General features: G+C 35.3%; 5 protein-coding genes and 2 non-coding genes across 31 annotated transcripts; 3 read left to right on the top strand and 4 right to left on the bottom strand.

Annotated features, from left to right (window-relative positions):
* Nucleotides 1-345: 345 nt before the first annotated feature.
* LOC18427613 (protein ROS1A) lies at nucleotides 346-13,200 on the bottom strand. Of its 7 annotated transcripts, none has more exons than XM_020663277.2 (19): nucleotides 13,071-13,200; nucleotides 12,195-12,458; nucleotides 8,888-11,212; nucleotides 8,496-8,586; nucleotides 6,715-8,398; nucleotides 5,838-5,917; nucleotides 5,679-5,763; nucleotides 5,514-5,605; nucleotides 5,293-5,361; nucleotides 5,099-5,135; nucleotides 4,893-4,975; nucleotides 3,326-3,763; nucleotides 3,197-3,233; nucleotides 3,046-3,103; nucleotides 2,021-2,157; nucleotides 1,820-1,885; nucleotides 1,368-1,482; nucleotides 1,241-1,279; nucleotides 346-900 (listed from the first exon to the last, which is right to left on the bottom strand). In XM_020663277.2, the coding sequence occupies exons 2-19, from the start codon at nucleotides 12,442-12,444 to the stop codon at nucleotides 656-658; spliced, it is 5,931 nt and encodes a 1,976-aa protein (XP_020518936.1). In that variant the 5' UTR covers nucleotides 12,445-12,458; nucleotides 13,071-13,200; the 3' UTR covers nucleotides 346-655. The 7 variants fall into 7 exon arrangements, 6 of the variants coding, with proteins under 6 accessions (XP_020518936.1, XP_020518938.1, XP_020518937.1 ...); XM_020663279.2 differs by having other exon boundaries at nucleotides 12,195-12,350; nucleotides 13,071-13,190; XM_020663278.2 differs by having other exon boundaries at nucleotides 12,195-12,471; nucleotides 13,071-13,184.
* Nucleotides 13,201-23,744: 10,544 nt separating this feature from the next.
* Nucleotides 23,745-31,616, bottom strand: LOC110006702 (uncharacterized). Its single transcript, XR_016042941.1, has 2 exons — nucleotides 31,166-31,616; nucleotides 23,745-24,505 (listed from the first exon to the last, which is right to left on the bottom strand). It is a non-coding gene; the product is annotated as an uncharacterized LOC110006702 (transcript).
* A 3,122-nt stretch (nucleotides 31,617-34,738) lies between these two features.
* On the top strand, nucleotides 34,739-40,943 carry LOC18427615 (uncharacterized). 15 transcript variants are annotated; one of them, XR_016042930.1, is made up of 6 exons: nucleotides 34,739-35,426; nucleotides 37,299-37,416; nucleotides 38,405-38,724; nucleotides 39,188-39,316; nucleotides 39,432-39,712; nucleotides 40,098-40,943. XR_016042930.1 is itself a non-coding variant. In XM_088849901.1 (6 exons), the coding sequence occupies exons 2-6, from the start codon at nucleotides 37,394-37,396 to the stop codon at nucleotides 40,558-40,560; spliced, it is 1,017 nt and encodes a 338-aa protein (XP_088706027.1). In that variant the 5' UTR covers nucleotides 34,739-35,426; nucleotides 37,299-37,393; the 3' UTR covers nucleotides 40,561-40,943. The 15 variants fall into 15 exon arrangements, 6 of the variants coding, with proteins under 6 accessions (XP_088706027.1, XP_088706026.1, XP_006836727.1 ...); XR_016042931.1 differs by having other exon boundaries at nucleotides 39,188-39,326; nucleotides 39,432-39,530; XR_016042932.1 differs by having other exon boundaries at nucleotides 39,188-39,326.
* Nucleotides 40,944-60,494: 19,551 nt separating this feature from the next.
* LOC105420137 (Putative thiol-disulfide oxidoreductase DCC) lies at nucleotides 60,495-71,041 on the bottom strand. Of its 4 annotated transcripts, none has more exons than XM_088849898.1 (5): nucleotides 70,679-71,041; nucleotides 69,074-69,466; nucleotides 68,626-68,796; nucleotides 64,731-64,910; nucleotides 60,495-60,909 (listed from the first exon to the last, which is right to left on the bottom strand). In XM_088849898.1, exons 4-5 carry the CDS (start codon nucleotides 64,834-64,836, stop codon nucleotides 60,680-60,682), a joined length of 336 nt encoding a protein of 111 aa, XP_088706024.1. In that variant the 5' UTR covers nucleotides 64,837-64,910; nucleotides 68,626-68,796; nucleotides 69,074-69,466; nucleotides 70,679-71,041; the 3' UTR covers nucleotides 60,495-60,679. The 4 variants fall into 3 exon arrangements, 3 of the variants coding, with proteins under 3 accessions (XP_088706024.1, XP_011620912.1, XP_088706025.1); XM_011622610.3 differs by lacking the exon at nucleotides 64,731-64,910; XM_088849899.1 differs by lacking the exon at nucleotides 69,074-69,466 and having other exon boundaries at nucleotides 70,679-71,028.
* Nucleotides 71,042-86,206: 15,165 nt separating this feature from the next.
* Nucleotides 86,207-94,357, top strand: LOC18427619 (RNA-binding (RRM/RBD/RNP motifs) family protein). The gene is made up of 5 exons (XM_006836668.4): nucleotides 86,207-86,394; nucleotides 86,521-86,860; nucleotides 92,168-92,369; nucleotides 93,098-93,565; nucleotides 94,071-94,357. Exons 1-5 carry the CDS (start codon nucleotides 86,278-86,280, stop codon nucleotides 94,159-94,161), a joined length of 1,218 nt encoding a protein of 405 aa, XP_006836731.1. The 5' UTR covers nucleotides 86,207-86,277; the 3' UTR covers nucleotides 94,162-94,357.
* A 12,268-nt stretch (nucleotides 94,358-106,625) lies between these two features.
* LOC148780196 (small nucleolar RNA SNORD36) lies at nucleotides 106,626-106,693 on the bottom strand. Its single transcript, XR_016043475.1, has one exon. It is a non-coding gene; the product is annotated as a small nucleolar RNA SNORD36 (small nucleolar RNA).
* Nucleotides 106,694-115,523: 8,830 nt separating this feature from the next.
* LOC18427620 (disease resistance protein RPM1) lies at nucleotides 115,524-119,652 on the top strand. 2 transcript variants are annotated; one of them, XM_006836669.4, is made up of 2 exons: nucleotides 115,524-115,836; nucleotides 116,650-119,652. In XM_006836669.4, exon 2 carries the CDS (start codon nucleotides 116,667-116,669, stop codon nucleotides 119,370-119,372), a length of 2,706 nt encoding a protein of 901 aa, XP_006836732.1. In that variant the 5' UTR covers nucleotides 115,524-115,836; nucleotides 116,650-116,666; the 3' UTR covers nucleotides 119,373-119,652. The 2 variants fall into 2 exon arrangements, with proteins under 2 accessions (XP_006836732.1, XP_011620913.1); XM_011622611.3 differs by having other exon boundaries at nucleotides 116,460-119,652.
* The last annotated feature ends 2,244 nt before the right edge of the window (nucleotides 119,653-121,896 follow it).

Raw genomic sequence — 121,896 nt, 5'->3', positions numbered from 1 at the left:
ACTAATAAATATGCTTCTTCAATCAATGTGGTAGAAGTGTAGAATTCATCATATACAATCAAATTGATTCAAGGTTTGTTGCCCCCCGTTACATTCGATATGTGAAGTGCAAGAAGAAAAGACGTGTAATATATGGTAGACTACAAATCTAATGTTATTTCCCTTCATTTAATTAGCAGAAGATGTAGTGAGTTTTGATATTTGAAAATCACAAGCTACACCTTCATCATAATTTTTTTATTCCATCTGAAAATAAGTGCACAAATTAAAATAAGTGCACTCGGTCCTACACCCACGTCTTCATCGTCAATCTCGAACCAACAAGGTATTGGAGTTTTGGAACAATGATACGAAACGATGCAACATTGAGCTGTACATGTTTAATCATTCTGAATTACAATAAAGGTCAATTTCTTGTTAGTTTACAAGTGGATCTTTGGCGCTTATTTAGCTTATAGACTTCATATGATCAACCAACAGTAGAAAAAGAGCTCAATTCGAAAATGCATATAAATAATGAGAATTATTTATACACCCATTTACAGATCCAGGTGATCCATTGGTTCCAACAATGTAGCCGCCTTCTAACTTGTGCACACAGGCATCTGCCTGAGCGGACTGCCAATAAAGAGCCTTTTGTTGGTCAATCACTCTTCTACCTTCGAATAGTGGTCATGGCTTCTTTGAATTTGAGCTTGAGTTCATTCATACTAAATCCAGTCTTATTTTTGGCTTGGTGGCTTGGTGGATGGGTCATGACTTCCTTAGATTTGGGCTTGACATCATCCTTTGTGGTCCCATTCTTAATTTTGGTTATATGACTTGGTGGTGCGTGTAATCTATGTTTTAGGGGACGTGGGCACCGGTACTTTCGATCAAATGCACGGACACATACATATCCTGCAAAACACAACCATGCCAGCTTTAATTATTTGTTAATTCAATCATGTCATTTCATCTCAATCATGCATGTGTACATGTATGATTGTAGTACCCTCTTTATGTTATATTTTAAAAAGTACCCTTTGTAATGATCATAATCCTACTAGAAAAAAATTATGTATAATCAAATATTGAGTTATTAGTTTTATGGTAGAAGGTGATAAAATTCATCCCACAGTAAAGGTTATTAAAGCACGTAAGTCTTTGTATGTGTGTGAGAGAAAGAACAGATGGAGATATCATGAAGCTTCATCAGCAACTGAAAGTACAAAAAATTATACGAGGTGGCTTTTCTTACCTTTCCAAAAGCATTGTTGAATTTCCTCAATACTGCGATCTATATCAATGAATCAAAAGCAGATAAAATTATGAGGATTCTGTTGATTCCTTATCTAAAGCGACAATTCAAAATGGAAATGATTTACCTCTAAATATCGTTGGGACAGCACTTCCAAAATAAACAATTCTTCTTGGCAGATTCCATATCCAAGCTCTAGGAACAGCAATTGGGTTCAAGCTGGTTTCATGATCCGCAAACACCTGAATTGCAATTCGATTGGTGATGTTTTTCTTTTAGAATGTGCCAGTATTGCATCAAGGCTATGCTTACCAGAAAATATTAATTTTTACAGTAATCTAAATGGAAAGAAAGAAAGAAAAGATATAACAGTAAACTGAAAGGGAGAGAGAAACATGAACATATAGCATTCATGTATTCTACTATGACCCAATTACTTATTGTAAAGTCTACTGGGACTCATACATTAGTCTACTAATGCAGTTTGATTTGCAATACTGGGATGTTATCGTCATGCTTGAATAAATGACCATGTTCTGGAGTAATTGTAGTTATAAAATCATTAAAATTTGATATTACCTCATTGACTTGGAAGTAAGTACCATTCAGTGGAAAACTCCCTCTCGTTGCAGTTCTGCATGGAATCTGTCAAGGGAAAATATATGTCAAGCAATTCCTTGCTATGCTATTGATCCCTACAGGGAACTACCTATAATATGCCACTTCAGGAAAATGGTAAAAACAACATTCTTAATTTGGAAATACATAATGGTTGCTCACCAGAACTGTTCCTCGTACTATTTGGGAATTAGCTTCACGTATTCCGTTACAAGAGAAGCAAGTCTCTTTGTCACACAAGTTGCCTGATGCTTGATTGCAGCACACTTCTGGTGGTTCAATTGAGTCTGCTGTTTCACCTGGGTGTAGGAACATTATATCAGAATGGAAACAATTAAAACCATGAGCATAAATTTGGGACATTTGTTCTAGTTATGTTTTTCATTGAATATAGGAAAAATTATGTCCATACTGAAGATAATTACAGAAAATACAGTCATAAACTTTTATGGAAAATTATGCGCAAGGATGCCAGTTCGAGATCTACAACATCGGATCGGTGCCTTTTTGAAAAACACCTCATGGCCTTTTTTTTTTTCTCCCAATTTGCCCCAATATTTGAAACTCACAACATCGAACTGGGAAATTGACAATTTATTTTCTTATTTTGTTGGGGGTGTAGGTGGCAGTCCAATATTTCAAACCTCTGCCAGCTCGTCCAATATTTCAAACCTCTGCCAGCTCTTGATATAGGCTGCCTGATATCCCTAAATTTAACATGGAACAAGTTATTCGAGCTTAAAAACATCGGACCAGGAAACAAGTGGCCTGAGGTGTCAAACCTTGGACCGCTTGTTCTCTCTATTGTAGTGCGAGAACAAACGGTCCTAGATTCTAAACCTTGGACCGATACCTTATGCACTTACCACGACATGGTATGGGCAATTGAACCATATTTAGGGCTGTCCGATATTTGGAACATCGGACAATCAATCTTCAGATATGCCTTCCCCATGAACTTGAGAGCCTTACGGTTTGGGAAAGGGACAAAAAAAAAAATATAAACTGCTTCAATGTTGCTAATATTAGGTTGAGGGACAACTTAAAAAAAAAATAAACACCGTCCTTCTGCATAAATTTCACATAAAATTGAATGAAAATGTAGAAAATATAAAATAAAGTGGTTGGGACATACTTTTTCCTTGAATTATAAATTTGTAAGAAACTGCTTGTATGAAAAGACTAACCTGGAGTCCATATGGAAAGTAGATATGGACATGGATCCTTTTGCTCCCTTCTATCCAGCTGCATTTTTATAGCAATATAAGTTAGGAGGAAGCCTTCAATTGGAACTTGCTGATGTAAATGCTCATGAAAAGATTGAATAATTTTACTCACGTCTTTCAGAAGTGGGTGGTCATCTGGAAGTTCATAGCTGCAATTTAAGAAAAACAGAATTACTAAAATAATGACAAAGATACCTTTTCCAGTTGGAGATAACATGAAATAAGAAATGGATTTAGTTACACTTGATGCTCAGTACGCAGTTTGCTAATATTCTTGAGCTTTGGCATTGGAATTGAAGCAGCTTCTTTAGTTATAGCTACCAATGCTTGTGACATATCTGGATTTCCGAGGTCCCAATTGTTTGCTTCCAAGCATTTCTGTATATTTTGTGATAGTTCCTTAAGATTGAGATTGATCGTAGGAATTTCATCTGTATCTTCCCATGGAGTGTCCTCAATGTCAATATCTGAGGTTTCAAAGCGTTTAGGCTCTGGTGATGGTGGCATTTCAATGATTGGTTCACAAATGGGATTGGAATATTCTTGTGGGATAGGCATTGGCTCCAATGGGGGCAATGGTAATGGGTGGATTTCTGAACTGTGCTTGTTCATGTACATGAATGGATTTATAGAATCCACAATGCCTTTCTCTTGTGGACCTGGTAGGGCGAATCTCGCACTGCATTCAAAACAATGGAATATCAATTATAATGCGCAAAACAATTTTAATTGATGTATCTAAGCATATTTTGTTCCTTCTCAGACTATGTGCAACCATGAGCATACCATCTGTGCAAGTGAATGTTTGCATGCAAGAATAGATCAGCATACCAGAATATTAAGACAGTGTGCATTGCTGAAGTTGGTCATGATATTTGGGCAAATGGGGTAACGAAACATAGTCACCTGAATCTGTAACTGGTGATATGCCCTTCCTCATGGAAAGATGAAGTCTACTTATTGCTTGGTTTAACATTTGTTATTGAAATCTTTCACAGCAAAGTTATCTAGGGTTTTGAATCTTTTGAACTGTTAATGATCTAAAAACATTTGCTTGATAACAAAATATGTCACTTTTAGATATGAAAGTGTCTACAAAGAGACCATTTATCTTTTGTACAGGAGGTCACAATCACTCGTCCGTTACATTTCAAAATGGGTGGTTGTAAGAGTGTCATTGAATAAACATAAAGTTCCAAAAAAAAAAAATCTCTAACTTCGTGACTCACCCTAAACCATACAATTTGACATCTAATGAGTGGGAATAGTTGTGACCTTGTACAAGAGATAAATGGTTTCTTTGTAGAGAATTCCTTTAAATATATTGGTGGATTCTACTTTTCCCTGTAATAAACTCAGACTGGATGGTCAACACAGAATAGTATCCTAGAACTATATATTTGATGAATACTTACTATTCGATCCTTTTCATGATTTAATTTGCTAAATCACAGAAGCGAACATTGTGGTGTTGATTCTTGTCTCATGGAAAATGGGTTCATTGGAATGAACTTTGTGGATTATATATGCCCCTAGCATCTTCCATATTCTCTGAATTGCAGTTTCCAAACTTAAAAGCTCTTAAAAAGCTTTACAGTGGAGCAGGATCAGGTGTACAGATGCTGCAAATTGTCCTTGATTTGTATCCATATGTTGGCCCATGGTTATGTATGCATGTCTATCGGTAAGCAGATCATGAGTTCATGCACAAATGTCGGCAAATATAGATGCTCAAATGCATGTGCACAATCAATTGAAGCATGTACATACAAGAGCTAGATAACTTAAGCCAGGAGGTGTGCTATAACCTTGCATATGCACTTGCAAAGTGTCTGCATTCCCCTCTCATTGGACATGCATTGCAATTTGGCTTGCTCTTTGTACAGAAGACCTGCATTCATTCAAAGTAATCAGTTTTATTTTAGTTGCAATGTATAATTCATTCCATATGAGTAACTTCACTTGGACAAAAGATGAATAATTTCAGAGACTTCTGAAATTATCTGAGTCTTACCTTTCCAAATGTAATCATTTGGTAGTGGAGTTCATACCTGCTCAAAAGCAAGAGTTTGGATAAGCATCCCTAAGCTCAAAGTAGCTAGACAAGTGAATAGAAGAGCAAATTCAGAAATGAGTTTTCCCATTTCTTTGGTGACACTTCCATATGACTGGTTCTATCAATGATACAAGAAGGTTCTATAGATTTACAGTGTCTTCTGCTCGAGCTTGCATAGACGAGGCCATAGGTACTTTTGAATAGACTCCAGCACTGGATACCTTCACAAAATCGAACAAATTACAAGACTTAGTTGGGATATTCTGATATTTCTTGTTAAAGAATTGCTTTTTAGCTTATTTAGCTTACCTACCAGTGCCTTCTTTTAATAAATAAAGAAGGCTTTGAAGACGTTGAAGTTAAATAGACTTACATCTCGAGAAGATGCAACTGAAGGGACTCCGGTAGTGGTTGAAGTGGCACCCATCCAAGTCGTACAGCTATACGACCAACATTTGTATCGACCTTATGAAAAAGAAACAAGATATTGACATCTGTATTATGAATTTGAACCAATTAAACAAATATAAATTCTTACCGGGAAAGCTAGATGCTCAAGGGTTAATAGGCGGACACACTCAGTACTCTTGAGTCCCAATCCTCTTATGCTTAAGAGGTAATCCCTGTGATCAGAACATCAGTATTAGGTATTTGAGAAGAACCAAGGATGCAGAAGATGCATTTAAATTTCTCTTACTTGGCTTTGTCAGGAGGAACATCTTTTAACCACTCAAGGTCAATGCTTCCATACTCTTCTACCAGCCGATTGAGAAAATTCTACAAAAAGTATGCATTTGTGAGTGGTCAATTATGACAAGTTTTGTATCATAAGCGATGTTTTCAGTGTACAGCTTACTAATGTTTATCTATATATATATATATATATATATATATATATATATATATATATATATATATATAATGTCCTTATGCATTTCTAGAAGTGCATTTCATATGACTGTTGTACAGTTGAAGGCCTTATGCTGTGCAGACCAAGTGTGTCCACTCCCATTTGTACCTGGCAATTGTTTTTTTTTTGGTGGGATCATCATGCATGGAGGGTCATATATGTATAGTGACACATGACGTGTGGGTTCATGCTCAGACAAGACTAATCCCTCTAGGATATAAACTCGCCTGATTTCATATTCCTTTCCATAAAAGAACAATCACAGGCCTGAGGATATGTGATCCACACTAAATCTCTAAAAGTGCTTGAGGAATGTATGGCTAGTCCTTTTCTATGTCTAACTAAAGAACATATGGTTCCTTTCAGATTTTCATGCATAGATTATCTCGCAATCAGCAGAAAAGGTAGACTAACCAGACATACATGAGTATTTTTCTTTAGGTAGAACTGTACGTTTTCCTGCCATTAACAAGATGACTGACTTACATATTTTCATTCTTCAATTGATCTTTGATATACTAAAAGAATCTATTTCATCCCAGAATGATATATTCTTTGGTGAAGCACTTGAACTTAAGTAACAGAAACATCTAGTGGGAGAAATAAAGTCTAATAATAATACTGATAATATGGTAATTAGAGGATGCAAGAAGTTAAATAACACCTTTATTCTTCCTCCAAGTACATTATTCATCCCTCTCTCCTTGATGGTATAAGCTATATCTTCTACTTTGGCACATCTCACTGCTTCCCAGTCCACAGAGTCTTGCGAGTCGGGATCTCTTGCTCCTGAGCATGGTTGTATGTGCCTTTTGAAGGATTCCCATTCGAAAACCGCTTTCTTGACTACTGTCACCTTTCCCTTCTTCTGTTTTTCTTCAACTCTTTCAGTATTTTCATTTGTGACACTGGAACTTCCATCCCTTATATTTGGGGCATCTGGATTCTTTTCTACGGGTACTTCCCTGTCCTCTATTCTCAAGCATTCAGCAATATCTTGAGGACGATCTAGTATACTTGAACTAAAATGCTCTGCTGTCTCGTCTTTCTGCCCTAAACTCTTGGGAGTTCTTTCAGCCCGGGTTTCATCTGCATTCAAAGAACTTTCAGATGAGAGATTCTGCTTCCCTGACTCTTCTGAGAAATCAATTGCATGATCATGGGATAAACCTGAACTCAGATGGCAAGTGCCATCTAGTTCCTGAGTTGTGTCCTCGTTCTTCTCCTTTTCACAAATGCTGCTTAAGTTGGAATCTCTTCTGAGAGCTCCTGGTTCCAAAGAGGGTGATGACTGCAATTGTTCTCCACAGTTTTGGGTATTGGGGGATAAATTGGTGCCAAAAGTTTCATTTTGCAGAGTAATAGGTTCTGCTAAAGTTTCTTTATTGGAAGCCGGTTGATTTCTTTCACAGTTGATGCAACTCTCAGCATCAGTTTCAATATCAGTTGAGACAACAGGAGATTTTGTTTCTTCAAGTGAAGCTTCAGAGCATTTCTCATGTGTGGAATGTGTAATTGAATCTCTCAACAAAATGTAAGCAGCAGAAAGTTCTTTTTCAATTGTTTCCTTTAACTCAACTTTTCTCTGGAGCATAGGCGTGCTATTATTTGGCAATGAGTTTGACAGCTTTCCATCACCTGACTGATCCAAACTTGGTGTTTCCTTCTCATGCATATGTTCCTCAGATGACATAGTATAGGTCCGATTTAGGTCCAAATCCCATATAATTTTTGTCCTTGTTCTATTCAGAAGCTCTTTGAAGGAAGAGCCATTGGCATTGTCATGATTGCAACTGGTCATCATCTCATCTCTTTCAGGAGTGGATCCTGAACTTGATCCATAGTGCTCCACAGTCTGAATGGTCGAAGTAGAATCTTGGGATGAGGTAAATTGCAGATCAGTGTTTTGCATTGATTCCCCATTCTCTGCTTCTGTCTGACTTGATCTGTTCTTTTCCATAGTTTCATTGTTTGGTTGATGCTCAATCGCTTCCACATATGATGACTGACTCATTTCAGATCTAGGTAAATCCATCCCTTGTAATAAGCATTGTTTGTCATACATGACATCATTTTCACATGACTCGTTATACTGTGCCATGGCCTTTATAAGATCTTCTCTGCATTCATTTTCTTGAGGGGGCACAGAGCTTTCTTGCTGACTTTGTTTGATTGATAAGTTTTGGCAATGGATTGTTTCTTCAGAGTCCATGATGATCACTTCTGGCTCTTGTTGGATGATCTCTTGTGGCTCTTGCAAATGCACCTCCACTGAGGGTGTTTGAGCTGTTGCATTGTTGCTACCTCTCTTGTGAGGAAAGCGCGACGCAAGGGACAAGAATGCAGAGCTGGAAATATGTCAAGACAAAAACTATTACTCTGTCTAACCAAAATGTCAAATACTCATTGTCAGTTCAAGTTTCATTGCAGCAAGCTTGCATGTACCTGGAAAGGTGATCGGAGACATTCTGAGTTAGAAATACTCCAACTACCGAGTCAACGACAGATCCTTTCCACTTCGAGAATCGCCTGTCTCCTGCACAGTTATTTATTTATTTTTGGTATCTAGAGAAGAATAATTCTCAAGGAAATCAAATCCATTGGCATCTATAGGCAAATAATTTAAACAGCCCAATATAATAGCTACCAAAGATAGAGCCTAAGACTAAAGCATTTAGCACCATGCACAGAAGCATGAGAAAATAAATTTACAGCTGAGGCAAGATCTTTGATAAATGGTTACACCTGCACATGTCACACTTGAATTAGAAAAAGATGAACAAAGAAATAATGGAGAAGGGAATCAAAAACTTGCTTCCAGAATGAAGGTGGATTACCTTGCACCAGATGCATGCGTGCAATAAATGAATCCGCAAGTCCTTCGAATCTTTGCCGTTCCCTTTCCCACCATTTCTCCTTCTCCTCGTCGAGTCCATCTAGACCATCAGTCTCATTGCCCATCAAAAGCTTCCAGACCCGAGTTGTTTCCATGTCTAGATCAACTTTGATCCTTGAACGCCTCTTTCGTCTTTCGTATGGCACCATTTTACCATCTCCAATGTAAGGAACCAACTGATTTTCCTTGCTCTCATCGATAATTGCTAGAGCTTTCAATTTTTTGACAAGCACATCAATAGGATCGAACAATGTCTCTGATGCATGAGACCCCCATTGTGCAATGCTGCTACTATGATGATCATGAGTGAAATTCCTTGGAACGATATGCCACCCTCCAGGTTGAGGATGATGGGGAAAAGAAATCTCATTTGAGATGCCATCTTTGTGCATTTGGGGAGAATAAGAATGAGATTTCATAAAGGAAGATTGATTCTCCAAGACCCCTTGAGCATGAAGGCGCATGATTTCTTCAAGATGAGTTTCCTTCTTTGCACGTTTCAATTTCCTATTGACAGGAGTTGGTGCTTGCTTCATCGAACCTGCACTGGGCTCTGTTGTTAATCTCAAATTGTAATTCCCAGCCAATTGCAAAGAGTTCAAGTCCTCAACTTGGTCATGTTTTCTCTTTCTTCTTCTTCTCTTTTCCTTTTCTTCCATACTGGTAGTTGTGGCCACCATATACTTATGGACATGGAGGTCAAAATTGACATGGCTTCCTCCACGAACATTAGTTGACAGTGCTTTCATGGAGAAATTTTCTCTTTTGCGATCATACTCACAAGCACTAGGTCTGGCCGTACCATCTTTCCCAGTGCTTTTAAGTATGAACAACATCTTGTCTGTTAGTTTCTTGTTACGTACTGGTTCCTGCACACAACTCTTTGAGATTTCTCCAGCTATCTGGGTAGAAGGAGAGGAAAGGTCAATGGATGCAGGCTCACAGAGCCTCTTCCCAGCCATATTGTTCACCTGAAAATTTGGGAATTGCAGACTTTTCTTGTGTACACTGTACTCCTGAAGCATCTCTGTATAGGATTGCTTGAGTCTAAGAATAGGGTGAACTGACTCTTTTGTTCGAAATTGTAGTTCATTAGAAGAAAAACCCACTTCTTGGACTTGTCCATGATGTGCCTGGGTAGTTCCCACGTCTCTTCTTCGAGCAAGGGTTTTTACATTCATATTTCGCTTCATTGAAGATGCCAACTCTGGATTCGGAGGTGGATTATGGCAGCTCACCAGAGGTGGATTTTGTGATGGGTTATGGTAGTTTTCCAGAGGTGGATTTGGTGGCATATGGTAACTGTCTGGAATTTGTGGTTGTGACTGGTTCATATCAAATGGATGTTTGTCCTGAACCCGTATAGTTGGTTCAAATCTGATCTCTCTTGGCTGAAGTTTCTCTTGGGGTATTGCAGCTGTTTTCAAGTCTTCCTCTCTATGATGGATTTCATCATCAAAGTTCAAAACCCGCCTGCATGAAGGAGTACTGCTAACTCTGGCAGCTGTAATAAAGTCAACACGAACTTTGGTTGCTGAACTAGAAGCATTACTAGTATTAGGGACCAAATTAGCACCAGCACCAACACTAGCAGCCAAACTAGTAACACCACTAAAATTGGCAGCCTCGCTAGCGGGATTGGTTATGGCTTCTGTAGGGGACGTGTTGGCCTTGTTACGCTTTCCTGGGGACCTCTTCTTCTTTGTTGGCACATTTTCTTTTGAGGCAGCAGCCTTTGGGGTCCTATTGGTTTGGCCTTCTTTGATCACTTTTGGCCTTATCTTTTTCCTCTTTGGTGGTTTTTGAGCTGGTGTTTTGTATAGGTCCATGCCTTGAGCTTCTTTCTTTTCCACGATCTGGCATTCCTTCTCTTGGTTCTCCGGAACAAAGCTGCCTTCTTTACTGAGTGCCGTATGACCAGGCTCATTTTCAGGCAAGATCCTACAGTGTGGATTGTTTTCTGGCAATGTTTCCGACAATTCCATATGCAGTGGAGCATTTTGTGGCAAAGTTTCTGGGGAGACCTGAGGTTGTGGGATATTTTCTGTCAAATATTCGGACAAGATCCTTGGATGCAAATTTCTCTCCAAATAGAAATCAGTGGCCACTGAGGACTGGTGGTTCCTTATCCTCTCTTCCCCAATACTCTTTTCTGGTGTCACAGGTGCTAGAGGTGATTCCTGAGCTTCACTTGAGCTCATGTTAGCTACTGTTTTTGGTACTGAATCAAGCTCGTCCACATGAATAAAAGGAACTGGAAATCCATCTGCATTATTAGGAGTAATTTACATAAAAAATAAAAAATGAGTACTTTACACTAGCAATATTGTATGCACTTTTTTACTTTAAGAAAACTAAAACTCCTCTCTCCTACATTCGCTGGGATAGAGCCTAAATGATGCTCTAATTTGTAGATAAAGAACTGATGAAAAAGTTCCAGGCTAGAATTTCCAAATTTCTAATTAACTGATGACTTGTGGCCCAAACACACAACCAATGTGTCAAGATTGTTAGCTACTGGTGATTGTGCTACATGAACCAGACTTTGACAGATGTTAAGCGCCAACAGTTCACAGAAAACAGACTTTGATAGATGTTAAGATGTTGAGCACCAACAATTCACAGAAAACATAAGTTATTATTTCTTATCTTATTTGTTATATATTTTTGGTTTATTAAACTAAAATCTAAAAAATGAAATTGCATAATCCCAAAATGATAAGAAATAATGTTGTATTTACTTTAGGGGCTAAGATTATATGAATAACATACATGGATTTTTAAATTAAAAACCACTTTTCTAGTTTCAAAGAGAACCAACACAGAATCCAATTGCAGCATCCAACAAAAAAAGAGCTCAAAAACCACATATTCAATGGTTAAATGAATAATATGAATAATAGATTCAAATGAAGAATTATGTGGCAATTTTATTTCACTCTGAAAATAATGCTTTCCCAAGTTATAAGAAATAAAAACAAATCTTTCACAGAAATGGTCATGCAGCTTAAATGGAGAAAGTTTTTCTTTTGAACATTACCCAAAAAAAAAGTTTTCTTTTCGGTATCTGGTGAAAGTAATTTTCTACACTAAAAATGAGACTCTTACAATTTAAATAAAAATATTTCTTAAGTTATTTTACTTGCTTTGAAAAATATCTTTATAACTTATAAAAAAACATATTTTACTTGCTCTGAAAAATATCTTTATAACTTGTAAGAAAAAACAAAAAGCTGAAAGCTGCTTACTTGAAGATCGAAGAGGAGTAGGAGATGGAAAAGGAGGGCGACCAGCAGTACACATATTCCCAATATTCCCAACATTGACTGAGTTCCCCTTCATCATTATTAGCCAATCCATGTAGTTCATACCAGGAAAGGCAAATGTGGTGCAGCCGCAGCTTTCTGGAAAGGGAGGAAACCTCTTAGAATGTTCTGGAACATCCGTGAAAGGAAGAAGACTACAGCCATTGAATTCGACACTAGAACCCGATGCCATGTTCCTATAATCCTCTGCACAAAATTTCTAGATCCGAATATCTTCAAGCTTTCCACTGAACTAATGTTCCCACAAAAGAGTTCATTCATGACACAAAAGAGTTCATTCATGGATTACAGAGTCATAAACTTTTCAATAAAAGAGTTCATTCATGGATTACAGAGTCAGAAACTTAAGATTACAGAGACAAGAGAGAGAGGACTTGGGCATTTTCTAATTAGTGATTACAAGAGGGCTGAGAGCTAAAGAAACCTTGACCAAACTACTGTAAAAAACCTAGTTGCATAATGAAACCGCAAAATATCAGAACTCCCTAAGGGACTCTGCAAAAAATTGTTCGGACACTGCAAAAGTTGTTCATTGTTGACGAGACTTCAGAGCAAACGGAAGCAAATCCATAGAGAAAACTTACTGGAAAATTTAGAAAATTTATTGGAAAAAGCAAGGAAAGAGAAACCGAAGATACGCTGGTTTAGTTTGTAGAGATGAAGCTCAGATCTCCGATAAATCTTGGCCCAAATTCCTCGATTAAAAATCCAGCGATCAAGCGAGAAATGAGGAACAGAAATAATTCTCAATTTTTTTTTTTTTTAATAATTCACAGAAAAGCTAGCAGTCTTACTTACCTCTGCAATGTAGAGGAGAAAACAAAAGGGAGAGCTTGTAAATTCACTGGATTTGCCCTCTTATTGAGTTCAAAGTCCACAAACTGATAATCTTCTTCTTCTCTTTCTGTTTTTAACATAGTTTATTTTTTATCCAATAAATACATTATTATTAATTTTTGGGTAGTTTGTATCATTAATTAAAATCATAAGAATTATTAATTGATTTTTTATACATTTAATTATTAATAACAATGAAAATAATATACTTCAGGAGCAAAATTAAAAAGAAAAAGAAAAAGGAAATATCCAAATTCTGTTTGTTTTTATCTATTATTTATAAGATTGGCTTCCATTAATTTATCGTCTCAAAATTTTCCATTACCATAAATTGAGTTGGGCTTTTGCACGTGATAACCGAATATCGAAGCATCGGCTTCCTCTATGACACGTGGCAGCTGCAGACGGCACCTGGGTAGCGAGATGCAATACTAACTGAACATCTTTCAAACGAACGGCCATGAATGGCGACAACAGTGGGCCCACCTTCCGGAGCCTTACCTAAATTCGATGCACCGTACGTCATCGTCAAATCCCACGTGTCTTTTCGGTTGCGACACGTGTTACTAGGGTTTCCTTTTGATAACTTCGACGTGTTGTTAAGTTAGGGTTAGGGTTGCTGGCCCTCGGTTAAAACCCCTAAAACACGTTAACATGCAATTAATTAGCGGCTTTTATGGTTTAGATGTGGTTAATTTTTTTTTAAGTGTTGAGGGATAGGTATATAGTTAAGAACCGCTGGCGCATGATTCGTTACGGCGTTGGTGGCAATTGCAACACTACATCCCAAGTTTACCGCGGCTCCTCGTATGAGCGATATAGGATAGGTTTGACCTGTTGCTGTCTGGGATAAAGGTTGATTAAAAAAAAATTAATCCGTTTTTTAAAAAAGTACGTTTACGTGGTTGGGGTTAAAATATATTGAGTTTTATAATTAGAGATGAAAATATATTTTATATTAAAAAAATTAATTAAAATTTTAAATATATTTTTAAAAGATTTAATTTTATAATTAAAGATAAAAATAAATTTATCTTTTATTTGATCCATCAAGTAAGAGCCCCAAGCCACGCTTAGGGAAAATGTGTTCGAATAAAATATAGAGAAAATATCTTTGTCGGTTTTAGGTTTTCTTTTTTAAGAACACAAGTATCTATAGCACAAGTATCTATTATATCTTCTAATCTTTTTGACCAATTTTACTCATTTTATCTATATTTTTAGCCCAAGCCAATTGAGAGTAAAAGAAACTATTTTTAGGTTTTATTTCTCTCTTGTATTTCCACTAACCCCTCTCTCCTCGTGTTTTCACTCGCTCTCTCTCTCTCTTGCTCTTTCCCCGTTATCTTCCATCCCTTCTCTTACTCTCCCTCTTTACCTCTCTCCATTAACTTCCATCCCCTCTCAAAACATTCCTTTGCCTTCGGTTAAACGACAATTTAGGTTTTATAGAGAAAGAGAGTTTATTTACCGGTCTTAAGCTCCCATGATTTCACTTGGCTTCCATGGTCAATGAAAAAGAGAGAGAGTTGATTGATCTCGGTCTCCCATGATTTCACTTGGTTTCCATGATCATTGGAACCCGGAAGGTAAGATCATAATTATTATTGATACAGGTCTTTTCCGTATAAAAATAAAACATAAAAATGGAATGTGCTGTTACAATAGAACCATAAGTGATATGGATTATTCAAGAATTTGATTGCTTTATAAAAAAAAGATATCAATGAACTCTTATGAAAAGGGTTCAACACGATTCAGCCAATTGTCTCGATTGTGGGATATCATTGATAAATGCGATTCAACCCATTGTCTCGATCGTGGGATATCATTGAGGAACGCGATTTAGCCAATTGTCTCGATCGTGGAATCTTGTCTCAATCGTGGAATATCATTGAGAAATAGGAATCCGTGTTCTCAAAGGATTTCCCGTGATTGCCAATTGTCTAAATCGTGGGATATCGTTGAGAAATAGGAATAGGAATCCGTGTTCTCAAAAGATTTCCCGTGATTATTCTTAGTATGGAATGAGTCAATCATCCACAAACACATTGGTAGTCTCTCACTCACCAATTACGCTCACCAATTACGACGATGATACGAATAAATTACGACGATGATATAGAGAAATTACGACTACAATGATGATACAGAGAAATTAAATTACGATGATGATAGACAGAGACTGACCAAAACTAAAAGCGTCCCTCCTTTCCTTTTCATCCCTCTAGAACCGCAAAGTCAACGCCCATTAAAAAAAAGGAAAAAAAAGAGACCAAATAACAGAAAAAGAAAGCTCATTTACTCAGCGATTCTCATATTCATAACGGAAAAAGAAGTATAAGGGTCGTTTTTCTTCACATGGGTCGTTTTTCTTCGATATGGTACCCCAGCTTACAACGAGACTTCATTTTCATAGAGGAGAGTGTTGGAAATATGGCCTATCAGATCCTTTTATCCGAGAATTTATTTTTCAATAATGGTACAAAAGCCAATATTGTATAATATATATTAAATCCCATTTGGTTGACATGAGGCAATCCTATATACTAGGATCCATTTTGGAGCTTTTATAGGATGTTGCACTCGAGGGAAAACCAATGTCTCTGTTTGAATTCTTTATAAGAGTTAATTTTTTATTATAGATATACATTATTATTAAATTTTTAAATTTCTTTGATCAAATTGCAAGAATGCTTAGATGACATCTTATTATGTGAGTCATTAATGCCCTAATGACAGATTTAGCTCATTATATAGGATTAACAATTTGATGACAACTTGTTAATTTTAATTGGCTGCAATTAAGAGAATTAAGACATGAGTTATATTTGGATCTCAACTCCTATAGACCATGAATATAAGAGTTACAAAAGATGGTTCTCTATAAAAAGAGGTTAACCTCTCAAGTAATATAAGATAGAGAATGATGGAAAATTGGTGAAGGTGATTCACTAAGAAGACTCTCAAGGTAGCCTGTCACCGGATGCCTTGGTCTATTAGTTTTGGTATGGAACCTTAAGCCCTTCGTGTGATTTAAGGACATATCCGAGTACGTTATTTATCGTTTTTATTTAGTTATTTTCATTATTGGGACTAACAGAGAAAGCGCATTTCTTCTTTCTCTCGTCAATGTTCATTTATTTGTTGCCTATACTCTAAACTACAAAAGGAATTATCACCCCTGCAATAAATAATAACACATCAGCAATCAAAAGCCCTAAAAGTGTTGTTTTTATTTATATAATTATATAAAAATCTAATGAAAATAGGGAAGGAAATGGATTATGCAATGGTATTTTAAGGATATGTATAAAAAAAGCCGAGCGCAATTTGTCATCGGAACGTTGTGAGCTTTACATTTGTCTTTGTGGGTAGAGCATTGATTTATTTAGCAGACCAGAAGAGACGGCTTTCTCCAAGTTCACACAGACAGAGGTGAGAAACACGGGTAGAGAGAGAGAGAAAGGATTGGGTGGGGAAATATGAAGAGAGAAGGGGTTTTGGGAGAGAGAGAAATTACGGAAATATCATGTAAAGAGAGAGTGGATGAGTTTTAGAAATGATTGTCTTTATAGAATTTGTTTGGGTTAAAACAATATGATTAAATTGGGTAAAATTAGCTCACGGGTTAGAAGATATAAAACTTAAAATTTTTATCTTTCAAGTTTTGAAACCTTGGCTCTATGAAGATATGAAACTTAGAAATAGGGCGTACGGAGATATCTTCCCTTTTTTAAAAAGTTTGTTTAGGCTAAAAATGAGGTAAAAATGGATAAAGTTGATCTAGGAGCTTAAAAGATATAATAGAAACTTTACCTATTTTTATCTTTTTTTTTAAAAGTTTGTTTAGGCTAAAAAGATGATGTAAATATGGATAAAGTTGGTCTAAGGGCATAAAAAATACAATAGAAACTTTACCTATTTTTACGCATCTTTTTAGCCTAAACAAATTGACATTATTTTTAAGTTTTATTTCTCTATAGACCAACGTAAACAAATTGACCCTAGGTTTCAACAAACCTATCTAGAAGCCGATTTTATCTATTAGATCAATTAATACCAACTTTTACCTATTTTTACATATCTTTTTAGCACAAACAAATTTTTAAAATAATCCTTTTTAAACCCACTCTAGATCCTTTAAGACCAGCTTTTACCTATGTTTACCCATCTTAAAACCACTCTATCTCTCCGCATGAATCTCCCACACCTTTCTTTTTCTTTATTCCCTCAATTCTCTCACTCCATATCTATCCCAAATTTTTGAGAGAGAGGTGTTTGGGAGTTTCACGTGGAGAGAGAAAGTGTCCCCCAATTCTTTTTCTCTTCCCATATCTATCTAAAATTTGTGGGGAGAGAGAAAGTATCCCCTAATTCTTTTTCTCTTCTCATATCTATCCAAAATTTGTGAGAGAGGTGTTTGGGAGTTTCAGGGGTAGAGGGAAAGAGAAATACATGAATAAAGAGCATTTTTTTTTAAAAAAAAAAAAATTGGTTAGGTTAAAACGATGAGGTAAAAATGGATAAAGTTGGTCTAGGGACTTAAAAGTTATAATACATAGAATGTATCTATGGATAAATGAAACTTAAAAATAGGGTATATAGAGATATTTTCCCAAAACTTAATTAACAATAGTAGATGTAGCATTAAGTTAATGGAATAATCTACTAAACCTTCTTGATATATTTTTAAGTTAATGGAGGAATTTACTAAACCTTATAGGGCATATGGATATATTTTCTCAAAACTTAATTAACAGCAATAGATGTGGCATTAAGTTAATGGAATAATTTACTAAACCTTCTCACTTAGATATATTTTTAAGTTAATGAAAGAATTTACTAAACCTTTATATTTATATTTATTTTATTTATAAATCATATGAATATGAAATTTAATACGTGTCATCATTACAATAGGGTATATACTTAAAAAATATTAAAAACTATTTTTGATAAAAATAAAATGATCTAAATATTTCTAAAACTCTTATTTTGGTTATTTTATTTTATTATGAACTTTTTTGTATAGATATATATATATATATATATATATATATATTATTTTTAATTTTCATTTCTTGATAAACCCAAGGTTTCAAAAAATATCTTCTAACCCCCTGACCACTTTAAACCTATTTTCTAACCTAAACAAATTTGAGAACGACATGATATTTCTAAACCAAATCCTTTCTTTCTCTTCACTTATATACCCAAACTTCTCGCTTTCCCGCTCTTCTTACGTCTCTCTCGCCTCCCATGTTTCTCCAAACACCTCTGTCTCTCCTCCCGGTAACCTCTCACCTCCATGACACCCTTCTCTCTCTCTAAAAGTTTGGGAGGATGGCATTTAGAAAAGACATGTTTTTAAGTTTGTTTGGCCTAAAGACTCAGTTTTAAATTAGCTCAGGGGTTTAGAAAAAATAAAATCAATAATTTTAATAGCTCAAGATATCTTTTAAAACTTTGGGTCTATTGTGAAATAAAACTTAAAAATAAGGGGTATGGAGATATTTTCATATATATATATATGTGTGTGTGTATGTGTGTGTGTGTGTATGTGTGTGCATCGTATGGTCACGATTGTCCAGTAGTGTTTCAATTTTCAATTTTTTTTTCTGTAAATCCAAATTACTTGAAATTTGAAGCATGTGTACATCTTAGTGAGGTGCACCTAATAAAAATATGAAAAAAATATTTTGTAAAATTTAAATTTTACGGGGGTATTTTAATCAATTTATATTTACGAATTTTTTTTTTTTATATTTTTATTAGATTCTCTAATTTTTGATGAACACACGTTCCAAATTTCAGATCATTATGATTTGTAGAAAAAATGAAAATTGAAACGCTACCGGACAACTATGACCGTGCGATGAACTTTAGACAATGATGAGCATAGGCGAATCACTGTTCATTTTCGCCTATAGGCGTTGTGTAGTGTTTTCCATATATGGAAAAGTCTTATATATTTGTAGGTGCAAGTTTAAAAGATAAGTGATGCCCCAATTTTGGTTTGAAGTATGTATAGGTGTGAGATTGGGATTGAGTTAGCTATCTATTTGATGATGGGGAGATAGAGGAGGTAAAAAAAAATAGGGCAATGATTTCATGCACCTCTTGTATAGTAATATGATGCAATAGCCTTAAAAAACCATCTTATGGCCATTTGTTTAATCTAAAATTTGAAAGATATACTCTTTTCATTCTAATGAACAAGCACACAAAAAGGAAAAATTGAAAATGCAACCTAGAAAGTAATTTTTTAGCCCAATTAACATAAGTCGTTCATTTTGGTGAGATGATTAGATCTAGGTTTAAGAAAGATTTTTTCATTTCCAATTTTTTTAGATGGTTTTATTATCATTAGATGAACAATGTTAAAAAAGAAAAAAATGATTTTGAATTTAGAAAGACTAAGATATTGAAATTAACAAAATGAATGGTCTAGATTCGTTTTCGGATGGGACTCATTTTGACCATATCTAGGGTTCAAATTGAACTTTTGTTTTGGAGGGAGCTCATTTTCTGGGGTCGTGGAAGTAGCACCCCGACACCTTAGTCAGCATGTTGAGATTTTCATTCCCACTGACACCACCCCCTTACATCTTTAAAAAATTGACTCCTTAACTATTTGAAAAAATAGATCGGTGCACGTTTTCCCCACTTATATATCTTAAAAAAAAAAAAAAAACACTAGTTCACTAACAAACATACAAGTGAACTTTGGGTTCAGAAAACCATGCTCCAAAACCGGTTTCACACAAAATTATGTCTAAAACGTGAACTTCTCAAAGGCTTTTTTGCCTAATATAAAAACATATTTTGGTTCTAAAATTGAGATTTGAGTTGAGTATAGTTTGGGAAATATAACAAAATACAAAAATAGAGACTTGAATACAAGGGTGTGCTTTTTAAAGACATCAACCTTGAAGAATTAAAGGTCCACCTCCAAACGGGAAGATGCAATTCTAATGTCGGTTATATCTCGAAGTAATGAAATTCATTTATACTGCAAATTATGAAAGCTCAAGCTTAAAAAATAATACAGATCAAGTAGATTCGTAGATACATACAAATTTAAAAAATAGATGGGCCTAGAAGATGTAATTCCAATGTCGGTTATATCGCGAAATAATGAAATTCATTTTTACTACAAATTATGAATGCTAAAAATCAAAAAATGGTGCAGATCAAACAGATTCGTAGATGCATACAAATTTAAAAAATAAATGGGCCTTGATACACTTGAAATCCCTTTTTCTATATCTATATATTTTGGATGAAGATGATCAATTGGAGGGTTTTAGCATCGAAGCAACCTTTTTGGTGATTTTTTAGATACGCCTTTCGAATGTAGTCAATCCATATCAATCTAGGCACCTTCATCTCCTCTCTCTATCTGCTCCCATCACTCCTTTCTCTACAAGCTTTCTTCATCTCTCTCTGCTTGCCTCCATCTCATCTCTCTCACAATCCGATTGCTACCTCTGTTATGGCATCCTCACCTAATTCTTTGTCATCTTCCTTATGGTTGTATGGTAATTTAAGGTTTCTCTATCCATCTACAAGACCTCTTCATGGTGTTTAAACCAGTTTGCCGAGACTCAGGTAACTCGTCCTCGCCTTATGGGCGAGGCAAGTTCCGAGTTACGTGTACAACTCTCCAGGCAAATAAATGCCGAAAGAATACATTAAAATGTAGAAAAAGAAGAAGAGAAAACAATAGTATAATGTTTAGAGATACTTCTTTACAAGATTTTGCTATATTTTAAGATCATTTGGGAACTTTCATACTTTTCCCTTTTTTTAATTTTTTTTGGAATATCCAATTTATAAATCCACTTTTTCAATAATCCATATTGTATATTTTTTTCATCGTATTTAGTCTCCTAATGGTTCTATTAATCTTTTTAACTTTTTTTTTTCATATAAAGATTTTTTAGAGATTTTATACCTTTTTTTAGGTTTTTTCAACTTTTTCAATTTGGCCATGGGACGAGTACCTTGTCCAAGTTGATTTTCTGTACACTGGTTTACATATAGGCAAACCCCCAAGTGAATCTAAGACCAATATTTCTGTCATGGCTTGAGGAGAGGAGATCAGTGAATCTACGACCAGTATTTCTCTCATGGCTCGAGTAGAGGAGATCTTTGTGCTTTCAAATTTGAGATAAAACTTCAAGTGTGAATTGGAGAGAAAAAATTCAAAGGGTATATCTCTGTTAGTAAAATGGATGCATCTCCTATTGAATAGTTAGGATTGGCACTGCAAGTCGGTCGTATTAGCCGGTGTATGCATGCTGAAATCAGCTCATAAACAATCAATCTCGGTTTCCACTTTCAGAATTACTAGAAATTTTCCGAGTTTATCTATTTTTATTTAAAAGGAGTGAAGAAACATGACTATATTGATGTTGCGTGCTTAAACCCTATTTAATAGGGTATGAGGTCTAGTCGATGGGACTGACCCTAGATTTGTTGCCCAACAAAATAGGATTGCAACATGGACATGTCAAAAAAAGTAATGGTGAGGCACTCAATGTGATTCAAATATCATGTGGACCTAAGTTGCTCTCTCAAATGAGAGATGTGGAAACAACAAAGAAATTTCGAATCAGTTGAGCATAGTGCATGAATCGGTAATCCCGGAATTTTGAGATTGAGTTTGATGTTATGAAGATGTTGATTTAAAAATCTAAGCCAACCATGGAGGAAAGTATAAACCTATTGCTCTAAGAAGAAGCATTGTCTAAAAGAAAAAAGTTGGACTAAAAGTTGGACTGTGGACCCATGGAAGTGGATGGCTGCAATAAGGTCTTGTTTACCAATGCTTGCAGAAGATGGTATCATGGCCTGGGAAGGCCCCCAAGTAATGAAGAATCCTGACCACAGACTAGCAAGAATGAGCATATTGACTATTGCTATGAACGAGGAAACCAAGTAATCGAAGTGAAAAGAAGAGAGAGAATTGTAATGAGAAAGTTGAAGAGGGCCTTTGTGTCATGGAGGCCTCTGATAAAAGTAAAGATCTTGATATCCCTTTTCACCTTCCTAGCAATTCGTGGCAAACTAAACTGAATCTCTAACGAAAATATTCTTATGGTGTGAGGTACGGGACAAAGCCGGACAAGGGTTTGTAGGTCAAAGGAGGGTGGCTTCAGGCCTGGGCCTCAATAGGAGCAGAGATATGTACAAGGCATCGTGTATAAAATGGAGCTCGTGACAATGAGCAAATGAATGCTTGAAAAAAGTTGGGTCATTGGTAAATATGGAGCACATGGATCGCGGTTTTTGGTAGAGGCACAAAACAGCGGGAGAAATCTCTCTTGGGCTCGGGGTTGGAAGGGCATTAAAGATTTCTTAGATCACTTCATTGAAAATATCTGGATACAAGTAAATCATGGCAAGAAGGTGTGCTTCTGCCTAGAAAAATGGTTAGGATACCATCCCTTCAGTTACATCTATGCTGAATGTAACAGTTGTTGAATCAATTGTGGGATGGGGCTCGCGGACCACTTGGTCTTCTACCTTGCAATGTTACAGACTTCAGACTTCAAGATATAGTTGCCTATGCCTCTACATTTCTTCCTGATGTCCTATAATGCTTCTACTTTTACCCAATACAATTATGCCATGTTTGGAAGCCAGATAGCCATGGCCTCTTCTTAGCCTGGTCCATGTACAAAATTATCGACACTGATGATATCGACAATATTGTGGTTTCTATTGCTTGCAAGGTTTGGACTATTTCAGGTCCACGCAAGAGGCGAGCTTTTCTGATAGCTAGTAGTGCTTGGAAAAATTATCATAGTGGACTACCTGAAGAGCCATGGCTAACCCATTGGCAACACGTCTCATGTGCACGCAGAGCGAATATGTAAGTCACCTTTTTTTTCATTGTAGAATTGAGCATGAGACATGTGCAACTGACCTGGGTTCTTTTGGTGTAAGCTGGGTCATCCCCACTTCATTAATCCAATTGCTTGTTCACTAGCCCAACCTGCCTCTTAACAAAGAATGGTGTAATCTTATGGTGCCTTTTGTTGCTGGTAACACTGTGATCCATGGTTTATGAAGTCCAAAGTCTTCTGAGAATGTCAACTTTGGTTGACATCTAATGTCGACTCTGGTTCAATTTTAATCTTTTTTATTTTTAATCTTTTATCTCCTTTGGCTCTGACCAAAATGAACTGGACCTTGAGGTCAAGGAATTTTTGAAGGTTCAAGTGTGGTGTTTCTTCAAGGGTCCCAAGTAGATGTCATCCAGGGTCCAGTGACTTCTAGGCCAGATTCTCTACAGATTTGACTGAGAGGAGATTTGCATATACTTGTGAGGTAGGAGGGACATAGGAGTGAGATGCACAAAATGTACAACAAATTTGAAGAGTTTGAGAACTCGGTGCACATAGGAGTGAGATTTTTTTCTTTTTGTGTCCCCGAATGTTCTCATTGGACTATTATGACCCATATTGATGGGTCCTTTAATGGACTATTTGAATTTGTTCAAAATGAAAGAGGAGATTTTAAATAATTCCCTCTAAGGTGTAGTTTGATGAATTTCCCTTTATTTTTTATTTATACATCTTGCTCATCATCAGCCATGAATTTTCCTCACTAAACATCTCGTCAGAAATCGAATCAACATAATTCATTTGCAAAGGGGAATCCACCTTAAAACAAAATAACTCCATCAAAGCAAGACAATTACAACTTAAAGAAGAAAAAGAGTAGATTAAAAATCTAACATTACTAGCTTCACTAGGTTCTTCAGCCCTCGTTTATGAAGAAATCCCATAAACTTTTAGCTGAGAAATCAGTCTACAAGCGCCGCAACAAAGTTCGAATCCAGAAAACCTGCAAGCTAAGATCACGCTTCTGAATTATTTCTCCGAATCCATTTATTTGCCGAAAATTTCAATACAAAACAAGCCTCCCTCAGAATTCATTAGTAAGACATGTTGTTGTAGCAGTCCAGTTTAAAAATTCGGAAGTCACGGATACCCGAAACCAACCAAAGGATCTCAGGGTCCATTTTGAAGCCCTCACCATAGAAGAGAATGAAACTATCGAGCTCCTTACAGGCTTTGAGAAAATGGGCCACATCTTCTTTGTAAATGTACAAGAATTCAAGGACTAAGGCCTTGATCCCTTTCACATGCTTGGCAATGTGAGCTATGTCTATGTCATAGAATGTATATCCCTTCAGTTTTAGCTGGCGCAGGCTCCTGCAACTTCTCTGTAACTCTGGCCATGCATCATTTGGAAGATCATTACTCAAATTCAGTGAGAGAGTTTCTAGCTCTGAACAGCTTTGAAAAGCTCTGAATAGAATGTCACGGCATAATAATTGATCACAATTTGTGAATGTCACTGACTTTAAGCTTGGACACCTACAGCCATGGTTCCAAATAGCACAATCATAAATATGGAAAGTTAATATAAGGTTGCAGTCTTATTTATAAAAGTAAGGTTGTACTAATCTAACGTGCTTCCGTTTTCTTACAACAAGCAACGGCTAGCCTAACATGAAAATGGATGCGCGTTAACGCATATCTATTTTCTTGCTTGCATTCGTTGGTTTGCTTTTTACCATGTAGTTTTTTGACACTTCGTATTGTACACTTCTTCAATTTGGGCTTTGACAAGACTTGGCTACCTTGCGGATCGATTTGATGCAACGAGCAAAGCTTAATAGTGGCTTGCCTATGTGTAGCCTATGCGCAACATCAAATCACTTGCTCCTATGCATAGTAGCGAGTACTTTGATATGTGTAGCCTATGTGGAACATATAATCGCTTGGGGCTTGCTCGTTGCCTCTATTAGCTTTCTTCGCATAGGCTACACGTCAAATTGCTCAAGAAGGCTAAGTCTTGTCAAAGCCCTCAACAGCGAGGTATAGAAGTACGGTTACACTAATCTATACTGTCTATTTTATTTAAAATGATGTAAGTTTGATAATGCCAATGTGCCGCTTTTTGATAATATCCTAAAAATGGACTTAACTCTAAAAATAAACTTACCACGCATACAAAAAAATATATATACAAAGAGATCATTTACTTTTGGTACAAAAATGTCACAAACACTCTGATCCATTAGATATCAAATCCGGTGGTTGTAAAGTATAATTGACTAGACTCAAAGTTCAAAAAGAAATTTCTTGAATTTTGTTGAACACTCCAAGCCATCCAATTTGACATATAATGGCTAGAAGTAATTGTGACATCTTTGTATCAAAGATAAATGATCTCATAGTACACAATCTTTTTTACTTACTACCGATTAACAATTGTCATATATCGTGATGGAAAGGGCCTAGAGGCTATATATATAATATTATTTATTCCTAGAGTACATTTTGTATAGGGATTGTATACCATAAAGCCATTTATCTTTGTTACAAGGATGTCATAATCACTCCTAGCCTTTAGATGTCAAATTGGGTGGGCCTAGTCAATGACACTCTTACCCCCTGATCTGAAATCCAAAGTACCAAAGTGCTTGTGACCCAATATATCTAGTTTCGAATTAGAAAAGAAAAAAAAAAAAAAAAAAGTAGCACCATTCCACATTATATAATTATGTTATTTTATAAAATTAGGGAATTATTATGTCAAATTACTCTAAAAAAAATTAATCAGGTGGTTAAATCAACAGTTCCTAATAAATGGTTAAATCAACAATTCCTAATAAAGTCTTACTTTTATGGGGGTATGGAAGGGGTTCCTCCAAAACAAAGACGTCCTAGAAATTTTTTTAATTAGGTACCTCTTGTGTAGTTTTGTTAAAATATGCTTGGGCTTTTCATAAAAAGCTTAATTTCGTCCACTTAAAGTCACTTTGCCAAATAACTAACAGGGTTATATACAATGAGACTATTTACCTTTGGTACAAGGAGGTCACAAATACTTGCAACCATCCAATGTGAAATTTGATAGCTTAAGTGTGTTACAAAGTTCGAGAAAATTTCTTTTGAAGTTTGAGATTGGTCAATGAAATAAATACAACCATCTAATTTCACATTCAATAGTCAAAATTAATTGTGACCGCCTTGTACCAAAGATAAATGACGTCATCATGTGCTGTTACATAATTTAAATACCCTTTTTGGGCTCCAAATACAGAATAATGTTTTCATTAAAAAAATCTAATTTGACGTTTGGAGCCTTAAATTAAGTTTGATACTAAGGGGACTAGAGAAATTTATTATTGGGAAAATTTTGTACAGAATCCTAATTCCCTATCTTATTTCATAATAGACCCTCATTCCATTTTTCTTTCAAGCGACAAAAAAAACCCCTAAGGATTCCACCTTAGCCCCTCATCTCCTATCTTCCTCATCTGTTCACTTTTGACCATAAAAATTAGCCCCAATGAACTTTTTTATATCATTTCAACCCAATAAGAGAAAGATAGGGAGCCCTAAATGTGGTATTGAGGGGCTGAAAAGGTAAAAAATATAATAAAAAAAAATTTTTGAAATGTTTTTGGGTTAAAAGATATAATGGGGTGGGTTAAAGAAGTTTTTAGGTTGAAAAAGTTTTTGAAATAGAATGTTTTTGGGTTGAAATATAATAAAAAGGTTTGTTGAGGCTAATTTTTATGGTCAAAAGTGAATAATGAGGGAGATAAGAGATAAAAAGATATGGTAAAATCTTTAGGAATTTTTTTATGGAAAAAGTTTATATAAGGTTGCAACCTTATATGTAGAACTACGGATGCACATAAAAAATCCATCGGAAAAGGTAGTTTTAATGTTGAAAAATCCTTTGATTGATCATCTCGACATCGAGATGTATGACCATGAAAAATAAAAAGATTTCTCAGAAATGGTGCATTTTACAACATATTATCTACACCGTCCATTTTCAAGATTTTCATATGTTTATAGATCTACTTGATTTTAACCATTTTTTAAATTTAAAATTTTATAATTAGATATAAAAATAGATTTTGAGATAATCCTAAGAACATTTTACATCAAAATTATATACCATGATAAAATTTGATGGTGCACCTTACCTCTACAGCTACGGATGCATCCATATGCTAACTGCACCCTTTTTTTATACTGCTTGAAAGAAAAATAGAAGGATGGTCTACCATAAAATAAGATGGGGAATTAGAATTCTGTACGAAAATTTCCCATTATTATTTTACATGTTATGTTTGAGACTCTTAGTACCAAACTATTGTTTTTCTCTTGTATTAAGTAGTAAGAGTCATACACTTTTAATTTTTCATCTGTTCAATACTCTTAGGACTGAACTTTATTGAAGGCATACATACATTTGGTACTCTAAGTGCTATATTTTCTACAAAAACCAACTTCTGCACATTACTCTAAGTGCTATAACAATATTTTCTACAAAAACCAACTTCAACACAGTTTATCAAACTAATGGGCATTTTAGAAAAAAGAAGAAAGGAAAAAAGGACATTAACATAACATTTAAAATTTTTAAATATTCCTAAAAAATATTTATGTTAAGTTCTCTATTATTTAAAACATAAATTCTATTTTGTTTTGAGGTTTATTGGGCACGACGCTTCTCCCTTTGAGAAAGCATACCAGAGATGGAGAGAGTAGGGAACATGTTAAATGAGGATAATCAATGGAGAAAGAGAGAATCTAGGCACTGATAGAGAAGAGAGGGAGTAATGGAAATTTTTGAAAGGAAATATGTATAATTTTTTAAAGAAAAGGAAAAACTAAAACTACATATATATATATATATATATATATATATATATATATATATATATATATATATATATATATATATATATATATATATATATATATATATATATATATGTGTGTGTGTGTGTGTGTGTATGTGTGTGCTTTTTAGGTTTTTTCTATATGGAAGCATCTACACAATGCCTATGGGCGAAAGCCTATAGGCCAATAGCCATTCGAAAAAATCAGACGGAGTGTGCTTTTCGACCGCTGTGGTGGTCAAAAAATCATGCAGAACCGCAATGGATGTCGCGCCGTCTATTGCGGGTCCGTTCAATAAACCGCCACAGACATAGTAAGTCCATAACGGTAGCAAAACACTGTAGCATTTCACCTATAGGCGTTTTCTAGGTTTTTCTCATTCATATATATATATATAAGACACTACGCAATACCTATGAGCGAAAATGAACAGCGTTTTTGCCCATAGGCTCATCACTATCCGAAAAAATAGGGCGGTGTACGTTTTTCGACCGCCACAAACCTAGCATGTCTGATAGCATTTGAATTTTAATATTTTTTTTACAAATCATAGTGATTTGAAATTTTGGAAGTGTGTGCGCCTTAGTGAGATGTGCATGACTAATATATATATATATAAATATTGAATGATAAAAATTATGCAAAATACCCTTATAAAGCTTCAGGGGCCATTTTATCATTTTATTTTGTGTTTATTATTTTTTAAATATTTTATTTTGGTGCAACTTGGTCATATGTACACATGCCCCAATTTTTAAATAAATCCAATTAATACAATAATGATAAAAATTCAAATCCTATCAGACAAAACTTTGGATGGTGATGAGGTATAAGTGAAATACAGTCGAACTTCACCTATAAACGTTTTATAGATGCATATATATATATATATATATATATATATATATATATATATATATATATATATATATATATATATATATATATATATATATATATATATATAGGGAAAAACTGGGATTAGCCCACTTGCTCATATGAACATATAAGCCCAATGGCCCAGATTGAATCTGGGCCGATCTGATGATCACGGATGTCCGGTAGTGTTTGAATTTTAATTTTTTTTTCTACAAATCCAAATTATTTGAAATTTTAGGCGTGTTTTTATAACAAATTGGTGAATCTTACAAAAAATATCAAAAAAATATTTTATATGAAACAAATTGACCAAAATACCCCTAAATATGTTTTAGGGGTATTTTAATCATTTTTTTTCCACGAATATTTTGTTTTATATTTTTATTAGATGAAAATTGATGAGAAGAACACACACTTAACATTTCAAGTGATTTGGATTAGTAGAAAAAAAAAATATTCAAGCACTACCGGACATCCGTGATCGTCAGATTGGTCTATATTCAATCTAAACCGTTGGACTCATATGTTCACATGAGCTAGTGGGCTAATTCCACCTTTTTCCATATATATATAAAAAAAACACTACGCAACACCTATAGGCGAAAAATGAACAGTGATTTCACCTATGCTCGTCACCGTCTAAAGTTCACCGCACGATCACAGTTGTTTGGTAGTGTTTTAATTTTCATTTTTTTTTACAAATCAGAATATTTTGAAATTTATAGCGTGTTTTCATAAAAAATAAAAGAATCTAATAAAAATATAAAAAAAATAATTCATAAAATATAAATTAACCAAAATACCCTTAAAAATTTAAAGGGGTATTTTAGTCAATTTATATTTTACGAAATATTTTTTTTCATATTTTTATTAAGTACATCTCACTAAGGTGTACATACCCTTTAAATTTCACATCATTTCGATTTATATAAAAAAAATAAAAATTGAAATACTATCAAATAATCGTGACCGTGTGATGAACTTTAGACGATGTTGAGCATATGCCGTTTATTTTCGCCTATAGGCATTGAGAAGACTTTTCCATAATTTAAACTTCTCAACCGTTCAAATTACAAAGGTTAAAGATAGAGAGAGTTGTGAAGGATGAATTTACTAATTTTGTAGTCTATTTTTTAAAAATAGTTATTTTTTGTAAAAATTGTTATTACTCTTTATCATTAAGTAATGACAATTTTGTAAATATTACTACATGACAATGGGTATTTTGTCATCTCCAAAAATGATAAAGTCGAAATTTTTATTAAAAGACAGTGACACTCTATAAATAAAATTCCAATACACTAACTTCTAAAATGCTATTGTATTTTTGTAAAAATTTCTAATTTTCCCTTACTTAAAGGTTCAATTAAGTATTAAATATTTTTTAAAACAAAAAATAAATGATGTTTTTGATATATATACACCCATCGCAACTCTTTTTAACTTTAACCTTTGTATTTTCAAGGGTTGTTAATTATATATATATATATATATATATATATATATATATATATATATATATATATATATATATATATATATATATATATGGAAAAAGATGGGATTAACCCACTAGCTCATATGAACATATGAGCCCAACGGCCCAGATTCAATCTGGGCTGATTTGACGATCACGGTTGTCCAATAATACTTGAATTTTATTTTTTTTCTACAAATTCAAATCACTTGAAATTTTAAGTATATGTTTTGTCATCAATGCGCACCTAACAAAAATATAAAAAAAATTTATTCGAGAAAACAAAATGATCAAAATACCCCCCAAAACTTTTCGGCAAAACTTTTCGGGGGTATTTTGATCAATTTATTTATTATAAAATATTTTTTTGATATTATTTGAAGATTCACCTATTTTTGATAAACACACGTCTAAAATTTTAAGTGATTTGAATTTGTAGAAAATAAAATAAAATTCAAACACTACCGGATATCTATGATTATAAGATCGACCCATATTCAATTTGAGAAGTTAGAATTATATGAGCTAGTGGGCTAATCCTAACTTTTTCATATATATATATATATATATATATATATATATATATATATATATATATATATATATATATATAGAGAAATATGTTTAGCATATTTTGCATTCTGAACAGGGGGGGCCTAGCCCAGCCTTTCTCAATAAGGCTTGCCAAGTCCCGCCAAAACCACAATGAAAAACAAGGGAAGAAATAAATAGTAGAAATAAAAAGAAAAAAAGAGGTTCGGCTGGGCCGGCCTTGGCCTTATCCAGTATTTGGGCCACAAAAAGCGACGCTTTTTTAGGTCTGGCCCAAGCGGGCTGGGCCTGGGCGCCCCTCCCATTGCCAGCCCTTAGTGAATGGTAAGAGACCATGCACGACACATAGAACGTGGGCAACCGGCAAGAAAAACTGTCAAAAGAGTAGTTTTTAGAGAGAGAGAGAGAGAGATTACTTGACTGTAACATAGCTCACAAGGTTCTCTGTGGTCCACTGATGGGGAAACACAATGGATTGGAGTTGAGCCTGTCTCTTTTCCAATACAAACTGCAAAATATTTAGGAGTTGGGCATATGTCCCACTCTTCTGGCTCCATCTCTGAAGGTCTAAGTGCTTCCAACAAAATGGATCAGTTGAGGCATGATACCAAGACCTACAAACCAAAGGCACTCCACTCAATCGATCATTTTCATCCAACTTTTGGAAGATGGAAACTAGAATATCTCTCTCTAGACTTGCCCAATCCACATCACAAGTTTTGCTTTCTCTATCCATCTTCTTTCTAGAGAGAGAAAGAGAACTAGAGAGAGAAAGGGGACCTTGCTTTTTAGAACCCTTATGGAGACACGAGAGAGAGTGAGAGAAGACTGAGGGGAGAGACACATAGAGATATGAGGCCTTGTTATAGAGAGAAACAAGAGAGAGAAATATTTGTCAAAAATTCAGAGTACTAAAAGTCTCCTTACCTTTTTTGGGCAAGACTTATCCGCTTGGTATATATGTCAATACTACATTAATGAGGAGATATCTCTTAAAATTTAAGAAGAAATATTTGTAAAAAATTCAGAGTACTAAAAGTCTCCTTACCTTTTTTTGGGCAAGACTTATCCGCTTGTTATATATGTCTATGCTACATTAATGAGAAGATATCTCTTAAAATTTAAAAAGATACTATTGAAGAGAGATCTTAAAATTTAGAAAAATATTAGATATGCCATAAGAGAGAGAAAAAAAAGTTCTCTTTTAATTAATTTATTTATAAAAATTGCTTGTGGGTTAAAACATTTTAACGTGTTATTTAAATATTTATAAAAAAATGCCATGATTTTTTTTAGGATATATTTTAACTGAGTTGAGTATTACTACTATACTTACTTAGTGTATTTTTTATTAGTACTTTAAATTAAAATTATCACTTTGCCGATTTTTTTGCCTTATTTTTCCTTCAATATTATTGTATCTAGAAAATGTTATGTTTCTATATTTGATGATCGATGCTTTTTATCCCGTGAAACACACGCTAGTGATAATTTTTTGCAAAATTGAAAAAATTGGGATTAATTACTTGTCATGATAGTGCAAATTTATTAGCATTCACATGCCAGCCAAATTGTCGAAGGAATCTAAACACTTTATTTTTTTTGTCATTTCGTCTTTTAGCCAAAATTTGAAAATTTGGAATTAAATGTTAGGCCAGGGAATTTGTTCATATAAATGGGACACTTTTATTATCTTGTTACCATAGTTGTCGAAAGGTATTATACTCTTGCGGGAGGATATTGTTCGTCTACTCCCTGAGGTAAAAACTTATGTAGGATTAATTTTGGGGAAACAACCTCTTCAACCAATATAAATAACTTCAATAGAAAAAAAATTCCTAACTGTACCTTCCATGTACTTGAAAAAAAATAATATTCACGATTGAATAGAAAGTGTTTAATTTTTAGAAGGTGAGATTTAAGTGTTAGAAAACTTAAAATTCAAAATTGTTTCTGTTCAGAATAATTATCTAGTGATTCTTAAGTAGTTGCCAAAGTAAAAAAATCCTCCCAATTAGGTCTTCCAAGTGAGGGATTAAGTGTACACTATGATCATGCGGTAGCCTCCTACTTGTTGTAGGAGGCTACAACCTTAAATAATTAAAATAAGGTGTACCTTCAAACTATCTACATGCCGTGAACAGTCTGCCAGCTCCACTAAAAAATCGTTTAAATCAAACAAATCTAAAAAGGCTATAAAATATTAAAAATAGACATTGTAGATCTAAAAAAGCATGAAAATCTTGCAAATAGATTGGGCCCTGAACAATCTGCCAACTCCACTCAAACTCGCCCGTGTTACCAAGCTTGGGCTAGAGCCTAGGCCAGGCCCGAACCAAGTTTAAAAACTTGTTTTATTAGTAAAAAAGAAACGAATATTGCTACTGAGAAAAATGGAGAACATTTACAAAAGAAGAGAATAACACAAGTCACTTCAACCTTCTACAGTTGACAAGAAATGGCTGTGATGAATTTTCAGCCATCAAAATGAACATTGGGTGAGGCGAAGAAATGGTTCACATAAATTGTCCATTCTTTACATTAGACCAACGTTTTGAGAATGAAGACAGAGCTGAGTATCTCAACTAGGCAAAATAAAAATAAAAAAAATGAAAACACATATATAAATTTTTAAAAATAAAGAATTTGATTTGTAATGGATGTTTACATAGGGAAAATTGCTTAAAATAAATATTTTAAGAAAAGTTAGACCGGGGTAAAGTGCCTAAAAAGGGATTTTAAGCAAATTTTCCTTTTAAATATTCTTTATATTATAGTAAATATTAAAAATTATTTTGATCATTAATACTCACTTTTATATTTTTCTATTTTTTTTAGAAAATTTTAAAAATAGCCATTGGAAAATATAAAATAGTTTAAAATCTATTATATTCATTAATTTTCAACTTCATTTGAATATGTATTGTTTTAATCATTCTTTATTTGTTTTTCATATTTTAGTAGATTTTTTTTTTGATTTTTTTTTCAACACTTTTTTGACCGCCCGAGACTTGCCTGGTTAGAGGGATTGAATTGGCCGATTTACCGATTAGGCTAGTTAAACCAAATCTAAGCCCATGTCCAGTTAACCGTTTCGATTCGATTTTACGAATTTGCAAACACTGCATCCATATTTAAGATGGATACTTTATACCTCTGGACGCATATGGCAGACATGAAAGAATTATTCTTATATAAGACATGTTAGAAACAATTATCGGCACTAAAATCTAATGACGTTCTTAATATGCACAGTAATCCTTTGACACTCGATTAGACCCATCCCCACTTGGGTCAGGCCTAGGCCACAACGCTAGTTTAGGCTCGAGCCGACCTATATGGGGTAACCCTGACTTGGGCTTGGACCATCATGGCGATCACTAAATTTACCAAGGATTACATAATGAAAAAAGTTTATATAAATCTTATAATGTAGAACTATGGATGCACTTCAAAAATCCATCGGAAAAAGTTGTTTTCATGTTGAAAAACCTTTTGATTGATCATCTCGACATCGAGATGTATCACCATAAAAAATAAAAAGATTTTAAGTCTCAAAAATAGTGTATTTTACAACATATTATTTACACCGTCCATTTTCAAGATTTTCATATGTTTATAGATCTACTTGATTTTAACTATTTTTAAAATTTAATTTTATAATTAGATATAAAAATAGATTTTAAGATAATCCTAATAACATTTTATATAAAAATTATATACCATGATAAAATTTGAAAGTGCACCTTACCTCTACAGCTACGGTTATTGCTATGGATGCATTCGTATGCCAACTGCACCCTTCCATAATTACTCTACAATATGAGAACCGCGTTACCCGTTAATCACACTCCCTAACTACACTCTACAGCATCCAATCCAAGGTAGTCCCGCAGTCCCACGTAACCAAATCTGCGGGACTTTTCATTATCTCCCGCAGGATCTGTAACTTAGGGTTAAGGGGTTTAGAGCTTTGCGAGTATCTCTTTGTAGTGAAGTACCTGTGTTAATTCGGATTTTGGGTTTGGGTCTGATGGTTCACAATTCTACGTGCTTTCATCATGGATTTCTCCAAATCCTTGGTTTCCTTTTCCCTAAAAACCAGTTGTAGAATAAATAATTGTCTCAGAAGCCCTCTGAGACTGAAATCTCTTTGAATTCTCCCGCAAATTAGGGTTTTTAGGGTTTGACTGGTTTTGTATTTTCACTGATAATGAATTTAACCAATTCCATGCTTTTTTCAATCAAGAGTAACCTTAGAAGCGCTAGTTTGAAAGCGCTCTGCAATCTCAGGTACATTTTCTTAAGAAGTTACAGGGATGCTTGTCCTCAGAGAAAGCAGGTAGGATCAAATCTAGGGCTTGTGTTAAATGAAGTTGCAGATATTCAAGCCATAAAGCGATCTGGGCAAGAAGAAGAAGAGGATGAAGATGATTTAGAAGAAGTGAAAGGCCTGATCGGTGATTTTCCATTTGAAGCCAATAGAGTTGCAGAGATTAGTCGTCTATGGCCGGAATGGTTGGAGCTTATGGATCTTCTCTATGAAAAAGGCTATATCATGGGGAATTCTGGTTCTAACAAGAATGAATTTGGCGATTCAAAGAACGTTTTTGGAGACTCAAATAGGGTTCGAACTGCTTGCCTTAATCTTGCAAGGGATCGTTACGATATCATGAGGTAATGGAAATTCTGAAGAATATTTGCACAATTTCTATTCTTAAATATTTAATTGTTCTTGGCATTTTGCCTGCTTCTTTTTCTTTTTCGTTTTCGTTTTTTCTGTGTACTAATTTCTGCCGCTTTAAAAAAATATATATACTAGCAAAACCCCCTCCTTTTTTATATATATAATTTTTACACAGTTATGTAGCTGAAGTCCGCATGCCTTTGTTTTTATAACTTTTTGTATTTCTCGTTTTTATGCTTTGTGTGATTGGCATGGTTTTCTTTATTTTTAGCTGTTTTGGTTTCCTGAAATAGATAATAGTAATTGATTTTGATTTTGTGGTGAATTATTTATTCATCAAATTAATTGCTTGTTTGTGTTTTCTTTATTCTCCTGCATTACTTTTTTAACTGTTTTGTGCGTTCAATGTTTTTATCTGTATGTTTTCTTGAACTTACGTATTGCCGAACTCAGCAACTGCGGAATGACTGAATGCTCACTTTAGGTTTTCTATTTGATTTTGTTTTACTTGATTCATGGGATGCATCATTGGGAACTTTATTTAGGATCATGAGTGTCAGAGCTGTTTCTGTTTATGCAATGAAAGATTGTGGTGTTATATGATGGAGTGGGGGACGAAATGTCAAAAAAACATAGTTAACAAAGTAAATAAGAAATGTGGGGAGGAAACACCAAAACAAAAGAAAGGTAAGAACGGGAAAAAAGAAAAAAGAAAAAACAAAGTAAGAGACTGAAATTTCAAATTTTTGAAGAAAATGGGGCTCTTGTACGTGTCCTAACTCTAAAGATGCTTGAATGTGATCTCTTCAACTTATATCTTTTGTAAAAAAATGAATGGCTGCAATGGAAGTGCATTTGACACCCAAAAATGTCTAATGGTTGTGATGCAATTAAGGGAAATGAATACTCAGTCCCCAATAATCTCAACGGTGTACAAGAAAAAGTCAAAAAGTGAAAGATAAAGGAAAAACGGTTAACTCATAAAGTCAAGATCTCAATGAAAGACATGCATCTCTGACTAATGGCAGTTATAGTTTTTTTCTGGTACAGTAGTTCACTTGATAGATCAATATTGAGTTTGGAAGTATACAAGATTCTATTCAAATACTGTTCTTAGTAATCCAATAACTCTTTTGTTTTTTGTATACCCAAAAAAAAAAACTCTTTTGTTTTGTACTTTTTGAATGATAATCATTGTATTTCATACTTCATGTGACATCTGTCCTGCTGTTCTCATTTTGACTGATACCTGAAGGTAGAGATGCATAACTTTCTAAGTATGTCTTTCGAGCTGTAACCAGGCAAGCCCAAATCAATCATTCTTTGAATTTTATTTGTGCATTGGACCATTTTGCTAGCACCATCAAATTCAGAATGTAATTCCATTGTTTCTTTTTGTTAATTTTTTAATAAGTAACGTCTGTCTTGTTGATCGAATGTAATTTTATTGTTACTTTGAAGAATTATGGTTCTAGAATTTACCCTAGGTGTTAACACGAGAGCATGATCTTACTTATCAGAAAAGGAAAAAAATTGAGGTCATGGTATTTATTGAAAAGAAAATCTGTGGCAATATGAAGTTCTTGAGAATAGTGTACTTGTTATCCTGTTCCACTAATTTGAGATATCATCAATTTACCACCTTTAATTTAATATCTCATCCTCTTTGTGTAAACATCGAGTTGGCCGGATTTTTAATCACAGTAAATTTTTTGATAAATCTGGATTGTAGAACGAATTGTTTTTACAGTTATCAGGAAAAGAACTCAGTTTATAACCGTGTGGCTGATCCTATCTGCTTTGGCCCTCTGCCTATCTTTTGCTGCATTTTAATTATCAGGGCATCTTTGTCTTTCTCTCAGATACTTGTCTCGGAAAGACATTTATGCGATTGCTGCATGTGGATGCCCTAGCTTGGACAGGAAAGTCGTCAACTCAGGAAAGCGCTTGAGGGCATATGTGGGCATTGATGAAGGAGATGTAGGTACAAGAGTTTTAAGAGTCCCACTTTATTTTTTATGGGTTCTTTTCATTTACCAATTGAGCTATGGAAACCCCTAGGTCCCTAGTCCATTTGGGTCATCACCATTCAGTCAAGTTATGGGTGCTGGTGGAGAGAGGGGGGGAACCATTTTCGGTGACAGGAGAGGCAGGGAGATTTTTGCCAAGGGCGCAACGAAACTTCACCCACGATTCATTTTTGATGATCAATCAGGAGGGAGTGGGCGGGCCACATGCCCTATTCTACTTTATGTCAATGATAGCCCATCATTTCACTAAATCATACGTATCAGGATCTCCCAATTAAGGCGGCGATCCCGCTCCAAGATCACGATCTGGCAGTCCTTTGTCAGGATCTCCATGGGATCTCAAGCCCTAGTAATTGGAATCTTCTGCCAAACTTGCTACATCATAATGATTGCATCGAGCCATAAACTACATCACGATGCTATAACTGCATCAATTTGTGCTTTATAATAATATAATTGAATTATAATAAATTAATAATTGCATGTAAACTTTACCTCAAAATAAATAAATTAATAATTGCAGTTTTAAAATTTTAATATTTTTTATTAATATTTTTATTTGTTAATACTAATATTGTAGAATGATTCAATTTTTTTTAAATTTTATTAATATTTCTATTTTTAAAGAAATTTATTTATATGTTAATAAATTGTACATGATGCACTCCCGACCTAGGGAGCTCTACATGTGTCAATCTGTTGCTCCCACCCACACCCCCGCCCCTACTCCAAGCATCTATGCACTGAATGGTGATGAGCGACGAACCCAGTAGACTATTTTTTCTAGTAACCTATAGTTTGCTGGAGTATTGTCTATGTTTCCTTTAGTCTATTGATTAATGCCGATAAGATCTTCTAAATTATATTTATGATCGAAGATTCATTTTCCATCTTTCGAAGAGTTTTGAGAGTGTTAACACATCAAAACATCTGATTAGGCTTGCAGCTCCTGCAGTTTAAGGGGATCGTGTGAGAGAGCATATGTGAAGGCACGTGAAAATGAAGGTGGGCGAACTGTCGATGTCATGCGCATCCTTTTGACATATGGTCTAGAACCCATTACAGGGTCTGTGGAGAACAAGCCATGCCTGAACAACACCGTGAGAGCATCTGTTAGGAGGCTGCTCAAGGAAATGGTAGTTTCAAGTGCCAAGGAACCTGAACCTGATGCTTCAGAGTCCAAGCATTCAGATCATCAAAGAGTTCCTAAAGCCCAAGTCAATGCTCTATTAAAGCAAGGGGACTGGATTTGCCCCAAGTAATCTTCTCAAACAACATCTATTAAGTTTCAATTTCCTTTTCCTTTTGCCTAATTATATTCATGTTCTATCGTGATCATTATGCTTCAAGCTTGCTGATTAAAACCAACCTCAAGGCTTTATTAAAGAGAGGGGACTGGATTCGTCCAAATTGATCTTCTCAAAATTCTATTGTGTTTTTCTCCTTCATCTCTCACGTGCAGTTATATATGAGTTTCTTCATTTTCATTACATTCACGGTTTTATTAATAAAACCCAAATCAATGGTTTATAAAGCAAGGGGACTGGATTTAGCCAATATAGTCCAAAACAAAGTAGTTCGAGATAAAAGATAATCTTAAATAAAGTGTAATTTAGTTTTTTTTTTCTTCCTCTTTTGGGTATATTATATTTGAGTTTCGTTATGATGATTAATTTTTTACTAACACTCTTATGCTACATTTTTTTAACAATTGGTGACAGATGCAACTTTATGAATTTTGCAAAAAATGTCAAGTGCTTGAGATGCGATGTTGTTCCTGAAAGGCATGTGAATCTGAGAGAGGACGGTGAACCTGTTGGGATGAAGAAAGGAGACTGGTTTTGTGCCAAGTAATACTTTGTAATACTTCTCGAGTTCCTCCTTTCTTCTCAATGATACTCTTCTTGTTCTTATTTGATCTTTTGCTGCTTACTTGAAGCCCTTATATATTTAATGACATTTCAGGTGCAATTTCATGAACTTTGCAAGAAACACCAAATGCTTCCAATGTGGTGAGAAACCCCCAAAGAGACAACTTAATCCAGGGGAATGGGAATGTCCATCGTAAGCATCAAGAATTTTCTTGATAACATTATGAGAAGTGGATGCATTACTATATATTACAGAGTTGGGGTACCGCTTGTCCTTGAGACCCATGTGGAGATGAATTGCAGTTCTGCGGGTCCACTCTGAACTACTGTTCATTTTCACTGTCCTTTAGAAGAGATAGTGGATAGCCTGCCTTTGTATGTGTCAGCATACCGATCATGTTCTGTTATACTTCCCATAAGATTCTTATTTTCAGTTCAATGTCTATCCACATGAACTCGTGTGATGCACCCTATAATTTAAAAAGACTAAGTATTTGAGTCGATGACCAGAATAGCATGTAACAGACATTTTTAATCTGGCATATGTCCATTCAGATTTCAAACTCTCTCTCTCTCTCTCTCTCTTAATTTTTGAGTTTCTCTTTTCGCTTCTTCTGTGCAATAGTTATTGTGTAATAACTTCTTGTCAACAACTCATTAAAGATTAGAAGTGCTCAGATTTATTTGGGAGATGAGGTACCCATTAAGTGATCCCTTTTCCCACTATGATTTTTTTCTCATCAATCAGTTGCTTTTGCAGGTGCAACTACATAAATTTTAGGAGGAACATGGTGTGTTTGAAATGTGATTGGAAGCGCCCAAAGACATTGAACTGTGGAGAAAATTCTTTAAGCCCCCAAAACAAGTTTCCAGAATTTCGCCAGGGGTCCAAGAAAACATGGTTTGGCAACAATTGCAAAACAAACAATTATCGCTCTGTTGAGGAAGACAATAATGGTGAAAGCACTGAAGTGAACTTTTGGGATAGTGGGGATGAAGAGAGAGAAATGGCGCACACGAGCAGAAGGGGCAGACTTGAGTTTGAAGATTTTCCAGTCAAAGGGGGCAAGAGTACAATTTCCCAGGAAAGAGAGAGAGATAATAGAGAGAGAGAAAACAGATGGGGCCGTTTGAGCAGTCATGAGAGGTTTGATGTGAGTTACAATGGGTGCAGCAATAGTGATGATGATGATGATGAGATGGCTGGCTGGTTTGGAAAATGACTCTAGTTGATACCATCCTTGTTGTCATTGGACAGAGAGAGCGGGGAGTGACTTCTGTCTCATAAAGAGCAGCTTTGGAATTCCAGTTACATAAAGTGCTGCTCTTGCTGGACGATGGCCAAGGACAATAGAATTTAGTTACATTAAGAACTGACATCGATGAAAGAGTAACCATATGCATCAGAATTTTATTACATGAAAGCTATTGTCAGAATTCTCGATCAGTCACCAAGAGACTTGTCCGGAGGTTTTCGAACCAAATGGGCTTTGTTTGTGTTTATGATTATGTGTTTTTATCGCTGTAAATTATATGAATTTTGTTCGATATAGGTCTGGGAGCCTGACATGGAAAATAGTGATGTTAGTGTAAGTTTGAGCACAAATATTTTCGGGTTTTGCGAGTTTATTGAAGTTGAACTAGGTGGTGGGGATGTTTAACTTCTAACAGGGCTCATGAGATCATGAACATGCATGGATTAATTATATCAAAAGCTTGGAACTATGGTGAGGATGAAAGCTAAATCAATTATATCACATGAAATAGGTAATAATCATTTTTATATCATCCTTTCGACTCTCAATGTTATCATTGTAGATCATTTAACTGCTTTACATTTTTAGCCATGGAATTATGAAATTTGCTCCATTTTATATGAGTGTTTAGCCAGTTTATTGCACAAGCGGTTGTGTTGGTGCATATTTGGACTTGATTTGATCCAATCTCAATTCAACAATTGAAAGTGTATAGGTTTTGGCCATGGTTGATCCTATGTAGGCCGTGAATTTGTTACAAGAATTTGAATTTGAATTTGAATATGGCGGTTGTCCTTTGTTGGCATATTTGCATAACTTACAAAACTTATTACCTTTCGACAGCATATATTGTTCTCTGCGAGAGCATACCGTACATATACTTCCTCAGTCAACAAAATACTTGGCTAGGTTGAATTTTTGTAGTCTAAAACTTTGGGAGCTACATAACAATCGTCAGATGATTATTTTTAAAATAAAAAAAATTTGAGGTTTTGTTAGGCGTATATCTAGCCCTTCAAAAATTGGATGGTTTCAAATTTGGCATTAGATTTATCCATTACACGAGAGTTTAGTTCTAAATCTCTTTTTTTGCTGAGATTATTCTATGGGTTGTAAATATTATATTCTCAAATTTGATATGTAAAAATATTTGTAGCATGTATTTTACCTGACGAAAGAAGTAGATATTAGGGAAATTATCAGAAATATAATTTAATTTTTGTCTAATTAAAAAAACAATCTTTAATTTTTATGAACTTTATTTACACTCTTTTTTTTCAATTTTGATATATTTTTTTTAATCAAAAAAGCCTTCACAATAGTCATATTATTGTAATGACTATTGCATTACAGTACCTTAAGTACCGTAATGACCAGACTAAGCATTACGGTATTTTAAGTACCGTAATGACCATGCTAAGCATTACAGTAACTTAAAGACCGTAATGCTCATTGGGTCTTTTTCTCATTTATTTGTTGTATCGAAGTATTACAGTACTTATCGAAATGTTTAGCTTGGTCATTACGGTACTTAAAGTACTATAATGTTTAGCCTGGTTATTACGGTAGTCATTATGGTAATGCGGCTACCTTAAAGACTATTTTGACCAAAAAAATAACAAAAATTTTTAAAAAAATAAAAAAAAGGTATGAACAAAATTTATGAAAGTTGAAGATTTATTTCAATTATGTCAAAAATTAAGATATATTTCTGATAATTTCCCTAAAATATTATACTCCATAGGGAGGAGGAGATCTTTTAGCTACCTAAAACTTGCTGATCAAATTTTATACTCAATGCGTCCACGCTTTTGCCATGGTTAAGCAATTGAGCATTGGAATAATTGTTCCGAGATATACGTTTCTGCACTAAAAACTGCTATTTTGATCCCCAATGTTTGCATGGAAGAATACCTCTAATTTATATTTCAATAAATGCCTTGGTTCTTGAGAGACCCCTTCTCAAATAATTCTATCTGGAAAACCGTACCAATATATGACACGAGGCCGTACAATGTTGAGTGGCTCCTAATATTCATTATAGGTATTGTTTCCGCAAAGTAACCAATATGAGTAGGATATAGGTATGACAGTGAGAAAATGATGGCTGAATGTGTCCAATGATGCCCACTCCACATCGAGTGAAAGAAAAATATATAATAAAATCATTTATTTTTTATACAAAGAAGTTATAATTATTATTAGATGTGAGGTTAAGTGGTTGAAGGTGTATTATTATTTGGTACAAAGTTAAATACAAATTTTTTAAAAAATTATAATATTATTTTATTAAATTTCACATCCAATAGTAAAAAATGACTGTGATCTTCTCATACAAAAAATAAATAGTCTTTAAAATAAAATCCATTTAACAAAGGGCCATGAGGCAATCATGGGATACAATGCCTTGGATTCCTGATATATAAAACCACCATGAATTCAGCATACGGAACATCACCTTGCATAATTCATGGAATTGGCAAACATAAAAGCCCAACAATATCCTTGGTGTTTGAGCCTCATGCGGGTCTTGATTGGTGCACCCCACATACACAGCATGAACTTCTTTCAAGACTTGAGGGGCCTCTTCATGAGAAAGCAATGTAGCAGGAGACCATCAAAACATCTACAAAATCATTGAGGTACCTTTACCCTCATTTCTTGCCTTCTCAAAGCTTGTCTTTCTTTCTTTATGCTAATATGCCACTACCATGTTGTACAAAATCAACTAACGATTGACGCCTACGATGGACTATTACGTTAACATTCAATAGTGATAGTGATATACTGATATCTGTATCCAAAGGTGAAACAGGGTTTTCAGAATGTTCCCCTACTAAATAATGACAGTAAAATATACCTATCTTGGAGCAGAATTTGAATTGATTAATTTGGTGGGAGAACTATATATGCCTTCAATCTTGCGGATACATCGACTCGTCCATTGAAGGATTGAGGCGCGCGATTGATTGTTACTTTATCAAAAAGTTGTGAAAAAACACTTGCTCTTGCCCCCTGACTTTGGGAAGCTCCATCAAAATGCATGCCTCAAACAGTAATAGGTTTGATCATCAAAACCATTTCATTTATGAGATCCTTATACAGTGGAGATCCATCCAATAAAGGATGTGATGCTACGAAGCCATCCTGCATTTATCCATTGATTGAATTTTGCACGAAATATCTAATATAAAATTTAGATGGTTGCATAACTTGTGAACCACAAATATAAATGGTGAGCACATTTCCTTCATGGGTAAGTAACAGTGCTCTGCTCCCTCCAGCATGGAACTTGTATTTTGCCCCCCCTCATTGCAGTGGGCTAACAATGCTCCCAATGATCAATCAAGAATAAAAATGCTAAAGTTTTTCTTGGTTAGGCTCAGGCCTGCTGGGCTATTACAACTTTACAAGCTAGGCCCGAACCCATCGTAATGCCTCTGTTGAGGCCAGAGCCCAGCCTGGCCTGGCCTTAGCTAATGAACTGTTTACATTTCAATTTGATGATTTTTTATAGGTGTTCTCGGCTATAAAATGTGCCGGAGAAATTAGAGAAGTTTGCAATATATCCTCTCACATTCCATAAACTTAGAGCGGAAGAACCAAGTTCCACCTTCTATGTTTGTTGCGGAACCATGTAAGTCACAAAATGGTAAGAGCAACAATTTACATTTAATGTTGTTTTGGGGTAGGGTCGTCATGGTAGCACCCCACTTCGTGGTTTCTATTCCCACCACTAACACCACCCCGTTAATATGTTAAAAAAGATAACTTCTAATCTACTTGAAAAATCAGATAGGAGCCTATCTTCCTCACTGAATTATCACAAAAAAAAAAAAAAATTGTTATTTTGCCCTTTTTAGGAAGGGACGGTTTCCATGCTATGGTAGCCCCTCTTTCAGGTATCAAACATGCCCTAAAAGTAAAAAAAAATGGTATGCCACTAGTGCCTCAAATCAACGGCAACTCTTATAAGCAATTTAGACCGCTTCAATAGAGGTAGATGGATTAGATTTAGGGATTTTCTGGAGCTCCAAACCAAATTAAACTTAAAACCAACAACTTATGAGAAGACCATTATCATAAAATCAAATAACTCTAAAGGAGTATGCAAATTTTTTTAAGTGTTCCCCACACTTAAAATGTGGTTTGTCAAGTCCTTTTATTTCCCATTTTTTATTTCCCAAAAAAATTTTCAGTCACACATGAGCATACTGTCTTTTTACTCTCCGGTAAAACCCAATCTAGGAGGCAAACTCTTCAACCATAGACTAACTTCAAAAAAAAAAAACAAAAAAATCCCAATAGTACGATCTATGCATTTAAAAAAAAAAGAGAGGGAAAATTGCAAACCCCCCCCCTAAAATGGACTTTCCAAGCAATTTACCCCCCCCCCCCCCCCCCCCCCCTAAAATGGACTTTCCAAACAATTTACCCCCCCCCCCCCCCCCCCCTAAAATGGACTTTCCAAACAATTTACCCCCCCCCCCCCCCCCCCGGTAGCTTTTCCTAGCAATTGCCCCCCAAACATTATGTTTCCTAGCAAACACTCCCAATAAGTTCTTTATTTTTGACGAAAATACCCTTTCCATACATAACAAATCATTTTCGAATCCCAATAAAAGGAAACGCCGGACCGCACTTTTACAATGCCGGACTCCGCATTTCAAGATGTTGGACCACCACTTCAAAATGCAGGACTGCCCCCTCAAAATGTCGGACCACCACTTCGAAATGCCGGACTGCCCTTCAAAATGCCTGACTGCCATTTCACAACCCTGGACTGCCCATTTCTCTAATAGCATAATCTCCGGACCGCCACAATGAAACGTCGAACTGCCCATTCCAGCAAAATAATCGTCGGACCGCCTCTTCCAAACTCTGAACCGCCTCTTCCAAACTCTGAACCGCCTCTTCCAAACGCTGGATCGCCTCTTCCAAACGCCGGACAACCTCTTCCAAATGCTGGACCACCTCTTCCAAACGCTTGACCACCTCTTCCAGCCGGACCGCCCTCTTTAGCAAAAATGATTTTTTATGTAACGAAAGGGTATTTTCGTAAAAAACAAAGAATTTTTTGAATTTGGGGTGTTTGATAGGAAAAATGGTTTGGGGGGGGAGGGAGTTGTTAGGAAAGGTTAGGCGGGGGGATATTACTTGGAAAGACCATTTTGGGTTTTTTTTGTTTTTTTTCAATTTTCCAAAAAAACAAAAAAAAAAATGTTTCAAGATTGAACAGAGACCGTCTAATTTTAGGTGGGTGAGATCGAAGTACTAGGAAACTCGAAATTCGAATTTGTTCTTTTGAAAATAATCATTGAATAACTCCTAGGTGGTTCCCAAATTTCAGATTGAAAAAAATCTTTAGATAGGTCTTTTAACTGAGGTAGTAAATATGCAGTACTGCTCTCGCAGGAGCATGATATGTGGAAATTGCAATAGGGACACAGCACAAAGAGGAAACTGCGGCTAGTTCTTCTACGTCAAAGAGATTGATAAGCCTGATGAACTATTTTTCATTATTTTATATACATCATAACTTAGCATGATAGAGGTTTCACTAAAATAATGGACTACATTTAGGAGGGCTGCACAAAATCGAAGAATTGGGATTCTTCAATCTTTCAAGGGAGCAATGATGTTTCCCAAGGTTTAAAAAATCGGTGATCCAATCCGGAATTGGGCAATCCGGATTGGAAATCACCCAGGACGCTTTGGATTAGGCCCAAAAAGGGGATTCGGGCGGTTCCAAATAGTAGAATCGCCTATTTTTTCGTGGAACCGCCGATTCCAACAATTTTTCACCGAGTATGACCCATTCTTCACCGATTCCAATTGATTCTTCATTGAGTCAAGCGAAAACAAAAAGGGATGAACAAATTTTTTTCTTGAATTATGTTTTAAAAAATTTGAAATAAAAATTTCCAATTCCACCGATTCTTCCGATCCGATCCACCGGTTCCTCCAATCCGACATGGGTATGGGTGTGACAGATTCAAGTTACCGATCAGTACTTTTAAACCTTCTTGTTTCCAAATTGTAGTTGAGTCTTGCAAAATTGTGGGAATAAATGACTTATATTTTGCTTTAATTTATATTTTCATATTCTTCTCACATACTTTATGATTTTCACATTTATTGTTGTACACATAGGTAATCTTTGTTTCAAAGTTTCTTAGTTGATATCAATATCTTTAGGGAAAAGTTTAAATAGAGCACAGGCTCTAAACAATCAAATTAGAGCCTACCTAAAAACTTTTACTAGAAAAGGTTGTTTTGATGCCTAAATATCTTCAAATTGATTATCTTGACACCAATATACATGAACTTGAGAAAAAAAATAGATTTCAAGTTTTAGAAATAGTGCATCTTATGACGCATTTTTGGTCCGTCAATTTTTGAGTCATTAAAGTTTTTATAGATCTACTCGATCTACACTATTTTTGAAGCTTTAAATTTTATAATTAAAGATAAAAATATATTCTAAGGCTAGTCAAATATTTCCAGTATTGAAACCACATTTCTCAACACTATTTGTAGGTGGGCTCTAATTTGATTGTTTAGAGCCTTGGCTCTATACAAACCGCACCCATATATTTAAATTTGGGTATTTCTGCTTTCTTGTATTGTACTTTCATTACTTTAATGAATCTCTCATTTTCTCAAAAAATATCTTTAAACTTGGCTCGGGCTTCGGACTCAGCCCTAGATCGAGCTAAGTCATTTGTAGTGGAGTTGGTTGAGCAGAGTACAAGGCAAAAAAAGGAAAAAAAAAAAAGTCAAAAGATTTATAAAAGACTAATAATAAGGAAAAAAAGTAGAGAAAAATTCTACCAAGGTGGTCACAAGTAATCTTGGATGTGCAATTGGGTGGATGCATTTTGTTCCATTGAACCAGATCAAACTTCACGAGAAATTATCTCGAACTTTGTGATACATCAAAGCTATCCGATTTCACATCAGATGGTTTTAAGTAATTGTTACTTTAATCCAATTTTGATTTATACCTTGAAATATTCAAAAAACTAAAAAAAAAAAAAAAAAGAACGTAGAAAAGTCAATTAAGTTTTTTAACAAAAATAAGGTAGTATTAATCATTTTAAATATGGCCCGAGTTAGCTCTCGGAGTTTGCCTCAGCCATACATAAATCTGACTCGGCCGAGTTCGAATTCCAAGAACATTGGTTGATACAGGAAGAAATTTGTTCTGCCTACTCGCATTATAGTTGGGAATATAGCGATTTTCCATTAAAAAAAAGTTATTTTGTGTGTGACCAAAAGAAAAATGAATTAGAAGGGAAACGAATAACTTCATGTGTTTACACATAAGTGCAGATCTCACAATTCACCAGAAACTAAAAGAAAGAAATACATTAGTCAACTTTTTGAGTTAATAAAATAGATGCGTAGAAGATCTGAAATCTAAATCGTGTTTAGTGGGAAATAAAGAAAAAAACTTGTAATCCACTTTTGAAGTTAAAAAAAAGAAGAAGCATAGAAGATCTCATATCTTCATCATGCGTAGTTTCTTGACTTTAGACTTATCCCTCTGTTGACAATATCTATTGATTTCACATTACTTTAATAGTACTTATTTGATGGGGTATTGGTGAGTCAGCTACTGCATCTTATTAAAAGTGCCGTCTTCTTTGAAAATCCATCTTAGAGATCGGTGGATCTTGGATCTTAGAAATCGATTTTGGATTCAAAATTTGACATATTGGTAATCTTGATCACTGCTATTATGAATCTCGAAAAATAAAATAAATTTTTAAATAATATATTTTTTTGAATTTAATGTACTTTTTTTTTTTTTGAAATTCATTGTTGTGGTGGTCAATTTCATTTAAATGTAAAATTCTTAGAAAAAAAATCAGTGCTGAAATGAATATTTTGGTTGAGCATTAATAGAGGATTCTTTGACCTTTCACTATCAATTTTTCCATTTTGTTGTGTAATAATATCTATTCTTGTACAATCAATTTTTACATCTATTATTTAATGATAAGGATTTTCTACAAATAGACCATTTATTTTTTGTATAAAAGCTCACAACTATTCCTACTCATTAAATGTCAAATTAGATAGCTTGGGGTGAGTCGCAAAATCTGAGAAATGTTTTTTGGAATATTGCATCTAATCAATGACACACTTACACTACTTTAATAGTGTTTATTTCATGGGTTGGCTAACGCATCTAATTGAAGTGCAGTCTTCTTTGAAAATCCATTTTTTGAGATTGATGGAACTTGGATCTTAGAAATTTATATTGGATCCAAAATTTAACTAGTTAACAATCTTGATCGCACCGTCATGAATCTCAAAAACAAAATTAATTTTTTAAGTGTTTATTTCATGGGCTAGCTAATGCATCTAATTAAAGTGCAGTTTTCTTTGAAAATCCATTTTTGAGATAGATGGAACTTGGATCTTAGAAATTGATATTGGATTCAAAATTTAACAAGTTAACAATCTTGATCGCACCGTCATGAATCTCAAAAACAAAATTAATTTTTTAAATTATTTATTCTTAAGATTTAAATTCCACATTTTTTAAGAATCGTGATTGTGGTGGTCAACTTCATCTCCTTGTAAAATTTTAAATGCAAAATCAATTCCAAAATAAAGTATTGATAGAGGATTAATATGGATATGGATGCAGCAAAACTTTTTCCTTCTTTATTTGACCTTGCACCATCGACTTTTACATTCTATTGTTTAATATTATTCATACTAGCACTATCAATTTTTACACTTTATTGTTTAATAATATTCATATCTTATCTTGTTGATTCATGTGACAGCTCAAGATAGCTATGAAAGGCACTGCACTCAATCCCAAAGGATCTTGTGGCCTATAAATAGAGCACAAGGGACACTACACAAGATACACATACACACACATTGTCATCAAATCAGTAGTTGCATTTCACCTACTGAAATATGGCCATGACTGTGACCCCAAATAAGTTCTCTGTCCTCTTCTTGGTCTTGCTTCTCATTTCGGCCTCAGGTAAATAAGCACTACTTTCTCTCTATTTTCCAAATGAATAAGCCTTAGGGCATTAGGCTTTTATACTGAGAGAGATTTTGTGAGTAGATATTGTAAGCATCTATTGAGATCTCCAACCAGTTCTTGAGAGAGAGAGGGAGAGAGGGAGGGAGCATTTAAACCATATAAATAGGGGCCCAAAAAGGTTGGGTATATGCAGAGTCACAAGTTTCTTATTTTTGTGGTAAGAATGTTTTTGTTTGGTGACAATCGTTTCTAGCTATCAAATGTGAAATTAAGTGGTTTGAAACTTGTCAAAAAATTTGAAAAAAATGTGCTTTTCATATTTTGAACACGATCAATTAGCCCTAATTTATAATAATGTTATTTTTAATAACTAAATGTGACTGTGACCTTTTACCAAAGCACATGGTCTTACCTCCCGTGCCCTTGACCACCCGTTTTTGTAGGCCTACATTGCTTGTCAAACGTTTTTCCGGCAAATGAAGTTATATAAGTTTCATGTAACCCAACATGACTACTTGAGTTCTTTTAAGTGCCTCACTAGGTAACTTCTGCCCTGAGAAATTGAACACAAAAAATCAAGAACAAAAACTCTAATGTTTTTTTTTTTTTTTTGAATGTCAACAAAAATTTCATTAGTTCTACACGAAATTGGTGTACAACGAGTACAATATACTAAATTATACATCAAACTATACCCTCGTTGGAATGGACTCAGCATATAGGTGGTTAGGGTGGTAGTTGCCTTGACATGAAATCTTGAGTTCCATTTATACTATGGGTAGTGGACCTTCTCCCTACTTACAATTGGGTAGATGCATTTTGTTCCATTGAACCGGATCAAACTTCACGATAAATTATCTCGAACTTTGTGATACATCAAAGCTATCCGATTTCACATCGAATGGTTTTAAATAAATGTTACTTTAATCCAATTTTGATTTATACCTTGAAATATTTAAAAAACTAAAAAAAAAAGAAAAAAGAACATAGAAAGGTCAATTAAGTTTTTTAACAAAAATAAGGTAGTATTAATCATTTTAAATATGGCCCGAGTTAGCTCTCGGAGTTTGCCTCAGCCATACATAAATCTGACTCGGCCGAGTTCGAATTCCAAGAACATTGGTTGATACAGGAAGAAATTTGTTCTGCCTACTCGCATTATAGTTGGGAATATAGCGATTTTCCATTAAAAAAAAGTTATTTTGTGTGTAACCAAAAGAAAAATGAATTAGAAGGGAAACAAATAACTTCATGTGTTTACACATAAGTGCAGATCTCACAATTCACCAGAAAATAAAAGAAAGAAATACATTAGTCAACTTTTTGAGTTAATAAAATAGATGCGTAGAAGATCTCAAATCTAAATCGTGTTTAGTGGGAAATAAAGAAAAAAACTCCTAGTCCACTTTTGAAGTTAAAAAAAAGAAGAAGCATAGAAGATCTCATATCTTAATCATGCGTAGTTTCTTGACTTTAGACTTATCCCTCTGTGGACAATATCTATTGATTTCACATTACTTTAATAGTACTTATTTGATGGGGTATAGGTGGGCCAGCTATTGCATCTTATTAAAAGTGCCGTCTTCTTTGAAAATCCATCTTAGAGATCGGTGGATCTTGGATCTTAGAAATCGATTTTGGATTCAAAATTTGACATATTGATAATTTGATCACCACTATTATGAATCTCGAAAAATAAAATAAACTTTTAAATAATATATTTTTTTGAATTTAGTGTACTTTTTTTTTTTTTGAAATTCAATGTTGTGGTGGTCAATTTTATTTAAATGTAAAATTCTTAGAAAACAAATCAGTGCTGAAATGAATATTTTGGTTGGGCATTAATAGAGGATTCTTTGACCTTTCACTATTAATTTTTCCATTTTGTTGTGTAATAATATCTGTTTTTGTACAATCAATTTTTACATCTATTATTTAATGATAAGGACTTTCTACAAATAGATCATTTACTTTTTGTATAAAAGCTTACGACTATTCCTATTCATTAAAAGTCAAATTAGATAGCTTGGGGTGAGTCAGCAAAATCTGAGAAATGTTTTTTAAAATATTGTATCTAATCAATGACACTCTTACACTACTTTAATAGTGTTTATTTCATGGGTTGGCTAACGCATCTAATTCTTTGAAAATCCATTTTTTGAGATTGATGGAACTTGGATCGTAGAAATTGATATTGGATTCAAAATTTAACTAGTTAACAATCTTGATCGCACCGTCATGAATCTCAAAAACAAAATTAATTTTTTAAGTGTTTATTTCATGGGTTAGCTAATGCATCTAATTAAAGTGCAGTTTTCTTTGAAAATCCATTTTTGAGATAGATGGAACTTGGATCTTAGAAATTGATATTGGATTCAAAATTTAACAAGTTAACAATCTTGATCGCACCGTCATGAATCTCAAAAACAAAATTAATTTTTTAAATTATTTATTCTTAAGATTTAAATTCCACTTTTTTTAAGAATCATGATTGTGGTGGTCAACTTCATCTCCTTGTAAAATTTTAAATGCAAAATCAATTGCAAAATAAATTATTGATAGAGGATTAATATGGATATGGATGCAGCAACACTTTTTCCTTCTTTATTTGACCTTGCACCATCGACTTTTACATTCTATTGTTTAATATTATTCATACTAGCACTATCAATTTTTACACTTTATTGTTTAATAATATTCATATCTTATCTTCTTGATTCATGTGATAGCTCTAGATAGCTATGAAAGGCACTGCACTCAATCCCAAAGGATCTTGTGGCCTATAAATAGAGCACAAGGGACACTACACAAGATACACATACACACACATTGTCATCAAATCAGTAGTTGCATTTCACCTACTGAAATATGGCCATGACTGTGACCCCAAATAAGTTCTCTGTCCTCTTCTTGGTCTTGCTTCTCATTTTGGCCTCAGGTAAATAAGCACTACTTTCTCTCTAGTTTCCAAATGAATAAGCCTTAGGGCATTAGGCTTTCATACTGAGAGATTTTTGTGAGTAGATATTGTAAGCATCTATTGAGATCTCCAACCAGTTCTTGAGAGAGAGAGGGAGAGAGGGAGGGAGCATTTAAACCATATAAATAGGGGCCCAAAAAGGTTGGGGTACATGCATCGAGTCACAAGTTTCTTATTTTTGTGGTAAGAATGTTTTTGTTTGGTGACAATCTTTTTTAGCTATCAAATGTGAAATTAGGTGGTTTGGAACTTGTCAAAAAATTTGAAAAAAATGTGCTTTTCAGACTTTGAGCACGATCAATTAGCCCTAATTTATAATAATGTTATTTTTAATAACTAAATGTGACTGTGACCTTTACCAAAGCACATGGTCTTACCTCCCGTGCCCTTGACCACCCGTTTTTGTAGGCCTACATTGCTTGTCAAACGTTTTTCGGGCAAATGAAGTTATATAAGTTTCATGTAACCCAACATGACTACTTGAGTTCTTTTAAGTGCCTCACTAGGTAACCTCTGCCCTGAGAAATTGAAAGAACAGAAACTCGAATGTTTTTTTTTTTTTTTCCTTTGAATGTCAACAAAAATTTCATTAGTTCTACCCAAAATTGGTGTACAACGAGTACAATTTACTAAATTATACATCAAACTATACACTCGTTGGAATGGACTCAGCATATAGGTGGTTAGGGTGGTAGTTGCCATGACATGATATCTTGAGTTCCATTTATACTATGGGTAGTGGACCTTCTCCCTACTTACAACAAACTATGCACTTGTTGGAATGGACTCAACATATAGATGGTTAATGTGGTGGGTGCGATATATTGAGTTCCACTTATACTACGGGAAGCAGGCCTTCTCCATATTGAAATGAAAAAAAAAAAAGGAAAAAAAAAGAAAAACCCAAGTAAAAAAGAGCAACCAACCCATTCATAGCCATTTTATTTCCTGCTAAGTTGTATGCCTCTTTTTTCCTCTAAATGAAGATTTCTTCTCTTCTGGGTGCAGAGTTTAGAACAGGTGATGCCAAGGTTTGCCAAAAGAAAAGCCAAACATGGTCAGGAGAGTGCGGGAATACCAACCATTGCAAGACCCAATGCCAAAAATATGAGGACGCCAGGTTCGGAGCATGCCACAGCCAAGGATTTGGACATGCATGCTTTTGCTACTTCACTTGCTAGAAGCCATGGCATATATTATCACTATGACTATAAAAAATTATGACTTGGGAATCCTAGTAATAACTATTGTAGTCCCAAACATAGATTATTAGGGATTTTAAATAAGTGGGATCCCTCCACAAGTGGAGTAGATTTAATTTGAGTCCTAGACCTAGTGTTTACTGCCTTTCCTGTGTTTTTTATTGTTTGTTCTGAGCACAAAATGTTCCACTTGTCATGTATTGTTGGGTCTTGTGTTCCATGAGCATGTAATGTCATGTGCTAAGCTTTGTACTTGCTTGAATTTGTTGTGTGCACTGTCCATACAATCCATATATGCGACCTTACCATTCACTCCCCCCTCTCCCTCTCTCTTTATATATAAGGTTGCGGTTTGTATAGAGCGGAGGCTCTAACAATCAAAGTAAAGCGCACCTTCGAGAAATATGGTTTCAATATTGAAAATCTTTGTGATAGTCTTAAAATATATTTTTATATTTAAATACAAAAATTAAAGCTCCAAAAATAGTGTAGATCAAGCATATCTATGAAAACCTGAAAATTGACGATAAAAAAATGCATTTCAAGATACATTATTTTCAAAACTTGATATCTATTTTTTTCTCATGTCTATGCATCTTACTGTCGGGATATTCAATTTGAAGATATTTGAGCATTAAAACAATTTCTTCTAGTGAAAATTTTGCTGTGGGCCTTAATTTGATTGTTTAGAGCCTCGGTTTTGTATAAAAATTTTCATATATATATAAGGCTTTGTATAAAATTTTTCATATATATATATATATATATATATATATGAAAAATTTTATACAAAGCCGAGGCTCTAAACAATCAAATTAGAGCCTAACTTCAAATCGTGTCGAGAAATGTGGTTTCAATATTGGAAATCTTTATGATAGCCTTAAAATATATTTTTATCTTTATTTATAAAGTTTAATACTTTTAAAATGATGTAGATCGACAGATTTATGAAAACTTGAAAATCTTGAAAATTGATGGTCCAAATATACGTTACAAGATCCACTATTTTCAAAACTTGAAACCTATTTTTTTCTCGTGTTCTTGCATCTTGATGTCGAAATGATCGATTTGAGTATATCTGGGCATCAAAATGACCTCTTCTAATGAACGTTTTGAGGTAGGCTCCAATTTGGTTGTTTAGAGCTTTGCCTTTATATAAATTTTTTCATATATATATATATATATATAAATATATACATATGAAAAATTGTTTCATGTGGGTTGGACCACATTTTTACAGTATCCGGTCCAGAGGTACAAAGCATCCATCTTAATGATGGATGTAACTAGGTGGTCCATCTAAAAACAATTATAACTAACGGTCCAAATGTTTTTTTAATATAATTATTATTTCTAGTTTTGAAAAATTATTTATTTTTTTATATTCATAGTCCCCATGTTAAAGATTATATATTCTCCAAAAATTAGGATCAAATTATATTTAAAAAAGTATATTTATTGCCAAGCTCGCATTTCTACAATTTGTGGGTTGGCCGCATGGAAACCGCATCCTATATATAAGAAAGTGTTGAGGCTAGCCTACTAGCTCATATCTACATATGAACCCAAAAGCCCATATTGAATATGAGTAGATTTTACGGTCACGACTTCATTTTGTATTTATTTTAATTTTTTTTTACAAATCTAAATCACATGAAATTTTAGGCATTCATTCTTCTCATCATATATATATATGGGAAGTCACTACGCAATGCCTATAAACGAAAATGAACAATGTTTTCGTCCATAGGCTCGGCACCATCTGAATTTTTCAGACGATGATTATTTAAGATCGCCACAGACAATGCGCTGTCTGTTGCGGTTCTATTCAATAACCGCCTCAGACATATCACATCGATGACGAGGCGAAACACTTAAGACTTTTCTACACACACACACACACACACACACACACACACATATATATATATATATGGAAAAGTCTTCCCAACGCCTATAGGTGAAAATGAGCAGTGATTTCGTTTACCTTCATTACCGTTCAAAGTTCATCGCATGGTCACGATTGTTTGGTAGTGTTTCATTTTTAATTTTTTTTTCTACAGATCGGAATGATATAAAATTTGGAGCGTGTGACATCTTAGTGAGGCGTACCTAATAAAAATATAAAAACAATAATTTGTAAAAAACTATTTGACCAAAATACCCATGAAACTTTTTGGGGGTATTTTGATCAATTTATTTCATGTAAAGTATGTTTTTGATATTTTTTTGTAAATTCGCCCATTTTTATGAACACATGATTTAAATTTCAAGTCATTTCGATTTGTAGAAAAAAAAATGAAAAATAAACCACTACCGGAAAAATGTGACCATGCGATGAACTTTAAACGGTAATGAGGGTAGGTGAAATCATTGTTCATTTTCGCCTATAGGCGTTTTGTAGCATCTATATATATATATATATATATATATACAAATTTTCTGAATATGAAATTTGGTACGTGCCATCTTCTCATTGGGGCGCACCTATAAAAAATATTAACAATAATTTTTCGATAAAATATAATAACCAAAATACCCCTTGAAACTTTCAGGGGTATTTTGATTATTTTATTTTATTGAAATAAATTTTTTATATTTTTTCGTTAGTGCGAGTTTAATAGAGGAATGGACGTCCAAAATTTGGTGTCCAAATAGCTTATAGAAAAAAAATTTAAAATAAAACATGACATTGTGATTGGAGCAATCTTAGCTTTCCATTAAAAATGGATGGTTGGATAAGGGGGAGGATAAAACTTTTATGTTCCATGAGAAGCAAGGTGGTCTTTACTGCCTTTTACATAGACTAATGATATTTAAAGAATCTCCTTCAATTCAAGCTCTTTGCTAATTTGCAAATAGCAACTTGGGTTGGGTAGCGCTGGTTATGGGCTGGCCGGACACGGTCCGACCTTGAAAAAGTAGGTCATAGGCCACAAAATGTGGCCTGAGGACCAGGCTACCCCAGCCTGAGAGCTGGGCCTGAAATAGGGCTCGACAGGGTTGGCTTGGGGCTGGCCCTCTTTTTCCTTACTTATGCCAACATTCTTAGCATAAAGCTTACCTTTCCCACAATCACAATAGGAACCTTGCTTTGATCTAGTGGCTTTAGGTCGTAGTGGCAGGGAGTCTTGATTATTTTGGGATATTTCAGAACCATGATATCTTCTTCTATAGAAAGATCTCCCACCAGAGTTAGTTAATAAAGCCTCATTACAGCCCTCCTCTTTCTTGGATCCACTTTTTTACTCCAATTTTCCTCTTTAAAGAATTGCTTCTTCATGAATCAATAGTTTATAGCCTCTTCTATATGTGGCTGGCTGTCTTGGTATTTGAGTCAACACCAGTCCGATTTTTCAGGATGAAGGCGACTCGGGTTACCATTCTTATCTTAATGTGAATCACTTCTAATTGATCAAAAAGAACTTTCACCCAGAGGAAACTCAGTTATGGAGCCATTGTGTTGCTTACATGCTTGTAGCTCGACTTCAAAGAATATATTCTCGTGCCGCTCACCTATTCATGCACAATGGTGATCGATCCCAGACTACTTTTGCCCTGGTTGACAGAAGATTTGGATTACGTGTAGAGCCTTTCCTCTCCACTTTTCCATTGGTTACATCGCATAGGCCGAGCCCTAGAAAGTAGATTTAAGCCACGCCTTCCAATTCTCATGGTTCTTCTTCCAATTCTTATAGTTCTTCTCATGAAGAACTTTGGAAGCAATGGCACTCGATATTTATAGGCCAGAGTTTCTTTTGAGTTTGACTACTACAGTGAAAAGCATCTTACAATGAAACTTACTATGCCTTTGGCTTTGAGAGAATGAAGTGTCTGTACAACAGAGTTCAAGCAGTATATTAAACCTCCATCAGAGTTCACTCTCTGAACCTCAGTTTGCTCTAGACATTTGAGGAAATCCTAACCAAGGTGAAAATCACTCAGATGCAAACTTCGCGTGTAAATGCAACAAAGAGAACAGAGGAAACCTGAACCAAGGTGAAAATATCACCTACATTACAACCTCCAAATTCAATGGCCTAGCTTTGGTACCATGTTGTATATAAAAAGGTCATTAGAAGCTGTCAATGGTGATAGGGCAATCTTGATGATGCTCATGGGAAAAAAATTGAGAGAGAGAAGCAAACTCAAACGCATGATCTGTGGACTTCTATCACACTCCACTCTCAATCTGACAGTGTCTTCGAACCAGTTAAATCAATACCTATCCAATATGGGACTTCCAGAAGGAACCAGCATTCCTATTCCTAATGAACTTCTAAGCACTTTATAGTGCTCATGTTCAACATCTCTCTCCTTTCTCCCTTTGTGCAAGATAGAGGTAGCTTGTGCAAGATAGAGGTAGCATAAGATGTAAGCTTTATATTATTTGATGCAGGTGTACAAGCACATTGTTTGTGACATTCCTCAACTGTGACAGATTACTAGCACACTATGTCATCGATAAGGTATTTAGAAATTGGACAGGAGTCCCAGAAATTCACTGCATGAGTGATTTTTATCTTGGACTGCATTGAATAGAATATTTGTCTTCAAAAACCTTCAATCAGCAAAGCTAGAGGGGGTTTATATTGGATAACTCTAGAAAAGATCATCTTGTTTAGGGACTAAGCAAGGACGTCATAGAAAGAGAAGCAGTGGTCACCTCTTAAAGGCTTGGAACAATCTAAAGAATTCGATTGAAGGCAAAGGTTCAGGTCGTAAAATCGTAGAAAGAGAAGCTGTGGTCACCTCTTAAAGGCTTGAAACAATCTAAAGAATTCGATTGAAGCCAAAGGTTCAGGTTGTAAAAGATCGGACAATTGGCCTCTCATATTATGGATTTTCGTGTCGAGAAGTTGGAAGGGTTATGCATTGCCACGTACAAGTTAGATGATGCCAAAATGAGAAAACTGCCTTGGAGGTAAGGATCAAAACCCTGTAACCACATGATGGGGATTGAGGTCCATGGGGTTTCATGTTAGTTGAAATTTTGTTAGGGAACCTTAAGCAGTCACTAATTGAACACAATGGAGGACAATACTCTTTTTGTATGACATTTGAAGTAACCATGTAACAAGGGGATACCATGGGATATTGATAACATCAATTGGGTATAATATAAGAACCTTTATTTTTATACCTAAATATTTTATCCCTAAACTCCTACCCATTGAAGTATTGTCATAAGATTCGATAAAGTTTATTTTGGACTTTTTGACCATTCAAGGACATCTCCAACCATCCCATCCCATTTCAAATCTAATGATCGATGATGATTGTGACTATCTTATACCAAAAAATAAATTAGCTCGTATATATTCCCACATCAATTGGAACATTGGTTATACTCAGCACATTTTGGACCTTTCTTTATGTCTATGCTTTGGGACTACTTTTACTTGATGAAATCTTCTGCACACCTACTCGGTACGCGACCTCCTTGCTCTCCACAGTGCTCAAAATCTAATTCCTGTTTGGTTCCTTTTCACTTCATTATGATAAAGGGAGATACAATAATAAACGAAAAAATTAAAGTTTGAGAAAAAATATCCTGTGAAAGTTTACGAATGAATCCACCCAAAAATATCTTTTCATGAGAACTTTATTCATTTTCTTACAAAGAGGGACCTTTTCCCTTTAAATACAATTGAAATAAATAAATAAAAACACATTTATCTCTCCTTCTAAAACTCCTTTCTTTCCTAAAAAAGATAATCTTTCTAATTATATGTTTATCAAAAGTTTGATTTCTAACTAAAAGATTAACTTTCTAAAGTTTAGAACATATCACCTAAGTTAGTCATTCCTATATCTACCAGATAACTCCTAAAATTCTAAAATAAATATCCTTTTTACCCCTCAAATCTCCACAAAAAAGAACAAAAACAAAAAAACCTAATTTTTATTTACATCACATAAGCTCCTCAGTCAGTTTTTTTGGGTGTTCATTCAAACCATGAGTGACCAAGGCGAATCGGCAGTAGGAACATAGCTGCCTTGTCCTCACTTTGTTTTTTAGCTCCATAAGTATCATTGGCTACCCTTTATCAGTCCATTAAGAATCTAAAGAGTCCTGACGGACATGTGCTAAGTCTCTATGCTTGACACTTCTATACTTCGTTGATTTGGAAGATTAATTTGGACATGTTTAATCTTAATTTTTCATTTAACTGATTCCCTATACTTTGGGAAAAGCATATTGCTGTTACCCTTGAACCTTTGGCCAACCTGTTGAAAATTTTGAGAAGTTAAATGGGAAAAGCATATTGCTGTTACCCTTAAACCTTTGGCCAACCTGTTGAAAATTTTGAGAAGTTAAATGGGAAAAGCATATTGCTGTTACCCGTTGAAAATTTTGAGAGGTTAAATAGACGACAATGATGCCTTCCTGGAGCTTCAACTTTTTGAAAGTTTTCATGATAATTTTTTTTATAGGTATGGAATTCATTATCTTCATTACCCTAAAGGACAAATTAAAAAATTTTACAGATTTATTTTCTAAACTTTGATAGTGAGAAGTGAATCCGAAAAGATGCACTAAAATGGTTTAGAAATGCAAAGATGCTCTAAATTGGATTTTAATTTGTACTATTATCACCAGAATGACACCTGGTTTCAAAAATAAAAAATTTGAAGAACATTAACCCAACGATGAACAGAGAAAATCATTTGGACATTGTACAATTAAGTATCATGGTTTTGTTGGGATTAGCTTTTATTGCTTGATAGTCCTCAACTGCAACTGCTCTCTCTTTCTCTCCCCCCCAAACCAAAGAAAAAAACACCACCACGGTAAACAGCAAACCCTGACTACTGCTTATAACAAAAAAATTTGTTTTGCGCACTTGTGTTGCAATGGGTACACTGCAGAAGTCGAGTGCATTATGCCTCAGACTCACCTTTCTTTAGCCTTTCCACCATCTCATCTCTATCGATAAAGCGATCAAGTACATCTCCATCAGGAACTATGCAATCTTCAGCTCGCCCAAACCATTCATATCGATGCTTCGCGATATAATCATAGATAATGTCCCTTACTGGAGTAGGGACTACCAAAAAGATGCTTAGTGCAGAATAAGGGAGTGGCAAGTAGGACAAAACTTTCAGTGCCGCTGCAACCATTTACAATCAAGTGTTAAGTTGCATTCTGAAACACAACCTTCAATTGTGATACTAGAGTTGGAAGTAAGAAAATAAATGGTAGAGCAGAAATTCTTATGCGTTTATTGTATGACAAACAATTTATGAAATTTGCTTATTTTCATAGTGAAGCTAGGAGACTTAGGTGTTAGTGCTCCTGCTCAAATCCATTGAGATCTCTTCAAGATGAAGTACAACAGATAGAAGGATACAGCCTAATACTCAATGTTGCATGTCATCATGATCTACAATAAGGAACTCCGTCATAATAGAGACAAAAGAAAACACAACCAAAGCAATCAACTCCCTAGACTACCCAGAAAGCAAATTAAATAAACAAATGATTTACCATCTAAATGAGAGCAAATTAAATAAAGAAAGCCTCTGTGTAGTTGTATAGGAGGACCAAGGTTCAAGAGAGCAGATGAATAATTCTCTATTGGAAGAGAAGTCTCACTTAATTATAGAAATCATGCTTATCTAAAAATATGATTATAAACCACAAAAGAGACGCAACGAGAGCAGGAAATTACTGAAAAACGTAATGAAATGAAATGAAATATTTGCCATCTTAAGTATATTTCCAGGAACATTTTCTTTTTTGAATATTTATGCTTGGTAGAGATCTAAGTGGACAAGACTGAAGAAACACAAGAGAGACGCAAGCAAGCAACGACAGTGAGAAATGTGCAGAAAAGATGGAAAGTATGTGAAGACAGTTCAACTGTAATGGTGATATTCTGTAGAAGCCTACACAGAGCCTATGACACATCACATTAACGTCATTGTCGATTAATCCATACATGCATGTCAGAGTATAATACAAAAACATTACGTGGCTTTATCAATCCTCTAGCTACAGATATCTTTGGCTATCAACCCGACCACTACGTGTGTATTAAAATCAACAACCAGTTCTTCAGAAAGAAAGATTCAACTGAATAAATAAAACTAACTCTCCTACTGAAGAGGGCATTGAAATCATATAGGGGGCTTCATGGAAAAGAATATTGCTAGCAACTTCTCAATACATCAAGAGGCATCTCAGCTAGAAAGAAACGATACCGTCACATTACTTGACATATTTTTACATTGTACTCTATATTGCTCTCTCATTTTTTTTCTTCAAGTCAACATGTTTATCTTGGGTAATTCCCACATTTTCCACATTTCTATCATCTTTTTTTCAAATGTGCATGCCCTTTACTTGGGGGCAGTGTTTTAAAAAGCAAACCGCCCAGCACCTGGGCGGTCCAAAAGGCTTGGGTGGAGGCCTAGGTAGCCAAATTAGGCGCATATCCCTAGGCGCCCGGGAACCCGCCTAGGCGGCCGCCCAAGGTCAGCCCCCTGCCCAAGGGCGGAAATGTCCCTCGTTGATGGCATTTTTGGGTCTTTTGTTTTTTAATACTAAAGAGGGAAAATTGTGGGTTTTAAGTTCATTTGAAACCTAAAACCCATTAGAGCCTATTTTGGAGAGAGAAAAACCCCAAAAAACAATTTCTTTCTACTGGGCCGCCTAGGCTTTGGGCGGCCTGGACCTCCAGCCGCCTACCGCTTTTTGAAATACTGCTTGGGGGAAAAACTTTATATAGAGCTGATGCTCTAAACAATCAAATTAGAGCCCACCTCAGAAATTCACTAGAAGAGGTTGTTTTGATGCGCAAATATCCTCAAATTGATCATCTCGACATCAAAATGCATGGACATGAGAAAAAAATGGATTTCACGTTTTGGAAATAGTGCGTCTTGTAACGCATTTTGAACCGTCAATTTTCAAGATTTTCATAAATCTGCTCGATTTACAGTATTTTTTAAACTTCAAATTTTATAATTAAAGATGAAAATATATTTTAAGGCTATCGAAAAGATTTCGAGTATTGAAACCACATTTCTCGACACTATTTGAAGGTGCACTTTACTTTGATTGTTTAGAGCCTCGGCTCTATACAAACCACACTATGTGCCATTGTGCCTTGTATCAAATGTGATGTCAAAGGACTAATTTACAGACCAATACAGAAGAGGGGGGAACATCAAAGTCCCTCCTGGCTATGGTGTACACATCACAAAATTTTGGGCTGACATTTCTTGCAAATGCATCTGCTGCTTCTTTAACCTCCCCCCCACACATGCTTGAAGGGTACTCATTGTGAACTTGTAATCTCAGGAATTTGGTTAAAAATAGGTTCTAATCTCCAGGGAAAAAGGGATGTCCTAGAAGCTCAAGAAATTATATTCTGGGAATTCCCTTCCGGGAGGCAAAAGTGAACCAAGTTGGTGCCAAAAAGTTTCATGCCTTCCAATAAAGCCAATAACTCTGCTAACGTGGGGTTTGCTGTACCGATAGAGCTCGAGAATGAGTGCAAAAGCTGAGACGAGAATAGGCCCCTATACCATTCTAGTCCAGGATTGCTGAGGGAGTGGTCATGAAAATTTAATTTGACGACACCTGTCTACAGGAGGACCCAGATTTTTCATCTTAGAACAGTCATCACAACTTTGAGTTTGGAATGACTTTCCAGTTTCGCATGAAATCCACCGGTGCGAAAACAGAAACTCCATTGTTGACGTGATTCGATCCTTGCACCCTTCGATTTGAGATTCTTGGCTTTCAAATATCCTATTATTGTGCTCCAAACCAATGTCAAATCATTACTAATAAGGGGCATGCCTACGAAGAAGTCCCAAGGAAGGATATGGGGAGGAGAAATGCACCAAAAATAACTGTGGACCGTTTGGGGCATAACCCTCACCCAACCAAAGCACTAGAGAAATGAGGCCCAACATTGAGCCATGTATAAAGAAGTGATCTTTGGTTTCCTCGACCTCTTTACACATAACACAACAATTGGTAAGAGTGACTCTTTCTATAATAGATCACTCATGAGAGCGTTCTTGGACAAAACCACCCATTGAAGGCTTAGATTTTAGGGGGACCAAGAAAAAACTCGGGGTGCAATCGGGCCGATTCAGGTCTGGTTTGGGCCAGTCCTGAAGCCAACCCGACCTGTCCAAGGTCGATTGGACCTAGACCTGACAGGTTGGGTCAAGGTCAAAATATAATAACAAAATAAGAAATACAAAAATATATTACATATATCACTTAATATAAAACATATGTTTATATAGAAACTAACATGCAGGGTCGGGCCCGACCCTACCCGATGATGTCCAGGCTGAATCCGGACCTGACCCCACTCTTGAGTCCCCGTACTTTTGGACCCGGACCCGATCAGTCTAGTCTAAAAGCTGGAACTAAACCATGACTCAAGTCGGTAGGACCCACCAGGCTCACAGGTTGACCTGACCAAATCGACAACTCTAGAGAAAACCAAGCTTTGTATGCTATGACCAGGGTGTAGAGTCTTTGGTCGAGGGCATGGTAGAAGGATGATATTGAGAAAGAGTCGGCGGGGGTAGGAACTCACACCATTCCATCTCTCCCAAATTACGGAATGTGACACCCCCTCAGAAGATATAGCAAAGATGCTGGTTCAATTATTTTCGGATCCACTGGGTTCCTCCTTAACCTAGGGGTCCGAACCAACTGACCTCTCACAACTTTGTAAGATTGGCTGCATTGACTTTTTGGACCACAACAAATAAGTATAAACTTGGTGGAAAGAAGCTAAAGTAGACTCCCCTACCCTAATGTCCTTCCGCTGCCTGATCTTCTACCTAGATTAATAGAAAAATGGATACAAATCACGGATGAGACTAAAGAATCCCTTTTCCATGCTTCAGAGGAATTTGCATTGGTTGAGCCCTTGGATAGCCATCCAAAGTCATTTACCTGTATCTATGGTGGACAACATGCTGCCAAAGGTATCCTTCTGAGTTTGCAAAGTGGCACAACCACTAGCCAAGTAGCACAGTGTTACAATCTTTGAGGTTTCCATTGCTCAGACCCCTGCATCTTTTAGGTCTACAAACAACAAGTCATCCAAGGGGAACTTTTGTGCCACACCCATCCCTGAGCACAAAAAATTTCTCATCAGACTCTCTATGTGATTGACAATGACAATGGGCATCCTAAGTCTTAAAAAAATTAAATTTTAAAATTCTAAAAAATAAAATTTGTCAAAGTCATCAATAAGTAATCCGTCCATGAAAACTTTACTATACTAACATAATTAAGTCAATCAATTTTAGATGTCTCATGACTCTCATCCCAACATCCAAAGTTAAATACAACATAAGGCAAAAACAAAAAATGATTAAGGCATAATATAGTCGCTAGAATAATTCAAAATTAAATATAAGACATGGTAGAGTCATTAGAGTTAATCTAAAAGTAAGGAGTTTGGGAAGGTGCCCCGAGTCAGGTAGCCATGCATCGTCATCATCATCATCTGTGGCGGTGTCCTCATTATCTGTCTCTTTGAAAATCTCATGAAAATGAACCAAGTTGTTCAAGATTAATTCCACTACAATCACGCTTTTCACTTTCATGAGATGCAGTCATCATCTTCGAGTTCACTCATATGTAAACCAAGTCGGTTAATATAGTTAGCATCAATCTATTCTTTTTTTTAGTTAGTATTGCCTCAAAAGCATTCCAATTTCTTTCATATGCTAATGAACAAGAAAGATAAAGACTTTGTTGATAAAGATGTTGTTATATATTCATAAAATTTTGTCCAAAGTTTTTGTACCAATTTAGTGCAAAGAGATGAGTAACGTGGCATTGTGTAACAAACACCAAAATTGATACACGTATTTATCATATTAACAAATGATTGTGCATTGATAACATTAAATGCAATATTATTCATGATGAATGCACATGCAACTTCTTTATCAACAAAGTCTTTATCTTTCTTGTTCAACAATGATGGTAAATAACTTGTTGCAAATCAGAATTGAACTTTGATCAACATTTTGAGTGTACGATGTAATTTTATTCTTCTTCTGTGGAGGCTTAGAAGATACCTATGTGTCACTCATACAACCAAAGCTTGTACAATATCAGGTACTTGAGGGTAGGATTTTATATCATTCCCTTGTTCTCTTGAAAAATGACACTTGAATCTTGTTATCCCCGCAGAAAAGCCTTCACCACAAATTTGCAATACAATATGGGCATTGCAATTTTGCGTAAAATATTTTCAGTATTGTAAGATAGTTGACAACTCTTGGCATATTTTAAGAAGTTTAATTATTACAATTCTTGACATATTCTAAGAAATTTTATTGGAATATCAAATACCAATTCCCTTATATAGAGAATATTGATATACATGTCTTGTGGGTTCCACTAAATATGTATTTCTATCTTTTGCATTTTGATATTTCTAGTATCAAACTTGCTTATCGATATTGTCTTATTTAAAAAATAATAATTTGTATTGCAAATTTTGTGATGAAGGCTTTTCTGTAGGGATTACAAGATTCAAGTATCATTTGTCAAGAGAACAAGGGAATGATATAAGACCGTGCTCTCAAGTTCCTGAAGATGTACAAGCTTTGGCTGTATGTGCGACACATGAGGTATCTTCCAAGCCCCCAAAGAAGAAGAATAAAATCATATCATACACTCAAAATGTTGATCAAAGTTCAATAGGCCTAGGTAATTTTAATGCATCACTTGATGCCTCTACTAGCAATACTCATTTGCAACAAATTTTTTTACCAACATTGTTGAACAAGAAAGATAAAGGCTTTGCTAATAAAAAAGTCGTCCGTGAACAGTATTGCAATTAATGTTATCAACACACAATCGTTTGTTAATATGATAAATGCATGCATCAATTTTGGTGATGGTTACACATTACCAAGTTACTCATCTCTTCGCACTAAATTGGTACAAGAACTTAAGATAGAAGTTGATGCATATGTAGCTTCAATAAAGAAGTTGTGAGTTCAATCGGGATGCACTTTGATGTCAAAGTTGTGGTCGGATATGAAAAATCGGCCTTTCCATAATTTCGTTGTTCTTGTCCAAAGGGGTCAATGTTTATAAATGCATTTGAGTAATCTGAGCATAGAAAAACTGCATTATTTCTTCAAAAGGTCCTTCTTAAAGTCACTAAGGAGTGAGGTCCACAAAATATTGTTCAACTTGTGATTAACAATAGATCAAATTATGTAGTTGTTGGAGATATAATAGAATCGAAATTTCTTCATATTCATAAATCACGGTGTGCTGCCCATGGGATAGATTTGCTTCTAGAATATATTGATAAAGAAGTTACTTGGGTAAAAGATGTCATAAAGGGTGCTATGTTTGATAGTGGATTTTTTGTGTCGGAATTCTATTATTTTAGATTTAATAAGAAAGCACACAAATTGAAGGGAACTGAAAAGGTATGGTAAAACTAGATTTGCTGCTAACGTTTTGATGGTTCAGTCCATATTGCAAATAAAATAGGGTTTGAGATTGATGGTTGCATCTTCTAAATGGAGCACTTTAAGTTATAGCAAGAGTTAAAATGGGAAAAAATTCATAGAAATAATTCAAAGCTCAAAATTTTGGAATGATGCGATAGATATAATCACCACATCAGAGCCTCTTATTAAGGTGTTTTGTTTGGTTGATAGTAACGGGTCAACCATGGAAGGTACAAAGGGCAAAGGAAGTACTAAAGAAGAATTGTAATGGCAATGAATCTAGATATCTTGAATTGCTAAAGAATTTCGGAAAAAGGCGAAAGGAAAATACAATTCATCCCATTCATGATGCTGCTGCATTTCTTAATCCATCTTTAATGTAAAGTGGGTTTGTTAAACTTGAAAATCATGAAGTGAAGGCTAGCATTGCCTTGATTTCAGATACAATGATTTCCAAAGAGACAAAAATGCATTTTTTCAGAGTTGTTTAAGTATCATATTCAGGATTCAAATGTATTTGATGGTGTTGCAATGGGATTATTGTCAACAACTCATCCTCATAAGTATCTTCTTGACACGAGATTATGGACAAACACAAATAGAGACCAACACATTCCAGTGCATTCCAAAGCTTTACAAGCAAAGGGAATACATAACGAAAGTATATTTTTGTCCCATAATGATGTAGGAATAAGTAAATAACTGCTTTTTTGAGCAAAATCCTAAATTCAAAATCTCCAGATAATTAAGCAGTAAAATTCCAGCAACCAGGTGGATTTTGTAGGTCCTTGACAAAAAAAGAAAGGAATCACACATCACATCTGATTGATTCTTCTAAAGCAATGAAAGCCAAGGAAAGCAAGGCATGTAAGCCATTGTGCCAATGAATCGAGGCCATGGCCGCGTAATTGTCCGCGGACTGAAGAGATGTTATGGTCACACAACATTTCTGATGAAATCTAAAAAATCATGGACCTAAGTTCGACAATAAATATCTGTTTATAGATCCTAAAACAAGACAGAATATAACCTCACAATGTAGTTCAGGCTAAGTAGGAAGCACATAAAATTGATACCGAAAGTAAGGACAACCAAATTTCTGGGTACATAGTAGCAGTGTTACATCATTGATGCCCAAGAAATTATTGCCGCCCTCCCAAAACTTCCAGATACACAAACCTTTCTCATTCAAATCATGCATCACAATGTAAAAGAATATAATATAAATTCTATATAAACATTTGAAATAGCTTTTTTCCTTTTTTTTTGGGGGAGGGGGGGGGGAGGAGAGAGAGATTCATTATGCAAAAAATATAAGAATCAATAACGAAAGATAAAATGGGTATTTAAGAATCCACCTGTAGATGCTTGATGGCATGGCAATCCAGGGCCTTCAACAAACAAGAACCTACGAAGAACAGATTGTCGATCAAGGCCACAGAACAACAAATAAGGCTCGGCAGCCCTCGATTGGAGGGCACAGAACTTAATCTTTCGATGCTTGTCGGCTTTGATCACGGCCCGGACCCCTGCATTAAAAGATCTCTCCATTGAGAAAAAAAAAAACTATCCAATAGTTTCGAGAGCCCAAGCCAAAGAATCATGCCTTCTTTATACAATTTTATTCATCAAAATATTAGTTGGCTTTGGAGAATAAAAGCAAAGAATTTCCGATTCGACTGGGTATGGAGAATCAAAGCCAAAGAATATTGGGTTTTTCATTTTTGCTCAAAAACTATTGATTGGGTGTAGAGAACAAAAAAAGAAAAAAAAAGTTGGAATTTTTTATCATTTTTGTTGCGGTACCTCTGTGACAAAGATGACAGACGCCATCATAAATGACCACTCCTGGCTGTAAGAGGCCTGGTAGAGCTGCAACGCTTGGCGAGGAGCCCATGTATTGGTACATTGTCCTCGCCCATGGTCGAACAATCCCTCCACTCATAGATTGATATAAACACAGAGAGAGATTTCAAATAACCACTCGAGAGAGATTTCAAATAACCACTCGAGAGAGAGATTTCAAACAACCACTCGAGAGAGTGACCTGTACATCTGTAGAGAATCGCCAGTTCGACGAAGCGAAAACGATTAAAAGGGTTTCATTTTCACTCCATGGGAGCATCTCCAGTCCTTTACGCCAGTATTCCAAGTGCTTCTGAAAGTGCGTTTATGCTCCCAATAGAGCACTGTGTATATCTGTTCCGTTGGGTGAAAGAGCTATTTCAAAGGGCTATTTTAAGGAGATATAAAGAAGGAAAAAGTTTATGCAAGGATGCCACATCTTAATAATGTAGAACTACGGATGCCCCTTAAAAATCTATCGAAAAAATCGTTTTAATATTATAATAATATAGGACTACGGATGCCTCTCAAAAATCTATCAGAAGGTCGTCGTTTTAATATTGGAAATCCGTTTGATTTATAATCTCGACGTCAAAATTTATGACTATGGAAAATAAAATTTTTTTTAAAAAATATTCATATAAACCTCATTTTCACCTTTTAGTTTTTTTAAATTCAAAATTTCAAAACTATCTTCTAACCTCCGATAACTTTATCTATTATTTTTCCAACTTTTAACTCAAATAAATTAAAAAATACATCTTTTTTCTAACTTTTTCTAGCCATTCTGCTGCCCATTTTCACCATCCTTCACCCCCATTTCCGCCACCTCATTGCTCCCTCTCTCCTCCTCTCTCACTCCCCTTCCCTATTCTCCACCTATCACTTCCCTCTCCCTACTCTCTGCCCCTCAGTCTTCCCCTTCAGTCTTCTCCGCCAACTGTCAAACCCTTCTCACCACCCGAAATCAGGCAGCAACCTCGCAGCCGCGTCCTCCAACCCACCACCAGCTGCCATCGTCGTCACCTCACTGGCTTCCTCTCTGCAACGTCCCACTTTCTCTCTCACCTCACTGGGTTGCTTTCTCTCTAAGGTTGCTTTCTCTAAACTTTTATCTCTCTAAGGTTGCTTTCTCACCTCACTGGGTTCCAAGGTTTGATCAGGTCAGGGTAAGATAAAAGTTTTTTCCATCATGTTTTTGGCCAGAATTAGACCAGAAAGTGGGGCTCTACATGGATTCTTGATGTGGGTTTGGGTGCTTTGTTTAATTAGGCGCTGGTTTGATTCTTGAGTTTTTTTTTTTTTGGTCTATTTATTGTTGTAGCTTCACGGATTTTATAGTGAAATTTGGGGGAGAATGGCTGGATTTTGGCTGGAAAGTGAGCACAATAGGCTGGTTTATAGTGGTGATGGGGAAATTCGCTGGTTTATCAGAGGTTTTCTTTTCTTGGGTTGAGCAGGGCGCCGGAATTTATTATCGGATGATTTGGCCAGAAACTTTCCCCGGAGAATGAGGATTGGTGATTTTCTTGAGGTGGGTTTTAGGGGGTTTGTGATTTTCTTTACCTGGAAAGCCTGAATGGCCGGAATTTTGCTGAGAATTGACGGAGGTTTTTGTTCCTCTATAACCACCAACGCCCCTTTTTCTCTCTCTAAGATCACCACTGCCGCTGTGTTGCTGCCCCTTTTACCTCTCTCTCTGTTGATCGGGCATTTTACTCTCGCCCTCTTGAGCAGTAGCCTCTCTCTCTAGATGGGGGATCCCAACAGCAAACCTGATTCACTACTGTGAATGCACCTTTCAAAGTATATCAAAACGTGTTCTCTTGAAGCGCTCTGTCACCAGTTTCGGTGCCGCAAAATTATGGCCGGAGGTTTGAGAGGTCGATAGGGGGAAAGAGAAAGGAAATCATGACGAGAGAGGGCTTTAAAAAACATTGTTTTTTACAAATTTGTTTGGGCCAAAACATTTAATAAAAAATAAATAAAATATGTTTACGTTAGAAGATATAATAAAGTGAATTTTTACGTAGTAAGATAGGTTTTACAACTTCAGGAGAAAGGAAAAATGAAAGTTGAAAATAAAGTATGTGGTGATATTTTCTCAAGATTTTAAGTCTTATAAATAGTAAATTTTATAACATATTATCTACACCATTCATTTCAAGATTGTGATATGTTTATAGATCAACGTGATTTTAACTATTTTTAAAATTTATAATTAGATATAAAAAATAGATTTTGAGATAATCCTAATAACATTTTACATCAAAATTATATACCATGATAAAATTTGAAGGTGCACATTGCCTCGATACCTATGGATGCCTCCATATGCAAATTGCACCTTATAAAGGATATTTATTTTTAATACAAGGAGGTCATGGATAGAGCAAGATGGTGGACTAAGATTCATGTAGTCGGTCTCAAATGGTTGAAAAAAAAGGTATGATGATGATAATAATAAGAAGTTCATAATCACTTTTATTGTTAGATATTGAATTGAACGACTGTAAACATGTCATTGACTAGACTTAAAATTCAAAAAAAATTTCAAACTTTGTAACATATTTTAGGTCATCTAATTTAACATCCAATATATAAGAATGATTGTGATCTCCTTGTAAGAACGGAAAATATCCTTAGTTACAAAAGGAGAACCGGAAAAAACATTTAGCATATATTGGGAGCATAGTTAACTTGTACTCGGCAAGAAGACCCAGTTTGGAGGATTTTTTTCAATTTGAAATTTTAGGAATCACTTAATAATTATTAGATGAGTATTCCCAAAAAAAATTGAAATTTAACTTTTGAATACTTAGATCTCACAATCTAACAATTGGATTGTCTTTATTAAATTGATTTTTTTTTTCAAGTACGTAGATGGTACAATTAGGATTTTCTATGGGTTGACAAAAATTTGAGGTCCTAAAATTAATTCTAGTTGGGGTTTTACCCGATGGAGTTAGTCTATGCCGTCTCTCTCTCTCTCTCTAAATTTGAGGTACTAAAATTAATTTTAGGTCCTTAAAATATCGAATTAAAGTACACCTCTAAAATTTTTGGGAAAAAGTTGTTTTATTGTTGAATCTAATTGATCATCTCAACATCGAGATGTATAGATATGGAGAAAAAAGAGATTTCACGTCCTAAAAATAATACATCTTCCAACATAATATCTAAACGGTTCATTTTTTAAAATTTCATAGTCTATAGATCGGCTTGATTTGAACCATTTTTGGACCTTCAAAGTCTGAAATTTTCCTATTTTCGGATCGTAATTTGTCTTATTTTTTATTTTTGGATTTTAAAAATATGTAAATTAATCTTTTTTAGATTTTTAAAGTCCAAAAATTAAAAAAATTAGATTTTTTAAATCCAAAAAATTTTAACTTCTAGATTTTTTAAATCCAAAAAATTCAATCATACTTAGTTCATGCAAAAATAAATTTTTGATATTGACAATATGAAAAGGGCAATTTGGTTGTCTTTTAAAAGTATTGACAAAATGTTGTACTTATCATCATCATCATCATTTCAGCTTTTTCCCAATTAATTGGGTTCGGATGCATAAATCTTGGTTCTCTATTATGCTCTATTAAAGGACATATCTTCAGTGAGGGCATATTTTCGAAGTACTGACAAAATGTTGTACTAACGGATATAAAATCTATATATTAATAACGGAAAATTTAGGTAATATTTTGGACTGGGTCCGGTTCCAAGATTGGACTCAAACATTATTAGGGTACGGATCTCAATTTGGAAATCTTTATATATATATATATATATATATATATATATATATATATATATATATATATATATATATATATATATATAAAATGCAACGACACTTTTAGAAAATCAAGTTAGTGGTATTTGTATGACCCCAAATTTTGTACACACACTCTCTTCATCCTAATAATCAATGCCAAAAAAAAAAAAAGTTCAATTTGAACCCTAGATGTGGTCAAAATGAGTCCCCTCAAAAAACGAATTTAGACCATTCATTTTGTAAATTTCAAGATCTTAGCTTTTATAAATTCAAAATCATTTTTTTCTTTTTTAACATTGTTCATCTAATGATAATAAAACCATCCAAAAAAATTGGAAATGAAAAAATCCTTTTAAGGCCTAGATCTAAGCATCTCACCAAAATAAACGGCTGATGTTAATTGAGCTAAAAAAATACTTTCTAGGTTGTGTTTTCAATTTTTTCTTTTTTTGTGATTGTTCATTAGCATGAAAAGAGTGTATATTTCAAAATTTGGATCAAACAAATGGCCATAAGATGGTTTTTTAAAGTTGTTGCATCATATTACTATACAACAGTTGTATGAAATCATTGCCTATATATATATATATATATATATATATATATATATATATATATAGTAGTGATCCTATAGGACGCTCTCCTACTCATGTGTGTAGGGTCCTATAGGATCACTATTATATAGGACCCTCCCCCATGCATGTGTGCAGGACCTCAAAGGATAAATTTGGCACGAATCTTTAGAAAAGTTATTACATGGGTGTGAGACTTAACTTTTCTATAGATCCGTACCAAATTTAATGATGATTCTTTGAGGTCATGCACACATGCGTGGGGGAGGGTCCTATAAGATCATTTCTCATATATATATATATATATATATATATATATATATATATATATATATGGAAAAAGTTCTTGTACGTCCCTGTGTGTATCGCTACAGTTAACGCCCAATGACCCAGATCGAATCTGGGCTGATCTGAAGATCACGGTTGTTCGAGAGTGTTTTAATTTTAATTTTTTTTTACAAATTAGAATGATCTAAAATTTGGAACATGTGTACATCTTAATGAGGCACACTTAATAAAAATATGTAAAAAATAATTTGTGAAAAAACTATTGACCAAAATACCCTGGAACTTTTTAAAGGTATAAAATTGTTTTTTGATATTTTTCATGGATTCACTTATTTTTTTTTATAAATATACGCTCCAAGTTCTAAATTATTTCAATTGGTAGAAAAAAAATGAAAAATGAAACACTATCGGACATCTGTGATCATCAGATTGGCCTAGATTCGATCAGGATCGGCGTTTACTATAGCGGTACATGAATTAGCGTATCGTAACAACTTTATATATATATATATATATATATATATATATATATATATATATATATATATATATATATATATATTTGGGTCCCAATATATGAAATATATTGAAATATAATTAAATATATAAATATTTTAAAAATTTTTGTTGGCTCTGGTAAATTCGGATCGGGTTTGGATCCAACCCATTTCATTGCCACCACTACATAGCATGACATCTTAAATTCCAGTCCTACTATCGGTAGGAAGCCCTTTCCTACTTACCATCTCAAGAACAAAAAATAAATATTCAAACCAACAAAATAAACTAAAAAATATAAAAACCGGAAATGAACCGTTGACATAGTAAATCATTGATTTATTATTAATAACACAAATTATTATTAGTAAATTATTTCCCTCAAGGTGGGTGGTTACTAGGATTATTTTATTAACGATTAATTGATTGAACTCTCTCTCTCTCTCTCCACGTCCTCTCCCTCTCTCTACACGTCCTCTCCCTCTTCATTGCCTTTTTAATGAATTAAAAAGGTCATTGCCAACCCATCCTTGACTACCATTGCCACAAGGCTATCTGGCTATTGCTTCTAAATGACTTACATAGCTCTTTGCGAACCGCTCTTTATCTACTAACTCAAAACTAAACTCCAAGCTCTTAATGGTGTAAAGATTTTCTGTGCCCGCAAAAGCATATTGGGTATTTACTCCCTCAGCTAAAACTCATATAAAGAATATTTTTTGGGGAAAGTATATACTGAGATCATTTACCTTTGATTCAAAGTTATAAGGAATATTTTTTTGGAAAAGTATATAATGTGATCATTTATCTTTGATACAAGGTGGTCACAGTTAATATTGACCATTAGATGTGAAATTGGGTAGCTGCATTTATTTCATTGACCAAGCTAAAAGTTCAAAAGAAATTTTTTTGAATTTTATGACATACCCAAGCTATCCGATTTCACATGGAATGGTGGTACGTAATTGTGACCTTCATGTGCAAAAGGTAAATGGTCTCATTGCATAGAAAGTATTGTCTTGGGGTTTTTGTGTAATTTTCGCTACAAAATATGGTTAATTATAAAGATACTTTCCTAATTGCATTTAAATTCAGGCTATAAACTTGATTTTGGCAATAAAAATTAGGGTTAGTATTAGGATGCATCCTAATTCGGATACTTTTCTAATTACATTTAAATTGGGGTTAGGAAACTAATATGAGATTTATGTTGGTTATAATAATTTATGGAAATATGATAATTGTATTTAAATTTTTTATAGACTTAGTTTTCTTAAAATATTTTTGGATATATATTTAATCCAGCTCTATCTCCTAATTTAAAATGGGGTCCCTTATTTCTAATTTTACAGTGATTTCTGGCTACTTATTCTCTTTCCAAGTTATAGACATATGGTGCCACTGTTCTTGTCCATCTCTTCTCCCTCTCTTTCTACTCTTCAATCTCTCGCTCTATAAAATTCTAACTATAGATAATCTTATGAAAATGGAAAAATTTTTGCCAAATATATATTTGTTATGCAAACAAGATGGAGAATCAGTTGCGTACTTGTTGATGCATTGTCCTTTTACCTCTAGAATCTGGCATTAGTTGTTTAGCATGGTTGGTGTATTTTTGTTGTTGCCTCAGGGTGTGGCTGAGGTTCTCTCTCAATTTACACTTCTTTTTTTGCTTAAGGTGGGTAGTGTGATTTGGAAGATCGCAAAAGGAATGATTTTGTGGGAAGTATGGAAAGAGAGAAATACGAGAACTTTTGAGGGTTTGGCTTTGCCTTTTGAGAAGGTCACTCATTTAATCAAACTGTAGATGTTATGGTCAATTTTTCTAACTTATTTTCTCTTGGGCTGAGGAAATGTCGGCCTAAGGGGTTATGACATGCGCCACCTACGGGTTGTCTGAAGATCAATTTTGATGGGAGCTCTATGGAGAATCCTGGTTAAGCTGACATAGGGGGTGTTATTCGTAACTGTTATGGGAATATTGTCTTGTCACTTATTTAATCAAACTGTAGATGTTATGGTTAATCTTTCTAACTTATTTTCTCTTGGGCTGAGGAAATGTCGGCCTAAGGGGTTATGGTATGCTCCACTTATGAGTTGTCTGAAGATCAATTTTGATGGGAGCTCTATGGAGAATCCTGGTCCAGCTGGCATAGGGGGTGTTATTCGTGACTGTTATGGGAATATTGTCTTGTCCTATGCAGGACCTATTGGTGTGGCAACAACGAATTTCGCGAAAATGAGTGCATTGCTTTGGGGGTTAAAAATTTTCATAGAGCGGAATATAGGTACTACTTGCATGATTGAAGGAGACTTACTGAATGTTATTACTTGGTGTAGAAAGGAGTACCTTGGGAACTTCGTTCTTTATGGTTACAGATTATGGACGTTTATACATCCTTATTTGTTTTTTCTCCCATATCTATTGCGAGGCTAATGGTGTTGCTGATGCATTAGCCAAGGGCGGTGTTTCTCTTGCTTCCTTTTCTATTTTTGATGATGTTAATTTCTTTCTAGTCTTTCAATAAAACGCTTGAACTTTGGTAAAAAAAAAATCTCTCTATAACTGTAGTCTTTTTCTATATTGCATTTCATGTTTTCTTTCATTTATTTATTTTTATTTTTTTGATTTTTTCTTTCATTTACTTCTCCATACTTTTTTTTTTGCAATTTTTGTTATGCTTTTTCTTAAAAAATAAAAACAAAGTACGATTCTTACTTTCTTTTCCTCCTCAATTTTTTTCTATTTTAAATGTTTTTTTTTTTCAAAAAATTAAAATACCACCTGCACATTGCATATAGACATCTTTACATTTAAATTTGCGCAGATTAATTTCCTAAAATCTAGTGGATTATCTTTTTTTAACACCTTTATCTTCTGATTTAAAATGGACAGATTATAATCTGCTTATTATCTAAGTCTACATATCTATATCTATTACAATAGCTTTTCTTGGATTGCCACTGTCTTCTCCGTCTCGTCTCTCTCTCTATCTATTCCACAAACTCTCTCTCTATATATAACTATCTTATGAGTCTTGAGCGTCATTCTCCTGAGTCCTGACCTTTTTTGCTCTCTCTCTAGCGACTATCTTCTCTCTCCTCTTCTTTGTTCCATAAACTCTCCCTTATGACTTGTGCATCTTCTCTTCTTCTCTCCCTCTTTGTGTTCTTCAAATTCTCTCTCTCTCTCTATCTTCATTACGCAATTTCTCCAAAATTTTACAATGGGATCCAACAGCAACATCAGTTACATACTTTCAATAAGGGTGGACAGAGTGCCGAACTCTGCGCATCTCCATCGGAACATGCACTTCAATTTTACTGTTATTGAGTGGATGGATTTGAGGAATATGATGGCGAACGAAGAAATCCCTTTATGAGATTTGATGGATGTCCATGGCTTGGCCACTGCAACCGCCTCCAACCGAGAACTATAAACTGTAGAATTCGTAGTTTGGAAAAAATCTGTTGTGTGTATTTCCATTCAATGGAAGAATTATATATAGTTTACAAAGTAAATCCCTTAAAATCAGGGAAAAAAGTAAAGAGCAGCAATATACAAAAGTCAACCGTGAAACGGCCTGTGTTTATCCCATAATACTCCCCCTCAAGTTGGAGCATGGAGATCCGTAATGCCCAACTTGGATGATAAATGATGGAATTGGTCTCGACCAAGTGGTTTGGTGAAAATATCGGCTATCTGATCATGAGAAGGAATACATGATGTTTCAAAAATGCCTGATTGAATTCGCTTGTGAACAAGATGACGATCGAGTTCAATGTGCTTGGTGCATTCATGGAAGACATGGTTGGCGGCAATGTAGAGTGCACCTTGATTTTCACAGTATAATCGCATTGGTTGTGGATGAGGAATACCCAGGTCTTTCAAGAGCGCTTTGAGCCATATTAACTCACAAGTGGCTGAAGCCATGGAGTGATATTCAGCTTCAGCTGAAGATCAAGAAACGGTAGATTGCTTTTTGGACTTCCATGATAAAGGAGAAGAACCCAACATTGCGAAGTAACGTGTAACAGATCGCCGGGTTAATGGATAAGAGAATCAAAATTCGAGTAGGCAGTAAGGTGAAGGGTGCTTGTATTGGAGAGTAAAAGTCATTTCCCTGGGGATGATTTGAGGTAGTGAAGAACACGGATGGTAGTGTCATGATGTGGTTTTCGCGGGTTTTGCATAAATTGGCTAGAGTGTTGACAGCATAAGACATATCTGGTTTGGAAAATGTCAAATAGAGAAGTCTGCCAACTAACCGCCTGTATGCAGAAGGGGTAAATAACAAGGCCCCATCATCAACATTCAAGCGAAGATTTTGTTCAATTGGAAAGTGAGCAGGTTTAGCAGCAAGATGACCAACCTCACTAAGGACACCAAGAGTGTATTTGCACTATGTAAGAAAAATCCACTGTGGGAGTGAGCCACTTCAATACCAAGAAAATATTTGAGGGACCCAAATCATTAGTGTGAAAGTGTTTGCTAAGAAATTCAGATTCAATATAAGCATCATTATTGCCAGAAATGATTATGTCATCGATATAAACTAAGACAACAACGAAATCCCTTCCATATTGCCATGTAAAAAGGGAATAATCGGCAGCTGTCTGATGATAACCTGTGGCTTTGAGTGTAGATGACAAAGTGTGAAACCAATTCCTAGAAGCTTGTTTTAAGCCATAAAGTGATTTATGGAGGCGACAAGCAAGATTCTCCCCATTACGACCATAACCGGGTGGTAGCTTCATATAAATTTCTTCATGGAGATCACCATGAAGAAATGCATTGTTCACATCAAGTTGATGAAGAGACCAGCCACAAATGGAAGCAACAGCCAAAAGACATATGACAGTGACAAGTTTAGCAACTGGAGCAAAAGTATCGATACAATCCAAGGCCTCTATTTGGGTATAGCCCTTAGCAACAAGGCGAGCTTTATAACACTCAGTGGAACCATTAGCCCGACATTTAATTTATAAACCCATTTACAGCCTATGGGTTGTTTGTCAGCAGGTAGGGGCTGAATGAACCAAGTGTAGTTACGTTCCAATGCATCTATTTCTGCTGCCATAGTGGCCCGCCAATGGGAATGTTTAACTGCCTCAATGTAAGTGGTAGGTTCAACATGAGAAGAGATGGTCGAGAGAAAAGCAAAATGATTAGGAGAGAATTAGTCATAGGAAATAAAATTGGAATTGGATTAGGGTGTACCTGAAGAAGACTGATTGGAGATTGTTGGATGAACTACATTAGAGCTTTGAGCTAGAGTAGAACAGACATAGTCATTGAGATGAGCCGGCCAGGAACGAGGACGATTAGAGCGACGAACATGAGTAGGTGAAGAAGGCAGAGAGGTGGGGGACGTAATGGATGGTGATGGGGTGGGAGAGGATGGTGGTGGCTTGTTGGTTGATAGGGGTGACGTGGTGGATGGTGGTGGGGTCGTGGTGGAGAGTGGTGGTGATGTGATGACAGGTGGTGGTGGCGGGTGATGATGTGGTGGTGGAAGTATCAGGTATAAGGAGAGGAATAACAACATGAGGTTGAGTAGGATGAGTGGTGATAGGGGTAATGAATTGAAATGGAAAAGTGGTTTCATGAAAGGTGACATCACAACTGGTGAATATGGAGTGGGTTTCAAGATCAAACACACGATAACCACGTTGATTATAGGGATACCCAATGAAAATACAGCGGCAAGCCCGATGAACAAATTTGTCTCGATTAGGCTCATGGTTATAGGCAAAACATAAACAACCAAATGTGCGCAGGTGATCATATGGAGGTGTAACATGAAAAAGCATCTCATGGGGAGTTTTGCCATTAAGGACATGCGTGAGAATCCGATTAATCAGATAAGTAGCTATTAGAATGCACTCACCCCAAAATGAAAAGGACAAATGAGATTGAAAACGAAGGGCACGAGCAACCTCAAGGATATGCTGGTGCTTCCGTTCAACAATCCTATTTTGTTGGGGTGTGCCAACATAAGTCCTTTGATGAAAAATTCCATGGTCATGAAAGTATTGTTGCATTTTGTGGGAGAGAAACTCAGATCCATTGTCAGTTCGAACTTGGCGAACTTGACAATTGAACTAGATTTGAATGAGTGCATAAAAAGTAGTTAAAAAATGGTAAGTATTCGATTTATATTTCATGAGAAAAACCCATGTGCAGCGTGTGTGATCATCAACAATGGTGAGAAAGAAAAGAGCTCTAGTGTGAGATGGTGTAGAGTAACCGCCCCAGATGTCAACATGTAAAAGATCAAATACAGTAGAAGCTCCAGTAGTACTTAATTCAAAGGGGGTTCTAATCTGTTTAGCAAGAGGACAAACAGTACAATGAAAATCCTTACATGACAATTGTTTCATAATAACTGGGGAGAACTACAACACATGGCTCAGAGCCATGTTCATAGCTTTATGGGCAAAGAACAAATATGTCTTCGTTGATGGCTCTCTCCCCAAACCAACCTCTCCTGATTCAGATGTCAACGCTTGGCAACGTTACAACTTCATGGTACAGTCTTGGCTTCTCAATGGTATCTCTCAAACATTTTTACCAAACTCAAAATGTTTTGGGACGAAGTCCTCTCTTATTCAAATTTTCCTGAATGCACTTGTGGTTCAGTTTTTGATGGGCTTGAATGATTCTTTGGGCTTGAATGATTCTTTCTTTGGGATTAGGACCCAAATTCTAGCCATGGATCCTTTGCCCAACTTCAACAAAGCCTACAACATGGTTCTTCAAGAAGAACAACAAAAACATTTGCTGCAACAAGACCCAAATGTGGCTGATGTGGCTGCTATGGCAGCCATCAAACCCGCCTCTTTTCGGTTCAAGTTACCTCCACCATGCCCAAACTGGACAGCCGCCCCAAGGTGGCGTCCGTTCTGCGATCACTGCAACATTCATGGCCATTGGAGGTCAACTTGTTGGGAGCTTCAACGTTACCCCCAAAGCCAAGCGTCAATCCAATGATAGGTACGGTTCCAGGGCCTACACTGCCACCAACTCCACTGTTGTTGTTGCCCTCCATGCCAATGTTGTTCCTCCTTCCTATGCACCTGTTGTAAGTGATGTTCCACAAGGTCCGGTTCCTGCCTTGCCTCCTCTCAGCACTGCCCAATATCAATAGTTATTGGGTTTCCTCAATGGTGATGGTAATGGTTCCTTTGCAAATGTAGCAGGTACCATCTCTTCAATGTCATTTCCTCTTTCCCTACTACTTCTTGGATCATTGACAGTGGTGCTTCAGACCACATGACTCATTTCTCTCACATTTTGCCTGACATTATTCATATACCTAATGCTAAACCTGTTAAATTGTCGAATGGTAACACCATGCCAACTTCACAGCATGGCTCTACACATTTGTCATCTGACATCCATCTCAATGACGTTCTCTTTGTCCCATCTTTTTTATTTAATCTCATGTCTGTTAGCAAACTTACTAAACAGTTGAATGGTTATGTCACATTTTCCCTACTTTTTGCATTTTTAAATACCTTCTCACGATGAGGCTGATTGGAATGGGTGAACTACATGATGGGCTTTATCATTTTTCCCTTTCTTCTTCAAATAAACCAGTTGCTTTTCCTGTTGTTCGGGCATCTTGTTTTGAGCTATGGCATAAGCAACTTAGTCATCCTTCTCGCAGTAGTTTATTCGATGAGAGACCAGGGACATACCTGGATTATCTGAGTGATGAAGATAATATGGAGAGGAGTAATCGCCATCAAGATTTGGAGTTTCAACGGTTGGGGTTTCAGTGTGAAGGATGGAGTCCGTTGAATACATGATGAACGAGAAAAAAAAGAAAAGAGAAAGAAAGAAGACGATGTTGCAGGGATGAAGCCGAACTTTATCAACTTTGGTGTAGGACGATTTGTTTATCAACTTTGGTGGAGTAAATAAAGCCCCCAACTTTATCAACTTTAGGGCTTAAGAGCACCTTGGTGCAACAACTTGATAGGAATATGAAGTGCAAAATGACGGAAGGTTTTCAATGACGGAACGTTTTGAATGGAAGCCCCTTGATGGATTTGCTTTGCAAAATATGTAACATGAATATGTCATGCAAAATTGTGACGGGCTTAGAGAATATGCAGCACAAAAAATTGGTACAAGCTCTGCAAAAGCAAACTCGATGGGCTTTTTAGAGCACAAGACGGAAAATTTGCAGAGTAAGAAGATGGAAGCAACTCACCTGGATCGTTGATCGGGAGCAACCCGATAGTAGGGCTCAATAAGTTATTGCTCTGATACCAAGTAAAACTTATTGTTGTGTTTATTTCCATTCAATGGAAGAATAGTATACATTTTACAAAGTAAATCCCTTAAAATTAGGGAAGAGAGTAAAGAGCAACAATATACAAAATAATAGGTCAACTGTGAAACGGTATGTGTTTATCCCATAATACAAACCATGGATAGCACGAATTACTTCGTCTTGGAGAAGTTGCAGGAGGCACAAGCACCATGGCAGATCATTCCAAGCCTCTGTTCGAAAATTGCCCATCGTGTATGTGTCGAGGCTCGCTGCTTCTGTGGCCCTCATGGGCTGGAACTGAATGTGTTTGTGGATTTTAGTAGGGATAATGAAGAGATAGAATCGGTCAAACGTGATTTCCATGAAGCAGAAACTGAGAATGAGGCATTCGAATAGGAGGGAGAATTTATCGGCTAAACTGACGATCCGAAATTTTTTTGAGTGCTTGAGGCCTTCTCACAGGAGGATTGTCCTCCAAGACCAGCAGCTAGGTTGGCAATAGAGTCCTTAGTGACTGCGGTTCTCAAGGTGCGTGAAGAAGTTTTTTGCATTATCTGTATGTTGGAGATCAGTAGTTGCGATAGTGATGCGAGGGTGCTACCCTGCTCTCACATATACCATAAGAGTTGCACATTCAAAGGGTTTGAGCTGAGAAATTCTTGTTTGGTATGCCAACACCAGTTTTCTTGAAAGTGGCCCAGAAAAGACCAAAGAGCGGAGTGTTAAAACAATTTTTTTTCTCTCTTTTCTATTTCACAACATTATGTTATGTTGTAATTATCAATTTTGTTGTGTTTTTTGTGGTGTTTTATATAATATTACACCCCTGTAACTATAATGCTACCTCTGTAACTAGTTTTGTTAATGAAGTTTGAAGCCCGTTAAGCGAAAAAATGGTACCCTTATTAAGATATTTTGCAAAGCAATTTTTTTGCTTTTTATTTTTTATTCTAATATGGAATTTGACTAAGAACAAGATGAATATTGTACGGAAAATTATAAATACCCCCAAATCAACTTTATAAACATCCTAACCCCCAATATGTTTTGTATCATACCCTAAATCCCAATACTATGTTTGAAAAAATTACGAAAAACCCAAGACTACACTTTCTCTATGTAACTTACCCCAATCTAATTTTTTCTCACAATGTTTTCCAAACTTTTTATGCAAATACCCCCCACAAAAAATTAAAATAAAATGCCTAAACTACCATCCCTTACTTTTATCTTACCACGCATGTCTCTCCTCTATCCAACCAAAATAGGGATTCGGCAGTGTATAATTGCCGTCTAGCAGTAATCAGTTTCGGTCGGAAGTTGTCTTAGGGTAGTCCGGCACTTATGTTTGTAGAATAATGGGTCCAAACTAGTAGGTCTGGCACTAGTCTGGCAATAGTTAGTTTCGGTTGGGTAGTTGTCTTAGGATGGTCCGACACTTAAGTTTTTGGAATAATGGGTCCGGCAATGCGATGGTACGCTCTGGTAATGTCAAATCTGGCCAAAATGATTTTGTGTACGGGATAGGCATTTCTGTTTAAAAAAATGATTTTTTCCCCTTGAGGGTATTTGCATAAACGTTGTTTTAGAAAAAAAGTGAGAAAAACTTAGGTTGGTGTAAGTTACATAGAAAGTGTGTTCATGATTTTTGTTTTTGTTGTTTTTTGTTTTTTTAATTTTCCCTACTTTGTATTTAAGGCTTTTAAGCCCCCCAATTAAAAAGTCCATAAAAATGAGACAAAAATACCCTTTTTTTCATCTCTACTTCATGATTTGAAGTCCCATATTTTTTTTTGGGAAAATTACAAAAATCACCCTAAAGTGGACTATCTATGCAACTTACCCCCATCTCAACCCTTTCTCTCACTTTTTTCCTCAAACAACCTTTCCTCGCAAATAACTCCTTAACCCAAAAGTAGCATGAAATAAGACTAAACTTCCTTGTTTGTTTTTACACAGCCTTGTCTTTCATGTTTTCACATGTGCTCTGACAGTACAAACACGCGCTCCAGCATTACGAGAACTAGCACTGGTAGTGCAAAGACGTACTCCAACATTCCGCTCTGGCAATGAAGTCTCTGGAGCCAAAGTGCTCCAGCAATGGATGACCGTGGTCCGACAGTATAAACAAACGCTCTAGCATTCTGAATGTGTACTCTGGCATTATGAGAAAGCGCTCTGGCAATGGAAAGACGTGCTCTGACAATACACTACTTGAGACCCTAGAATTGATTTGGTTTGTATGGGAAGGGCATTTCCATCCAAAAAATAACAACATTTTACCTTTGGGGGTTTTTGCGAGGAAATGTTGTTTTGGGAAAAAAAGTGAGAGAAAAGATTAGGGTGGGGTAAGTTGCATAGACAGTCTATTTTAGGGTGTTTTTTGTAATTTTCCCTCTTTTTTTTTTTTAACACTTTCCCTCTTTCTCTCTCTACCCGCACTCTCTCGTGCTTTCTCTCTACCCGGCCCTCTCTCTCCGGTGCCTCTTTATCTCTCCCTCTACAGGGATAGCGTGCACATGTGGAGGGTTTTTAATGGCCTGCAGATCAGAAATAGGAAATTGGTTTTGAAGAATGTTGTTTATACATGAAGCAAATATGGCAAACTGTGATATGGGAGCTTCTAATCTTCCAATTATTTGATCTCTATGTTTTTTGGATAAGTCATGGAGTCCTTGGATAAGTCATGGATTCCCAAGATTTCACTGTGATCTTCTCAAATAAAAAAAATCGAATGGTACCGACCTTGTAGATGAAAATATTATTCATTTTCGTCTATAAACATTGCGTAGTGGCTTCTATAAAATATATTTACAAAATAGGAAAATCAATTAAGAATGCTCTAAAAATATATCAATGCAAAATAAATAAAAAATTAAAATAAATACTAATAATAATCAATAATAAAGTATTGCAGAGAGACAAGAGGGTGATGAGAAGAGGAAGAGGGAAAGTACGTGAGACGAGGTAGAGGGGAATGTGAGAGGATACATCAAAGGATTTCTCCCTCACACATACTCTCGCATCATGGCATTGAGTCTATCGTGATGCTTTCATGATCATATTACTGTAAATGATTTTTTAATTCAAATAATATAAAAAAATGAAAAAGAAAAAATGATATAGATGAGCATTAGGGGTGTAGTTTGCATACAAATGCATCCGTAGCTATAAAGGTAGGGTGCACTTTCAAATTTTTATATGCTTTTGACGTAAAATGTTCTTAGGATTATCTCAAAATCTATTTTTATAATTAATTATAAAATTTTAAATTTAAAAATAGTTAAAATCAAGTAGATCTATAAATATATGAAAATCTTGAAAATGGACGGTGTAGATAATATGTTGTAAAATGCACTATTTCTGAGATTTAAAATCTTTTTATTTTTCATGGTCATACATCTCAATGTCGAGATGATCAATCAAACGGTTTTTCATCATTTAAACTACATTTTCCGATGGATTTTTGAGGTGCATCCGTAGTTCTACATTATATGAGGTTTTTTAATAAGTAAAAAATAAAATGTTTTTTTATAATTTCTTTTATTTATTTATTTATTTTGTTTAGGTTAGGCCCGGAACGGGCCAGAGGCACTGAAACGGAAAACTGATCTCCGGGAGCTCTTTGCAACGTTTTGTTGGCAATAAGTGAGTGAAAACCAGTATCTTTCCTGAGACTGCGTGGCACATTTGGGTTATGTGAGGAGAGAGAAAGACCTCTCGCACTGTTTGTTCACTGGAGTCATGCGAGCCCTATTCCTGTCCCCATGCTTCTCCTCTCTCCTCTCTCCATGCCGTCCTACTCTCACTCTTAACAAAACCCCAACTTCAAATGCTTCTTCTTCTCATTTACTCTCTCTGGTATTTCTCTACCTCGTAACCTTGAAAACCCATCCATGGATTTCAAAGCCAGATTTTTAAAAAAAAAGAAAAAAAAAAAAACACCATTTGAATTTAGTGTTTGGATGTTCTTTTCCTTTGTTACAGGTAAGAGCTGAAACCTGCCTCTATGGTTCGCCTGTATGCGCTACTGGCCGGAAAGTTGCTTCAATTGAAGAGAAGAGAGAAAAAGAATATGAAGAAGAAGAGGAAGATGAAGAAGAAGAGGGAGAATGGGTGCCTTTTGGAGAGATGAGGAAATGGATGCGTAATAAACCTTCTGGCTTTGGACAAGGTAAGAACTACGATACCAGTCTCGAGGATCGACTGCTTGGAGAGATGGAACAGAGCAGACAGGCACAATTAGCCAATATTGAAAACCTCAAACGCAACCCAATTCCGCCCCCTGGTAAAGAAACTCAACTTCAACACAGTGAGAAGAAACAAGGTATTCCTTTTATCCTCCTTGAACTTCATTATTGTTATAGCAATGGTTGAAGTTGCTGTCCTAGTTTGGTTAATTACAACAAATTTTCATTTCTCCTCCTGGAACTTCAGAATTTTGCACTTAAAAAGGTTTTTTTTGTTTTTTGAGGATATAAAAAGTGATGTTTCTTGGTTGCATTTTGGAAAATCAATGCTATTTTTTTATGTTTTCTTGTGTATAGTCTATGCATTGAATTTTGAATTCCGGGAACCTTAACTGAAAGGTTTAGTGCACTTTATCCTATTGGTTGGATGTATGAGATGAACTGATTTGGATCATGAATTGGACAGCATTCTAAATGCTGATTTAGTCTATTTGAAATAGCTTATTGGTGCACTCCTGATAATTATTTGCCCTTTTTTCGTCATCATGAGAGAATTTCATGATACCCAAAAGGCGCTTGAATTGGTAGTTGTTAAGGGTGGGTAGTTGCTTTAAATTCTGGCTTGGTATTGTGTAACCATATTGGTGCAAAGAGATTGGTTTGTGAAGAGTCAGCTAGATCCTCCATTTGCGGCTATTTTGGTGTCTATACAAGTTTACTAGTTACTTAATAACAGCTTGATAACCTTGACTTCAATCAATTCGAAAATCTTTGAGAGAGGATGATAAGGTGGCTTCATATTCAAACAACAACCTTATTAAGTGTATCTCTTTTAGTAAAATACTTTCCTTACAATATTTATTTAGTGAATATCTTTAATAATATTTCTTTAGTTTGTTGAAATGAAATTAGCAAATCTAACAGGAGCATAAATTGTGAAAAAACAAGAGAAAAGGAGATAACATTAATCTTTTGGCACCCATGAAGTTACCTACCATTTATATCCTTTCAATTGATGCCTTTTTCTTTTCTTTTATTTGATAAACTAGGTTCATTCCTAAAACATCAAAGTGTTAAAAAAAATCACCTTCATCATCATCATAGCCTTTTCCTAATTAATTGGGGTCGGCTACACAAATCTTGGTCTACCATTCTGCTCTTTTAAAGGTCATACCTCAGTGAGGCCATAAGTTCCCATAGCTTTTCAGACTACTTCCAACCATGCTCTTTTGGGCCTGTCCCTTGTCCTTCTCAGTCCTTCCACTTGAACTAACTCACACTTCTTAACAAGTGTTGTACTTGGTCGGCCCCACACATGGCCAACCCACTTAAATCTACTCTCTCATCTTATCGCCTAGTGGTGCCACTCCTAAATTCTCCCGAATGGATTCATTTCGAATTCTATCCTTTCTTGTCTTGCCACTCATCCATCTTAACATCCTTATCTCTGCTACACTCATTCTATATGTATATTATTTTTTATTTGCCTAACATTCCGCCCAATAGAGCAAAGTTGGTCTCACAGTTGTCCTGTAGAACTTGCCCTTCAGCTTAATTGGTATACGGTGATCACATAAAATTCCAATTGCACATCTCCACTTCGCCTACCCAGCTCTAATTCTTTGTGCGACACCTTCCTCAATCTCTTCATTTTTATAGATTATTGGCCCAAAAAATTGAAAGTGCGGTCTTTTTTGTACTTCTTGGCTGTCAATCTTAACTACTTCCTCGTTGCTACTCCTATTAGAACTAAACTTGCATTCCATATACTCTGTCTTAGTGTGGCTAATTTAAAAACCTTTGGATTCTAGAGCATCCCTCAAAAGTTCTAACTTTGTGTTGATGCCGTTTTGGGTCTCATCGATCAAAACTATGCCATCTGTAAACAGCATGCACCACGGTACCTCATCATGTAGGTGCCTAGTTAAGTCGTCCATAACTTAGACAAAGACGTACGGGCTCAATGCTAACCCTTGATGTAGACCTATTGTCACTGAAAACTCACTCATCTCTCTACTAGTTGGGCATACACTAGTTAGCCCTCCATCATACATATTTCTCACCAAGTCGATGTAGTGTCTAGAGACTTCTTTCTTTTCCAACACCTGCCAAATCAAATCTCGAGATACTCTATCATAAGCTTTATTTGGATCAATAAAGACCATATGGAGGCTTTACCATTCGTCCTAAACTTCTCAATTAGTTGCCTAATTAGGAAAATAGCCTCAGTTGTTGACCTTCTTTGCACAAAATCATCTTCCAAGATTTTAATCACTCTCAAAGGCCCATTTTACTTACAAGTCTTATTTATATCTACTCTTCTATGCACAATTCTACAAAACCAAGATGATTATTGCTTGATCACTGCGAGCACCACCTCATGGGTTAAGATCCTTCTCAAAAGTCCTAAAGCAACCTTGCAATTGTATGTCCACCTAATGTTTTCATTGCCATATGTAACCTAACTCTTTATAGTGAACCTCCTGGAGTCCATTTGGAATAGTTATGCGCAAGAAAAGTCAGTAACAGCTTCCACATTGTCTCCATCTATGATTTACTTCCCATTGAGTTTAATCTTCTATTCATTGTTACCATGCCTCTGCGTTTTTGTGTCTTCTTCCACAGGCTTACACCCTTCCAATTGCTGTTCGGTTTGCAAGAACACAACCACTCGTCTTCGCTTCGTTGTAAATGTCAAGGGCTCACATGCTTGTATCGTAACCCCCCTTGAAACAAGCTTCTCTTGAGACCCGTTAAGATTGCTTCAATTAAGCTACTTAATTTTATTTTAAATGCCACGATTTTGTCTTTGCATGAGATTCTAATGGTGTGGCTGATGGCTTGGCTGGGTTCATGTTTATTCCACTTCTATATTTTGGAGTATCATGACCTTGAGCCTCTATTCTTCAAGTTTCTTTGTACTTATTATTTTTATTTCAGTATCAAATCATTGTACTGCAAAAAAAAAATAATTGAATTGGCAATGGTATCCTTTGAGTAAATATATTATGTTTGAATATATGGATATGACCTTTGGGAAACATGAAAGTTTGATACAAACACAATGCCTCCTACATTTTGCATTTTTATTTTAAAGTTATAGTGATCAAATCCACCCTAAGATGCTCACCTAATTGATGAGATCAGCAATTAAAATAAACGCCAAGTTGTGGCTTCTTCCATATGTCATTTTATATGATAACTCAAGAACATTGAAGTTCTATTGTGTCGTTAAAGAAGACTTGTACCTGGTCAAAGTTTCCATCAATGAACTAACATTTTACTCCAAACTATTTTTACTGTGATTGTTACCAGGATGTAGGGAACATTAACTCTATAAATAAAATGGTTAAAAATGTGACTAACTCATGTAGTTGATGGTGTGGGAAGCTTCACTTCACAATTTTCACCAAAACTTCCTATTCTGATTATGAAACTTCTGGTTTGGAACTTATTCTCATCTCAAAGACTCAAACATAGATCTGAAAGGTAGTAAACCGGGAGTCCCTGGGCCTACCTATGTTAAATAAATATGGCCAACTGGATTTCTTATCTTTGTTTGACATTTTTTGAAAAGGTAATCATCTGTCAATACATTGAGATTAGAAACTAGGTATGTCTAATTACTCCCAAAGAGTGCAAACAAAACATAGATTCATGGTGTGGGGAGAAGAGAGAGGTCATTTTTGGGGTAGGCTTGGCCCCACAAAGACCTGATGCCTTCTATTTCCATATTGGCATGCTCCCTCTCCAGTAGTCCATCTGATTACATTTATTCAGTTGCCTTCCACAATGAGCGGTTCATCAACAGCCTGGAGGAAGAGCTTTGATCATGTAAGAAATGCAGACACCTCTGCTTTATTAATATCATGGAAAATGGTTCTAGAAGGGCAAGGCTATTGGTACCAGAGTATAGTTGTTGGGAGCAAGGATGGGAGATTATTGCTTGCCAGAAGTTCCTTAGTTAGGGAGTACTTATACAATAAATATTAAAATGCATAAATATTTCAAAAATAAGATAAACATAGAAAAATAATTGAGTTGATGGTCAAGTTCTTTTTCAAGTTTGATCTAGAATGAAGATCTTCACCTTGTTTAAAACCTAAATGTTGTCTTGTGAGGCATTTTGTATGTCCGACAATGAAGGCCAACAAAGGAGAGAAGGGGTTCTTCCTTGATAGAACTGGTGGAAAAAATACTGAAGAAGACGGGAACTGAGTCCCTAGAAAATGGGAATGTGTTAGCAGTCCCAAACCACGAAACTGTATTCAGGTAGCGGGAGGTTCCAGCTTAGATGGAAGATCTCAGCAATTATGTACTAGAGAGATCCTTGATTAGAATTATAACTCTCCAACAGCTGAATATCTTGGACTTGGAAAGGAGCTATCATTAAAGTTAATTTTCAGTTGTCCTGTAGCAGGCAATTTCCAAGACACATAGATCAAGGCCTCTGTCCAAACTCCAAACTAGAGGCTACAAGTGAATGCCCAGGATGCAACAGAAGAGCTCTTCCCAAGCGAGTGCTCTGGTTGTAATCATATATATGACCCATCCTCCTGCAGTCTTGTTAGTAAATATCTTTTATTGAAAAGTCTTTGTTGTTCGTGAGCAAAATGCCCCAGAAAATGGCCAATCAGTCGTCATACCCTTTTACGATAATGGGTACAAGTTCGTAGAAGCTAACACTTTGGCGGTTGATCGGGACGGATTCCAATTAGCATCAAAAGAATTACGATATTGATTAAAGTCAATCATCAAAATCATTCGATGGAACGTGATTTCATTTATCTATTGTCATGTAAAAATTGAAAGTAGGTTTTCTTTTGAAGGAATATCTGATTATTGTGGTTGATCCAGTGCCATTTTTTTTTTGTGTTTCTTGCTCCGTTCCAGATTTAATTGAAACAATACATTGCAAAGAGATATTGGGGGTTCTTTATCCTTTCCATCTTTCAAATTCAATGACACTTCAAAGTAGGTAATACATCTCACTCATTTTACACTGATGCCTCATGGATGAACATTGTGGTTAAGCCTAAACAGGCTTCTGACAATTTTTCTGATTGAGGGGGGTTTCTAAAGACAATTCATTTTTTTTTATTTTTTTTTATTTTTATTTGTGTGCCGTCATTAACACTTGTAAGTTATATTTCTTAACTCACTCAAGCGCACAATAATTCCTTGAACATTTTCCCTCTGAGACATAATTTGAAGTTGTGATTCTCGATTGCCAAATATGCATTTGGAGAATATTTAGTTTCATATCGTTTTTTAATTTATCTAGTTTACCCAGAATGGTGGTGTTGTATGTATGCCTTACATTTCAATCATGGATGAATGAAAGGATTCCATTCATTATTCTTTCCTTATTGCTTTGGGACATTTTTTATTTTGTTCTTTGAGCCCTGGTACCTAATATTGCATTATTTTGCATGCATTTCTAGAAATAATCCAAGGAAGTGTACAAGTGCGTGTTGGGAACCTTCCAAAAAAGAAGAACATTCATAGAGATCTGCAATCAGCTTTTAAAGGATTTCCAGGGCTCCTTCATATCAGCCCAGCAGTTTCTGGAAATAAAAAGACAAGGGACCCTGTTTGCAAGGGATTTGCCGTTCTTGATCTACAATCAGAGGAGGCAGCGAAGAGGTGAGACTTTATCTTTGATACACCTATGGGTAAACACTCCATAGCTCATGAAATACAAGTGTCACTGTTCTTTGTGTGCAGGAATATGGCATATTTCATTTAGTCTGCACACTTATTAGTTTCCTGAACTTCTTTTTTCCCATATGAGTAGGGAAGGAAGGTTTCAGACGGAAGTCTGAGATAGCTTTTCTCATAGAAGTTCTTATTTCTGATTAGAGTGTTAATGTGTGCGTGTGCATATGAGAGAGAGAGAGAGAGAGAGAGAGAGAGAGAGAGAGAGAGAGAGAGAGATTTGCACATCAAACCTGGAAATGGAAGAGATCACACTCTCTGTAAGTGAAAGTGAATATGCTGTGACGCTCATTTGGGTCCTTATGAAAGAAACAGATGCTGGGTATAGGACAATCCAGGTGAATGGGCAGCGGGCAAGACAGCATAGGGGTATTAATTGATCGATGGGGTAAGGTCCCCTTATCAACCTGGGATGCTGTTCTGATTGTATTGACTACAGTTGTGTGGCTTGTCAAAGTAGGCACAGCATGATGGAGAGGGAAAAAGAAAAAGAAAAAAAGGTTTTTTGTCCTGTATCAATGGTTGGTGTAGAGTTCAGTTTGATTGTTGGCATATGCACGTCATTGATACCTTTCTTTCTTTTTTACATTTTTACATCTTTTCTGTTTGGTGTCAATGTGTATTAAGTAATCAATTGCTCTGCTCTTTCATGGTAGATTTGTGGAGAAACACTCAGGGCAAATCATCAACTTTGGCAAGGTTCAAAAACAAATATCTTGTGATATTACAAATCCAATGCATTATGAAACAGCTGATGGAGACTCAGGGAACTTCAGTCCTTGCCTCCCTGTCTTGCATACAGGAACAAATAATACTGCACAAGATAGTAATAATATCCTTTCTTCCATGGAAGAACAAGAGGGAACCTATGCTGATGAATCTGATGCAATGGAACCAAATGGGAGCACTTCAAATGGCGCAAAGGACCTAGAAGATACAAGCCCAAGTAAAGCCCTACATGTCAAAAACTGTGAGCCGGATGACAAGGGCATCAAACTGCTTTCTAGTTCATTGGCATCAAAGCAAGTTCAGAAAAGACAGGTGCAACAGAAGAAGAAACAGCAGGTGAAAAAGAAGCCAGAAGGGCTTCAGAAACAGAGATTGGTTCTGGGGTCTGCAAACAGGTAGTAGTTTCACAATCAAGAGATTTTATGACATGATGGCTTCTCATGGAGTATTGGCTTTGCTTAACTTTTTAGGAAAGACTGAATGGAGAGGACTATAATACAATTGATAGCATCAAAATATAAAGAGAAAAGGAATTTTATATGTAATCTAAGTTTTTATTTATTTTTTGTTTTTTAATGAGCTCAAACCCTTTTTGTTAAGTTTCTGTAAGTTTTACACATATGGTTTCAAGGTTGTAGCATATCTTATGAACTTATCTTTTTATGCACGCATTAGTTTTCTATAATCCATACGGGAAACAAATTCAGGGGGTAATCTCGCTATGCAAATTATATTAGCTTTTTTATAACCAAAATTTTGTTAAGGACAGCTTGTTATATTTCTATGGTATCTTAAGATAATGAAGATGTCAAATGTTGTGCATTCAGTTCCTTGAGAAGCAAAAACTAATATTCTGGGTTTGGGTTTATCCTCAACATTGCTTTTTGCTTTTTTTTGTAGGCTGAAGATCAAGGAGAGGGTAGTTCTGACAGAGGTTTTCTCGAAGTATGCAGCAAGCATTGTTTCGACTGAGGGGCCACAAGAATCATGATTGGACTTCATTACTCAGGGAAATCTTCAAAGGGCTTTCCCTTTCCAAATAGGGAGTAACCAGCGAATAATTAGAACACTGCTTTATTTTACCAACTGGTATTCTGAGATGGATCAATAGATTATTTGTTGGGATTTCTGTAATGTTTTCTTGAAGAATTAAAGAGTAAATGAAAGTCTATGAAATGTTCAAAATCCTTCATTTGGCTAACAGGAAAGATTGTGCACGATGTCCCTGTTTGGCTGTTTGTAGTCAAATGTTGATTAGCCAGAAAGAGCTCCCAGGAGTCTTAATTAAGTAAAGAAATGTTGCTTGATAATTCTTGCAGTTAACTTGCTAGACATGTTTCACAGATGACTAGATACTGATAACACACCATCAATGTTACAGTAACTTGAGGGGGGAGAAGTGGAGGAGGGAGCCATGCCCTGCCTCTGTCAACTAGTTATCCGTAGCTGAAAGAAATTGAGGGCATTGCGTCAAGGCTTCCAAGGCCTATGCGCCCTTAAAGAATTGTACATTGTGAGTATGGCAGATGACTTTGTTATGCCACTAGAGACTGCAGATGGTGAAGACCGTTCCAAAGTGCAACACATCCCTGAAGTTTGGATCAGTGGGAAACAAATGAACAAATGATTTTTCGCTCTCTAGGAAAGTTCGGACTTAAGAAATAGGCTATGTTTGAGGCCACAATCTCTCTGGTCCATGGCCTAATTCCTGTGTTTTGATATCAGCTCGATGTTTTATTCTAACTAGGATACTTACTTTTTTTCTTTTATTTCTTTTACTTTTGTTGACTTAGTTGGGATTCTGCTAGTTCACCATGCAGTGTAGTCATAAGAGCAACAAATATTTATTGAGGAATTTATTTCTAGATCAGAAAACATTTGTGGTATTACCAGTTCAATTTTTTGCCAAATTTTATGTCATTTTCTCGTGATAAATTTATTTCAGCTTTACCCCTTATCCGATGTTAGCAACATCAAACCATCCATATTTTTTCGTTTATTCAATTTTCATAATCTCTGCTGCAAGTAACTACTAAAATTGAACCACCGCATCTATGGAGCGGTTCTACTAGCAATATCGAACAGCTCAATACTTGTTTTTTTTTACATATGGAGTGTCTCTACATTAGCAATATCAAACTACGCCATTGAATTTTTTTTCTAAATATGGAGCAGTTCTACAATAGCAATATCACATAAATTCATACTTAAAAGAAGTTTCCAAGTATGGAATGGTTGATATGCAATATATACTAGAAACTTTCTAAAGTACAGAGCGGTTAACTGTTTAAAATTGGCCAATATTTAGATTGTGGCTGAATAGATCCTATTTTTAGATTGTGGTTTTAAGGTGAAAACTTTTTTTTTTTTTTTTTGAGGATAATCATCTATTAATTTTTAAGTGATTAGCAAGTTTTCATATTGAAAAAAATCCTTCCAACTAAGCCTTGAATCTTTCCAACTAGGTCTTCTGAAGGAGGGAGTAAAGTAGAGTATCTATTTTGACTTAGTATTTTACTTTGTGTTCACATTTATTATGACAAGAAAAAAATTGTTTTGATGGCAATGTTTAGCTAATTGGCACTAAATTGGTAGGATTATTAATGGTATCATATAAGGCAAACTTATCCTTATGCCATCCACTTTTAACATAAATAGCTGGAATTTCATATTGAAATATAAAAGGTATTTATGTAGACTGCTGAGCAAATCTATTTTTACTCCATTTACCACAGAACGCGGTCACCATGCGGCCTGCCTGCATATTGTAGAAATGCGGGCTTGGCAATAAATATATTTTTTGAATATAATTTGATCCTAATTTTTGGATTATATATAATCATTAATATGGAGATCATGAATATGAACAATAAATAAATTTTGAAAACTAGAAATAATAATTATATCAAGAAAGTATTTGAACCATTTGTTATAATTGTTTTTAGATGGACCACCAATTTACATCCATCTTTAAGATGGATGTTTTATACGTCCGGACCATATATTGTAGAAATGTGGTCCAGCCCGCATGAAATTATTGTTTTTTACTAAAGGACTAAGGTTTTGGTCAGTCGACCGATCACCAAAACATGTGCATCTCCTCGTGCATCAGGCGTCTGTCTTAGAGATGGGCGTTTAACAATGGTGCTTCTACTATACCTCAAAATGGATTGTAGAAAAATATATTAAAAATATTCTTTTTATTTTTGAAAACAAAAAATTTTATATTCATAATCACTATAGATTACCAAATCCCAAAATTTTGGATCCAAAATCCATCTTAAAAATGAGTTCAAAGGGGGCCGCACAACTACAGGTGAATCGGCTAACTCACCAAATTGTTTTCCTTCAACAAATATTCCCATCAATTCTAAATAAGTTTACCGTTAGCAATCTTAACGTAATTACTTTACTAATCTTTGCTATTGAAAAAAGGGAAAATTATATATATACCTAACCTTGACCCCCCCCCCTCCCTTGCCTCAAAAAACCAAAAAAAAAAAAAAAAAAAAGAAAAAAGAAAAAGAAAAAGAAAAGAAGGAACTTTGTAATCATGCCACTAACCCTAAAACTCTTTATTTTTTCACCTACTCCTAAGTAAAAAAAATTGGTTTCTTTTAAGATGAAAATACCCCTCTTATTAAGCATGTTTCTCTCACCCATCTTGTTTTTCAAAATGAAGCCAGTCTGGTACTATGTGTGCCAGATCGGCTTCTAGAAGGCAGTCTGATACATTGTGTGTTGGCACAACATCATTTTGAATTATGTGCCAGTTTGGCACATGATATGCCAGACTGGCACATGATGTGCTAGACATATTTCATTTTAAATGTCTGACAAGTCAGTCTGGTACTATGTGTGCCAGACCGGCTTCTAGAAGGCAGTCTGATACATTGTGTGCTGGCACAACATCATTTTGAATTGTGTGCCAGTTTGGCACATGATATGCCAGACTGGCACATGATGTGCTAGGCATATTTCATTTTAAATGTCTGAGAAGCCAGTCTGGTACTATGTGTGCCAGACCGGCTTCTAGAAGGCAGTCTGATACATTGTGTGCTGGCACAACATCATTTGAATTGTGTGCCAGTTTGGCACATGATATGCCAGACTGGCACATGATGTGCTAGACATATTACATTTTAAATGTCTGACAAGCCAGTCTGGTACTATGTGTGCCAGACCGGCTTCTAGAAGGCAGTCTGATACATTGTGTGCTGGCACAACATCATTTTGAATTGTGTGCCAGTTTGGCACATGATATGCCAGACTGGCACATGATGTGCTAGATATATTTCATTTTGAATGTCTGAAAAGCCAGTCTGGTACTATGTGTACCAGACCGGCTTTTAGAAGGCAGTCTGATACATTGTGTGCTGGCACAACATCATTTTGAATTGTGTGCCAGTTTGGCACATGATATGCCAGACTGACACATGATGTGCTAGACATATATCATCTAACACATTGTGTGCTGACACAACATCATTTTGAATTGTGTGCCAGTTTGGCGCATGATATACCAGACTGGCACATGATTTGCCAGGCAGGCTTCATTTTAAACAATATGCCTGTAAGACACACATTATCCCCCACCAGCTTAATTTTAAAAATTAAATCAGACCAACACATCGTTTAAAATGGAGCCGGTCTAGCACATATTGTCTCAAATTGATTTTATTTTTATATTTTTTCTTGAGAAAAATATACATTATAAGGGGGTATTTTTGTCCTAAATAAGACTATTTTTTTTCTTAGAAGGTAAATGCAAAAATAAATAATTTTGGGACTAATAGTATGGTTTACAAATTTTTTTATTTTTTTCTTTTATATTTTTGTGGGATTGGGGAGGTGAGCATGTCTACAAGGCATAGTTTTCCCTTCAAGAAACTTCTCGATGGTTATTTTTAGAAAGGCAGAAAAAAGATAAGATTAGTTTCAACATTTGTATGCCAGAGATAAATGTACTAAACGTGCGACCAACCTCAATATAGTAAGTATGAACTGGAATGCACCACACTGTGCCTATAAAAGTACTTCCCCTCTTCTTTACTCATCTGCTCTCCCTTCCATTTAGAAGTAAATGGCCAAAACACCTGCTTCTTCCTACCATTGCCTTTTTATCTAGCCCTAACCTTGCATACCGCATAGCCTTCTCATGGTTTGCCTTTGCCTTTGCTTGGTCCCTAGCAGTTGGGATGCTTTTCATTGACCATCCATGGTTACTTTTTGGGTTTGGTGGGAGAGTGTGGGATACTAGTGGCACAATTCTCAACATCTCAACCCTTCAATCACACCCCCAACTATCAATCACAGTTTCTTCTTATCTCCCATTTCTGTCTATATGTTTGTTTATCCATTTATTTGATTGCTTTTGTAGTTCTGAGTTGCTTTGATTTCATGTACTGTAGACCCATGTCTCACAAGCTCTCTATGAGTTTTAGGATCTTGACCTCAGTAGCACACTGCTTAGTTAAAGGTTGAAAGGCTTGTGAATGTAGATACTGCTCTTTATAGTTATGGAGTGGTTAAATTATGTAAACTACCTGGGCTTACATAATTCATTTTGGAAAAGAACCAGCAATCAGGTATAGGCGGAATCGGAAAATAGGGGCATGGTGGATTGTGCTTGGAGGTCGAAAATCACCTTTAAAAAGGTTAGTTATCTTTGTGGATTGTGCCCCATCCTTTGAGCGCAATTCTGGAATGTGCATGAGAGACAGGAACAATCATCTTGTCTATTGCAAAAAGAATGCACCAGCCTTCACCCGCGAAAGCAATGTTGTAAAACTCCTCTATCAAAGGGTTCGAGGAAAAGGCTGCTGTAATGAGCACCCTCATATTCCAGGCACATGAAAGAATAAGAAATTGTGCCTAAGGCTGCTACAGCTTTGACCTCTAGCTCAATGATCAGATCCGAGATGCACGCTGAGCTTGTCAATCTTCGCTGGCATGTCACCTTGGCCAGTGCTCAATATCTGCCTAAAATTTTCATCGCCATCGCCGTCATTATGGTGGCTTCTTCGCTGACCTGGTGCCTCCAAATTACTCCATGTATGCTCCTCTTTTACCACCTACAGTCACCTAATGATGTGCCATGGTCATCTTAGGATCTGCTGTTGGGGCATCAACAGTAGCAGCCGATCAGGGCCGTCATTGCCGACATGCTCCACTATTGTCCATTTTGGTGGAGCTGATCTGCATTGATCTTTGTAAGCATACTAGTTATGATTACTCAAAGAAGAACTGAAAGCAGAGTATAATAATGTAAAAATGATCATTTTGCCACATGAAGAAATTGATGATGTTGTTGGTGGAGGATTTACTCCATTATATCACTACAGGTTTTCCGATATGGAGTTATGTACCAATCTTTGAGAGGAGGAATATATAAATTAGAACTGAAAGGAGAGTACAGTAGTGTAAAAATTAGAACTGAAAGCCGAGTACAATAGTGTAAAAATGTTCATTTTGTCACATGAAGAAATTGACGATGTTGCTGGTGGAGGATTTACTCCATTATATCACTTCAGGTTTTCTGATATGTAGTTATGTACCGATCTCTGAGAGGAGGAATATATAAATTTCTTGTAGCATCTTTGAGTGGAATTGACCTCCCTATCTTCTCTTTTATTTTTCTTATTTTTCTCTCTCGGGGTGGCAATGAGGTTTTTGGTCAACCTGCCAACTGGATGGGTCAACCCAAACCGGGTTCAAGTCCATGTGTTGGATCCGGTGGGTTGAATTTGGGTCCCAATCTAGCTTGGACCCTATCGGGACTAGTGACCCGGTATGAAATGCATAAAAATATATGTATTAAAGTTTTTTTAAAAAACATTCTTTAAGGAAAAGAGCCCGGGCATGATTGGTTAGCACTTGACGATTTGTAAGGCTACTTCCTAACCTCAATTCCTTCGAAGGGTAGGGCTCTTGCCCTAAAATAATAATAATAATAATATATATATAGCAATGATTTCATGCAACGAATGTATCATAATATAATGCAACGACATTAAAAAACCATATTAGATATATTTGTTTGAAACAATTTTTTAGATGTATAGTCTTTTCATTCTAAAGAATAATAAAAAAAATTTAGAAAAAAACTTCTTAAAAAATATTTTTCTAACCCAATTAATATAAGCCGTCCATTTTAGCGAGAAGGTTAGATATAGGCCTCAAAAGGAATTTTTTTATTCCTAAAATTTTTATATAGTGTTATCATCATTAGATTAACAATGTTAACAAAGAAAAAAGTGATTTTGAAGTTGTCAAGACCTATATCTTGAAATTCACCTAATGGACGGTCGATATTCACTGTTGGAAGGTACTAATTTTGGCAATATCTAGGGTGCAAATTGATTTTTTTTTTCCCCATAAGATTGATTATGATGATGAAGAGAATGGGTGTGCAAAATTTGGAGTTATACAAATGCCAAAAACATGATTTTCTAAAAATATGGATGCATCATACTATGATACAACTGTTGCATAAAGTCATTGCTTTTATATATATATATATATATATAATTTCTAAACTATTTAATTGTCAGACCCCAATATAGGGGTCTAGCCGACATGGATCCCGTCAATCGACCCATTGCCACCTTCTCTCTCTTGCAAAGATGGGTACATACCTGTGTACCCTCAAATGGAAATATACAGATCTATAACGTTTGATACATATGGCTCGCTTGCTGGAAATAAAAAAATGTTGTGCGCTTGTGTTTGAAGATTTCAAAAGAGAGAAAGCCTATACGGAGCATATGAAGTTTGCGAATGTCATCAGGCATGTACAAAGGTGCAAGGGCACTTGATGATACACTTTGCACTTGATGTATGAGACGCCCCTCACCCAACGACATATACGGGTTTAACCAATACTTATTTTTACCACGCCACACAATGCCTCCTTTAGATTGAGACCCCCCATTGGATTGTTGCCTTAAGGATGTCCACACGTGCGGATCTTTGTGGCTTGTCTTTCCTTTTACCACACTACACAATGGCTTCGGTAGATTGAGACCCTCTAGTAGATTGGTGTCTAAAGGGCGTTCCAATAAATTGGCTCCAGTGGTTCAGTGCACACCAATGAATACTACCATGCCATTGAAGACCCATGTGAAGTGTGTCCCCTAGTGGATTGGTGCACTTTGGTGACTTGCAACTCTATGATATAAACACGATGGTTCAGTGCACACCAATGAATACTACCATGCCATTGAAGACCCATGTGAAGTGTGTCCCCTAGTGGATTGGTGCACTTTGGTGACTTGCAACTCTATGATAAAAACACGATGGTTCAGTGCACACCAATGAATACTACCATGCCATTGAAGACCCATGTGAAGTGTGTCCCCTAGTGGATTGGTGCACTTTGGTGACTTGCAACTCTATGATATAAACACGATGGTTCAGTGCACACCAATGAATACTACCATGCCATTGAAGACCCATGTGAAGTGTGTCCCCTAGTGGATTGGTGCACTTTGGTGACTTGCAACTCTATGATAAAAACACGATGGTTCAGTGCACACCAATGAATACTACCATGCCATTGAAGACCCATGTGAAGTGTGTCCCCTAGTGGATTGGTGCACTTTGGTGACTTGCAACTCTATGATATAAACACGATGGTTCAGTGCACACCAATGAATACTACCATGCCATTGAAGACCCATGTGAAGTGTGTCCCCTAGTGGATTGGTGCACTTTGGTGACTTGCAACTCTATGATAAAAACACGATGGTTCAGTGCACACCAATGAATACTACCATGCCATTGAAGACCCATGTGAAGTGTGTCCCCTAGTGGATTGGTGCACTTTGGTGACTTGCAACTCTATGATATAAACACGATGGCAGAGTCCAAGAGGCACCGAGTGACTTATGGGTCACACATAAAAAGGTGTAGCGGTTATTTTCTAAAAACCCGAAGAGTTATTGAATAACTGGTGGATGTAAGTTGTGTGCCACACTGAAAGTTGAGATCTTAAGAGACACACAATTCTTGACTTTCAGCACTCAAGGTGAAAGTGACAAGGCACTTTATCTTTCTATAAATAACGTCTTATGTCCTCCAATCTTGTCTACAAAAGCATTATAATATCCTTAAAGTGTTTTGTGTAAAACTCCCTCTCTCTCTCATATAGATTATTTTTTATTTTAAAAAATACTTGTGTATATTTAAATATAACATGAGTTTTTGTCTAGAAAAAAAACTATAGTTTTTCGTCCCACATTGAAAAGACGAGAGTTAATTGTACAGTATTTAAAAGTAGACATTCACATGCCTTACAAAGTAGAAGAAGAGATGGCGCATGGAGGGACTACACAAAAGCTTGCCTCAAGGACGAAGGCTCGTGCACTTTGCACTCTCTCATTGCATGAGGCGTCCCTTGGCCCATTACGTGCTCGGGGATCGAATAGGGAAGAGTAAATTAAAATTACGCTCATGTGTCTTGAAGTTTGCATAAGCAAAAGCGAATGAATAAAGAAGAGCACATTAAAATTACTCTTATGTGTCTTCAAGTTTACATAAGCAAAAAGTGTGAAGTGTGTGATAACTATGAAAGCCACGTATAGAAAGAAGTACCACCTTACCTATTTTGAAACGTATAAATAGGAGTACAAAAAGGCCATAAAACCCAAAATACCACTTTACCAACTTTGCACATTTAAAGAGAAGTACGAAAAGGCAATACAACCCTATCCACTTTCACAGGGTCAAAAAGTCCAAGTATAAAAGATACTGGTATTTTTTTTTAAAAAAAATTACAAAAAAAAAAAAAAGAAACCCATGAATCATCTTTGTTTACGTTCTACCTCCGCTCATTTTATTTTGAGGCAATTTTTACCTCAAGACTAATTTATATAAAAGAGACTCTTCAAGTAAAAAAATCATAATTTGGAAGATAAAAATATCCTTGTTGAACCGAGGGTTACTATTGTCGAACTGTTTGGTCTTTATGCCGAACCACAGTTATGGTAGGTCAGACCGCTTGGTCTACGTACCGAACCATTCTTTCAAAAGGTGCCTTCTTGCCACAATGAGTTGCAGAACCGCCACAATTCAATATCGGACCACCACCATAAAGTGCCGGATCGCCACCATAAAGTGTTGAATTGTCTTTGATGAGTGAGCGTCTATAAGAATGTGATGGTTTCATGTGCGGACAAAAATATTTTCGTCCTCCAAACTATGACTTTTTGACTTGGGGGTCTTTGCTATAAAAGTTATGATAAAAAAAAGTACGTGGAGGGAGAACGTAAATAAGGTTGAGTCATTGGGCTTTTTGTAATTTATTCATATTTTTTAAATTTAAAAGAACTATTAAAATACATTTCGCTTCTAACTCCAAGGCTTCAAAATTAATAGGATTAACATAAGGGTGCGGTTTGTATAGAGCCTAGGCTCTAAACAATCAAATTCGAGCCTACCTTCAAATAGTACCGAGAAATATGGTTTCAATACTAAAAATCATTGTGATAGACTTAAAATATATTTTCATATTTATTTATAAAGTTTAAAGCTTAAAAAATAGTGCAGATCAAGAGATCTATGAAAACTTGAAAATATTGAAAATTGACGGTCCAAAGATGCATTACAAAATACACAATTTCCAAAACTTGAAATCCATTTTTTTCTCATGTCCATGCATCTTGATGTCGAGAATGATCGATTTGAAGACATTTGAGCATCAAAACAACCTTTTCTAGTGAAAATTTTGAGGTAGGCTCAAATTTGATTGTTTAGAGCCCTAGCTCTATATAAACTTTTCCCTTAACATAATATTTCACTTATTTTATTTATTATCAAATATAGTAATGGATTTATATATTATTAATTCTTATTTTTTAAATAAAAATTATATTTTTATTTATTTTAAAATTAAAAAGAATCGAAGTCTTCTCCCTAATTAGCCCAAGTACCGAATTGCTTTATTTTTTTAGACCAAACTAAAGCACGCTTCGTAGTGAATCTAACAACTTTGGTTGGTGGTGCATGTAACCACAATTATAATAAGTGTACAACCTCCTTGTAGCTCTATAATATGGGGTCTTTTTCACTTACGAGATAGAGTTTGCTTTTCTCTCGTACACATATCTTTGTGATTATCCAAGGAGCAAAATATAGTTCTCATATCTCTTTCTACCCATTTCTCTCTCTCTCTCTAAATCTTCATAAGACTTAGGTGTCCACAATAGATTTTTATGCTCAAGTGTAGAGCTTTGGAACATAAAAAAAGATATCTCTATTTTTCTGTATCCTGATAACGAATTACCCGTCTTATACACATCTTTTATAGTATTGAAGGGGGCAAATATCGTCTTGAGATATTACTCTTGCGTGCCCAAAAACAAAAAGGAATCGAACTTTGATTTTTTGAAATCATACTATTTTTTGCCCTTGTTCAACCAACCTAATTTCCAACAACTCTAGCTCTCATAGTACTTGTGCATTTGTATTGGCGAGATAATTTCATCAATTATCTGCTCCCTTATGTTTTAAGGATAATTTTGCTTGGTAAAAACTTAGATGCACACTGATTTATATTATTAAATGACAAATATTATTTTGAAAAAATGGTATATGGTGCATGGGATAAAAAGATTGAAACTTCTTTTATCCTTACATCATTTAGGCGCCATTTGATAACATTCTTTATAGTTTCTCTAGGAAAATCCCTACTGCTAACTTTTCTGGGCTATGGGAAGAAGGTGAAAGCTGGGAACCTTGTTTATCAAACTATGGTGCTAGTATTTTCACTTGTTTGGCATTGGGAAAGCTGAAAAATGTCTATCATAACCATTCACCATATATTTCATTCATCTGATGAGAAAAATGCATATTTTGAGTAAGGTTTTCTTGCTACAACCTATATAATACATTTCTTATAAAATATCAGTACAACATATGTCCAAGGCATAAATATAAGCTTGGATCTCAGCCACTTGCACCAAAAAAAAAAAAAAAAGACTTTGTAGGTTTGGGGTTTAACAAAAGGGAAAGGTTTCTATACTTCTCGTACAGCATAGAAGTTCTATCCTCCTCCTACCATCCAGCCGTCCAATTTTGATCAAGAGAGCCACTCACCGTTTGATCATAGATCCAACGTCTCAAAGTATATTATTTTTAGTTCTTTTTTTATACAAATTGTATAAACATGAAGTTTAGTACGTAACATCTTCTCAATGGGGTGCACCTATAAAAAATATTAAAAATAACTTTTCGATAAAATATAATAACCAAAATACCCCTTGAAGCTTTCAGGGGTATTTTGGTCATATTATTTTATTGTAAATATTTTTTTATATATTTTTTGCTAGTGCGAGTTTAATAGAGGAATAGATGTAAAAAATTTGGAGTCAAAATAGTTTATAAAAATTAAAAATTAAAAATAAAATAGTGTAGAGACAGGAGATTGTGATTGGGGCAATCTTAACCCTCTATTCAGAATGGACGGTTGGATAAGGGGATGATAGAACTTCTATGCTGTAAAGGAAGCACAGAAAGCTTGCCCTTAACAAAAAGTGGCTGTTTTTAAGGAAAAAAAAAGGCACAAATATAACCTATCAATTATGATAACATGATGGGTGTGGCTTCTATAAAGTTGAAACCATAAACAATCCAATTAAGACGTACCTCCAAATTTTATCATAAAATGTAATTTTGGTTTAAAAAATTCTTAAGATTATCTGAAAATCTATTTCCATAAGTAATTATAAAATTTTAATCTCCAAAAATGGTTAAAATCAAGTAGATCTATAAACATATGAAAATCTTGAAAATGGACGGTCTAGATAATGTGTTGCAAGTTGTACTATTTTTGAGACTCAAATTCTCTTTCTATAAATAAATAAATAAATAAATAAATAAATACATATATATATATATATATATATATATATACATATATATATATATATACATATATACATATATATATATATATACATACATATATATATATATATACATATATACATATATATATATATATACATACATATATATATATATATATATATATATATATATATATACATATATATATATGTATATATATATATATATATATATATATATATATATATATATATATATATATATATATATATATATATATATATATATATATATATATATATATCGATGCCGAGATGATTTAGTAGAGGTTTTTTCAAAATTAAAACAACATTTTCCGGTGGATTTTTTAGGTGCATCTTTAGTTCTACATTTTAAGGTTGCAACTTTATATAAACTTTTTTCTAATACGATACTTATACAAAAAAAATAGCAAAATAAAAACAGAGGAAAATACTATCGATCCAAAAAAATCAATTAACATGGTAGTTTGAGATTATTCTAGAAAAAAAAAATTAAACCAAAAAATCCCTTTGTAGATTGGATTTTTTTTTTCTTCTTCTCACAATGTATGAAACAATAACAAAATGAGCATTAGTTTTAAAAAGCTCTAATTTTGTAACCTCATGATTAACAATATGCATCAACATCTACTCGAAAAGAAAGAATACTAATGCTGAATACAAACAGACAAGCAATATGTTTTTATAGCAAATTGCTAAATAATTTAGTTAATTTTTGCTCCCATTTTGATGTTAGCAATATTGAACCGTCTATATTTTTTAGTTATTCAATTTTCATCATCTCTGTAGTAAGAAACCACTAAAATCGAACCTCCATTTCTATGGAGCAGTTCTACTAGCAATATCAAACAGCTCTATACTTAGAAATTTTTTTATATATGGAGCGGTTCTACATTACCAATATCGAACTACTCCATTGATTTTGTTTCTAAATATGGAGCGGTTCTACAATAGCAATATCACACAAATTCATACTTAAACATAGTTTCTAAGTATGGAATGGTTCGATATTGCGTATATACTAGAAAACTTTCTAAGTATATAGCGGTTAGATATTGCTAACGAAGATATTGAGTAGAATGTATGTATACTCCCTTGGGTAAAACCCAACAATAATTAATTTTAGGACTTCAAATTTTGGGGATATAATCTTTTCAACCCATAGGTTAACCTCAATAAATTTTTTTTCCTAATTGTAACTTCTATGCACTTGAAATAATAATGCATTGTAGTTGAATAGAGATCATCCCATTTTTAGATTGCGGTATCTAATTGTTAAAAAACTTACTTCTTTTTTTTTAAGGATAATCATCTAGTAATTTTTAAGTGATTACCAAAAGCTTTTGTTGAAAAAATCCTCCCAGATTAGAGTATCTATCTTGACTCAGTATTTTACATTGTGTCCACATTTATTACGATAACAAAATAATTATTTTGATAGCAATATTTAGCTAATTGTCACTAAACTGGTAGGATTATTAATAGTATCATATGATGCGAACTTATCCTTATGCCATCCACTCTGAACATTAAACGGCTGGGATTTCGTCTTATCGAAATAGAAAGGGTCTTTATTTAGACTGCCAAGCAAATCTATTTTTACTTCATTTACTAAAGGACGCGGTCTTTGTCAGTTAACAGACTCACCAAAACATATGTCTCCTCATGCATCAGGCGTCCGTCTTAGAGATGGACGTTAAACAATGGTGCGTCTACTATACCTCAAAATGGATTGTGGAAAAACATATTCAAAAGATATTATTTTTATTTTTGAAAATTAAAAATTCTATACTCATAATCCTTATAATAGTTGAGATTAAAAAATTCCATAATTTTGGATCCAAAATTTCAACTCAACGATGAGTTTTGTAAGGGGCCGCACATCTACAAGTGAGTCCACCAACTTGCCAAATACATTTCCTTCACCAAATATTCCTATAAATTCTAAATAAGTTTACCTTTAGCAATCTTACCGTAATTACTTTTGCCCATCTTGGCTATTGAAAAAAGGGAAAGTTATAGATACCCCAACCATTAGGATGAAAATACCCTTTTTATTATGCGTGTTTCTCTGACCCGTCTTGTTTATCTAAATGATGTCAGTCTAGCAAGCTGTGTGTCAGACAGGCTTCTAGAAGTCAGTCGGGCACACTTTCTAGAAGCCAGTCTGGTACATTGTGTGCCAGACTGGCTTCTAGAAGCCAATACGACACATTGTGTGCTGGCCCAACATCATTTTAAACTATGTGCCAGGCAGGCTTCATTATAAACAATGTGGTGGCATACGTTATGTGCCAGTCCGGCATACGTTATGCTGAACCAGTTGTATTTTAAAAAATAAAACCAGACCAGCACATCGTTTAAAATAGTACCGATCCAGCACACATTGTGCCAAATTGATTTTATTTTTATCTTTTTTTTTTGAGAAAAATATACATTATAAGGGAGTATTTTTTTCCTAAATAAGATTATTTTTAAAAATTGGTTGGCAAAAACAAAAATAAATAGTTTTAAAGTTAGTAATGTGGTTTACAATTATTATTATTATTATTATTATTATTATTATTTTGGGGGGTGAGGACTAGGGGTGCCTTAAAGAAACTTCTCGAGGGTTACTTTTACGACTTTTCTACAAATGGCAGAAAAAAGATACGATTAATTTCAACATTTGTATGCCAGAGATAGGTGTACTTAACATTCAACCAACCCAATAAGGTATGTATGAACCGGAATGCACCACACTGTGCCTATAAAAGTACATCCCCTCTTCTTTACTCATCTGCTCTGCCTTTCATTTAGAAGTAAACGGCCAAAACACTTACTTCTTCCTACCATTGCCTTTCTATCTTGCCCTAACCTTGCATATTGCATAACCTTCCCATGGTTTGCCATTGCCTTTGCTTGGTCCTTAGTAGTTAGGAAGCTCTTCATTGATCATCCATGGTTACTTTTTTGTTTTGGTGGGATATAGTGGGATACTAGTGGTACAATTCTCAACATCTCAACCCATCAATCACACCCCCAACTAACAATCACAGTTTCTTCTTATCTCCCATTTCTGTCTATATGTTTTGTGGTTTATTTATGTATTTATTTGATTGCTTTTGTAGTTCTGAGTTGCTTTTATTTGATATTTTAGGATCTTGACCTTAGTAAGGCTTAGTTTAAAGGTTGCAAGGCTCGTGAATGTAGATACTGCTCTTTCAAGTTATGTAGTGGTCAAATTATGTAAACTACCTGAGCTTATATTAATTATTTTGGAAAAGAAGCAGCAATCAGGTATAGGCGGAATCGGAAAATAAGGGCTCGGTGGATTGTGCTTGGAACTCGACATGCATATGGACTCAGTGAGACTTGTCCTTTAAAAGGGTTAGTTGTCTTTGTGGATTGTGCCCCATCCTTTGAGCGCAGTTTTTGAATGTGCATGAGAGACAGGAACAATCCTGTAATGTATTGCTAACAGAACGCACTAACTTTCACTAGCGAAAGCAATATCGTAAAGCTCCTCTACCAAAAGGTTTAAGGACAAGGCTGCTGTAATTAGCACCCTCAAATTTCAGGCACACCAAAGAATAAGAAATTGTGCCTTAGGCTGCTACAGCTTTGTCCTCCAACTCCATGATCAGATCCAAGGTCTTGACAAACTTCGCTGGCATGTCACCTTCACTGGTGCTCAACATTTGTCCAAAATTTTCATCGCCATCGCCATCGCCATCGCCGTCGCTATGGTGGCTTCTTTGCTGACCTGGCACCTACATATTACTCCATGTATGCTCCTCTTTTACCACATACAGTCACCTAATTATGTGCCATGGTCAGGTTAGGATCTTCTGTTGTGGCATCAACAGTAGCAGCCGACCAGGGCCGTCAATGCCGACACGCTCCACTTTGGTGGAATCTGCATCGATCTTTGTAAGAAGACCTGAAAGAAGAGTACAATAGTGTAAAAATGAAATTTTGTCACATTCCATTAAAAGAAGAAATTGATCATGTTGTTAGTTGAGGATTTACTCCATTATATCACTTATAGTTTTTCTGATATGTAGTTATGTACCAATCTCTGAGAGGAATCTTTGTATGAATGAAAGAACTGAAAGAAGAGTACAATAGTGTAAAAATGATATTTCTTCACATTCCATTAAAAGTAAAAATTGACCATGTTGTTAATTGAGGATTACTCCACTATATCACTGCAGGTTTTTCTGATATGTAGTTATGTACCAATGTCCGAGAGGAGAAACATATACATTTCTTGTAGCCTCTTTAAGTGGAATTGACCTTCCTATCTTTTCTTTTATTTTTCTATTTAAAACATCTCTCTCTAGGGATGGCAATCGGGTCTGGTCAACCCGCCAACCAGGTAGGTGACCCAAACTGGGTCCAGGGCCATGTTTTGGATTCGGGGGGTTGGTTATGGGTCCTGATCTAGCTTGGATCCTATCGGGTCTAGCGACCCGGTATAAAATTGAAGAACATAAATATATGTATTATACAATATATCAATAAATTTTTAAACCATGTAATTTCTAGACCTCGGTCGGGTAGGGGTCCGAGTGACTTTGACCCAACCAGGTTGAAGTCAGGTATGGGTTCATGTACAACCTAGTAAGGTCCTGGTCGACTCAGACCCCACCCGATCCATGGTCACCGGTATCTCTTGCAAAGATGGTAAGGACTTACCTACCCTCCTACTGAAATATAGAGGTCTATAATGTTTGATGCATGTGGCTAACTAGCTGGAAGAATCGTAAGACTCGTATATACTGTCTCATAGATGGAGCTTTTGGTACTTTCGCAAAAAATGAAGTTTACAAATGATAATTGAACCACGAAAAAAGTATAGAGTATGGTAATTTTACAGTCCATAGAAGTAAGTGTGTAGCACCCTTTGTTGTATTTTTCTATGAAAAATACATTTTGCTGGTTCAAATTAATATCCTTATTGTTTCATAGTGTTTTGAAAGTACAGTCTATTGGAAATATGTTTTGTCTTATTTGTAGAGGGAGAAGTATTAGAATAAATATCCTACATTGAAAGTTGGGTCCGGTAACTTTAAATATATGGATATTATCTTCACTTGTGTTGGAAGAACCCAAAAGAGAAAAGGCATGCAGAGCAGTGTATGGATACGATCGTTCTTGCGCAAGGGTGCAAAGGCAATTGATGACACACTTTGCATTTCACATCGGTGCATGAGACGCCTCTCGATCAAGCACATGTGTAGGTTTGGTTCATCTTTTTCTCTTTTTTTTCCGCACCACACAATACCTTTGGAAGATTGAGATCCTCCACTGGATTGGTGTCTACATGGTGTCCACTTGTAGGGGTGTGGCTTGTGGCTCGTCAAAAGAAGAGGTCGTTTTGATGCCCAAATATCCTCAAATTGATCATCTCGACATCAAGATGTATGGAGATGAGAAACAAAAAATGGATTTCAAGTTTTAGAAATAGTGCATTTTGTAACACATTTTTTAACAGTTAATTTTAAAGATTTTCAAGTTTTTATAGATCCACCCAATCTACATTATTTTTTAAGTTTTAAATTTTATAATTAAATATTTTAAGACTAACACAAATATTTTTAGTGTTGAAACATTATTTCTCGATAGTATTTGAAGGTGGGCTCTAATTGGATTGTACATAGTCTCGGCCCTATCTAAACCGCACACGGGTGGGAAACCCCTTCGAATTTGCAGGAAAAAGAAGAGAAGCTTGAGACTGCGAGATGGACGTTTGAATTTTATAACGAGAAGGGTGTAACCTTAGAAAAGAGATGGATGTTCGAATTTTATAACGAGAAGTAAGTTAGTGTAAACGTAGAAAGTAGATGGATTTTTTACTTTTATAACGAGAGGTGGGTGAGATGTAACTTTCGAAACATTCAATGATTTCACAAATTTAATTAGAAACCATGAAAAAACATTCTAAAAAAGTCACTGATTTGGATTCGGATGGGAAGGGACAGTTTGGCTGGTCTTGGTTTGATGCGGACTCTATGACAGAATGGCTTGGTTCTGCCAGAGAGCTCGGAGATCCCAAAATAGGGAATTATCGATTTAGATAGGATGAATCTCAATTTTTTTTTAAAAAAAGTTATAAAGTGGCTATTTTTAATGGGAATTGATCGGCACAATACATACTCGCTATTTTGTGCTCTAACTTACATAATAAAAATGCTCTGATATGGTCATATAGGATGAGGTTTGTCTAATGTGCACTCTTTATATTGTAAAAATAAGACGTATCTCTAAAAGTTGATTGAAGAAGTAGTTTCGATGTCGAAAACTTTATGATTATTTGAAAATTTATTATTTATATTTATTTTAAAATTTAACATTATAAAAATAATAAAGATCAAGCCGAACTATAAATACTTGAAAATAAATGATCTAGATAACTTCTCCCAAATACACTATTTTTAAATATTGAGATTCTTTTTTTCTTTATATGCATGTATCTCGAGGTTTAGATTATCTCCTGGAGAGTTCTCTGGAACACTTTCTTCTATAATATTTTTGAGATGTACCATACTTCAATAGTATAAGGTTGAAACTTTATATTAACTTTTTCCATATATACATATGTATAAATTTGGAAAAGCAAGCATTATACATTGTTGTATCCAATTTTTCAAAAAACTGGCTGCATATCCATTTTTCCAAAGAAGCAACTACTGTATACCGCAGTGTTCAAAAACTTGACTCGGCCAAGGGACTTAGCCCTTTGTGGATAAGAAAGAAACTCGACTCGACCAAGAGACTTAGCCCTTTGTGGATGAGAGTTGATTCAAAGGTCTAGTGGAGTCGACTAGGTCCAGCATAACCCCAATAAAAGGAAAAAAAAGAAAAAAAAAAAATGAAAAATTAAAAATTGTTAAAAAATAATAAAAAACATAAAAGAGGTACAAAAATCATTAAAGGTCTAAAAAAATAAAAAAATAATATAAAAAATGGATTATTGAAAATTTTGATTTACATATTGAATATTTTTAAAAATTTTAAAAAAGAAAAAATGTGAAAATTCTCAAATCACCTTAAAAATTATCAAACTCATTAGAAAAATTAATTGTAAGTAATATGGTGAAGTTTTTCTTTTTTATTTTATTTATACTTCTTTTATTTTTCATTTTTACTAAAAATCGGCAAGTTGCCTTGGAACTCATCCCTACTCGGCACTTGAGTCTGAGTAATTTGCTCGAGTCCGAGTGAAGCCCGCTGAGTCGCAGAACACTGACATTCCCTTTTTCTTGAATAAAATGTCGCCCACCGTTATATCAGTTATTAGAGAATCTCTCACGTCTAATATTTTTCAAATAACGTCCATTTTCAAATAAATATCATGTTCTTTTCCATTTTCAACATCCATATCAGTGTTGGAAAAGTCGACTCAGGCTAACTACTCGATGCATGCCCCAAGACGAGTGCTCACCCGAGTCTGATTAACCCGGCCCATGTAGGGCCGAGTACTGTAGCTCTCAAAAGTCATTAAAAAATAAAAAAATCCTAAAAAATAGAAAAAATATATTCAAAGTGAAAATTAACAAAAGTTAAAAAAATGGGAAAATTGCATATACTTTACAACCATGGATTTTCTACCCAACGTCCCACCCCAAAAAGTAACTTTCTAGCAAATACCCCCTAGTCAAAAAGTTCTATTTATTTAGACCAAAATGCCTTTGTCCACACAAGCTCACGTCACATCCTCGTAAAATACGTAACCAAATGTTGACCGCCGGACCATAGTAAACAATTGCCGAAACGACGTAAAGACATGCGGGACCGACGTAAAGACGTGTCGGACCATGTAGAACAACTGTCAGACCCCATCAAATATTTGCCGGACTGAGGGCACCTAGTGCCATACCGCATTCTTTTTGCCACACCGAAAGCCTAGACAAAAAAACAATTGCCAGATCGAATGTTGGATGTGCCGAACCGCATGTAGGTAGTGCCGGATCGCCTATTTTGTTGCCAGACCGAGACCACGACTGAAAAAAAACAAGGGCCTTTTAACTTAAAGGATGGCATTTTGGTATTTTTTTACTTTTCTTTTCGACTTGGGGGTGCATTTGCTGGAAATATATGATATGGGTAAAAGTTGTAAAGAAAGTTGTGTTTGATGGAGATTGCTTAAGATGCTCAGACTTGGGGGGTATATGCAAGTTTCCTAAAAATATTGAAAAAATAGATTAAAAAAAAAGGTGCGGTTTTTATAAAGTTGAGGCCCTCAACAATCAAAGTAAGACACACTTCTAAATAGTATGGAAAGATGATTTTTCAAAAGAAAAGATCTTTGTGATAGCCTAAAAATATTTTTTTCATGTCTAATGATAAAATTTAAAGCTTCAAAAAAGTGTATATCGATAAACACTCGAAACTATAAATTGACAGCCCAAATAATGCATTATAAGATGTATTATTTCCCAAACATAAAAAGTATTTTTTTTCATGTCTATCATCTCGAGGTCGCGATGATCGATTTGAGGATTTTTTAACATCAAAACAAGCTCTTATAATAAATTTTTGAGGTACTAAGCTTTATATAAAACTGTTTCTTTTAAAAACTGAGTTTCTACTTAAGGTATTTTAAAAAAATTCAAAAAAGAGGTGGGAAAATGTAAAAGCGTTTATGGCCAAAATGCTTTCCAATATTTGCCAAAATGATAAAAAAAAAATATTAAAAATATATTTCTTATTTTTTTAATATATATATATATATATATATATATATATATATATATAAATAAGATTGCCAAGTTAGATGAGCACGAGTAACCTAGCCGAGTAAAAACTGATAGTTAGCAAGTCGGGGATTATCAATAAATCGGCTCACCTAAATCGGAAATAAATTGTTTTTATTTTAAAATGTCCGATAAAAAATAGGGTAAAAAATACAGATTGGCAAAAATACTTCATGTAAAGATATTGCTAATATATCAGATTAGGCTAAAAAAATATGAGTAAAAAAATCAGATAAATTCATAATATTAGAAATTTTGAAATTCTAAAAAAAAAAAAATTTTGTCAAAACCATCAATAACTAATTCATCCATAAAAAATTTAGTAAACTAATTTAAATTAAATCAATTATTTTAGATAACTCGTGACTCTCATCCAATCATTCCATCATTCAATATTAAATACATAATTAACTAACATATATATAAAAAAAGTACTATATAAATAAATACTTTAAAAAACATCACACCTACTTATTATAAATCAAAAATAAATATACAGTATAAATTTATTCATTAAATATTTTAATTATTGTATGATGACAAATATATTATATAAATTTATATATTAAATATTTAAACATCACGCCTTCTCAAAAGCAACAAAAAAAAATGCATGATTTTTGTTTTCTCAATGATTTAACTATAGTACGGTAACTATGGTCAGTCCATCACTATGGTTAAAGTTTTATACCCAAATTTCATTGATGGAAAAGCGGCTCGTAGAAATTTGGGTTTCGTATCTGTGCTTTTACAGTGTTGACGGTTTAGAGAGAGAAAAAAGAAGGAAGGGAAGAAAATAGGGCTGGGCTCATGGCCATTAGGGTTTAGGGTTTACTGAGAGAAGAAGGAAGAGGTCATCGGCTTTATAAACCCTAATGGAAGAGGCCCTAACTGATTTTTAGAGAGAAGAAAAGGAAGATGGGATGGTGATTTGGGATAGTTTGAAGAGGGTTTTTCATTTTCTTGGGGAACAAGAAGCAGAGCTACAGGATTAGGTTTGAGGAACTAATCCTATATGTACAATTGCTTGCTCATGTAAGTTTACAGTTTACACTATATTGTTTATCTTTGTTATCACATAATCAAAAACAAAATATTGATTACTTGGTCCTGTAGTCACACTCTCTGCTTCTCATTCATCAGTAAAAGACTATGTTTTGAGCTCTAATTTGTGCCATAAACAGTATTTTCATAAAAACAATTATCACAAATAATCACAGAAATCTGCATATATATGATTTACTATAACAGTATTTCATTTACATAATGATTTTCCATAATAGCTACTGAAATCTGCATCTATTTGTTTAATTTTTTTTAAAAAAAGGGGAAAAAAAATTCATACCTTCAATCTGCAACTGTGGCTTTGAAGAACACAGTGGGGATAAAAAATTCTATTTTAGGTTTGTTTTTTGAAATAATTTTTTTTCAAAAGCATGAAAGTAGCAATGGCTGCAATAGAGAAAACAGGAAAAAAAATAATTTATCTTTCAAAAAACAATTATAGGTAAAAAAAGATACGATTTTTTACCTGGTTTAAATCGTATTAGGAAAAAGGCGCGCTTTAAACGTTTTTATGAAAACTGCACGATTTTTTCCCGACCTTTTAAAACAACGTCGACGATTAAAAGGCGATTTGCTAACTATGGTTTATGTAGAAGTACCTGTCCACTGCCATGTTATATCCCTTTGGTTCTCAGCCGAACCTTGACCAAGAGGAACAAATTCAATGAATCACAATGAAAAATCTGAACTATTTTCTGATAGTAATTGATGCTCCAATGGATGGTTGTCCTAATGGCCAAGGAAAATTAGAGAAAAAGCTAATCTGAGTGCTTCATAGAGCAGGTTCTTGAGAGAGAGATATGGCGGAAAGTGCAGCAGCATTTGTCATAGAGAAGTTGGGAGAACACCTCGAGAAAAATTTGACACTCCTCTTAGAAGTGGAAGGAGATGTTCAGTGGATCAAAGACGAGCTTGAAAGCATGAGAGTGTTCTTGAAGAGTGCTGATAAGAAAAGTGATACTAATGAAGCATTGGATGCTTGGGTTCGACAAGTGCGAGATGTGGCCTACGATGCTGAAGATGCCCTTGATGAATTCATTTTGCGAATGGAGGGTACAGAACAGCTCAATGGATGCATCGAGTGCTTGATCTCTCTTGCTCACTTTGTCGAAATACTAAGGATCAAACATGAGGTAGGAACCAAGATACGGAGCATTAAAGAGCGAGCTCGTGAGATTTTCGCGAGAAGAACAAGGTTCAATCTTGAAAAAGAAGAGATGACATCAAATATCACTTCTAGCGGACAGGAATCTCCATTGGCAAATTCATATTCGGTTGAGGATGAACATTTGGAGGGAATTGGGAAGAAAGTGCAGATGCTGGAAGGATGGTTAGTAGATGGTGATCTACAAGTGAAGGTAATCTCAATTTTGGGAATGGGTGGTCTAGGGAAGACTACTCTTGCCAAAAGAATTTATAACATGGAAAATATAAGGAAACACTTCAATTGTTGTGCTTGGGTTACAGTTTCACAGCAATTTACAAAAATTGAAATTTTGAATTCCATTCTGAAAGGATTTTCTCAAAGTCATGAAGACGAGATAGACGAGGGAAATTTACGGGGAAAAATCCACGCATGTTTACAAGATAAGAGATACCTCCTGGTGTTAGATGATGTGTGGAGCGAAGATGTGTGGGGATGGGTTCATACCATGTTTCCTGGTTTAGTAAATGGGAGTAGATTCCTCATCACAACTCGCATTGCAGAAGTTGCTTCACCCATGCATGTAAGGAGCATGATTTACTCGCTCGAACCGCTATCAAAAGAGGAGGCATGGTCCCTGTTTTGCAAAAAGGCATTTTGGATAGAAGATGGGAACACTTGTCCCTTGGATTTGGAGGAAGAAGGGCGACAAATTGTCAAGGAATGTGATGGTCTTCCGCTTGCAATTGTCGCTATTGGGAGTATGATGTCTAAAAAGGCCAAGACATCAGTTGAATGGGCAAAGATTCGCCGTAGTCTTGCATGGGAATTGAACAACCATCCATATCTTGAAGGTGTGAGGGGGATTTTGTCACTAAGTTTTAAGGATTTGGTGCCCCTCCTAAAGTATTGCTTCTTTTACTGCTGTTTGTTCCCAGAGGACTTCAAGATTCGCCGGTCAAAATTGATTAGGTTGTGGGTTGCCGAGGGATTCATAGAAGGACATGAAGGAATGACAAAGGAGGAAGTTGCCGGGGATTATTTTAAGGAATTGCTTGATAGGAATTTAATTCATGTGGCAAAAATTAGTACAAGTGGGCAGGTTAAAGCCTGTCGGGTACATGATGTAGTGCGCAAGCTTGGTCTTTCTTTGTCTCAAAAGGAGACCTTTGGGGTGTTTCAAGATGGAAGAGACAGGAAATTCGACAAGAAAACTCGGCGTATCGCAATCCTAAACAGCACTTTATGTTCCTCTGCTGAGATGGAAATATCTCATCTTCGAACACTTCTCTTGTTTGTTGCATACAGATCAATACCTTTATATTTTCCTCAGTTGATGCATAGCTCACAATTTTTGAGGGTCTTGGATCTACAAGGCATCCATATGGAATACTTGCCTGAGGAAGTGGTACACCTTATTCATCTGAGGTATCTTGGATTGAGAGACACAGGGATCAAGAAGGTTCCAAAGTCTTTAGAAAAACTAAGGAGCTTGATAACATTGGACTTGGAGGGATTCAAGGGAGCTTTGCCAAGTGGTATCTTTAAAATACAGACTTTGACATATTTGAATGTGGCTCAATTTGATGTTGGTTTTGTCATACCACTGGGTTTGAGGGTTCCAAATGGGATAGGAAGTTTAATGAACCTCCAAACACTAGGATATATTCGAGGTGATTCGGACATTGTCAAGGACCTGGGGAACTTGAGACAGCTCAGAAAATTAAAGATCCAGTTAGAGAAGAGTGAAGCTGGGAATGAATTATGTGCATCTGTTCAAAACATGGATTCGCTACGATCCTTAAACATAGCATCCTGGGATGCTGATGGAAGTCCTTTACTGGTAGAACATATATCACCACCTCAGACACTTGAAAAACTAAGTCTTTTTGGTGCTTTAGGGCATCTACCATATTGTCTTAAATCTCTTCCGAACCTTCTTGTATTGTATTTGGGCTTTTCCAAACTCAGTGAAGACCCACTTCTCATCCTTGAAACCATGCCTAATCTAAGAGGTCTCTATCTGCGCAGAGCATATGTTGGCAAGCAAATTGGAAGACTTAGTCCAAGCGGCTTTCCTAAACTTCAAAGACTCTGTCTCCATTACTTGTCTGAGGTAGAAGAATGGGGAGAAGTGGAGGAAGGAGCCATGCCACGCCTCTGTCAACTGAGCATCCATAGTTGCAAGAAATTAAGGGCATTGCCTCAAGGCTTTCAAGGCCTCCGTGCCCTTAAAGAATTGTTCATTACGAGTATGGAAAATGACTTTGTTTTGCGACTAGAGTGTGCAGATGGTGAGGACCGTTCCAAGGTGCAACATGTCGCTGAAGTTTGGATCAATGGGAAACAGATGAACAAATGATTGTTGGCTCGCTAGACTTAAGGAGTAGGCCCACAATCTCTCTGGTTTATGGCCTAATTCGTACGTTTCTATATCAGCTTGTTCAATACCCAGCTAGCTTTATGGCCTAATTCTTGTGTTTCTATATCAGCTTGTTCAAATACCCAGCTAGCATTTGCTTTTGATTCTAACTAGGATAATTATTTTTTATTTTGTTTCTTTAATTTTTGCCGACTTACTTGGGATTTGCTAGTTCACCATGCACTGTATTCATAAGAAAATAAAGTATTTATTGAGGAAATTGTTTCTGAGGCAGCCTGCACTTCCAAATTATGAAAATTCACGTATAGATCAGAAAACATTTGTGGTATTACCAAATGGTCCAATTATTTGCCAATTTTATGTCATTTTCTTGTGATAATTTTATTTCAGTTTTTCCCCAAGTCGATGTCAGCAACATCAACCTGTCAATATTTTTTCATTTATTCAATTTTCATTGCCTTTGCAGTAAGAAACTACTAAAATCGAACCTCCACATACATGGAGCGGTTCTACTAGCAATATCCAACAGCTCTACACTTCAAATTTTTGTACATATGGAGTGGTTCAACATTAGCAATAACGAACTACATTTAAATTTTTCTCTTAATTATGGAGCGGTTCTACATTAGCAATATCGTACAAATTCATACTTAAAAGAAGTTTCCAAGCATGGACTGGTTCGATATTAAGTACATACTAGAAAACTTTCTAAGTATAGAGCGGTTAGATATTGCTAACTGTTGAAAATTGGCTAAAAGATATTATGTTTTTACGGGAGTAGAATGTCATTTATTTCTTCCAGTAAAACCTAATGGCTACTAAATTATCCTTATTGTTTTAATTTTTTTCTATGTTATAATTTTAGTTTTAGGATTTATTTTTAAGATTTTTATTTTTTAGGAATTTTGGGTTTTTATATTTTATATTTTTTTATGAGTAGTATTCACATGTATTGTTCATAGGGGGTACAACTTTCATTATGAAAATTAAATTTAAGTTATAATATATAGGTCATTTTAATCATTTTATGGATATGTAATGTCTTTGAACATTGAATTACTATGTATAAAAGTTATGTGGGGGCTTTGAGATGCCAATTCTAAAGCGAGAAAAGCTTAGTCTTTTGGAGGAAACCCTAAGTTTCATTGAATTATGTATGTGTTTGGCTTGTTTCTTGTTGATTTTACTATTTTCTCAAACTCCTGTATCAAATTGGTATCAGAGCCCGCGATTTACACGGAAGTTACTATAGCACACACAAAAGTTACTATAGCATGTACGAAAATTACTGTAGCACCACATTTTTGGGTGCCCTAGGTCAACAACAAAGGGAAAGTTACAATCTGGGTCTACGGTTTTCTGATTTTGGTCAAACTTTTGTCAAAACAGTTTAGATTTTGTTGATTTCAGCAATTTTCTATTAGTTATTTGCCTAGGGTTTGTGATTTCGCCGAATCCATAACAGCGAAAATGTACAACAGAATGAGATTTTTGTAGATCCACTATGTGATCCTATAAATGATAAAATTGAGAAACTTGAAAGGTAAGTCCAACATCTAGTGCAGCAGTTCGGGAGCTTCAATAATGGACAAGATGATGATCTTTCAACTCATGAGAATATCGAGTACAGGCCTTTTCATTTTTGCGCTTCGCATGGGGAGTCGAGTGATGGGGATAGTGACAGAAGACCTAGAAGTGCCAAACATCACTCTAGGGTTTTCGATTTTAAGGATAAAATTCTTGAATTGAACTCAGATTGTATTGTAAATCAACCGAATGTAGATTGGGATATGCCATCAATCTTCAATATATATTAAGATGAATAATAATATTTTTTAAGCGATCCGATCTATATTAATGATCAAGATGATGATGATGAGATTTTGGAAGAGGTTGAAGAATATGGAGAGAAGGCACCAGAAGGATTGATGAAAATCGTGACCTTTGAAGATCTCATTAATATCGAAGAGGTAGTGCATTCAAGAAATTCAGGGTATTGGAATCATAGTAGTGTAGTGGAAGCATGTCGATTCAAAATCTGCAAATTGTAGTCCTGATTCCTCAATATACATATTATGATCCGTTTCTTGAGGAATTATCTTTACTACAAATAGTTTTTAAGCCAACAAAGAAAAAGAAGGTTGAAGAAGGTCGTTTTTTATGCTGAATTTATTTTAGCACACTTCAAAACTCGATGATGAGTTTTCTCGAACCACGGGAGAATGATGGAGGGCACATTATCTTTATCTATTATTTTTATTCAATTTCAAAAGGGTGCGATTTGTACAGAGTCGAGGCTCTCAACAATCAAATTTGAACCCACTTTCAAATAGTATCAAGAAATATGGTTTTAATATTGGAAATTTTTGTAATAGCCTTAAATATATTTTCATCTTTAATTATAAAATTTAAAACTTCAAAAATAGTATAGGTCGAGTAGATCTATGAAAACTTGAAAATCTTGAAAATTGACGTTAAAAAAATGCATTACAAGATGCACTAT

The sequence above is a fragment of the Amborella trichopoda genome, chromosome 10 (assembly GCF_054954075.1).
Source record: "Amborella trichopoda isolate Santa Cruz 75 chromosome 10, AtrichopodaSantaCruz75HAP2 v2.0, whole genome shotgun sequence".
NCBI classification, from domain to species: domain Eukaryota; kingdom Viridiplantae; phylum Streptophyta; class Magnoliopsida; order Amborellales; family Amborellaceae; genus Amborella; species Amborella trichopoda.
The sequence above is the reverse complement of the archived record's forward strand: the minus strand, read 5'-3'. Positions and strand labels throughout refer to the sequence as shown.

What these genes read in the sequence shown, in the direction of transcription:
- LOC18427613 (XM_020663277.2), bottom strand. Translation starts at nt 12,444, where the DNA reads ATGGCATCGGGTTCTAGTGTCGAATTCAATGGCTGTAGTCTTCTTCCT. An exon ending in ACGCATGCATCTGGTGCAAG is followed by an intron (nt 8,587 to 8,887) that starts GTAATCCACCTT and finishes ATAACTGTGCAG; the next exon opens with GAGACAGGCGATTCTCGAAG. An exon ending in ACTTTCCATATGGACTCCAG is followed by an intron (nt 2,158 to 3,045) that starts GTTAGTCTTTTC and finishes TCCTACACCCAG; the next exon opens with GTGAAACAGCAGACTCAATT.
- LOC18427615 (XM_006836664.4), top strand. Translation starts at nt 34,963, where the DNA reads ATGAATTTAACCAATTCCATGCTTTTTTCAATCAAGAGTAACCTTAGA. An exon ending in GGGGACTGGATTTGCCCCAA is followed by an intron (nt 38,725 to 39,187) that starts GTAATCTTCTCA and finishes AATTGGTGACAG; the next exon opens with ATGCAACTTTATGAATTTTG. An exon ending in GGAGACTGGTTTTGTGCCAA is followed by an intron (nt 39,317 to 39,431) that starts GTAATACTTTGT and finishes ATGACATTTCAG; the next exon opens with GTGCAATTTCATGAACTTTG.
- LOC105420137 (XM_011622610.3), bottom strand. Translation starts at nt 69,212, where the DNA reads ATGAGTGGAGGGATTGTTCGACCATGGGCGAGGACAATGTACCAATAC. An exon ending in CTGTCATCTTTGTCACAGAG is followed by an intron (nt 68,797 to 69,073) that starts GTACCGCAACAA and finishes CTTTTAATGCAG; the next exon opens with GGGTCCGGGCCGTGATCAAA. An exon ending in ATGCCATCAAGCATCTACAG is followed by an intron (nt 60,910 to 68,625) that starts GTGGATTCTTAA and finishes AAATGGTTGCAG; the next exon opens with CGGCACTGAAAGTTTTGTCC.
- LOC18427619 (XM_006836668.4), top strand. Translation starts at nt 86,278, where the DNA reads ATGCGAGCCCTATTCCTGTCCCCATGCTTCTCCTCTCTCCTCTCTCCA. An exon ending in TCAGAGGAGGCAGCGAAGAG is followed by an intron (nt 92,370 to 93,097) that starts GTGAGACTTTAT and finishes CTTTCATGGTAG; the next exon opens with ATTTGTGGAGAAACACTCAG. An exon ending in GTTCTGGGGTCTGCAAACAG is followed by an intron (nt 93,566 to 94,070) that starts GTAGTAGTTTCA and finishes TTTTTTTTGTAG; the next exon opens with GCTGAAGATCAAGGAGAGGG.
- LOC18427620 (XM_006836669.4), top strand. Translation starts at nt 116,667, where the DNA reads ATGGCGGAAAGTGCAGCAGCATTTGTCATAGAGAAGTTGGGAGAACAC.